Source organism: Misgurnus anguillicaudatus, chromosome 22 (assembly GCF_027580225.2).
Source record: "Misgurnus anguillicaudatus chromosome 22, ASM2758022v2, whole genome shotgun sequence".
Classification (NCBI taxonomy): Eukaryota; Metazoa; Chordata; class Actinopteri; order Cypriniformes; family Cobitidae; genus Misgurnus; species Misgurnus anguillicaudatus.
Genome location: NC_073358.2, coordinates 11,367,866 through 11,512,044, shown reverse-complemented (window position 1 = coordinate 11,512,044; position 144,179 = coordinate 11,367,866). Strand labels below are relative to the sequence as shown.

Here is a 144,179-nt window from a genome sequence, read left to right as displayed (position 1 = left end):
TCCAGCTGTTTGAGATAAACCATAGGACACTCACTCAGTGGTAAGCATGGCACATCATTCGCTTCAAATTAACTGAATACTGACATACATATATATAATAAAAATTAATTTTTTCAGGTTTCGTAAGTGGAAGAATAGACAGGAAATGGGCGTCCTCGGTCAGGGTCTGACTCCATCTAACCCAATTGCTGTGGCTGATACGCACCTGCCTCCACCGAGGGAAAAATTGAATGAAGTGCCATCGACATCAGGCCCAAAACATCAATTTTTCCTTCCACCAAATCGTGAAGGACAGGCTCCTCTTCTGCGACCAGGTCGAAAGCCAGCTGCTGCCACCAGGGAGTTTCCCATTGCATCCGCCCCCACAGCATCAGGAGTTGTGCAGCCCATCGCACCTGCCCCCACAGCATCAGGAGTTATGCAGCACATTTTAGCACCCATCGCACCCGCCCCCACAGCATCAGGAGTTGTGAAGCACATTTTAGCACCGGGGTTGTCGTTTGGCACGGTAGTCTTTAATCCAGACATGACTGTGTCAGTGGTGATTCCACCTTCTGGTGCTTCGACATCCAGTGCAGTCCCAGCTCCGCCTGCTCCGGCGTCTGCTGCACCTGTGTCCCGTTACACGCAAAGGAACAGGCGCAGACGGGCTATGGAGAATGAAAGTGGTGTCCAGAAGAGGAAGTATGTGCGAGGGGTTACTTTTAACACGTGCAGCAAATGTGGGCAGCCCAAAACGAAAGAGTTTGGCCATAGCCGATATGGTAATGCCACATTTTGCTTGCGTGCCTCAAATGGCAAATCTTTAGAGGAATGGTTGGCAGAGCAGCGCCAGCAAGAAACATGTCAAACTCCACCACCTCAATAAATAACATCTTTCCTGTATATATTGTACATATGTGTGCGTGTGTGTGCTGTGATCATTTCAATATTTGTGTGTATTTATTTTAATAAAACATTTTACATCTGAAGTGTCTGTGGATCTGATAAATAAATCTGATAAATCATATCAATCAAATCATATCCCACACAAAAACACATCTTTAAAGAAACATTTTTATATAAACATAAAAAAATTGACTTTACTTACATTACCTTATAAACACGTAATATTCTATAAAAAAAGAAAAAACACAAAATAATGAATATCAATCAATATAATGATATGTCATAGTAGATAACTAATAGAGGCACAGTTAAATGAACCATGTTTTTTGTGGTAAAAGTGTAGTAACCATGCTTTTTATTAATTTTTATATAAACATAAACAACTAATATTCTTTTAAATAATAATATACACAAAATTATTAATATCAACCAATATAATGATCATAAATAATAGAGGCATAGTTAAATCAACCATATTTTTTGTGGTAAAAGTGTAGTATGGTTTTTATTCCTTTTTATATAAGCAGGTAATGTTCTTTTAAAAAAAATAATATACACAAAGTAATAAATATAAATCAATATAATGATATGCCATATAGATAACTAAATAGTAGCGTAGTTAAATTAACCATGTTTTTTTTGTGGTAAAAGCGTAGTAACCATGCTTTTTGGTGTATTGTTTACTATTAGCAAAACCATGTTTAATTTGTGGTAACCATGGTTTTACTACAGTACATTTTTTGTAAAAATTTGTTGGATAGTTCGTCACGCAGACCATAGGTTCGAGTCCAGCCCGCGGAGGGTGACTTGTTTCACATATAACTAAAACTACTGTAACATGACATAACGCACAGGAAAATATCCCGAATATTGTTACAGGCGAAATCTGGCGCCGTGTAACCGCATTTTGCGTCTGTTTCGCTTGCGTGCGGGGGCGCAAAGATTGGGCCCCTTCCTTTGCGCAGCGAGCGCTCTACCATTTGAGCTAATTCCCCTTGCCAGACACGACCGCGGCACTCGACTCGTTGGCCTAGGGGTGTTATTTTCGCTATGGGCGCGTGATGTTCAAATCCCGGACCAGCCCATTTTCAGATTTGCCACTTGATGCAACAGCACTAGCACAACCCTTGGCCGAACAGCTTGCACCCAAGTGGCCGGGTTCGAGTTTTCAGATTTGCCACTTGATGCAACAGCACTAGCACAACCCTTGGCCGAACAGCTTGCACCCAAGTGGCCGGGTTCGATCCCCGTACGGGCCATGAGATTTTCTCTGCCGCTTTCTGCTGCTTGTTGTGAATTTTGATGGAATTTCCGTGCAGTAAGCGGGAGATTGGCCGAAATAGCTCAGTTGGGAGAGCGTTAGACTGAAGATCTAAAGGTCCCTGGTTTGATCCCGGGTTTCGGCATTGCAAGCCCTTTTCTGAGAGCTATTTTTCCTATATGGCCCAAGCAGAGTGACCTTTTCTCCGTGACCCAGTGGGCCAGGTTCCCAACATCAAAAGGGTTCCATGGTGTAATGGTTAGCACTTTGGACTCTGAATCCAGCGACCCGAGTTCAAGTCTCTGTGGGACCTGCCGGACTTTTGGGCTTTCCAAGCAAAACCGTGTCAGGCGGGCCAATGTTTGTTCCCCCCAATACGACCCCCCACCATTTTTCAACCAGAGCGCTCACACTGTAAACTAAATATGAGGTAATTTAAGCCACATTAGCACTTCATTCTTTTGACAGTCACATTGGGCCAACAGTATACAAGGTGTCAAATTTCAGTAAATACAAGTACAATTCAACAAAACAAGTTAAGCATGTATTAAACCTTAAAATGAACAAAAAATCTATGCTTAGGCCAAAGAACAGGCCACGTCAAATACACGGCTCATGTGTACAGGCCAAAGGAAACACACAGGTCATGTTTACAATCTTAAAGTAAAATGTAATAATAAACTTACCAGAAATGACGGGAAGACAAATGGACGTTAAAAGAAAATGTTTCCCATACTAAATTGCAACTAAACACCCTTGGAATTTAAACCTCCAGCTGCTTGTGAATGAATATACGTATGGAAGCATTTCATGTGTGTGCTCAGTTGCCAAACTGAAGAACTGCTGGCTAAGTGTGGAAGTAGCTGCTGGACGTAGTGGAAGCTGCAGCGCTAGGCTCGTTGGTCTAGGGGTATGATTCTCGCTTCGGGTGCGAGAGGTCCCGGGTTCAAATCCCGGACGAGCCCGACTTTCAGTCTTCTTACGCAGCCAGACTCCAGTAGTGACCTGTACAGAATAGGGATGCCTGCAGCAACCATAGAAGTGCATTTAAACCTATCGATTTTCGACCGGAGTACGAACGTTGATGTACACTTATTCCAATTTGAGAAGCAACTAAATGATCTCAGAAAGTTAAGCTTGTGCTCGGTCTTGCTTTGCGAATAAAATATACATATGGGATACTTTTGTGTGTATGTTCAGGTGCCATACTGAAGACAGAGGCTAGGACAAGTTGGCAAAATACATGAGCAAGACCTATCAAAGCCCTTTTCTGCATGTGTGAGCCGCAAACGCTACCACAGGGAGTGCACGCCTACTGTGATGGCCCGGTGAGTCGCGTCAAAGAAATGAGCACCAAATCACACTCACGTGAAGAATGCGGGCATCGATCACGCTACCTCTCGCATGCTGAGCTAATTCAACTTAAGGAAGCCAGGTGACTGCTTTGGCTTGTGGAAGCCGGCTGCGTAGTGGTGAAAATACGTATCCCGGAGGTTCTGCTGGAGCGCCTCGGCAGCTTGGCTCGTTGGTCTAGGGGTATGATTCTCGCTTAGGGTGCGAGAGGTCCCGGGTTCAAATCCTGGACGAGCCCTTCTTTAGACTCGTTGCTTAAAGGCAGGACAGAAATGTCCATGACAAACGGCAACGGTAGCCCTCATATCTCTTAACAGTGACAAAAGGCCTACAGGGTGCCACATTTCAAATAATTTCAAAGAAAATGCAACAGAACAAATCACACGCCTAAAATCTTTCATGCACAACATATGACAACCTCAGTTAGAATTTCTTTCAATGTGTTTTTATTTCTCTTTGGCCAGGCAAGACAAGATTGAAATTTCTGTTTGTCCACACGTATTTTTCAAATTGATTTTCAGATGTCTACTTGAGTGGAAAGTATGCATTTTTGACCTTAACCGAAGTTAACTGTGTTCCTGTGTCTCGATTTGTGCAGCTTTGCAAAAGGTTGCGGCTTGCTGGAAAACATGTGCTGACAAAAATGTGTACATTGAATGCATGTTGCCTTGGATGAAAGCTTCTGACAAATGCACAAATATCAACACAACGAAGAGATAGCGTAATAATCACAAGGCTCTGTATCCGCATTGAAGGTCTATCTCTGGGTTTAGGTGGCCTCCCTGATGTACCATTTGTATCTCCATATATCCCTGATGGCCCCAGTCTGGCGATCTGCCTGCCAGCCAGTTCCTCTAGGTGAGGTGTTCCTTGATGGCCCCAGTCTTTGTCTAAGCCAACAAAGATGCACATTGTTTGGTGTAGGCCGCCAGGTTGAACACCCTGGAAGTCCGGTATTCTGTCACATTCTGCTAGCTATCAGATTGTGCTACCTTTGCTTTGGTGTGTCCAGAACCCTGGAAAACAACCACGCTATTTGTACTACTCCCTCCTAGCCAGGAAAGGTGCACCATACTGGCCACTGGGCTTCAGTAGGTACCCTGAGGTGCCTGGAGCTATGAGACTAAAATGTAGCTAGGGATGCATGGTGTCCAATTTGGTGTCAGATGATTAATCAGAACTTTTTCTCAATCTAAAATCAAAACTTGGAAAATGCAACCATTATATGGCTTCTTAGATGTCACTTGATGTGTCAACATGCTTTCATTTGCAAGAGTCTTCTAGGATAGAGTGAATGGTGAGTGATATTCCAGAGCCACTTGGCATTTCTGACACTTCTTCATTAGTGTCATTGGCAATTCTTCACTAATGTCCCCTGCAGCGGTTGATGTGCAACTTTGCCATCATGCAAATCGAAGACATGGCTTTTTGAGTAACTGCCCACTGTGGTGACTGCTAGTTAGGAACGCAAATTTAAGAAAATACATCAACATTTACGCCAAGGTGTGTTGTAAATTTCAAGCATTTAGCATATACTACTATTGACAAGTACTCATTTTGACACTCTCCCACAATGAGAAAACACATTTCAAGAAATTAAATGAAAGGAAAGTGAAAAACATAGCTCATGTGAACAATCTCAAAATGAAATGCAGTAAGAACTAACCATAACCTGTGGACCTGTGGACGCATTGAAGGCCTATCTCTGGGTTTAGGTGGTCTCCCTGATGTACCATTTGTATCTCTATATATCCCTGATGGCCCCGGTCTGGCGATCTGCCTGCCAGCCAGTTCCTCTAGATGAGGGGTTCCTTGATGGCCCCAGTCTTTGTCTAAGCCATTACGATCCTTGTGAGAGACGTGTGTGCTCCAGTAACTTTACACAGGTGACGCATGCGCATAGCGGATGAAACTCCATTTTAAGTTTTGGTTTGTTTTCATTGTCGATCCTGGTTTGCACCTCGAATTTGCAGCATGGTAGAGAAGAAACGCGAAGGAGGACGCAAAAGAAATACTTTTTTTGAAGTCGCTGATAAGAGGAGAAAATTGTCAGAAGAACGTAATGTAACCAGAGTCATTATTGGAGAAACATTTCAATGCTGGAGACCAATTAACAGTGACAGGTAACAGTGATTATTCTTTTTTTTGTGGAATAATTATTGTTGTACTGTTATTCAGGTATATTGATGTTGTTCTTGTACTGTAGTTGTAAGGCAGTGACCAGTCTACTACATGCTTGTTGAAATGGGAGTAGCATCGACTGATCTTACGTTACATCTTAAGGGCCCTATTTTAACGATCTAAGCGCATTGTCTACATCGCACAGCGCAACGTCTAAATGGGCGTGTCCGAATCCACTTTTGCTAATTTAACGACGGGAAAAAGGATTTGTGCGCCGAGCGCATGGTCGAAAAGGGTTGGTCCTATTGTAATGGGAGTATTTTGGGCGTAACGTGCAATAAACCAATGAGAGTCTCAGCTCTCATCCCCTTTAAAAGCAAGTTGCGCTGGCGCTATGTCTAATCCCTATTTAGATGACCTTTGTAAACTGAAAAACTAAGCGGAGGAAGAAGATCCCCAGTTTAAGATTAATGTTAAATAATTGTGTTGTTTTCACTTGTATTGAAATTGTTATTTTTTTATTAAAACCTTTAAAACCCGTTTTCTTTTAGTCATGGAAGTAAAAAAGCAGGCTTGTAATTGCTTTAAATGTATAGCTATCCAATATCATCAAAAAATAATTTACAAGTATGTAAGAGAAGGTTTGTACTCTAAAAATACTTTATTTGTAACAAACAGAAGATAAAGAATTTACAAACGGCTCTCCTCACGTTTCAGCACTTTGGACAGCGTTTTTTAGCAAAGAGTTTTTTTTAAGCATTACATAAAAATGTTTCTCATCTCACCTTATCCACAGGTACAGAGTCATCATATACAATAAATCCGTGAGGTAGCATTAAAAAAAAACATTTAAAAACAGATGCATTTGTTTAAAGCAAAGCATTTATTTACTTACAAGGCTACAGGTGAAGCAGCTCTTTGCGCCTTCTAACGTCTCATAATTAGTCCTCATTTATGTCCAAGAGACTCAATAATAATCTTTTACGTTCAATCCTTTAATCTTTCATATTAAAAAGCATTTTTGTGCTGCTGTGCATTCATGTACTTTGTGATAAGCAAACCCGCGTTGTCGTCCCGTTTAGGCGCATATTACTAATGCGCTCTTTAAATAACAAAAAGCATATTGCGCCATTGACTTTAGTCTTTAGACCAGGTTTGTGTTGGTCAATGGCGTAGTCTATTTTAGTTGCCTCAAAATAGCAACGCGCCAACAATGCGCCTGAACACACCTCGTTTTTAGACCAGAACGCCCATGGGCGCAAAAGGGGGTGCAAATGCATTTGCTATTTAAACAACGCGGCGCTAAACGTGAAAATAAGGGTGGAAACTCGCGAAAGGCACTTGCGCCCCGCATTGCGCTGCATTGCGCCGGGTGTAAGATAGAGCCCTAAGTGTTTATTATCATATCATTTCACATAATGAATCCACTGACGCGGGTAAAAAAAACTGCGTCATAGGTATTTCCGTTTGCGACGGTGAAAACAAAGATGAGCCAAGTTGAGGAGTGATTTAACTCCAAAAGTCGCTGTTTATTTACTCCCATCATTGCTATGTCTTCTCAAATCATACACAACAAGTTGCTGCTTCTTCTTCGTTTGTGGGTTAACTTGCCAAGATTCTTCTTCTTTGACGGTCGCGCTGCTACAAGTTGTTACACGCATGGTTACTGCCTACCAGCGGTCTGCCCGTGTGTTTGCACGTCGACCCGGACGACAACACAAAAGTATAAATGAAAACCGACCCGGAACCTAGGACCTACGCACAACTATAACGAGCCCTTAAGGTGCAACTGTAACGGCATCTGTATTTGTCTTGAACCCTCACATTGTTGTGTTCACGTGTGTTTGACTGCATGCAGCTCTGCGCAAACCAATCAGCATATGACATCAAAGTTCCGCAAGAGCCAATCAAAAGCTTATCTTGCAATTACTCTTGCGTTAGGTCATCTGCATATCAATCTGCGCCACATGCAGTCAATAACACATCTTATCAGGCTATCCATGAGGGGTAAATAGGACGAGGACACTGTCTCGACTGTTGTTTTAAAGCTGGCGTTGTAAAGCTGGCATTTATCCTCCTGACTCAATGATATTAGTATTGCTAGATTGAAAGTGAATTGTTTAGGTCTGGGGTTGTGCACACCAAAACTTTTAAACTTTTCAGCCGAGGGCTTTTTAGCTGTGATACTTGAGCTGTGAGCCGGTTGGTTGTTGTGATACTTGTCCTGTCCCTCCTCCACTGTGATTGCACGACGGTGTGAGGACTGACATTGACAAGCGGAGCTTTTCACCCAAAGTTGAATATGGCTGAGTCCCAATTCGCATACTATCCATCCTAAATAGTATGCGAAACTAGAATTAGTACGTCCCAAATCGTAGTATGTTGAAATGAGTATCTCAAAGATACCCAGATGGTCTACTATTTCCGGTTAGAATTCGAAGTGCAGATCAATGCACACTCTAACGATTAATATTGCCCATAACCCATTGCGTGCGGGAGGGAAGCTTTGTGGTGATGTAAACATGGCAGCCGGATGCAGCACCGGAGATGTGCCCTCAGCTTAAGTGTAAGAATTCAAATGTTTAACCCTAATCAAAGTTATATTTTATTGTCTCGTAATATTCGGTTGATGTTGTGCCAAAAAAGTACCGTGGCTCTAGTACAGTGTCATGCAAGTGTCTTTTTTATGTATTTCTTTTTATGTTTCTGTCTTAGATTTATACCTTACTATAAACCCTTATGAAAATAAACACCTTTTACCACACTAACCATAGATTAACCACACTGACTTATTTGTAATACTGTGGCTGTACAAATGTTAACTTTATTAGTTCAACTAAAGAAACATGGTTACTGCACTTTTACTATTGCAAAAGCATGGTTCATTTTTATCAGGGTATTTTTGAGTTATATACATAAGGATAAAATTAAGTATAAATAACATAAAAAATTGTTATACTTTAAACTTTAAATATTTTGACTTTAAAATAAGTAGCTTTCGTAACACACATTGCACATGAACATCAGCACCAGCCACCTCACAAACGACCTGCGTTTGGTTCTACGATGCGCCCTGCTTCACTCCTCAACTTGGTAGAACACATTGTAAAATGTATTGTGAAAAAAACCGATGAGAAAAAAGATGGGAATAGTAAATAAAATTATATTGGACATAAGTTATAAGAATGAATGAAAGTCATGGTGTGCGTAACTAGTGTTGGACTTTAAGGCGTCCAATGCATGTTCATAATTTGAGAATGACACAAATATCTAAATTGAATATTTATTGATCAGACATGAAAAAGTTACAGCATGCTGGGCCGTCTCAAGTCCTAACAGCAGGATTCGACGGACTAACAGCTCAGGACAAAAGACATGAGTATTTATCGTCGTTCTTTCTTCACAATTCCTCCTCCCCCAATGGGCTGTTCTCGTTCATCTGACTCCATCTCCACATACCTTTGTAACCTGTGGGGGTTGCATATCACACAGACAGAAAGACATACACAGACCATTCTGTTCCCTAAGGCATTATGTCCTTATCTGGACATCTTTATAACTTTAACACTTTTGGCAATCATCATGAAATATAGGCAGTAAATATGTAAAACATAATTATTCAACAACACAACAATACTCCATTGTTCATAAATTGGTTAAATGCATTCATTAGTTAAACATACTAATTTTCACTTTCTCTAAATGTAACACAGTTATTGTCATGGGCTTGCCAGATCTTTTGTACTAGACTCAGGTCTGAGTGTATCTGGCAAGACCATGACAGTACTATGTTCTGTGTGGGAGCATGTGGAGGCATATAGTTGTGTGGCTTCCATGTGTTCCCAGTGTTTTGTGGCTGTCATGGTCTTGCCTGACCTTGGTTATTATCCAGGTTGGATGTTAGAGGGCAAGGCCATGGCAGCATTGTGTTTACGTGGGAACACGTGTGTTTCACATCATGTATGTGTGACACGTGTTCCCAGTGTCTTGTCACTTTCACCCTACTCCCTTATGTACTCGTGTCTTACGTGATTAATTATGTTCACCGGTTCCCCATTAATGTGCTGTCTATTTAATGCCCTCGTGTTCTCTGTGTGGTGTGCGTGCGTTGTTGAATTTCAGTGTTCATGTTCTCCGTGTGCCTGAGTTCTGTTCTAGTGTTTTGTGTTCCATCACAGAATTATTTCATCCTCTGTTTTACCCCCACGTGGGTTTGTTTTGTTCTGTTTTATTAAAATACATAGTTATATTTTCTTACATCTCTTGCGTTTGGGTTCATCCTTTGTTTTCCACTTTCCGGTATTATACCGATCGTGACATAACACACGCACCAAACTGAACCCAGCAGGGATGTTCTCCGGCAGCCGCCTGGTGATACGGGGAAGGGGTTCCCGTCCTGCATACGAGTCGGGTTACGAGTTCTATGACCCGCTCATATGCGAACCTGAAGCTAACACCAGGCGGAGACCAGTCGGATCTGCCGGATCCCGTCCGACTCCGTCCAGTCCGAGGGGCATCATGACCGGGGCTGTCAGACTGGGGAGGTCGCCTCCCGTCACCCCGGCACCGGAGTTCTCGCCCGTACCAGATAGCCGTCCAGTACTCCCAGCCTCCAGACGGAGGAGGAAGAAGGGGGCGTTGGAGCAGCAGCTGCTACCGGCGCAGCCGGAGACTCGTCGCCCGCCGGCGCAGCCGGAGACTCGTCGCCCGCCGGCGCAGCCGGAGACTCGTCACACGCCGGCGCAGCCGGAGACTCGTCACCAGCCGGCGCAGCCGGAGACACGTCACCAGCCGGCGCAGCCGGAGACACGTCACCAGCCGGCGCAGCCGGAGACACGTCACCAGCCGGCGCAGCCGGAGACACGTCAGCCGCAGGCGCAGCCGGAGACACGTCAGCCGCAGGGGCAGCCGGAGACACGTCAGCCGCAGGCGCAGCCGGAGACACGTCAGCCGCAGGCGCAGCCGGAGACACGTCAGCCGCAGGCGCAGCCGGAGACACGTCAGCCGCAGGCGCAGCCGGAGACACGTCAGCCGCAGGCGCAGCCGGAGACACGTCATCCACCGGCGCAGCCGTCTGCGCAGTCAACTGCGCAACCCGGGACATGTCATTCCTCTGCTTTTCAGCAGAATTTTAGGACTCAGTTTCCACATTCTGGACATTCTTTTTCCCCTGTTATTGCCCCACCACCCCTTCATGATGTTTTGTTTTTGTTAAATCACCCCAACCCGTTTGTCACTTATGTTTGTTTGCCATTGTTATTTATTGTTATTTTATCATGGTTGTCTTCTGTTGTGCAGTCTCTCGTTCCTCGTGTTTAATGTTTTTGTTTGTTTTTGTTTTGTGACGTCTGGTATCCGTCGTTAAAGAAGGGGGTACTGTCATGGGCTTGCCAGATCTTTTGTACTAGACTCAGGTCTGAGTGTATCTGGCAAGACCATGACAGTACTATGTTCTGTGTGGGAGCATGTGGAGGCCTATAGTTGTGTGGCTTCCATGTGTTCCCAGTGTTTTGTGGCTGTCATGGTCTTGCCTGACCTTGGTTATTATCCAGGTTGGATGTTAGGGGGCAAGGCCATGGCAGCATTGTGTTCCCAGTGTCTCGTCACTTTTACCCTACTCCCTTATGTACTCGTGTCTTACGTGATTAATTATGTTCACCTGTTCCCCATTGATGTGCTGTCTATTTAATGCCCTCGTGTTCTCTGTGTGGTGTGTGTGCGTTGTTGAATTTCAGTGTTCATGTTCTCCGTGTGCCTGAGTTCTGTTCTAGTGTTTTGTGTTCCATCACAGTATTATTTCATCCTCTGTTTTACCCCCACGTGGGTTTGTTTTGTTCTGTTTTATTAAAATACATAGTTATATTTTCTTACATCTCTTGCGTTTGGGTTCATCCTTTGTTTTCCACTTTCCGGTATTATACCGATCGTGACAGTTATAAAGCAAGCAACTTGTTTATTGAAACCATCTGTTCTGGGTGTTTTCCCTCCAGGGCTTTTTATAGCCCCCCGGCTCCCACACATACACACACACACACACACACACACACACACACACACACACACACACACACACACACACACACACACACACACTTTGTGCCCTCAAACATTTCATCCCTATATGGCAATGTCTTATTACAGGGCAATCTTCTACATTAGTCATGGGCACAAAGGCATAATCATTTATATATTTTAACACATTAATATTCATAGCAACATATAATTTTATAAATCCAAACACCTCTACATGTAACAATCTGGAAATGAATGATTGCCAGTGAACTAATATCAAAAGCATGCACTTCTTTGTCTGTGTGTTTTCTCCTTCAAGCTTTGCTCTTATCTCGGCCATCACCAGCTGGAAATTCCTTCACTCAAGCTACCTCCCCCCAGCAACCCTCCACACACAGACAGCTCCCATATTCTCAGCACAGGAATCAATCCCGCAAAAGCATACATAAGCTGAATTATAACGATACGATTAGTAGAATACATTTAAACAACATCAAATTCCACACTAGGCAATCACGTTTTCGTTCACGTTGCATGACGTCATGTAGGGAATTAGATTTGTGTCAAATAAAACGAACGCAACTTTTGCAAAAACAAACAAAAATATACATTGATAAAAGAAAAAAACACTCAACTAACTAGCAAATAAATTAACATCATCTTTAAATATACTGCATTCTTTGTTTATGGTTTTCTAAGTTTCACTTTCACTAAACATAGTTTTGAATGTGCTGCAAATGTTTTCGTTTTCACTTTCCAAGTTTTCGTTTGCCCTTTGCAAATTTAAATTCTCTATTTTGACAGAAACCTCTCGTGAGGGGCGGGCTTAACAGCGGTTCGCTCTTATTGGCTTGTGAGATTTTGATTGACATCTCATTGAACCGGAACCGTGGAACAGAAGGTGGCGGTAGTGCACCAATATGCTGGATGCCAACCGTCGAGGGTTGAAATATATGCTAAAAATAACAAGAAGAAGACGATCTGACGCTGCGTTCCAGTTCCTGTACTCTGGAGCTGCAAGTAGTCTAAACAAACGGTAATAAGAGTATATTAAAGAACATTAATGATAAAACACGGATATTCCATATCATCGAAGTATGTCCCAGAACGTGCATACTCTTTTGCTACACACTCAAAAGGATGTACTTTTTCCTCACAAAAGTATAAGTAGGCGAATTGGGACTTAGCATATATTTCAACTCTCGACGGTCAGCGCAGAGCGCGGAAAAAACGCAGAGTGCCGGCTTATTTGAAAAACGTCAAGTTTCCATTGGAATCAGTTGAAAACATGCACTGGCTGCGGGCGTAAAAGCTTTGGTGTGCACCTTGAGGTCTAAAATAGTTTGAGGACTTGATTAGATAATTTAAGTTGTGCCATCTCAGGAAAAAATATTTTGCAATATATTAAACATATAGCCATGAAATGCTTTTTCACATCCAGTGACCTTCACAAATTAAGTCTTCACAAAATCTGTAAGTCTAGATAAAAAAATGTGTCTTATTTTAGTAACAGATAAATTGGACAGTAATATTTTTTACCTTCTTGGTAACACTTTACAATACGGTTTATTAGTTAACATTAGTTAATGTATTAACTAACATGAACAAACCATGAACTATACACTTGTTACAATATTTATTAATCTTTGTTAAGGTTAGTTAAAGTGCCCATCTTATGACTGCTTTTCCACAAGTTAAATAGGTGTATGAGTTCCATAAAGCATGTTTCAAAAGTTGTTCAAAATAGCTTGTAGGAAAAGATTGTTACCCATCTCTAGTAGCCTCTGTTTCAGGGCATTTCAGATTGTGCCGTTTTGAGCTAGTCATTACATATTTATGAGCTGCTGCTCCTTTGATCACGCCCCACTACTAACGTCATGTGCGCGGGCATAGTGATATCGTGAGCAATACAGACCATACTGTGTTATTATTTTATATATTATAATTATTAACGGTTTATGTTGCCAAAAGACAAATCATGCAGAAAAGTATCACTAATAAGTACACTACAGGAGAAGAAACTCATGACACACAATGATTCCAGAGTAAATTGTGATGTAGCAGTTTCAACAATACACTCGTTTTCCCTGGACAATGCTAACATATTCCCGTTTAGAACATTTTTGAAAAGCATTATTTTCGCAAATTACAGAAATTAAGACCCGGCGGGGGATGTATACTGCTTGTGGACCGCATGCTAATTGCTAGAAGCTAGCGGGAGGTCCGGACCGTAAAGTTATAAGAGGCTCGGGGGTTAGCCTCGTCAGAAAAGCCGGGGCGGTAAGGCCCGGTCTCTGTTAGTTTGGCAAAAAACTTTTAGTTTGGCAAAGCACTATTACTTAGTTCTTGTAGAATTGTAAAATAAAGCTGTTAAAAACTATCTAGCCTGCAAAAATATCTATATAGCCTACTGTTTACAAACAATTTTAACATCACTATACATTTAAAAGGTATAATTTACGGGATTAGCATCAATGTATGATCTCTGTTTTGAGATACAGATTCTCTAGCATCATAAATGTAGTATTTTGTGACAGAAGATGACAACATGCAAAATATAACGTGACTTCTTACCCTTTTGTGTTGATATAACGATCACGAATCGAATCCAGTCTGTTTCAGATGTGTGAATGATCCATGAAAGTCCAATAAAATACATCCAATTACCATTTTTGTCCACAAATGCGTATAATCCATGAAATATAGATACATAGTCTGTTGTTTACATCAGATTTCGCATGAAGGTCTTATTGCCTACAATCTAATGACTATTTGCATCGTAACGCACTGTATAAGATTACTCCGGGTTCCAATAACCACGGGTTAAACCTTTGGTTTTAAAAGTAGGCAGGAGTATAATCCATAATATCGAAATAGCGCTGTTATTTCAGTGAGACATGATAACAGCGGGGAATCAGCGAGCGAAGTGACTGACTGCTCTGTGCTCTCTCTAGCTCCCTGGTGGGTGGAGACCTGCGAGTGGGGTGGTGGGCGGGAAAATTCAAACTGAATGTGACGAAACGTTTAGTTACGTAACAACGGAGCTGAGTTTGAACTCGCACAATCTGAGACTCAAGGCAGAGGACATTCAGAAACCTGTATCTCACTCAAAACAGCATGGATGGATTTTTTTCCAAGTTTGTATGCGTGTGGGAGCATCAAAGACACAAAATAACACCCCAAAACCCAGAAAAAGTGAGTTTTTCCTAATATGGCACTTTAATGTAAAGGGAGCTGTTATTTGTAAGCGCTCTATTTGTTTGTATAGTTTACATGCCGTGCGGAGTTAGTCCATCCTTTGACATGTCAGCAGTGCCGACTTGCAAATAGTCAGGTGGGTATGCTACTGATTTATCGCATGCCGATTATGTAAATACCACCGTTAATGCTGTACTCTTCTTTTATCAGCTTAAAGCGCTCCAGGGGTATACGCCCATATGACACTGGGTAGCTGATTGTGACCCAGGTTCCCCTTCTTTTTGGTTTTTGTTGTTATCATTTTTCTATTTTTTTGTTTAATTACCTGCCCGGCGGCATACATTTCTGTGACGCCTGGTCCACCCCTTCATTTATGCTGTCCTGCTTCTGGGAATAACTGTGGGACAGGGTATTACAGTTTTTCTCAAACACTAAACCCTATTGGCTGAACCAAATGCTCAGTTGCCTCAACCCACTGATTGAATCAGTCACTCTTTTGGCAAAACCATACAGTAAGTACTTTTCACCTGTTTAGACACAACTTGCTGACACATTTTCATTGTGATGCACCCGTGCTGCAAAATGGTGAACACAGGTGACAAAAGTCAAACACAATTAAGCACAAGTGTCACTACTTGAACACAACAACTCAAAATTGATCACACTTGTGGCTAATGATATGAGGGAACATATACAGTAAGCCAGAGAGCACTGGTTTATGAGGCCCTACAATGAATAGAAATCTGTGTAAAAGAGTCTGTGTGAGAGGAGGTTGAGGTGGTCAGTGAAGACAAAGAACAGTAATATCTGATGAAATCAGAGCTACTTTGATTGACCATGTTCTGCATAAGATTTCTGTTTTGTCTTTTTGTACAAGTGCTAAATGCAAAGTTTGTTTTTGTTTTGCAACCTGCATTTAGCCTACAGTAAACAATAACCATTTATTTCTCAAGCTTAAAGGGATAGTTCACCCAAAAATGAAAATTCTGTCATCATTCACTCACTCCCGCGTTGCCACAAACCTGTATAAATGTCTTTGTTCTGATGAACACAAAGGAAGATATTTTGAGAAATGTTTGTAAACCATTCGTGGACCCCATTTACTTACATAGTATACTTTTTTCCTACTATGGAAGTGAATTGGTCCACGAATGGTTTGGTTATAAACAATTCTCAATATATTTTCCTTTGTGTTCATCAGAACAAAGAAATGTATATGAGTTTGTAACAAAATGAGGGTGAGCAAATGATGACAGAATTTTCATTTTTGGGTGAACTATCCCTTTCATGTCCTGAGCATTGTGTTTTCTATTTTTCTACGTAGTGTTTAGTGACTGTTATGTAGTGTTTTTAATTTTGATTGACTCGGGGCACGATTACACAACATAGTTCAGTTTTGGGCACAGATTGAACTGTTTTGAGGTGAAAGTTTGGTTTTGCAAGAAAAGTCTGAGATTTTGTGAATGTAGCTTGAAAATTGGGTTTTGTGTTCACAGTTTAGAGAAAAGGAGAGCAGCATTCAAGAAATGTGTCTTAGCAATTGAGAAAAACTGTAATTCGTGCGGGTATTCGCGCACCCTCGCATTGTTTCAACCGGAGGAGGTTTGCGTGGTTGTATGGTACATTTGTGTTCGTGTGTATTGTTGTGTATGTAGTAGAAAACAAAGCAGTCACAGTCCAGGTTAACTATGGCTGAATCCGAAATCGCATACTCACTGTGTAGGTACTGAATTTCACTGGGTACCTACTTAACGTGTGCTAAGACAGTCCCTACATTCGCGTTAAGTATGGACAGCATTCGCCATGTTGACGTTATCATGTGACATATGACGTAGTAGACTTGTTCGAGTTCATGCGGAACCACAAGAATCGACAGGAGATTGACATCACAATACCGCGAGAGCAAAACGAAATCAGACTTCTCCGTATGATTTCTGGAATCGCTCTCACGGTACTTTGATGTCATCCACCTGTTGGTTCTTACAGCGGTGCATAAACTCGAACAAACCTAATAAAAGACATGAAAACGTATGCGTGTGTATGAGGGACAGGTGCACTAACACCTGATTGCATCAGTAACTTCACAACTCTACTACGGTCTCTGTCAGTGTTACAGATATATTACATAATTTTGTAGTGGACAAAAATAAGTAAAACAAGCAGATTGTAATTTAATATCTGTTGTCAGATGACAGCTGTGCTTGAATACAAACTAGACAATGCAGGCAATGTGAATATATACATTTTAGTGAAACAATCTCTTGTATTTACTTAAAACAACAGGAAACATGAATAAAAAATGAATGAATAAAACCATCACAATAAATGAAAACGTATTGAAGTGAATCCCATATGAAACAAAACTTTATTCAAATGTATTTTTCTAACAAACCATCACATATTTACTATCATCTCAACACAGCTGTGATACAGCTCTATTTTAATGAATCAGTTTGTGGTATATCCTGGGTCTGTGCGTGAAGTCAGGGTGCTGAGGAACAGCCCTGTGTAACGTATCGAAATCACCCGATTGGCTGGTCTCCGGTCGATTGCTTTGCTTTCCCGTGGCATCATGGGAAAGCTGGGATAGAAGTGTCCATCCGATGCACGCTTCAGAATCTGGGCGGACTCAGTAGGGCATCCGGGGATTTCTCGCCTACTGATTTTATGGATATTGAGGATTCGGACGTACTACTCTGTTCACGTGCTGTTTCCCCTACTACATTTTCAGTAAGTAGGTGGTTTCGGACGATACTTAAGTACACGTGCCTCTGAATCTCACGAGAAATAGTCCAAAATCCTGTTAATTCTCGCTTACCCTTTTGCGTATACTGAGGTTTCGGACATACTATTCGTTCGCCTACTGCTTTTTGCCTACTATATAGTATGGCAGTATGCGGTTTCGGATTCAGCCAGCATTTTCTTTACTCAACTTCCTCAAACACGGTTCTCTTCATCTCCTCCATACATACGTATTCTGTTGAATAACATGGGTGCATAGCGCCACTAACTGGGCAGGAGGTGTATTGCACTATACCACATATTCCTCTCTTGTAAGAAATAAAACTCTGTATTGTAGCACCAGAATATCAGTACTTCATGAACAATATATGTAAACTGAAACAACAAAAATTGTAGAAAATAATAATCTCACATGTAATCACATGGCAAGTAAGTATGTAACAAAATCTGTAGAAATGTTAGTCACTAATGACCTAAACATGGAAGAACAGAATCCACAGGTATTGTCAGATCTAGCCTAGCATGTAAACAGAAAGTCTAATCAGTAAGTCACAATTCAAACTTATGACAAATATACTAGTAAATGAACTGTATATACAATCTTCAGGGAACAGAGACAAAATAAACATGTTCACATCACTTTTTTTTAAATCACATAATCTCTGGACCATACCGGGGCATGTCGCATCCTTGGAACTCTTGGAGAGAGGGGAAGGGATTGCACAGTTTCAGGTGGTTCAAAGGTGCGTGGCAGCAAGCAAGCATCATCCGGCTGTGATGTAGTAACACTTGAATTGCTGGGGGGTGTAGGTGCAATGTGGATGGCATTCCACACTATTCCATCTGATAACAGGTAAGTAGCAGGACCTTTCTGGGCTACCACTTTAAAAGGTTGGGTGAACTTAGAACATCCTTTCGCAATGAAACCAGGCTTGCGGACACATACAGAAGATCCAACTTGGAAAGTGGATGGTTTTGCACTACGTAGTTTGTCTGTATACCGTTTTGTTTTCTGTTGCTTCATCTGGATGTTTTGTTTCAGGTTTGTATGCTCTGTAAGATGCAATGTGGAGTGGAGACCTCTGATATGCAGCTTTGTATTGAGTGGTCTACCATGCAGCAGCTCAGCAGGAGACACTGAGGTCATGGCATGGGGAGTGGCTCTGTATGTGTGTAAAAACTCAGTGACAAAGGCTTGATGTTGGCTGTCTGTAAGCAGTCCTTAAATACTCTGTTGAAGCGTTCTATTTCCCCATTTGCTTGTGGGTAATACACAGAGCTGTGGCAATGCTTGATATCTCTGTCAGCAAGGAAGGATTCAAACTGAGCTGAAACAAACTGAGGGCCATTGTCAGTGACCAGTTCGAGTGGATTTCCTTCTCTACTAAACACAGTGGCAAGAAAGTTCATAACAGTAATTGAGGTAATACCTGAGCTGAAGGCAATCTCAGGCCATCGGCTATAGTAGTCAATGAGAGTTATTGCAAACTGCAGTCAGGAGGTGCAGCTTGAATAGGTCCCACGATATCCACAGCTACCTTTTCCCAGGCTGCAGACGGAGTAGGCACAGGTTGTAGCGGGGCAGCATGGGTAATAGCAGTTTTGTCATGCTGCAGGCAGGTAGAGCATGACTTAATGGCAGACTCAACCTGTGAATCTATGCCAGGCCACCAATACAAGTCTCGCAGTCTTTGTTTTGTGCGAACAATCCCTTGGTGTGTGTCATGAGCTAACTGAATGAGCTTTGATTGCAGAGTTTGTGGTACAATCACACGATGAGTGCCGCGAATTATGTAACTATCCTGCACAGTCAGTTCATTCTGGATACGAAAGTAAGGTGTCATGACAGGGTTTAGGTTTTTTGCACTCCCAGGCCATCCTTTAGAAATGTAGAATCTCACCTTCTGTAGCACAGGGCATGCATCACAGGCTCTTGAGAGCTCTTCAGCAGTGACAGCTGCAAAGTCAGCTGACACAACAGCAACCATCTCCAGCTCAGGATCTTGATGTTCTTCTGTAATGGGAAGAGGCAGACGTGACAAGCAATCGGCTGTAACATTCTCTCGCCCTGGTTTGTATTCAATGTTGTAATTAAAACACAACAAGCGAGCAGACCATCAGGCTATTCTCATGCCTGCACGTCTAAGGCCTTTGGTTGAGAGTAAGGTAGTCAGAGGGCTGTGGTCCGTTCTTAAAGTAAACAACCCCACAAGTAAGTGCGCCACTTTTCAGTCGCCCAGACACACACTAAGGCCTCTTTTTCAATTGTAGAGTACTTGCGTTCACACTCGGTCAGTGCTCTAGAAGCTAATGCAACTGTCTGTTCTGTATGGCCCTGGATCTGTGTCAGCACAGCACCAATGCCATAATCTGACGCGAAGGTGGTGACGACTGTCGGCAAGGAAGGGTTGAACAAGGCAAGAGCAGGGCTTGTAGCTATTATGTCTTTAACACGGGAGAAGTTTTCCTGAGCCTCATCAGTCCAATGGAAACCAGTAGACTTACGAAGTAGAGCACGAAGAGGTTCTACAAGTGTGGCATAATTTGGAGTGAACTTTGAATACCACGCAGTCAGGCCAAGAAAAGAACGTAGTGACTGAGCGTCATGAGGAGGGGGAGCTTGAACCACAGCTTGGACATGGTCAGGGTCGGGTTGTAGGCCAGAAGCAGAAATGAGATGCCCCAGAAAGGACAACTCAGACTTTCTGAAGTGGCATTTAGAGGTGTTCAGCTTCAACCCACTCTCTTGTAGGCAGTGAAGGACGGCTTTCAGTCTTGTGTCATGGAGTTCAGCCGTCTCACCATATACTATGATGTCGTCTAGATAGCATTGCACACCTTTTTTATCTGTCAGAATCTGAGACATCATCCGTTGGAAGGCACTAGGTGCTGAGGTCAAGCCGTATGGGACTCTTGTACAACGAAAAAGTCCGTCATGCGTTATAAACGCTGTAAGATCTCTGCTGCTTGGGTGTAACTGGACTTTATGGTAGGCATTTTGCAAATCGGTTGTGGAGAACATAGTTGCACCACGGAGCTCAGTAAAGACTTCTTCGATGTGTGGCAAAGGGTGACTGTCTATCACCACCGCTCTGTTTGTCTCACGTAAATCCACACAAAGACGAATGCCACCAGTCCTTTTCTTCACAACAACCAGAGGAGACACCCAGGCAGACGAGTCAACTCTCTCTATGACGCCTTCTGCTTCGAGTCTTTTCAACTCCTCTGAAACAGCATTACGAACAGCAAATGGCAGTCTGGGAAGTTTCTGCTGAACTGGGGGCACATCAGAATGCATTTTAACTTTGTGGGTAAATCCAGTAGCAATGCCTAAAGCCTCAGTGTTGTTAACAGCAGTTCGATCCTCTGCTGGTGAGGCAGGTGGTTCAATATGTCCATCTTGAATTTGAAGGTGCAGAGTGAAAAGATCCATTCCGAGCAAAGATGTCCCATCACCGACAATGTAGAAGTCTGTTTGTGTGCTATGGTTGCAGTATGTAACAGTAAGGTTAAGACATCCAAGGACAGGAATAGGTTTCTTCATGTAGGTCACTAGATGTACTGTAGGCTTTTTAAGGGGCATATGCAGGAACGTCTGGCGGTAAACATGCTCTGGAAGGGTGGAAACTGCTGACCCTGTGTCTACAAGCAAATCGGTGTTAAGTAACTGTCCATCTTTTACATGAAGAGACACAGTACAGGTAAAACGTTTTGTCTGTGACACAGTGGAAGTAGGAGTAATATTTAAAGACCGTAAGATCTGGCACAGTAACTTCTTGCACATTGCATGTGGAAGCTGCACTGCGACACACTTGTCCTATTTTTCTACAATGTTTGCATTTTGCATGTTTAGCAGCACATGTTGGGTTGTTGGCTAGATGTGAAATGGATCCACAACGGTAACAAGTCTTGCATTGGGCAGTGTGAGTAGGGCCATTGTGTGTGCGTATTGCATTTGATTTCGTTGTCGTTCTACGTTTATGTGTGGCAGCACCACCTCTTGATTGAACGAATTTGACTGTAGCCTCAGCTGCGGGAGCCATCGCTTTCGCTTCAGCCACTGCAGTTTCAATTTGGGACGCAATTGTAATTGCTTTCTGCAGTGTGAGACCTGTTTCTAAAAGTAGACGTTCTCTTATACGTCCGGAGGATGGTTTTTCTATAATCTGATCCCTAATCATGTCATCAGCGAGAGCGCCAAAATCACAGTTAAGAAGCAAATCCCGTAATGCAGCAACGTATTGGATAGTAGATTCGCCGTGCATCTGCGCACGCTGACGAAATGTATTCCTTTCCACAACCACGTTCACTTTCGGAACAAAAAAAGGCTTGTAAAGCATCACACGCAGACTTGTAAGTTGTACCGACATCCGGAAGTGTAAGAAAAATCCGCTGGCATTCTGTGCCCAAACAATGAAGCAGCAGCGCACGTTTTCGCTTGTCTGGCATGTCGTTTGCAGTGAGTGCCAGGAGGTAATTCTCAAACATTTGTATTCAAGACTTATAGAAAATTGTAGGCTCACCAGGAGTGTCCAGGAAGCTGGGGGTTGTGAAATTCCAAGAAAAGCCATTACTCGTCGTCAATATGTTGTGTATGTAGTAGAAAACAAAGCAGTCACAGTCCAGGTTAACTATATTTTCTTTGCTCAACTTCCTCACACGCGGTTCTCTTCATCTCCTCCATACATACGTATTCTGTTGAATAACATGGGTGCATAGTGCCACTAATTGGGCAGGAGGTGTATTGCACTATACCACATGTATGAGTTAAGTTAAAGTGTGTGTGTGTGTGTGTGTGTGTGTACCTGGTAATTATCACGTTGCGGGGACCAATTGTCCCCACAAAGATAGGAATACCAGTATTTTTGTGACCTTGTGGGGACATTTTGATGTCCCCATGAGGAAACAAGCTTATAAATCAAACAAAATGATGTTTATTGAAAATGTGAAGTAGTAGAAAGTTTTCTGTGATTGTTGGGGTTAGGGAATGGGGTAGGTTAGGGGAATAGAATATACAGTTTGTACGGTATAAAATGCATTACGCCTATGGAATGTCCCCACAAAAAATGGAAACCAGAATGTGTGTGTGTGTGTGTGTGTGTGTGTGTGTGTGCGTGTGTGTGCGTGACTTAGCGTGTGTATAGTGTGAGAAGGATACGTCGTTTAATTAGTGTGTGTGTGTGCGCGCGCGTGTGAATTAAAGTGTGTATAGTGTGCGTGTGGTAAATGGATTATGGTTTAAGTGAGGAATGAGTGCTAGTTTGTTTACTTAATTTTTGTATTTTGTTATAAATTATGATGTGATTTATTTTGTTTTCTTTGTTTATTTGATTTAATATTGGTTTCACAAGTTAGTGTTTATTTGATTATTCTGTGGAGTGTGGTTTTCTATTCAACTGTTAGATCGGTCGGGGAGGAGTATAACTTCTCTAAATATATATATATTTTTTGTAATTGTTCACTAAGTGGTTTGTAATTTTGTTTTTTGAAACACGTGTGGTGAAGTGAGTCCAAAGAAATTTGTATTTAAAGTGTGTCGTGAAGTGGAAATTGGCTTTTTTATTTCTCCCTGTGATCGATCTGAACTTTTTATGTCCGGTACCTAATCAAGTGTTTATTTAAATGAAGCTAGCTTCACTAGTCTTGTGATCAAGATATTACATTTAAAATTGTGATTTTACTCTGTATAAATAAAGTATTGTTGTTTTTTGTATTCATGTCTCTTCATGAATCTTTGTGGGAACTAACCTGTGTGCCATTATTTATATTTCCCTGGGTGCAATTCCCAGGGTGGCGTAGTCGGTGTTACAAAGATTTAGGTGTTTACAAAATCTTTAAGAGGTTCCAACTAGTACCTTGTTAAAGGTAAATTGTGGTTGGAATAATACCTTTGGGTGCCACAATTACAATTTATTTCAATTCGAATAGAACATGCCAACTTACACGACATGACATTTTTGTACGAAGGAGTTAACTTAAGTGTTTTATGCCGCTTAAAATCATGGATACTGCACGAATGACCGGAGCATGACTGATTGCCATAGAAACATGAAGGTCACGTCGACTATCTTGTCCCTTTTAATTTTATAACTGCTTTTATACACATAACCTCGTCGTGAAAACCTCAGCATGATTAATATTGGATTCGACGCCCATTATAACGTCATCAATAAGTTTAGATTAATGTCATTAACACGAACTGCTAAATGTATCCGTTATTGCGAATTCGTGAGCCATAAAACACCAACATCATCTAAGTTTTAACGCTTAATCATATGAATTTGAGAAAGCAAGCAACTGACCGCACCGCACTCAAGCTGCTCCTCCTTACAAAAGGCTGATAGGTGTCTGTGGCGTCTGTAAGACCTCTCGGATACACAGATTTAACTACGATATCAACACTTTTTCACCGCAGTTGTCCAAAAGCCCTTACATTTATAACTAGTTGCTTTTCTGAAGCAAAAACAACCAAGGAGTAAAGTTGATAACAACACATATCATATTAATTTATTAATTTCATTCTCTGAAATGGGTGCCTTTTGGGTCATACTTTTTTTTAAATATATACCTTAAATAGTTATATTTCTGATAATTTCATGTGAAAGTGGATTAGTCAAACCTTTAAGAAAATACATTTTCCCACCTCAGGCATGAAATTCTAATCAATATTGAGTGTTTTTTCTTACTGAAAGTTGTTTTGGAGTTCAACCCCGTCACAGCTAGACCACTTGGACCCTGTTTAAAAAGATTTTCAAGTAAATTCTTGTAGAAGCCTTTCAATGAGATGTCCCTTGTTTTATTTCATTTATTGCATGCAGAATTTTATTTTTTTAATACTCACCATTTGAATACCAAATCAGGTCGTGAAAACTGTATCTAACATTAGTCTTCATATCTTACCACAAAATATGCATTAATATTAGAATTTAATCAGGCTTTCATATTTTTTCAGACTGTCCTGTAAATTCTGCACACAGCAAAACAAACATTGACCTAATTTGTCATCTTTTCACAAAAATATTGATAAAAACGTCTCGGTTACGTATGTAACCCTCGTTCCCTGAAGGAAGGGAACGGAGACGTCACGTCGTGACCGACGAATTGGGAACCGCTTCGCGGGTGACCTATCTACTTCGAGAACTATCAAAAACGCCAATGAACTTGGCATGCAGGTATTTGCATAATGCCGGCGCCACCCCGCCAGGTGCGTATATAAGGCGCAGGTGCATAATACCAAATCAGCTATATTATTGCTGAGAAGCCGAGCAACAGTGCCCGGCCTGAAAACAGCAATGGAACAGCAAACTGTGGCGACGGGACGTGACGTCTCCGTTCCCTTACTTCAGGGAACGAGGGTTACATACGTAAACCGAGACTTTCCCTTTCAGTTGGTCACTACGACGTCACGTCGTGACCGACGAATTGGGAATCCCTACCAAAACGCCACTGCAGCTGAACCCTTCCAGTGCCTGCAAAAGCCCTCCGCCCTCCACATAAAGGGGCGGAACCTAAGGCGAAATGCAGAAGGCCGGTCACTACCTGTTCCTTAACCCACGATAGTGAAGCAGCGAACTGGGGAAGCGTCTAAACTGAGCGGAGCTAGAACACTGCGGAAGCCATCCCCTAAGAAGGTAAAATGGATGACATAAAATATCTGAAACAACCGACAGGTTGCTCAAAAAAGTCTCTGAACAATACATGGTATGTTGAGAGATGCAGAGCAGGCTCTGCTAAGGAAAAACGTGGAGGATTAGAACCCCACGGACTATACACACAAATGAACCCCACGTAGGGGACTAATGTGGACGCCTAGCCTACACAGGTTTACAGAAAATACATCAGTGATAGGTTGACAGCGGATGCTCCGCAACACCAGCTATCAGGGCGGTGGAGGAGAGGCAAAAACAGTTTTTGAGACGTTTTTGCCCCGATGGCCTTCCATATTGGTGCAAATGTACAGCACCAAAATAGAGGCTCCAAGCCGACACACGAGCCGACCCTCGGCATTCTTAACTAATTAGTAGAAAGAACCCGAGTGGCAACCTGTTCGACACTAACACTATAGAATTTTGTGAACGTATTAGGTGTCGCCCAGCCTGCAGCTCTACAAATATCTGATAGCGAGGAACCGCGAGCCAGTGCCCAAGATGATGCAACACTGCGTGTAGAGTGAGCACGTTAATTAAATGGACAAGGCACATTCTGATTTTGATATGCAAGGTCTATAGTATCCACAACCCTTTGGGACATGCTTTGCTTGGTGACAGCTTTTCCTTTCTGCTGACCACCGTAACAAACAAAGAGCTGGTCTGAGGTCCTAAAACTTTGCGTCCTGTCTACATACACACGTAGTGGACGAACAGGGCATAACAAAGCCATGGCTGGGTCTGCCTCCTCCAAAGGCAGGGCTTGTAGGTTCACCACTTGATCTCTGAAAGGAGTGGTGGGAACTTTGGGCACAAAGCCGGGCCGGGGTCTCAGTGTTACGCTGGATGCAGCCGGCCCGAACTGAAGGCACGATTCATCGACCGAAAATGCATGAATATCCCCTATCCTCTTAACAGAAGCCAAAGCAAGGAGAGTTAATGTTTTCATAGTAAGAAATTTAACACTCACACTATGCAGAGGCTCAAATGGGGCGTCCTGGAGTGATTTCAGCACCAAGGACAGGTCCCAAGGAGGAATAGAGGGAGGACGCAAAGGATTCAGTCTTCGAGCGCCTCTGAGAAATCTAATGACCAGGTCGTGCTGACCCACTGTTCTACCGTTTACGGGTGAAAGGTGAGCTGATATCGCAGCGATATCGACCTTAATAGTGGATGGTGACAGCCTATTCTCCAAACGACGCTGGAGATACAAAAGCACAACACTAATCGGGCATTCTCGGGGGTTTTCACTTCGGGAAGAACACCAGTCGACAAACAGGTTCCATTTAAGCGCGTAAACCTGTCTCGTAGACGGCGCTCGCGCAGCAATAGTGTTAGATACCTCTTGCGGTAAATCACTCACATCCTCCGTGCCCCGTCCAGAGACCACACATGGAGGTTCCACAGGTCGGGGCGCGGGTGCCATAATGTGCCCTCTTGTTGAGAAAGAAGGTCCTTCCTCAGGGGAATCTTCCAAGGAGGGGGTGTCGCGAGGAGAGAGAGTTCTGGAAAGCAACTCCTGGTTGTCCAATATGGTGCCACCAACAGCACGCTTTCCTCGTCCTCTCGGATCTTGCATAGGGTTTGCGCAATGAGGCTCACTGGAGGGAACGCGTATTTGCGCATGTTTCGTGGCCAGCTGTGTGCCAATGCATCCACGCCGAGCGAGTCGTCGGCTAGTGAATAGAACAGGCGACAATGGGCCGTCTCTGGGGAAACAAACAGATCTATCTGCACTTTGCCGAAACATCTCCAAATCTGCTGAACCGCAATGGGGTGGAGCCGCCATTCGCCGGGACGCGCAGCCCGAGAGAGCGCATCCGCCTCTACATTGAGCGTGCCCGGGATGTAAATGGCACGAAGAGACCTCAAATTCTTCTGACTCCAAGTGAGGACGTGACGGGCGAGATGCGACAGGTGACGCGAGCGTAAACCGCCTTGACGATTGATGTACGCCACGGTCGCAGTGTTGTCTGTTCGAACTAATACATCTTTGCCCCGTAACTCGTTGCTGAAACAGACGAGCGCAAGATATACAGCCCACATTTCCCGGCAGTTTATGTGCCAATGCAGCTGGGGTGTCGTCCAGACCCCCGAAGCCGCAAGCCCATCGTACGTGGCCCCCCACCCCGTGGCTGAAGCATCTGTGCATACTATCGCATGCCTGGAGACCTGTCTCAGAGGCACACCGGCTCGGAGAAACGCACGGTCTAACCACGGAGTGAAAGTGCGACGACACGCAGGTGTAATGATAACACAGTGAATGCCGCGCAGCCACGCTCTCCTCGGGACTCGATCGTGAAGCCAATGCTGAAGCGGTCGCATATGAAGCAGTCCGATCGGAGTTACAGCTGCGGCTGCTGCCATATGCCCCAAAAGCTTCTGAAATTGTTTCAGCGGGACCGCGCTCTTGCTCTTGAATGTATTCAGGCAAGTCAGAATCGACTGCACACGCGCTTCTGTTAGACGAGCTGTCAAATCAATCGAGTCCAGTTCCATACCGAGAAAAGAGATTCTCTGCACGGGGCAAAGCTTGCTCTTTTCCCAGTTGACCCGAAGACCCAAACGAGCGAGGTGTTTTAAAGTTAAATCTCTGTGATCGCACAGCGTCTGACGTGTTTGAGCTATTATTAGCCAATCGTCCAAATACGCGAGAATGCGCACACCTCTCTCTCTCAGGGGTTTTAAAGCCCCCTCCACTATTTTGGTGAATACACGGGGCGACAGAGAGAGCCCGAATGGGAGGACTTTGTACTGGTATGCTCGCTCCTCGAACGCAAAGCGGAGAAACGGCCTGTGCCGGGGGAGAATCGATACGTGAAAGTACGCGTCCTTCAGGTCGATAGATGCGAACCAATCGTTTGGACGAATGCATGGAAATATGCGTTTGGGCGTCAGCATTTTGAACGGCATTCTGTGAAGTGCACGGTTCAGCGAACGCAGGTCTAGGATCGGTCGCAAGCCGCCGCTTTTCTTGGGTACAATAAAGTAAGGGCTGTAAAACCCCGACCTCATCTCGGCTGGAGGGACCGGCTGGATCGCGTCTTTCGCCAATAAGACAGCGATCTCCGCACGGAGGACGTGCGCATCGGCAGCTCTCACCGTAGTGAAACGAACGCCGGAGAATTTGGGGGGACGCCGGGCAAATTGGATCGCATAGCCGAGACGAATCGTGCGTAAAAGCCAACGCGACGGGCTTGGAAGCTGTTCCCACGCCCCCAGATACCGTGCGAGGGGGACTAAAGGCACGATTGGTGTACCCGCGGCGGGCGCAACGGAGGTGATCGCCGGTGTGTGCGTAACGGCCGCACCGACAGCAGTGTTGTGTGTGATAACACTCACCTGAGACCGTTGCTGGGTGGTTGAGTAAGGGAGGCTCTGCTGAAGATACCTCACACCACTCGATGCACCCTCTGGCGACGGAGGAGGGAGACAATGGGTTATGAGCCCGTAGCTGTCTCCTACCGCCTGAGAAGTTGGAGAGCGCGGTGGGGTTATGAGCCCGTGCGTCGCTCTCGTTCTCCTCTGATGAGTCGGAGAAAGAGGGGGGGTTATGAGCCCGCTCGTGTCTCCGGCGCTCATCTGAAGACCTAGAGATGGAAGTGGAATTCGCTCTTTTTGTGAATTTGTGGGTGCCGACTGAAAAATCGGCGGAACAGAAAAATGAAACAAAAGATTCCCCAACCGGCCCTCCTCCGGTGGGGGGAGTGGTGCCTTCACCATCTCCCGAAGAGCGATCCCCTCCATCTCTAGGTCGCCCGTCTCAGGGCCGCTTCGATCTTCTTTTTCCACCCTTTGAAGCGGGCTGAGCGGGCGGGGCGGGCTGCTGACGACCAGTTCCTCGCTTCTTAGAAGAGCCCCGGGGAGGAACGGAGGCGGCCGCCGCAGGACGCCCTCGGCGAGGAGCAGGCTGAGGCCCCGACGTGGACGGGGCAGGCGCAGGACGCTTCCGACGTGGCATGATCTGAGCGATGGCCTCAGTCTGCTTCTTGGCCGCGGAGAATTGCTGCGCAAACTCCTCGACCGTCTCGCCGAACAGGCCGGTCTGGGAAACCGGAGCATTCAGGAGCCGGGTTTTATCGGCGTCTTTCATGTCCGCCAGACACAGCCAGAGATGGCGTTCCTGGACTACCAGGGTAGACATCGCATCGCCCGACAGTTCAGAGAACTCCGCCGAGTCGTGACCTCCCGCGTGCAGGTCCCTCAGAGCCTTAGCCTGGTGAACCTGCAGCAATGCCATGGCATGCAGGGCAGAGGCTGCTTCCCCACAAGCCTTGTAAGCAGCACCGGTCAGCGCCGATGAATGCTTACATGCCCGTGAGGGGAGAGTAGGCTGGTCCCGCCAGGAGGAAGCGACACCGGCCGGACACAACTGCATCGCGACCGGGCGCTCCACTGACGGGATACCAGTGTACCCCTTGGCATCCCCACCCTTGAGAGAGGTGAGAGGTGAAGGCTGATACGGCCGGTTCCGGGCGGAAAACGGGGTTTTCCACGACCGCATCAGCTCTTCATGCACCTCGGGAAAGAAAGGCACCGGGGGGGAGGACTGAGAAGCCCTGGCACCCCCGAAGAACCAATCATCGAGGCGGGACGGTTCAGGTGGGGGAGGTTTAGTCCACTCCAAGCCGACCGCCTCCGCCGCCCGAGCGAGCATGGCTGCCATCTCGGGGTCGAACGCAGAACCCGCAACCTGGCCCGAAGGCGGGAGCGGATCCGGATCGACGTCCGAGGCTGACAACCCCCCCTCCGACGTTACGGTGGACATCGCGTCAAGTGGAGGCTCGACAGAGCGCGAGGACACCGTAGAACACGGGCCGCTCGTCTCCATCGGGACCTCCGCTGGCAACGGATCAGGGCGCTGGGAGCTACTGGACGAACCAGCAGACCGACCCAGCACCGTTATACGGAGATCATCCTTCGCAAGCCTGGTAACTGCGCCCTTAGCAGTACCAGACTTGGAAGGCGGGGGCCGTTGCCGGAGGAACGACACCCGTCTCCGCAAATCCGCCATAGTCAGGCCCTCGCAGACGGAGCATGAGCTATCACGCAGCGCTGCCTCTGCGTGCTGGAGACCCAGACACGAAAGACAACGCTTGTGGCCATCCTGGGGGGCGATGAACACACCGCATCCAGAAACCGAGCACGGACGGAAATCCATCTTTAAAAAGACGACCCCGACCGTGACACGAATGAGTGGCTGTCTTTAAAAAGACACAAAGCTCAAACGTGCTGCTCTTTCAGGGAAATCACTCTTTTGTGCAAGCTGGTGAAACACACAGGGAGAGGCAAACGCACTCACTCGAACTCAAGTCCTAAATTAAAGAGACAGAGAGAGAGAGAGAAAGGGTGGAGAAAACACTGCGAGCCTCCGCTGAGGTGTCTTTGCCCAACCAACTTCAGCAAGCTGAGATCTTTTTCTTCCCTTCACAGAACAGGATCTACGAAGATCAGTTTAGAAAGCTTCTCGAGAGCAGATGTCTGCCGGCTTCGAAGCAATAAAGCTGATTTGGTATTATGCACCTGCGCCTTATATACGCACCTGGCGGGGCGGCGCCGGCATTATGCAAATACCTGCATGCCAAGTTCATTGGCGTTTTTGATAGTTCTCGAAGTAGATAGGTCACCCGCGAAGCGGTTCCCAATTCGTCGGTCACGACGTGACGTCGTAGTGACCGACTGAAAGGGAACTATCAAATAACAGGGTTGAAAGTTGGCAAAAACAAACAAACATTTTAGTAAGTATTTAACATTAAATCAAAAGCATTAAGCATTAATTGATCACAAACATCAACTTCATCTAACTGACTTACAAGTCAGCTAATCCAAATTAATTCTTACAACTGACCTCGAGGACCCAGAGCTGGCCCAGCCACTAAACAATCCTTGCGATCGCAAAGGGCCCCGTGGCCAGCAGAGGGCCCCATAGAGTCACTGCCAAAAAAAATTATACATCAAAAGTAATATAAAATAAATAAAAAGAAATGGATCTACAGCGCTCTTTATCGGGCATCATAATAAGCACAGTTGTTTTTATTTAGTTCTTTATTATGGCGAGTTCCCCGCTAATCTTGACCCTGACTGACCCTATGATGTCACTCATCACCTGATCATTGTCTGTCAGACGCTTGTTTGAGATGCAGCTTGCCTTGCCTGGAATTTAGACGAGCGCAGACGGCTGCAGTAAGGTGAGGAGTGAAAAAACTGTAGGCAAGCCGGACGCTTCATGAATCTCGCTTTGTTGTGGACTGCAAACTTCAGCAATGGAAGAGATCGCGTTCGCGTATTTTATCGCGGATTAAATAGATGCAACTGAAATACCAACAAAATGCATTTACATTAAGATGTTTATAAGGAGAATCAACAAAGGTGAACTGTTCATTACTGGAAGGCTAATTAGTAAATGTTGGGATGTAATCTAAGTCTAAATTCGTTTTTGTGTAAAATATAAACAGCTCACAGTACAACTAATCCAACACCAACACCAATACAAAAGTTTAAAGGAATTAATAAAAAAATATGAATGTCACAAGTCAAAAACAAGTTGAAAAACGCATCTCGCGCTGATCACCGGTGATCGGTTAAGCGCAGATTTAGCTCATATCAAACAAGCCTACTTTTGTTATGCTATTTACGCAAGAGATAATATATAGTGAGGCGGTTGTTATATCGAATGTTAGCAACTTTTAATCTTGTTTGTGGTGTTTTAGATATTATGGTTAATGTTTATTTGAAAAATGTAAACATTTAAGTGTTCTATTTATTATTTTATATTATATTTAAATGTTATTCTATTTACTCTATTTCATTCAAATTATATGTAGGCTGTTGTTTGTGCCTCTTAAACTCTGGTGTCAATTAAAAATGTTTCTTTGATGGTCAGTGAAAAGCACTTTATCAGTCTTTTTATTCAGCAAGTTCATCAGGGTGTGTTCGTTGCACTGCACTGCTATTCAGTTCAGTCAGTGCGGTATTATATTTTTCCTGTTAGACATCAAAGATGGAACTCAAATCAAGATCTCAAGGGGGCAGTTTCCCTGACAGAAATTCAACTACTCATGGACTAAAATAAAAGTAGGCTAAGAGCTGTCCAAATTGAAAAAAGCTTGCACTGACATATCTTAAAATACACCAGTGCCCTTTGTTTTGCCTCAAAATGCACACAAATAATGTTTTTAGTAAGGCATGTTTGTAAAAATTGGTTATGTTTTCTAATTAAACTAAGGCAGAGTCCTGGCTTAAGATAATCCCGGTCCGGGACCACCCCAAGGTCTTTTTTTGTAGGCTACATGTTGCCACATAAGAACGTACTCAGGACCAGCAGCGTAAAAAAGATCATTAACATACAGTATACATAGAATAATTAAAAAACATATTTTAAAAGACAAAATAAAAAAAACATAGTAGATATAATATGTACAGTATAGTTATAAGGTAGTCATTTCTTTTCTTTAGGCCTTACTTCGGTCAAATGGGCCCCCGACCAAATTGTGCTTAGGGGCCCCAAAGGTCTAGGGCCGGCTCTGACCCAGATCTAGGTTGCTCTGCATTTTGATTATCCGGACTTTGTGGAGGGGTGTCGCTATTTCTCAAAGCTTCCCTCTTCTTCTGTTTTTTTTAGCATCCCTCCACATCTTTCACTTATGGCCCTGTCCCAAATGGCGCACTTCATGTGGACTTTCGGTCTCGTGGCCTTATATTGCTCGTTCTCGCTTAGTCTACAAGTCCGTAGGGTCATTTTTACGCTTTGAAGTGTGCTCATCAGCGCCGCCTTTGCCCCCCTTGATGCGGTTTTCAGCGAAGCCCGCACTGCAGCAGGCTTCGCGCACTTTACCAACCCAGAACTCCTTGCGAAAGGGCAATCTATCAGACCAATCAGACGACGGAAAGGAGGAGTTCACACTGATGGGCAACTTCTCTACCTATTTCTGGTGTGATGCTCAAGTCTGTCCCAAAATACGACTCCGGTGCACCCACGTGGACTCGCATCAAGGGGCCCCTAAAGTCTGGACTACGTGATGTCATCAAAGTGTGGACTTTGAGGAGGACCACAAGTCTGGAGTGTGCCATTTGGGACAGGGCCAAAGTCGTTTCGCTCTGTCACCCAGATTGCTTTTTTTCTAGCCTCTTTTCCACCTTTCAGGCTCACTCCTGAGACATGTTTCCCTCCTCTCTAGGGCTTTTCACACTGCGCTTAACCCTGGCTTATCTTCGTTGTAAACCCTGCTTTTAACCCTGGGTTAAGGATCGTTTCACATTTGTAATTTAGAAGCAGGGTTATTCCTGAAATTAACCCAGGGTTATGAAACTCTGCTTCAAAGAAGGTTTAGCACCCCTTTTGTGGGATTAACCCCGCATTATGGTGCCAAACGCATGCAGTGTGAAACGAAGCAGGGTTAGAATGTTATGACCCTAATTAAACACAGCTGAATTAGCTAATCAAGGTGTTCAGGGTTGCTTGATAATTACAGACAGGTGTCTTGAAGCTGGGTTGGAGACTCCTGACCAAGGGTTTAGGAATGCACAGTGTGAGGCTCTGTTTACACGTACATGGTTATTTTTAAAAACTGAGAGATTTACCTTCGTTTGTGCCCCTCGTTTACACGCAAACTGAGAACTCGCCTCTGAAACCGATTGTTTCTAAAAACTCCGGCCAGAGTGGAGATCTTGGAAATCTTCGTTTGCACGGTTGCATGTAAAGTGAGACAAACGGATGTTTAAGCAGGCAACGTCACAGAGTATGCGCAAGAGCTCGCACCTACGTCAAAAGTGCGACCCATGTTTACATGTGACTGCTACTCTAAACGCTTCCTAGATCACATTTATGTTCGTGCAAACGTTTTGTGTGTTTGTATTTGCAAATACAGCTGCTCCATTATGTCGAGGAGCAGAGACGACTGCTCGGAGATCAGCAATTTTACGCGTGTTTGACTTCATGCGGCGCTGCAAGAACCGACAGATGGATGATGTCAAAGTACCGCGAGAGCGATTCGAAATTAGACCTCTACGTGTGATTCCTCAACTCGCTCTCGCGGTACGTTGACGTCATCAATCACCTACTGCAACAACTCCTCCCTCCAACATGAAGAACCAGTTCACGTCACCACCAGCGCTGCCGGTGATTGGCTTACGTGGGCTTGAGCGTCTCTTGACGGCAAATATGCACGGGTACGTGCAAATAAACACTTTTCTGAAAACTGACATGTGTGCACGATATTATTTTTGAAATGTTGAAATGTCCGTTTATGAAAATAGCCGCCCACGTGTAAACATAGCCTGAAATGTCAAATTATGAATACCCAGGGTTATCTCTTAACCCCTGGTTAAGTGTGAACAGTGTGAAACAGGAAAAAAAAACAGGATTCCGTTAACCCTGGTTTTAGAATAACCCAGGGTTAACAATTTCAGGTGTGAAAAGCCCTTCTGAGTCTGCATCTCTTCTTGCTCTGTACTGTCTTTGCCTCTCTGCTGCTGTTTTTGCCACTGGGATGTCTGAAAATATTGAACATAAAATACCATAATCGATTATTTCTAACAGTTCACATCACAATACAACAAGTCTACAATTGAGTAATCTACTAAAAAGTGTCAAACATTCAACCCCATCACAACGATTCAACCCTGTTATAATAAAAAATGTGACGGGGTTGAATGTGACGGTGTTGAAGTTTTTGGCTAACAGTAGCTGAACTCCATACTTAGCCAAGACAGTAGCATCACATGGCATTTAGGAAATCATACAAGTTTAATGTTTTGCAAAACTATTATTTAATTCTTCTGAAACCATTGTTTACTATCATTTAGTCATACAACAGAGTTGAAATGTTGAGCCTGACAATCTTAATCTGACAGTGAAAAACATGAAATATATGTAAGAAAAGATTCTGACACTTGCCTTTTTTTGCAGCATGCTCTTCAAGAGATTTGTGTGATGTCACTTCCTGGATGTGATGCCACAGGGATTGATCCATTATTTTTATGGGGGGTAAATAGTATTGTCACGGTAGGATAAGTCCATCGTGACTTTCTGTGTTGTGTTTGTCTGTATGACTGAACTGTGTGTGTGTGCGTGTCTGATCGCTAATGATCTGAGTGAGTGCAGGTGTGCGTGATTGCTTTGCTCCAGCTGGTGGTAGTTACCCATACGGCATATATACTCACCCATTCTCTCTTCTCACTGCCAGATGATTACGCTACATGTCTTACCTGTGTTCTCGTGTTCGTGTGTTCCTGTGGTTTCGTCTTCGCGTGGAGTTCTGCCTGTTTGTGTATCCGGTTTCACCCGTCAACCAAACTTCATCCACGTTCATCGGGAATTGTCACCGCAGCCTTTGTCTGTCCAACCATTTCAGCATTATCATCTGTGTCATCTGAAAAAATCACGTACGACGAGTGCTTCTTAGGTTGCTAGAGAATGGGCTTTTTGTCAAGGCGGAGAAATGCGAATTTCATGCACAGTCTGTTTCTTTCCTAGGGCACATCATTTCGACTGAGGGTGTCCGTATGGATCCGGAGAAGGTTAAGGCTGTGGTTGATTGGCCATCCCCAGAGTCTCGCAAGGCCCTGCAGAGATTTCTGGGGTTCGCCAATTTTTACCGGCGTTTCATTCGCAATTTCAGCCAACTAGCCGCACCTCTGACTGCCTTGACCTCCGCTAGTACTGCGTTCAGGTGGTCGGAGGCAGCCCAGACTGCCTTTACCAAACTGTTTCAGCCCCAATTCTTGTGGCCCCTGATCGTAAGCGTCAGTTCATAGTGGAGGTCGATGCGTCAGATGTGGGGGTAGGAGCCGTGTTATCTCAACGCACATCCTCAGACGGAAAGGTGCATCCCTGCGCGTTTTATTCCAATCGTTTGTTGCCTGCCGAACGTAATTACGACATTGGTAATCGGGAATTGTTGGCTGTTAAACTAGCACTGGAAGAATGGCGGCATTGGCTTGAGGGGTCGGGTGTGCCTTTCATAGTTTACACTGATCACAAGAATCTCGAATACATCAAATCTGCTAAACGTTTGAACTCTAGGCAGGCTCGGTGGGCTTTATTTTTCGGTCGTTTCGATTTCACTTTGTCCTACCGTCCAGGTTCTAAAAACACCAAACCTGATGCTTTGTCCCGCATTTTTGAGCGTTCCGATCGTGCCTCCTCTCCCGAGCCCATTTTACCGGAGACCATATTCATCTCCGCGCTCTCATGGGAGATCGAATCGAAGGTGACCAAAGCCTTAGAAGGGATAACGCCCCCGGCCCGTTGCCCACCAAACCGGTTATTTGTGCCAGAGGGACTGAGATCAGAGGTACTTAAATGGAGCCATAATTCCAGTATAGCTTGCCATCCAGGGGTCAGTCGAACCAAGTTTTTGGTTAAGCAACGATTTTGGTGGCCAGGGATGGCTCGTGACACACACGATTTTGTATTGGCTTGTTCGGTTTGTGCTGTGGGTAAGGCGTCTAATCGTCCTCCTGACGGGTTACTTAGACCGCTGCCAGTCCCTTCGAGACCCTGGTCCCATATTTCGCTCGATTTCATTACCGCCCTCCCACCCTCCCAGGGTAATACGGTGATTTTAACCGTAGTGGACCGATTCTCGAAGGCGGCTCATTTTATTCCCTTGCCCAAATTGCCTTCAGCCAAGGAGACAGCGGTCGCTATCGTTGACCACCTATTCCGGTTACATGGCCTTCCGACAGACGTGGTCTCCGATAGAAGTCCCCAATTTATATCTAAATTTTGGCGTGAGTTTTGCAAGTTGCTAGGGGCTACGGTTAGTTTGTCTTCGGGGTTTCATCCTCAAACCAATGGTCAAACCGAGCAAGCCAATCAGGATGTGGAAAGAGTGTTGCGATGTTTGGTCTCCAAAAATCCTTCCTCCTGGAGCCAACAACTCTCTATGGTGGAGTACACGCACAATTCATTACCAGTGTCAGCTACGGGCCTATCTCCGTTTAAGTGTAGTTTAGGGTACCAACCACCATTATTTCCCAGTCTGGAGTCCGAGGTTGCGGTCCCCTCCGCGCACGCTTTCGTCCAGAGGTGTCGTCGCACTTGGAGTAGGGCACGTGAGGTCATACTCCAAGTGAGACAACGCACCAAGGCCAAGGCCGATCGCCACCGGTCGAAGCCTCCCGTTTACGTCGTGGGTCAAAAAGTGTGGCTTTCTACTCAGAATATTCCGATGCGTTCCGTCTCGAATAAGTTGACTCCCAAATTTATAGGCCCATTTTCTGTTGCTAAAATCATTAATCCAGTAACAGTTCGCCTTAATCTCCCTCCTGTGTACAGACGAATTCATCCGGTTTTCCACATTTCTAAAATTAAACCCGTGTTTAAATCTCGTCTTAATCCGCCTGTCCCGGTCCCCCCCCCCCCCGCCTCGTATCGTAGATGGGGAACCAACCTATTCGATCAATCGTATTCTGGACTCTAGACGGAGGGGACGCGGATTTCAGTACTTGGTGGATTGGGAAGGTTACGGTCCGGAGGAGAGAAGTTGGGTTCCGGCTCGGGACATATTGGATCACTCCCTTATTGATGATTTCCATCGCAGGTCAAGGAGCCCGGGAACGTCAGTTGACGTTCGTGGGGGAGGGGGTACTGTCACGGTAGGATAAGTCCATCGTGACTTTCTGTGTTGTGTTTGTCTGTATGACTGAACTGTGTGTGTGTGCGTGTCTGATCGCTAATGATCTGAGTGAGTGCAGGTGTGCGTGATTGCTTTGCTCCAGCTGGTGGTAGTTACCCATACGGCATATATACTCACCCATTCTCTCTTCTCACTGCCAGATGATTACGCTACATGTCTTACCTGTGTTCTCGTGTTCGTGTGTTCCTGTGGTTTCGTCTTCGCGTGGAGTTCTGCCTGTTTGTGTATCCGGTTTCACCCGTCAACCAAACTTCATCCACGTTCATCAGGAATTGTCACCGCAGCCTTTGTCTGTCCAACCATTTCAGCATTATCATCTGTGTCATCTGTTTAAATAAACCTTTGTTCACCTCACCCTGCATTTGCTTCCTGTTATTATCCTCCAGTCATAACAAGTATGGCGTGACGGGGTTAAAAACAAACTGGAGGACGTGTATAAATATTGCAATTTCATATACAATTAATGTATTTTTATATACATATGTATATTTTAGTTAAAGTAGACCCACATATGATTATATTAGCAGCAACTTTTTTGTATTAATTACAGTTTTTATTTGTTTAATATTCAATGAAAATATAATGATGGTTAGTGAGGACATGCAAGCATGCTTGTTGTCTACTACTTAGGCAACCCATTATCTATAAATTAAAATAAAATAAAAGCATTTTTTGTTGCATTATAATGCAAAGGCACCTGGTTCTATTAATTGACAGCGTTAAAATGCATTTTGTGATTTCCTTTAAATGAAAATCTTTGAAGTTTGGGGGACTTGAAGGGCACCCAATTCAGAGAATCACATAACAAAGTCCAATTTCGGCGGGAACATCCTGTGGACTAGCAAATTAACTACTATAACGGATACATTCGCAACTAAAAAAAAACTCCGAATTGGCATTGTGCTTTTTTGTCATACCACTTTGTATATGTGAATAAAATAACGTTATGCGTTTAAAACATTGACTTATTGACTTTATATTTCCTTACCTCTTCTTTCTCCAAAGCATCTTCTCGTGTGATACGCAAGATCTCGCAGACAGCCGTTAAAACAGTCCAGTCTCGTGTATTCTCTCGAGATTACCTCGCTACCTGTATATTCAATTATTTGTTACATTTTTAAATATTTTCATCAATTTCATAAAATTAGTTTTTACATTTTTTTCTGAATGATTCACAAATTATAAAACATTATTTTATTGTCTCGTTGCAACCGTTTACTTCACTGTTGTACTGACATTATTTCAACCAAATTTCAACGTTGATTTTTAAGCATTTTATTAACCTTTTTCAACCGTTTACCATTCACCGTTGTTTCAACGTTGTATCAACTTTGAACAAACAACTGACGTTATTTCAACCAAATTTCAACGTTGAAGGTCGGTATATGCCTGCTGGGTAGTAGTGCAATAAATAGCACATTTCGAACAGCATATTGCCTCCTCGCCCCCACCTTACATTATGGAAATAAACACCCGGTTTAAGGCTGACATGTATGGATTAATGAGAGTGCCGCTGCTTGCTTGCCTCAGTCGAACACCTTTGGTGAGAAGACTTTATTATAGCTTGCTTGTGCATCCTTTAACATTTAACCTTTGTTTTGCCTTAAAATTCACACAGGTTATGGTTTTATTAAGGCATGTTTGTTAACACTAGTTATATTTCCTAATTAAACTAAAGCCTAGTCCTGGTTTAAGCTAATCTCTGTCCAGGAAACCAGCCCAAAATGTTTATATAAAATGGTATATAAAATGATTTGTAAATATTAAATGAAATGTTCTATCATAACTATATCATTATTGATTGATATGCTATCTTAACTGTATATGGAGCAACATCAAATTTCAATATTTGTTGGGAATATATTATGCTGTTGCACAATGTAAGTTGATGTCCAATGAAATTATTTACTCAATATCTGGATAAGTGTCTAGACCACAGTTTGGCAAGAAAGGTCAAGGTTGGTACTTTTGAAACACCATGATCAAATTAGCACAAACTTGTTCTAAAGTACAGCACAAGATTTTCACTGCATGTAGAGTGCCAATAAAATTAAGTCAAGATACATATTGTATTATAAACAGAAGCCTTAACACGAGACCACATATTTGACTGCACCTCTTAAATCTTATAAACCTTGGCACAGTGCTGTTCTGAATCAGTCACTCCCAGAACTACATCAGCTTGTAAGTCCTAAACCTTTGGCTTTTCGAAGGCTCTTTTTTGTAGCCGATGAAAAATCCCAGACTGACAAGTTCTAATTGTAACTTCTAAAGCCACAAGCTATAAGAACTTGCTTCAAGAACGTGGCAAACTTTTAATAAAGTAACACTAGTGGCTGTCGGAATTGACTATGACAGCAAACACGTGCGACAAACTAACCGTCGAATCATTGGGCACACCTTCAGTCTTATTTGCATGGAAGCCCCCGCCCTTTCCGAAAACGCTTGATGTGATTGGTCCGCTGAGGCAGCGCGAGTGGTTGCATCGATGAGGTCAAAGGACGACGTCCAGAAGTAACCTCAGTTCGCATCACACCACCGTGATGTTGCTGTCAGAGAGGTTGGATTTGCAGCGACAGTACCAGTCCGGTGTTATATAGCCTACTAGCCATCACCGAAGGGGGGAAGTAATTGAATTAGGAGGAAATTCATTAAGTTGATATTTAAACGTCCGTTCATACGCATCAGAATTGCTTGCAGACTTCTTTCGCACGGTGAGTACATTAAGCTAGCATCTACCTAAATGCATGTATGCCACCTAAATATTAGCGTACAGTGTACTTATTGGGTGGATAGAAAAAACGTCAACACAGACTTGAAGAACCTTCATAAATAAGATGACATGACGTTTTCTGATGCTATAATACGTTAGCATGTTTGCTAGACTAAACTAACTGAATGCCTTCTCCGAAGTCGCCACATGTAGTTCAAATGTTTTACAGAGTGATTATTATCCTATTGATTAAGGGACCAGCGGTTTACTATCAAAGGAAGTAGGTTCCAGTGTAAGATTTACATTTTAGAAGTAATTGTTCACATAATAGAGGGTCTATGGTGTGTGCAGATCCCCTCACACTCGCTTATCAGGTCTGTCCGGTTGGATAAGTTTTATTTCTTGTGTCAGACCTGCAGGTTGGTTGCTAAATCAAGGCATAATAATCAATTGAGATTGCTAAATCCCAAGACAAGACATGGGTATTTAAATATGTATTTAAACGGACGATCAAATTGATGTACAGTGGTATCTTAAATGTTGCTAGTCTAAACTTATTTGGCAGACTTGATGGTGACAAGTGCATTGATAATTTCTGGAATGTATCATGCTAGATCCTGCATTTTTTGGAGTTTGTGTGTGAATTCCATGGTGCATGAATATGTTAGTCATTTCAGTGTTATAATAAAGTACTGTGTATGAAGTGCCAAGTGGTATACGTAAAGTACCAGCAGAGATGTTTAATAATTTTTTTTATTTAATAAATCAAATGATTAATGATGCTTTATCTCTTTCCTGCTGCAGTGCTTGCATCCTGCCAGCGTCACCTACCAATGGCAGAGCAGGATTTAGCTGAGAAGCCCCCAGCTGTAGCTGCGCTGCACTCTCATTTCATAGTGGGCTCTGTGTCTGAGGATAACTCGGAGGATGAGACCGCAGGGAAACTGGATCTGCAGATGGAGGGCAGTCAGCGCTCTGTTTCACCCTCCTCCGTTAGTTCAGACAGCACCTACGAGATAGGCTTTGAAAGTTTGGATGGGCCCTTACACAATCTGAGGTCAGAGCACTCTTTGTGCACTGGTTTTCACTTATTGTGACATTGACTAATATCACAGAGTTTCTCTGTTACTTTAGATATGGCTTTTAAAAATGACTGCATATTGGCCAGATTTACTAACAGCTTGCGCTAGCGCAAACCATAATTTTGGCATCAAGTAGCGAGTGTAGTACCTTGTTTGTACCTTTTGCATATCGTTAAATTGTACTTATACACACTTACACACCAAAATAAAATGTAAAATTTTGATTTGGATAATTGGTTAAGTTTTTTTTGTAATGCCAGAGGAACATATTATTCAAAAATATTGTTTACCAAGCCATTTTATTTTTTTATTTGCTGAAGGAAAAAAAAGAGGAGTCAGTAGGAGAAGTCACACAATACCAAGTGGTGTTTCAAAAGTTCTTGTAAACCTTAATTTTTTGTCCTTTTCAGTGTACTATGGCTTTGTTAGCTGGGATTTCACACCCTGCATTTTCAGCTGCGAAGTCTGTGGTGTTGAACTCAAGGGCATCAGGTGTCAGTAGATCACTTGCACCTGAGGAAAATAATTTCTGCTTATTTGCGACCCTGAACTAGTTTGTGCTGCTCTTCGAAGATTGCGTTGATCATTATGGAAATGAGACTGTGTTATTTAATTTGTGCCTTTTTAGTAAATAAACCACAGATATTACCACTCCCATCAGCCCTTTTTTGGAATTGCGCTCTCATGCTAATTTGACCTGTTTTGTAAATCTGGCCCTTAGTTTACAAAAAATGAAAACTCTTCTCACTCAGTATAATGTTGCTTTGAACCTATATGACTTTCTTTCTTCTGACAGGCTTAGTAACTATATACAATTTTTTTTTGTGTCACAAACTGCATTTTTATTATTTTCTCTATCTACTTATAATATGGGTCATTTTGGTTTTAAACATATACATTTTCAAGTATCTTCCGGGTACCTACATAGGTCTTTTCTCTTGTTGTGACGTCATACTGACAAACATTGCGAGATCTCCGTGAGATTTCCTGTGTTCTTAGCCGAGATTCACCTTGTTTGTAAAGTTAAAGGATTAGTCCATTTTCTTAAAAGAAAAATCCAGATAATTTACTCACCACCATGTCGTCCGGGGTGTTGATGTCTTTCTTTGTTCAGTCGAGAGGAAGTTGTGTTTTTTGAAGAAAACATTGCAGAATTTTTCTAGTTTTAATGGACTTTAATAGAACCCAACATTTAATACTTAACTCAACACTTAACAGTTTTTTTCAACTGAGTTTCAAAGGACCACAAACAATCCCAAACGAGGCACAAGGGTCTTTTCTGGCGAAGCGATTGTCATTTTTGACAGTAAAAAGACAAATATGGACTTTTAAAGCACAACTTCTCGTCGTGTAGATCCGGTCGTGATGCGCCAGCTGACCCCACTACGTCAGCGCAATACGTCATGACGTCAAGAGGTAACAGAGGACAAACGCGAAACTCTGCCCCAGTGTTTACAAGTGCGTTGAAAGAGGACCGTTCCTACGTTGTTGTATGTCAACTGATACTAATTAATGTCTTTGTGGCAGTTTATTGTTTAAAATGTTCCGCAAATGTGCGTTTTATATATCTAACACGTGACCTCCCTACGTCACTACGCATTTACGTTAGGTCGCGCTGGACCGGACCTAGACGAAAAGTTGTGGTTTAAAAGTATTTTTTTTTTTCTTTTCAAAAATGACGGTCGTTTCGCTAGATGGGACCCTTGTGCCTCGTTTGGGATTGTTTGTAGTCCTTTGAGACTCCGTTGAGAAAAAACTGTTAAGTGTTAAGTATTAAATGTTGGGCTCTATTAAAGTCCATTAAAATTAGAAAAATTCTGCAATGTTTTCTTCAAAAAACATAATTTCTTCTGGACTGAACAAAGAAAGACATCAACATTTTGGATGGCATGGTGGTGAGTAGATTGTCTGGATTTTTCTTTTAGGAAAATGGAATATTCCTTTAATCAATCTGTGTACTTTCATGACCACATAGTGGCACTCCACACATAGGAACAAACGCGTTAAATCGTCAATTTTTTTTCATCATGTTTGTGGTCTCTCACATTTTGAAAATCTGATAAGATTTAATAAATCTTTTGGTGTGGCCCTAGCTTAAGTGAATCTATCTTTTGCCCATTTGTGGACGAATGCTCTCTGGAGCAATTTTCTGTAATTCGCTGGCCTGTGGATACTAGCCAGATCCGGGTTCATCTGGGTTCATTGCTGTGCTGTGTTAAAATCTGGACATAGCTCCTCTTTGTGTTTGCTTCTACAACTGCTGTTTCACTGCCAGCGTTGGGCAGCTTTTTGTACATGCTGAGCAGGGTTTTCACTGGGAAGAGTGTGTGAGTAAAACTGGTCAAGACAGGTTTTAGTTGGATTGAAAGCTGGATTATCTGTTTGATAACCCTGGAATAGCGGTAATCCAATGGTTAAGGATGTGGACTGACACTGCGTCCAAAACCGCCTACTTCCATACTATATAGTAGGTGAAGTAGCGCTTATTGCATACTTAATAGTATGAAAGTAGGCGGTTTCGGACGCAACGTGATAATACAAAGACTGATGGTTCAGTAATCCAGAAAAAAAAGTTTCCTTTTGGTTGCGTTTAATCCTACTTTAACATGAATAAAAAAAGTATACAAAAAAATTGAATATACAAAGAATTTGTAGATATGACTCACACAATTTAATGTCATTTGATCAAAAAGACATGCAAAAGGACATTCACTTATTTGTAGATGTAGCTAAACTGTGGAAATACAGTTTATTCAGCAAGCCGGGAACTGTACATTTTCATTTTTACAGTACACGGCAATCGGCAAAGCTGGACAAAACATATGGCTTCTTAATAATTTCAATGTGTTTCCACAAACTAAAAAAGGTATAAATTGTATGAAAACTTTTTAGATCGTAAATGCACTTTCTTCCACTTAACTTTCCAAACTCGTTCACTTTGTTAATGGCAGATCTTATGCTGACACAACAGATTGCACATTACCATGGGACCACTGCGCATAGTTTACATGTATATTGTCACTTATTTATTTACAGTTAATTGCTATGGTTTTCATTACTATGCCTGTATATAACTGCACTGTAGCCTTACTTTGGATTCACACCAAACGCGGGTTCAACGATTTGCGCGAGTAGATTACATACAAAGTCAATGCAAAGTTATGATCAGACATGTCCTCGTATGAGGTGATGCGAAAGACGAGATATGGGCAGCACGTTTTCCTCGAAGATATGCGCTTTTCACTTCAAATGCGTCTTCGCCCAAGTTGAAAATATTTTAATTAAAAATTAGCATGACATGAAGTTAAATTCCGCGAGTAATCTAGAGCGAGTAACGCAATGCTCCGCGTTTGGTGTAAACGTAGCATTAGTGTACTGCACTACTGTAATGCCAGAGTGACAGATGTAGGGCAGGAGACAGTATGGCTGAGAAGAACAATGTGCATGCCCCCATCTGTCTTTTGTTGGTTAAGAGGCGGGTCATGCAATTGTTTTTACATTTCCACTGTGAATTTGAGTTAAAAAATTATAGCAGTCATGTTATCAATGTCTCTTTCTTGGCTTATGACCTGAAAAGAAAAAGCCAAAAGGTACAAAAAAAAGGATTTAATGTTTTTAGTGATATTTGAATTAAATGCATAATAAATACTGTTCACATGATACTTAAGAAGGTGCCAGACTTAAAATGTGCGTTCTTTGTTACAATTTTTTTAGTATCTCTAACATTATGATAAATTATTTTTTTCAACACTTTGTAATAATAAGCAAATTTTGAAAATTGCAAAGTTGAAATATCTACCTCTGCATGTTGATTTTAGTACTCAGAAAACTTAGAAGCTTAGAAACCAACACAAATTTAGTTGTTTAAAGGTGATGGCAGCTATCCAGAAAAATATAGTAATAGTTTTTCTGCAAAATTCTACTAGATAACTGCAGCTGAAAGCCACATCAAGATTCCTGGAGCATATTACTTAAATTATAGTAAGAAAAGTAAAACAAAAATGTACTTTTCAAAAGATTTATTAGATTTGTACTAAATTAATAAATGGCTAGCGTTAATATAGTTCAATCATAAGCATCAATGTTGTTTTACATTTAAATACATCCAGACAAGAAATTGTTCATTGTTAGAGGCTGGTGGTCACCATATGTCATGTACTGAACTGCTCTGCTCTTGTTGGTCTCTATGTATTCTTTGGTTTCTCAGGCAGCACTGTGAATTGTGATTTGATTGTGTTGTGCTTGTGTTTCTCAAGGCCTAGTATGTCAGGACTTCACCTCGTAAAGCAGGGCAGGGACCGCAGGCGCATCGACCTGCAGCGAGACTTCACGGTGGCTTCCCCTGCAGAATTTGTCACCCGTTTTGGTGGCAACAAAGTCATTGAGAAGGTAAGATCATTGCTGTCTGTTACAGTTGCTTTCATGTTGAATATGCTATACCTATCATTAAATATAATACATTTGTGATAGGTCCTCATTGCCAACAATGGAATTGCTGCAGTCAAGTGTATGCGCTCCATTCGGCGCTGGGCTTATGAAATGTTTCGGAACGAACGAGCCATACGCTTTGTAGTCATGGTGACCCCAGAGGACCTCAAGGCCAATGCAGGTGAGTTAAAAAGTAGTGGTCTTCCTTGAACTCTGGCTTTATCATGGTATAATCCAGGAAAAGGTGTGCTAGGCTGGCGATTGTATTTAAACTTTCTTGTGTGGCAAAAGACTTTGCCTGTGAGCTTTGCTCCTTTAAACAGATTTATTATATCGACAGAGTACATTAAGATGGCTGATCACTATGTACCAGTGCCAGGAGGGACAAACAACAACAACTATGCCAATGTGGAACTCATTTTGGACATAGCAAAGCGGATTCCTGTTCAGGTAAATCTATGTGATCTGGACCCAGCATGGCAGGGTTTGCCACAGAAAATGTGTTAGTTAAGATGGTCGTTGGGGCCGAGGGCGTGGTAATCAAATGTGCGGGGCGTATGCGTCATGATGAAAATTAAAATATTTCTTTTTAAAACACTCAAATAAAACTTCATTTTGAAGAAACTATGACAAAAAATTAACACATACTAGATTATTAATGAATTAAATGTTTTTACCTCTAACAGGAATAGCTGCGTGATGAAGTAAAACGAAAGGGTTAATAAACACGTCTGGCGAACGATGATAGATGGTACAAAAATTTTAAAAACTATTATTTCTCACTATTAAGTGGGTGATTCTCACGAAAACTTGGTTTTAAACATGTCAAGCATGAAAATGTAAAAATTGCTTAAATTTACGTTTTTTCCCACTAGACATTGAAAAACAAAGTCTGGAGTAAATGGGAACATTAATTTAAAAACTTTTACTTATCATTTAACACTTTTTGTAACATAATTTAAAAAATTAGTCCTAAAAAATCTCATTACCGCAACAGTCAGAAAACATCAACACTGACATATTTTCAAAATGACATGACAAACCTGAAAGAACATAATTTGGAGATTCTGCACATGCATTTAAAATCAAAGTATTATGCTTCTATTAATTAAATTAACATTTAATAAGCATCTGTTGCGGTAATGATAATCAAAATGTCGTGTAAGCATTCTGACAAGACAATATTTCAAATTAACTGTAAAAAAATGATCTTACCTGGTAGCCATCTTGAAGTAACGGGTCCATGTGCTTGGTCACTCAAAATCAAACTTTATTAAAATTCTGTAAGTGTGCTTAAACTGTTCTCAAAAAGTGTTGCGGAGGATGAGAACATGAGGCATGGACACATCATTTTCCTAATTTTTCTTCATTATTATTATACATGAATATTCAGTAAATATTTTTTCTGTCATCTAAAGTAGCCTAGCAAAACATCCATTTTTTTCCGTAACATTTTTGTGTTAATTTGATTAAATTACAACATAACGCATGTTCAAACACAGCCGGACACATTGCGGTAATGAGAATTTCAGCAGAAAATTAGATAAAATTTACAATTATAAATTCTTATGTTGAAATCACACATTGTGCAAGGTAGAACACAGTATTGTGTTAATTCTGATGCTTTTTAATGTTACTATATTACACATTTTAAAGCTAAAATCATTAGTGCCGTGGTGTTTCAATGGTTTCGTGAGAATCACCCAATTATATTATCTTAAAGGAGTGTAACTACTTTAGCATGTAAATAATGCACATAAATAAAGTGAGCAAGAGCGCTCAACAATAATATCTAATCAACAGGCACGTGAAACCCTAGCAGGTTGCTCAAACAACAAAATCACCAGCTAACTTACTTTAAAATTGCAAGAACTGTAGTCTTATACAATAACTGGCTTAAATACCCAAAAACATAAGTCCACTTACAGTTCTCACGGACACGTGTTTTATCAACTGGCTATCCTCCAGACATGACGGCCCACGTCTTATCTCATTTCGGTCGTGTGGTGCGCGTGCACGCTCGCGGTGTGTAGCGCGTCTGCGCTATTCTATGAGATGTTTTATCAACTGGCTAGTTATCCTCCAGACAGTGACGGTCCGGACCACGTCTTTCTCATTTCAGCCATGTGGCGCGCATCCCCGCTCGTGGTTTGATGCGCGTACACGCTGTTCTCCGAGATGCACTTGACGGCCTTTTGTGCAGCTAATTTTTTTTTTTGGACGATCTAGTTAAGGCGGTAGGGTTTCCAAGCTTAGGTGGGCCGCCTTAACTGAAATATGCTGCAGGAAACCCTGCATGGAAATACCTAGCAACTACCAAGAAACACCATAGCAACTTCATTGCAAGGCCCCTGCAACCATTCACAATAGCATCCACCCAAGACACCCTAGCATCCGCAATTTATACTAGTTATGAGAAACGTCTAACATTATTTGTTTGCAGCTTTAGCAGTTTATATTTTATCTAAAATATTAGGTTTTATAATTTTGCAGTATTATTAATATAATATAACCATCTTCTAAGTATCCAATTGTTATTTGGACCACTGTATATTTAATTGACCCTTATTACTCCTTATTTTTCCCTTTTAACCCCACTCTCTGCAGGCTGTGTGGGCTGGTTGGGGTCATGCCTCCGAGAACCCAAAACTCCCAGAATTACTACACAAGAATGGCATTGCATTCATGGGTGAGACTGGGATATTACAAAGAGGCTTGCAGCACTGTCTTGACTACATTATTCATACACATTGATATTTCTTTTTGGTTTGTATCTTTTCATCTTTCATTAGGTCCACCTAGTCAGGCAATGTGGGCTCTTGGGGACAAAATCGCCTCCTCGATTGTGGCCCAGACTGCTGGCATCCCCACGCTACCCTGGAGTGGATCAGGTCAGTCTAAGGCCCAATTCCAATTCTATTTTATATACCTACGCCTAAACCTTAACCCTTCCCCTTGTCCTTTGAAACAGAGTGAAAAGGGGAAGGGTTAAAAATATTCCCCTAAGAAATGGGACACCACTGCTACACCACCATATGACATCATACTATATATTATACACCAAAGTAGATGCAATATTTATCACCAACTTAAAAGATGCTGCCTTCACCTGTAGTCATATAAGGTTAGTTACAGCCTAAAAAGTGGCTCTTGCAGCACACCACACACCCCTCTGTTTAACCTGATTCCCACATCACTTTGACAGGCTTCTGTGTGAACGCAGACACGTCACATAAATGTTCTGGGATCGCTTCCCTAAAGAGGACCTAGTAACATTCCCATAACAATCCCGAAAAGTCTTCTGTGTGAACAGCATGCAGAAACATTGCCATAAGGGGCGTGCCGTAGTCACACGCGCATGTCATCGCAATAATGAAGTTATGGTTCAGCTCTTTAAATCGGGGGGTTTAAATGCACATGAACAATCATGATGAGAAATGTCTGCAAACTGGAATGAAGCAGAGATCAGGGAGCTCATCACTATCCACGCTAAAGAGATCATTCACCAGCATAACAGAAAAGCGTATCACACGCTCCTTTTATAATCTTCTCATTAACAAAAATGCACACAAGTGGTTTTGGAGAGAGAAATCTCAGGTAATTAGCAAATTTCAAATGCTGCGGAGGAAAAAAATACCAAGTGCAGGACTTTAAACACGTCTCTTTACGCCATCTGTGTGAATGCATGCACAGATTCTCGAAAATCATGTGAATGAACCAAAAATCAAATGATCCTGGACAAATCCCGGATGCAGTGGACTGGCACTTAATGTTTTTTACATTATGTAGAATGATTATATTTAAAAAAACAAACAGTAAATCACTAAAAATTAATTGAGCAGTCCTGTTCTCTGCATTCTGGGTGTGAAGATTGACCACGACTGTATGTTTGTACAGGACTGACTGTTGATTGGACAGAGAATGACCAGAAGAAAGGAATCATCAATGTTCCTCCTGAGCTGTATGAGCAGGGCTGCATACAAGACGTGGAGGCTGGAATGAAGGTAAACTATGTGCTTATTATCCACACATGGTGTGCTCATACCCCGCTATTATCAGTGACAGGAAAATATTGCACTCTTACTTTCTCAAATGGTGTGTTTTATTGACAGGCAGCTGAGCAGGTGGACTACCCTGTGATGATAAAGGCATCTGAAGGCGGAGGAGGAAAAGGTATCCGGAAGGTCAACTGTGCGGAAGACTTTCCCAATCTTTTTAGACAGGTCAGCGATCATCGCAATCCAGAACGTCCATATTACAAGAACCTGGGACTTACTTAGCAAGATAGCTGCTTTAAATGTGTTTTATTCAGTCTGCTCATACTCTACTTATTTCCATTGGTTTCAGACAGGTTCAAGCAGAGGTTCCAGGCTCCCCCATCTTCGTCATGCGTTTGGCCAAACATGCACGCCACCTAGAAGTGCAGATCTTGGCTGATCAGTATGGTAACGCCATTTCTCTGTTTGGCCGTGACTGCTCTGTCCAGCGCAGACACCAGAAAATCATCGAGGAAGCTCCAGCAACTATCGCAACCTCTGATGTGTTTGAAAATATGGAGAAGGTACTAAAGATTATCATAAGCACTTATGAATATTTAACAGTAGTTGTGGTGTTAATACAAAATTGTTCCTAAGGGATCACTAAAGTGTCTTTTTATCTAAATGAAAGATTGAATTACCTAATTTGCATTGTCCTTAAGTGTGTGTTTGTCTGTGTCAGTGTGCAGTACAACTGGCAAAGATGGTGGGCTATGTCAGTGCTGGTACAGTAGAATATCTGTACAGTCAGGATGGCAGCTTTTACTTCCTGGAGCTCAATCCTCGTCTTCAAGTGGAACATCCCTGTACTGAGATGGTAGCTGATGTCAATCTGCCTGCCGCCCAGCTGCAGGTCTGCGTTTGGATATTACTGCACATGCATTTTTCTCCTTTTATTTTTACAAACTCTTAAAGGGAAACTCCACTTTTTTGAAAATATGCAAATTTTCCAGCTCCCCTAGAGTTGAACATTTGATTCTTATTGTTTTGGAATCCATTCAGCTGATCTCCGCGTCTGGCGGTGCCACTTTTAGCATAGCTTAGCACAATCCATAGAATCTGATTAGTCCATTAGCATCACCTTAAAGGACAAGTTCGGTATTTTACACTTAAAGCCCTGTTTTCAGATTGATTCTGATGAAATAGAATGGTTTTGACTGATATTTCGACATATGTGGCTGCCCTGAGAATTATCGTGTGTTTGTGTTTCACCTCCCACCTCCACAATGGGTCTACAGGTGCACTGGAACAATCATTCCTAAAATGCATTAACTTACTTACCGAGAGGTCAGGGGTGTTCACTGATATGCTCACACAAAAATCGCTGCAAAATACGCACTCCAACAGGTGTTATCGTAGTTTTTGCCAACTCCATTGACATGTATTAGATGTGCTGTGAGGTACGGTATTACTCCGCCGCCGGGAACTTTGTTTCTATTCTTGCAATTTGGCAATGGCGGATTAGCGCCACCACCTGGGCTGGAGTGTCTATTATTCAAGCTCTCAACGGAAGAATGTAAGGGTGTGAGGCGTTTGGAAAAAAAGGTCCACAAGTTAACAACGAATGCTAAAACAGCTGTTGGAAAGCGATTTTTGTGTAAGCATATCAGTGAACACCCCTGACCACTCGGTGAGTTTCACGTCTTTGTAAACAAATGTTTAATGCATTTTTAAACATTGTTCCAATGCACCATTAAACCCATTGTAGAGGTGTGAGGTGAAACACAAACACCCAAACATTCTCAGGGCAGCCGCATATTTCGAAATTTCAGTCAAAACCGTTCTATTTCACCATAAACAATCTGAAAACAGGGCTTTAAGTGTAAAATACAGAACTTGTCATTTAAGTTGCATTTATGACTTTAAAAATGTCCAGTGGACTTAATGCAGCGTAATGTGAATCATATTCTATGTTAATGCAATGCAAATTCCTGTAACTGCTAGAGCATTTAGTGAACAATAAGATACAGTCATGTGACTGCTGTCTTTGCTATATAGGTCATTTGGCTGAGGCCAGTGTGCCATAGTGTTGGTGGGAAAAGGAGAAGGGGGGTGATGTTGTTATGTTACAAACAAAGACTCCTGCAGATGAATGGTGAGATGCAGTTTTGAGTTGTACTACGACATTAATAATACAGAAACACGTTAAGGAAGTTTTTTTAAGCCGTCAAACTTGTATTGGTTCTGCTGGTTGCTATTGCAATTTTGACTAGTTATCAGCTAATTAGCATCCACCTAGCAATCATCCAATTTATTTGAGTATCACCTCCACATTCCTAACAGCACTATAGCACACTGAACTCAGCCAAATGACCTCTATATCAAAGACTAGCAGTCACATGACTGTGTTTTATTGCCATAACCACTCAGATCACCTTAGACACCAGTTGCAGTTGCAATAATCTTGACAGCTATCCACAACACTAATAGATCATGGACCTTAGCGGAAGTGAGTTCCACTCACATTTTCATAAACATGGGAAATGCAAAAAATGTCATATATTTTTGGGAAATGATTGAGGGTTAAATTAAAATGGTTATTATTATTTTTTTTTTTCGGGGGTACAGTGGTGTCATATGGTAATGTACCATGTGCTTTGCTGAATATTTTTAAATAGCGCTTGCATCACCACAGTACAAAATAGTCTTATGATTAAAAAACAGTACTGTAATTTCGTGTAATGTGTCTTTCAGACTCAAGCTGTTTGTGTTGTCTTTCACTCAGATTGCTATGGGTATCCCACTTCACCGCATCAAAGACATCAGAGTGATGTATGGGGTGCAGCCATGGGGAGACTCTCCCATTGACTTTGAAGGACTCTCTACCACCCCCTGTCCACGAGGACATGTCATTGCAGCTCGAATTACCAGCGAGAACCCAGATGAGGTGTGTATAATGGGTCATATCATGGAAAATGAAAAGGATTTATTTATTTTGCAAAAACTTTACATAATCGCTTACAGTAGCAAAGAATCGACCTGGTTAATTATAAAATAGTCATCCTTGACCAAAACATGTGCAAATAGATATGCAAAATAAACTGCTTGAAATATCTTGTAGTATGATTTAATTCATCATATCACAGGTAATAACATGTTTCTGTGTTCATCAGGGTTTTAAGCCCAGCTCCGGTACCGTGCAGGAACTCAATTTCCGCAGTAATAAGAATGTGTGGGGTTATTTTAGCGTGGCAGCTGCTGGAGGCCTGCATGAATTTGCTGATTCTCAGTTTGGCCACTGCTTCTCCTGGGGAGAGAACCGAGAAGAAGCCATTTCGTGAGTACCTTTTGCTTATAATCTGTTATTGATAAAGAGATTCAAAAGCACTATGCCCATATGGTAATACCTTTTTTAAGTCTACATAGTGTGATAAGAACCAAAACTTGTCAAGTGATTTCACCAGGGGTCTCAAACTGCTGGCCCCCGTCAGAGCACCCAGATGAAACACTAAATGTCCGTCGTGTCCATGTCAACCGGCCCAAGAAGTAAACTTTTGCTCTTTAAGTGATATTGGGCCCTATCTTGCACCCAGTGCAATTGACTTTGTCAGTTACGCATGTATCATTCGTATTTTGCACCGGCGCACAGCGGGTTTTTCCCTCCACAGATGCATGTTGACAAACTAGGGAATGAACTTGCGCTCCCTGGGCGGTTCAGTGCAAAAAATGAGGCGTGTTCGCCACTGACCAGAAAAAACTAGTCTAAAGTCAGTGGCGCGTTGCGCGTTGTTCAGTATGCTATTTTAAGGGCGTATGCTTGACCATAATGTATAGCGTGCACAACGCGCACACACTTAAAGAAAAAATATTAACACGTGAGATAAGGGAATTCATTGGGGTGAGCGTTGTGGTGATAGTTTTTATTTATTTTGTGTGGCTGCTTTAAAAAATTATCATGCAAATAACGATTAAAATATTTTCATAAGTTTGTTGTGTGGCTGTATTACGTTCATTTTATGTAAATAATTATTAAAATGTTTACATAAGAAACCTTAATGTATGTGAACTTAATTTGTAAGTGTACTTTGGGGTTGGACTGCTTGCGTTTCTTGGCTTTCAGCGGTGAGGGTGGACGCAGCGATGTCCTCTGCTGGCATCAGGTCCTGTGTAATGGCAGATCCACCTCCCGTTACACTGCGTGCCCGATTTATGCTGGCAAGCTTGGGATTCCACCGTCTCCTGACATCATTGTAGCGCTTGCGGTGCAACGTCCTGGGGATGCCAGCTGATGAGACAATTGTGGCTATTTCCTCCCACGCCTGTTTAACCGACACCGGGTTTCTCCCATCCCCATACAAAACAACTTCTCTGTCTTTGACTGCTCTTACAAGAACGTCGGTCTCCTCGGCTGTGAACCGTTCCTGGTGTGCGCCTGGAAATCTGTCATAATAATAGTAACCTGCCATGGAACTTGCGCACTTGCGTTTAAAGGGAATGTTGGATGACGTTCTGATTGGTTTATTTGACGTTACTCCCAAACCACCCTTATTGATTTGCGCCTGGCGCAAGAGTTACTTATCTCGCTGGGAAAATAGCAACAGCGCCCAAGATCCGCCCTCAATGTCCCTTGCGCTTCGCGCTTGCGTTTCAGATCGTTAAAATAGGGCCCATTATATGTTAAATAATATAATTGAAACATTTAGATTTACAGAGACATTGTGCAGAGAAAGGAATTTAAAGTTCACAATAAAAGTTCACAATTCAAGCTTTATTTTCTACAAAAATGTGTACGTTATTATAGAAACATGGTGGTGGCCCTAAAAGAGCTGTCCATCAGAGGAGACTTTAGGACTACAGTGGAGTATCTGATAAAACTTCTGGAAACTGAGAGCTTTCAGCACAACAGCATTGACACTGGATGGCTGGACCGACTCATCTCAGAGAAGATGCAGGTAAAGTCATGCCTCAAAACCCATTTTATTTTAGACCATTTTACATTGACATAAAGAGATTTTGTGTGTCACTTTTTTTAATAAATTGAAGTTGCCATTTGGCCACATTAGTTACTTCAGCTGTGACAAAATTCCACAAAATGAAGAAGAAATTTTCTACAGTATATTGAATGCTTGTGTGTTTGTATGTGTAACTGTGCAGGCCGAGCGCCCTGACACCATGTTAGGAGTAGTCAGCGGAGCTCTTCATGTGGCTGATGTTAATCTCAGGAACAGTGTGTCCAACTTCCTGCACTCATTGGAGAGGTATAAAAGTCAATGTGGTCCATTACTTCTTATTTTCCTAGCTCTTCGATTTAATACTATATATACTTTATATTTAGATTCATTATGATGAAAAAAATCACTTGTGATTAGATTGTTTAATACGGTTGTTACAAATTGGCTTTACTTGTGTCTGCAGAGGTCAGGTCTTACCTGCACACACCTTGTTAAACACGGTGGATGTAGAGCTGATATATGAAGGGACCAAATATGTTCTGAAGGTGACGAGACAATCTCCTAACTCGTATGTGGTCATAATGAATAACTGTTTAGCTGAGGTGGATGTTCATCGGCTGAGTGATGGGGGTCTGTTGCTCTCTTATGATGGCAGCAGCTATACCACATACATGAAGGAGGAAGTGGACAGGTAAATACAACACGAAGATCAATGAAACAAAGGCAGTTGTTTTTCTTGTAATTTGGTCAGATGCCATCATTTAGGCATGCGTTTTCTTTTATCTCTAGGTATCGTATCATCATCGGTAACAAGACGTGTGTGTTTGAGAAGGAGAATGACCCATCACTTTTGCGCTCTCCATCTGCTGGGAAACTCATCTCGTACACTGTGGAAGATGGTGGACACGTTTTTGCTGGACAGTGCTATGCAGAAATAGAGGTGCATTAGAAATGACATAGTCTTGGCCTCAGACTTCAAACCACAAGTTATGAGATTGGAGAGACTAAAAAAAATAGTTTTGCCTGTGTGAATGTCTTATTTTGTTGTCATGTAGGTGATGAAGATGGTGATGACCCTAACAGCCTCGGGGTCTGGCTGTATTCACTATGTGAAGCGAGCAGGTGCAGTGCTGGAGCCAGGATGTGTCATTGGAAAACTACAGCTGGATGATCCAAGCCGAGTACAGCAGGTACACTCGCATACTACGGTTCCATGTTATGTGTTGCTTGGATGTAATGTACAGTGAGGAAAATTAAGTATTTGAACACCCTGCTATTTTGCAAGTTCTCCCACTTAGAAATTATGGAGGGGTCTGAAATTGTCATTGTAGGTGCATGTCTAGTGTGAGAGACATGATCTAAAAAAATAAATCCAGAAATCACAATATATGATTTTTTAACTATTTATTTGTATGATAAATAAATAGTTATAAATAGTTAATGATATATGTATAGTTAAGTGAGGTGGTTTAGTGTTAAAATGAGAACGTGTCCGTTTTAGGCAGAGCTGTATACAGGAATGCTGCCCAGTGTTCAGTCTGTGGCGCTGAGAGGAGAGAAGCTTCACCGAGTCTTTCACAGTACTCTGGATCATCTAGTGCACATTATGAATGGCTACTGTCTTCCAGAACCCTTCTTCAGCACTAGGGTGAGAAAATCCTGTTCTTTCTCCTACATCCCTGCCCTGATCAAACACCTGTAACCACAAAGCTCATCCATTATAGGCCTATTTACACAAAACGCAACTTTTTGCCAGAAATTTTTGCTTAGAAATGCTCTTTAAAATTTAAAGTGATTTATTCAGTCGCAAAAAAACATTCGTTTTCTTTTGTGATTGAACTCAAAAACAATATAAGGGGTTGCATTATTTATAATAAATTGTTCAGGGCTCCAGACTAACTTTTCCACCTGTTGCACTGCTGTTACCACCTTCTTAGTTGGTTGCAGCAGCTTATGATTTGGTCCGAACAACGTGAAATTATCAATGCATGCTCATGAAAAGTTTTCTTAATCTTGCATACCCCAGTTTCTTAGTGCGACCTTATGTAATGCGTAAGCACGTCGAAAGGTCACATGACGTATGCAAAACTACCACCTCCGTGTTTAAAAGTGTGGAGTAAGAGGACCGTTCCAACGTTGTTATATGTGAAATGGTCTATGTGTCAGTTCATTGTTTAAAATGGTTCGCTCATGTACGTTTCATTGTGTCACACGGCTAATGCAAGGCGAGAATTGTGGTTTAAAAGTGCATCTTTTTTATTTTTGTTGCCGAAAATGACAATCGTTTTGCTAGATAAGACCCTTATGCCTCATTTGGGATCATTTAGAGCCCTTTGAAGCTGTGTTGAAACTGCCATTTTAAACTGCATTTAAACTGTAAACTGTTGAGGTCCAATAAAGTCTATCAAATTTAGAAAAATACTCGAATGTTTTCCTAAAAAAACGTATTCTTCTCGACTGAGAAAAGAAAGATATCAACATTTTGGATGACACGGTGATGAGTAAATTATCAGGATTTTTTTTTAAAAAAGGGGAGTATTTCATTAATATAGGATACATGCTGACAGGGCCGGCCCTGGGCATAGGCGAAATAGGCAAATGCTAAGGGCGCCTCTGACCCCTTGGGGCGTCCGTGCGCCCAAATTATTATTTTTTTAATATATGTATATAAACATTTAACTATAAATATTTATCTATTTTATAATATAAATATTTTGTACAAGAAAACAGCAGTTATTAATGAATTATTAGTAGCATAGTATCTCGGAAGATCGTTCTTGTTAAATAGCTCTGTGGCTATACTGCACTGAAGCGGCAGTTTAAAATATAAACCCAGAATTCAGCGAACGTCACGAACAAGAAAACGGAAACAACAATCAGACAGAGACGCGGAATTTACATAATGTTACATAGACCATGTTTACATTTCAATGTTTCTGCACAGAAATACCAACTTGTTCACTTTGTTTGGTAGTAATAAGCTGCGCATTGGAGTGCTGGCCGTGGTGCTGAAGACGTGCTCGGACGGAGTACTGGTGGCAGCACAGATATTTACGTGCAAACTATTGGAAACTATTATTCGTTATTATATAATTATTATACGTTATTTTACTTTACTACTTCCACTTTTTATTTCAATATTTCTCTTTATATAAATACTATTTTGTACTTAAATCTATAATTTAATTATTTTACTAACCCAACTAACTCATCTGCGCTTTCCGATAGGTTGCACGTAAGGGGAAAAGTATAGCTTTCTTCCCCTTGAGAAGAGTTCTGCACTTTTAAACTTAAAAAAAAAATATCTCTTTACAAAAAAACTTTTTTCTTCTATTTAAAAGCTGTAATTTTGTTATTTTACTAACCCAACTAATGACTCCTCCAATAGATTGCACGTAGATATCTGTGTATATATGCCATCACGCGTCTTCAGCACCGCGGGGAGCAGCCAGCACTCCAATGTGCAGTTTATTAATACCAGACAAAGTTGGTATTTCTGTCCAGAAACATTGAAATGTATACATGGTCCGTGTAACGTAATTTAAATCCCGCGTCTTGGCCTTATTGTTTTTTTCTTGTTCTTGACATTCGCTGAATTCTGGGTTTATATTTTAAACTGCCGCTTCAGTGCAGTATAGACACAAAGCTATTTAACAATGAGCACAATCTCCCGAGACACTACAACATGCTACTAATAATTCATTAATAACAGCTGTTTTCATGTACACAATTAAATATTTTAAGTTAAATGTACAGTGTTAAAACATGTAAAAAAGGCAAGATTTTAACAATGTCAAGATCAAATGCCTGAGTAACAGGGTATTGTGTGTATGTGTTCGTGTGCGTGTGTTTGTGTGTGTTTCCAAAATATTTTCAAAATAAAGAAAAACAAGACAAATCTTTATGTAAGTTATGTAAGTTTTGTAAGTTTATGAACAAAATGATTGGAACACAATTGTGATTCTGTGATTCTAAAGGGCACCAGGTGAAATCTTGCCTAGGGCAGCAAATTGGCCAGGGCCGGCCCTGCATGCTGACTTCACCTTAGGCTGCGAGACCCATTGATCTGTTTGAGAAAAATAGGAAGAATAGCGCATTAATAGCCCCCTCCCAAAAAATTAAATAAAAAAATTGTAATGAAAAATGTTTAAGGCGCCCTTGCATCATACTTAAAGGAATATTCCATTTTCTTAAAAGAAAAATCCAGATAATTTACTCGCCACCATGTTATCCAAAATGTTGATGTCTTTCTTTGATCAGTCGAGAAGAAATTATGTTTTTTGAGGAAAACATTGCAGGATTTTTCTCATTTTAATGGACTTTAATAGAGCCCAACATTTAATACTTAACTAAACACTTAACAGTTTTTTCAACGGAGTTTCAAATGTCTATAAACGATCCCAAACGAGGCAATGAACTACAGCTCGGTGTAGTTAAAGCTGCTCCATCTGAAAACAGCTGTTGGCGATTTACTACTAATTACGGAGCAATCGCATTTTTGGGGTCAAACATACTCTGTATCTTACGATTCACATAATGTGAGTATGTACACTCTAAATTTGAAATCTTTTCTTGTTTTTACATTTTCAAAAAGTGGGTGCAGTCTGGAGGCCTGCTGTTATTTGTCTATTTTGTTTAGGGTTTATGTTCCCCAGTGCTCAGATTGCAGTTTGCTTTTGCATACTTTTTGTAGAGACAAAAGTTCATGGCATGCTCAATTTTATTAGTATTTCTACAATAAATTCACTCCAGTTGTAAACAACCTGTAAGGTGTGTTTGTGCGTGTGTTTTAGCTAAAGGAATGGGTGGAGCGTTTGATGAAGACTTTGAGGGATCCATCTTTGCCTCTGCTGGAGCTTCAGGACATCATGACGAGTGTTTCGGGACGAATTCCTCCTGGAGTTGAAAAGGCCATCAAGAAGGAAATGGCTCAGTATGCCAGTAACATCACATCTGTCCTCTGCCAGTTTCCTAGCCAACAGGTGCTTGCCCCTTTGTTTGCTTATTTTAAGCCATTAAGCTATGAGGCTATTTAAACTTGATATTAAGATCTGTATTGAGCGATTGGATAACAAGTGGACGAGAGAGGCCGATTCTTGTTTACACCTGATGTTTTAATTTTGTCACTTTCGACCACTTCTATCTTGATTACTTCGAAGTGGATGGTCTATGGGTCATCATTTAAATCCGAGCAGAAGAAATGGCGAGTTTAAATTGATGTGCTGTGCACTAATATTATGAGAGTAACATTGTTTGTGTTTTTAGTAAACATGCTACATTTTGTTCACTAGGTTAGTTACAGTTGTTCCTAAATGTGCTCAAATTTTCATCTCAGATCGCCAATATTCTGGACAGTCATGCTGCCACACTAAACAGGAAGTCAGAGCGAGAGGTCTTCTTCATGAACACACAGAGCATTGTACAGCTGGTTCAGAAGTATGTCGTAGACAGCCTAAACAATCTCACACATGTACACAAAATGCACAGAGCCAGTTATACAAAGTGTGTTTATGTTCCCAGGTACCGCAGTGGCATCAGAGGTCACATGAAGGCAGTAGTGATGGACCTTCTCAGGCAGTACTTAAGAGTGGAAGTTCAGTTTCAACATGGTAAGACTTTATATGGCTTCAATTTTCAAGATTGCTGATAGATCATTCTTATGTGACCACTTGGTGGCAGTGTAACGTTTTAGTTCATTCTGGTGGATTAAATTGTGAAATTCACAAAGGTGAAAAAAGGCAGAGGCTTGCAAATATTTATGAAAACGGAAACTATAAGAGAAAATTTACATAAATAAATTAACTCATAAGATTGGAGCAACGACAAAGATAGACGAAGATTGTAATAGATGTCACACAGTGACAAAACTTTATGCTCACAAAATCTTTATTATTTAAATGTGATTTACTGTGATTTTTACTGTGATTTGCGTGTTTTCACCTATGCCAGTTGTAAAATTATCTTAATACAATGTTTTTAAAATTTGTAAAGAAGGTGTTTAAAGTCTGAAAGGGCTGTTACGATTATGAAATTTGGTTAATTGTCTCATAAATTGATTATGACGATTAATTGCCTGTTTTAGGGTTTTGACATTTAATTTTCATAATTTTTGTTTGTTCATGAAATAATTTTCACAAATTGTTGATTATTTAAATTAAATATTTTGCAAGGTTTACCTGGCAGTAAATATTAATACACATAACACATATTTAAAAGTAATTATTTAATAAATATATCTTTCAAAAGCTGAAAATTCTTCATAAGAAATAAACACAATAAAGTGTCTGAAAAATAACTGAAATCAAAAGTGCAATCAAAATAAACTGACTATACCAGAACATGCCTTAAATAGTAGCCATTCCTACTAAAGTCTGTAGTGGCTGCAAAAAATCGATTCCATACAGATCCTTAAGAACAGCATCCTTCACTTCCCTAAATTTGGAATTGCTGTTTTGGAAATGTATGTTTTACCTGCCAGTTCTTACTGCTCATCAAAGTTTTGCAGCATTTCTTTAAATGCTGTTTTTCCACTTTATTGAATGGCTTTGCAATGTATCACGTTACATTGTAAGTTAAGGAATCGCCATTTGATACTGTCTTGTTTATACACGTGCTGCAGCTCCCCCTTGTAGAGATGTGCAATCATTGCGGTGATCTGAAATCAGCGCGATGAGGTCAAACAATTGCGATATGACGATTATTTAATCATTGTGTAAATGTTTGAGAGCTACAGCACTTTGTTTCTTAATTTAGCTATACTGGTTATTGTGTCTAACGTATCTGCTAATACATAAAGAAAATGTGTTAATTTCTTGGTATCGATTAAATTTTTTAATATGTGATTTATAAACCTTTCAAACTACTCTCATCTGGTCGACTTTCCACATCACAATAGATATAACTGCTATAGGAACTATTTTGTACACAAAAAGATGATAAAACTATGTTCTCCAAAATAAATTCTAATGTATATGGAAAAACTGAGTGATTTTTGTGTTTGTTTGTCTGGTTATGCCATTTATACTGTATGTATGTATGTATGTATGCCCAAAGCAAATTTCTCTTAAAGGCACAAGTAAAGTATTGTCATTAATCATTACATTTTTCATTCTGTGTGTGTGTGTGTGTGTGTGTGTGTGTGTGCGCGCGCATGTTTGTGCTTGTTTGCTTTTTCAGGTCATTATGACAAGTGTGTATTTGCACTACGAGAGGAAAACAAAGGGGACATGGCCAATGTGCTCAACTACATCTTCTCTCACGCAAAAGTAACAAAGAAGAATTCTCTGGTTACCATGTTGATTGTGAGTACATTCGCTCTCAACCAGGCTGAGTTAATGTCATTCATAGAGCCTTGTGTGTAAACATCAGCACAGTAATTGGTTGTGTAATAAAATGCGGCAAATCTCTGTTTCAATAGACAATTTAAATGTAGCAAACCATTTTCAGTTTATGTCATATGTGTTTATGTCATCCCATTTCTGTAGGATCAGCTGTGTGGTCGAGACCCCACCCTGACAGATGAGCTCATGGCCATCCTCACAGAACTCACACAACTTAGCAAGACCACAAATGCCAAAGTGGCCCTGCGTGCACGCCAGGTTAGCACACCACACACTTGCACACCGAGAACAAGTTTTACTGTAGACTTAATACACCCATAAGCGTGGTTTCAAAACATTTTTAGATGCCTACCAAGAAAACATTTCAAGGTGTCACTGTCACACCACTAGTGTGAAGACATAAAAATAGATTACAGAGAAATTATTATTTCTATATTATTGTCCAAAAGGTAACATTGCACATAAGGCACGACTGCAATGCGAGAGTGGGCATTAATAAAATGTATGCCCATGTCATGAGATTATTTTTATAACAATGTCTCCTTAAGAAAAGTTCTTCATGAAAGTTAATGTTCTTTGTGTGAGGATTCATAGCTTCAACTTCTCACAGGTTCTCATTGCCTCTCACCTACCTTCATACGAGTTGCGACACAATCAAGTGGAATCCATCTTTCTATCTGCCATTGACATGTATGGACATCAGTTCTGCATTGAGAACCTGCAGGTAGGACTCCATGGATGTTGGTTTGCTTTCATAGAATTTGTGATTGCATAGACTGGCCTGTAGTGTCACCAAAGTGTCATGATTCTTAAGGAATAGTTCACCCAAATATGAAAATCGTTATTTACTCTTATTTTGGATCTAATAACTTTCCTTTTTCTCACAAATAATACTCACAAAGAGATTTGTTCGGCAGAATAATAAATTAGTGTATGTATGTGGGCTCCCAATTGGTTAATGTTTTTCTTTTGTTTAAATATTTATGTCTTAAAAATGTTTTGTGTTTTTTTTTTTTAGAAATTGATTCTTTCAGAGACATCCATCTTTGATGTGCTGCCAAATTTCTTTTACCACAGTAATCAGGTGGTGAGAATGGCTGCTCTTGAGGTAAGACTGTAGCATATGCAATTTGTATACAGTATTTCACAGTTCTTTAAAGGGACACTCCACTTTTTTCAGCTCCTCTAGAGTTAAACATTTGATTCTTACTGTTTTGGAATCCATTCAGCCGATCTCTGGGTCTGGCGGTACCACATTTAGCATAGCTTAGCACAATCCATTGAATCTGATTAGACCATTTAGCATCGCGCTCAAAAATAAACAATATTTGTTTTGATATTTTTCCTATTTAAAACTTGACCCTTCTGTAGTTACATTGTGTACCAAGATCGACGGAAAAATAAAAGTTGAGATTTTCTAGGCAGATATGACTAGGAACTATATTCTCATTCTGGTGTTATATCAATGACTTTGCTGCTGTAACAGGTGCAATGATATTACGCAGCAACTGAAAATAGTCCCTTTGGTATCTTTCAATAGCAGGGGACTATTTTTGGGCACTGCGTAATATTATGGCGCATCCTTCAGCCATGCTACAAAGTCCTTGATTATTACGCCAGAATGAGAGTTTGCATATCGAAACTCTTTGGTGATTTTTGAGCACGATGTTAATGGTCTAATCAGATTCAATGGATTGTGCTTAGCTATGCTAAAAGTGGTAGCGCCAGACACGGAGATAGGCTAAATGGATTCCAAAACGGTAAGAATCAAATGCTTAACTCTAGGGGAGCTGAAAAATTAGCATATTTTCAAAAAATGTGTAGTGTCCCTTTTAATACCTGAGGATCACATTTACCTTGTGGATTACATTTATGCATTTACATTTACGGATTTAACCAAAGCGACTACTATTGTCTTACAAGGTATATAGTTTATTATCAGTATGTGGGTGATTCTCACGAAAACTTGGTTTTAAAAATGTCAAGCATGAAAATGTAAAAATTGCTTACATTTACTTTTTTTCCCACCAGACATTGAAAAACAAAGTCTGGGAACATTATGTTACAAAAAGTGTTAAATGATAAGTAAAAGTTTTTAAATTAATTTAAAAAATTTGTCCTAAAAAATCTCATTACCGCAACAGTCAGAAAACATCAACACTGACATATTTTAAAAATGACATGACAAACCTGAAAGAACATAATTTGGAGATTCTGCACATTCATTTAAAATCAAAGTATTATGCTTCTATTAATTAAATTAACATTTAATAAGCATCTGTTGCGGTAATGATAATCAAAATGTCGTGTAAGCATTCTGACAAGATAATATTTCAATTAACTGTAAAAAAATGATCTTACCTGGTAGCCATCTTGAAGTAACTGGTCCATGTGCTTGGTCACTCAAAATCAAACTTTATTAAAATTCTGTATGTGTGCTTAAACTGTTCTCAAAAAGTGTTGCGGAGGATGAGAACATCAGGCATGGACACATCATTTTCCTAATTTTTCTTCATTATTATTATACATGAATATTCAGTAAATATTTTTTCTGTCATCTAAAGTAGTCTAGCAAAACATCCATTTATTTTTTTTCTTAATATTTTTGTGTTCATTTGATTAAATTACAACATAACGCATGTTCAAACACAGCCGGACACATTGCGGTAATGAGAATTTCAGCAGAAAATGAGATAAAATTTACAATTATAAATTCTTATGTTGAAATCACACATTGTGCAAGGTAGAACACAGTATATGTTAATTCTGATGCTTTTTAATGTTACTATATTACACATTTTAAAGCTAAAATCATTAGTGCCGTGGTGTTTCAATGGTTTCGTGAGAATCACCCATGTGTGTTCCCTGGGTTCAAACCCATGACCTTTTGTGCTGTGGCTCTTTCTTTCTCCCCTCAGGTGTATGTTCGTAGAGCTTACATCGCTTATGAACTAAACAGCGTGCAGCACCGTCAGCTGAAAGATAACACCTGCATTGTGGAGTTCCAGTTCATGCTGCCCTCATCTCATCCCAACAGGTACCTTAGTATGTACTGTAACCCTGCCTTCCTCCCACCTCTACATCACCCTTTCCTATGATTGTGGAGGAGCATGTTAAAGCACAATAGAGTGACTTATGGCAAAAGTGCATTTGTATAAAATATCAGCATCTCTACATAAGTGCTGGCTAAGCCAGTGCCATAAAACACCACCTACTACCCTGAAATCTTCCTTTACCTGTACACAGTCTGTGACATTGGTCTGCTCTGACGAGGTTTTGTATGTAACTAGGCATTGAAAAACATTATAAATATGTACACGCAGTGAATCTCAGTGCTAAAGGCCTCACTGTTCCTCTTTACGGGGTCCCACGTGTGTGCTGACCACATCCATTTGTTTCAGGTGACACTGCAATGATCTCATTAACAAACCAAAGAATGTGACCAATAGGATGCTCTCAGCGATTGTGCTAATTGGCTGTACAACAGCTTGCTCTTTTTTTGGCACCTCCTGTTTTATTCTTATAAATGTTATGCTTGGGAACTGAATCTGTATAGCTTCCTCTGATGTACTGTGCAGTTTTTCTGTAGTGTTTGTAGATATTTTGTCCTATAATCCCTTTTCCCAGCATGCATCTGTGCAGTTCTTACTAGATGGCTTTGCATGTGATTAGTGTAAAATAAATTACATATGCCTTGTACTGTAGAAATACAGAATAGAGATTCTAAATTGAGTTATTGCATGTGAGGGAGAGGCAGTCTTAAGTAAAGTGTGTGGCATATTTTAAGGCTGATTCTCATGAAAGCAACTGCAGGTCACAAATTTCTCCTTAAAACCAACCACATTTAATTAAATATTGCATGAAGATAATAATGATTTTAATAAAGGACTATTTTATATTGCAAGTATTGTTTACATGATCATGAGCATGTTAGCAATGTTAGCTTTACATACTGCATCCTTTAAGCAGATTTTCTGTCAATTAGGGCTGTAACGATAAATCGCGTTCCCTATTAAAAATATCTATCTGAAATCGATTCTGAATCACAAGGCTCTGATTATGTGTTTCATGCACAGCTCCTGCATGTACTTCGGCTCTGTGATCAGTAGGAAGTCCTTATCAATCTAAAATCACTAAGTTTGAGTCATTTATAACATGCATTTAAAAAAGCAACAATCGTCAAACACAATCATTCAAAATATTCTTTATTATAATAATAAAACCTGAAACAATTTGAAGAAAATTTGTAAGTATGATGTTAAAAAATTCCTGGAATAACGTTTGTAATGGTACTTCTTTTGCAGCACAAATGGAGTTTCTGCACGATAGCGCCCTATGGCTTTGTGGCACATTTCACCGCAATTTATTAAAATTCATTTATTGAGAAAACGCGCATTTGCACGATTAATCATCACATCCCTAATTAAAATAATAAAAAAATGGCTGCTTAGTTGTCTTAATAGGTGCTTAACTGGAAAAAGTCACACAATTTTTTTTTTTTTATATAAATACAGTACATTTAAAATGTAATTTATTTATTTTGGTTTTAAAGTGTAAAAATATGACCCTGTATGTAAGTTTCATGAGATTTATGCATTTAGGCTAAATATAAATAATTTTTTGCAACTAGTCCAATAAGACATTTTGGTAACACTTTACAATAAGGTTCATTAGTTAATATTAGTTAATGTATTAACTAACATGAACAAACCATGAGCAATACATTTGTTACAGTATTTATTAATCTTTGTTAACGTTAGTTAATATAAATAAAGCTTTATTTGCTTGTTCATGTTAGTTCACAGTGCATTAACTAACATTAACAAAATTTTAATAAAAGTATTAGTAATTGTTGAAATTAACATTAACAAAGATGAATAAATGCTGTATAAGTGCAGTTGATTATTAGTTCACATTAATTAATGTAGTTAACTAATGTTAACTAATGAACCTTATTGTAAAGTGTTACCGACATTTTTGTGACACCAATTCAAATTTTATTTCAATATCGATTGATATCAATGATTGCGTTTTTAACCCATGCTTCAAATATTATGTTATATCCTAGCAGTGCAAAGCCTACACACCGCAATTCTATTGTCAACGTTCAAAATTGCTTTGATCTTCCGACACCGATTATAGGCCAATATATTGATGCATCCCTGTTTAAAAATACTTGGGAATTTAATCTAACTTAACAAAACGTCTCATTGCCAGTAGTGGGCAACTACACTGCTATTGAATTTCTCAGTCATGTAAAAGGGCCACACACTTTTGATCTCTTAAGACTGACCCCTCCCATTGATGCCTGACACTAACCAATAAATAATCAATGTTGTTTGATTGCAGAGGGAACATCCCCACTCTAAACAGGTATAGTACACATTCTTTCCTCAGTAAACCAAAGCATAGACTTAGAAAATATAGTAGAAAACCAGTATGGTTAAACAAATACTTCAATGACTAAGTAGAAACAGTGCGTAAGCCCAGAATTGTTTGTAAAGATATCCAGGATCAACTTATTATCATTCAAGAAGAAAAATAAAAATGTGGTGTTTGGAATAGTATACCGTCATGGTACTGTTTTTATTTGGGGGGGGGGTTGCTCTATGTATTTGTGCAGCATATAGAATTTCTGTATTTTTGCAAATATCTAAAGTTGCAATGAGTTGTATAATAAAGCACACATAAAATCCAACAATGCATGTGCTTTACTTGCATGGAATAAGAGGTGGCATACATAGACTTTTGCACAGTATTTTGCAAGTATTCTGTTCCAAACATTGCCAAGAATATTATCACATGTAATATGATGAATTTGAATTAATGTTTTTAACCTTTAATGAACACATCCACACTTTCCCGAACATATCTAATGATCAAGTAGATGCTTTCCATAGTTGAATGCTTTTTTCTCTCTATACTGAATTAGACCAGAGAATCACAGCTATTATGGTGCTGTATGTTAAAAGTTTGTGTTCCACAAATAAAAGCAGCCCTCATTCTATTAATCTCCGTAATTATTTTTACCAATTTGCATGGCTTATTGCGCCAATTCATGATCTCAGTACAGATGTGTGTGCATTTCTATCTGAAATCACCCAACATCAGCGTGTTTGTGATGAGTGTGTATGCAAATGATGTACTCCCGTAATATGTTAAGTGAAATAGTTTAGACCTCATACTGGGTTTGAATTAACTGTGTAATAGTGGTGATTAATTCTACAACGTGTGTTTGTGGTGCCTTCCAACTGTGCGAGTGCGTGCGTGTGTATCAAAATATAACTGTGTCATCACTGTCCTCCCAGGAAACTGTCTGCCCCGCTACAAGACTTCAAAACTCGAGATCTCACAGCAAACCATAGTGCCACAGGGGCAGCTAGGGAATCCTCTGAGAATGAAGAGAGGTAGAACAGGACAGATGGTTTAAGAGCACTTACAGGGTTTAATCACAGAGGGTTTAATTGGTCAATGTTTGTACTCATATTTTGTTCTTTTATTCACACTTATTTTTTTGATGGTTGTGAATCTTGTTAATTGGTCTTATGGGTTGGTGTTTGCTGTTAATACTAACATAGACAGGGAAACCTAAATTCAGTATAGAGTGTGACAGACTTTATGGTAGACATGAAAATGTATCCGTTTTTTTTTTATAATAATAATAGTTGTTATTAAAGAAATATTCCAGGTTAGCTTCAGGCTATGGTAGATTTGCAGGGAAAATCCTTTCTTAGTTCAAAAGGCATTAAAAAATGTGTTTGCAATAATAAAAGTGTACATGTTTTTTTTTTGCGTTTTAAAAAATTTAAGCGAAAAACTCCAAATGATTTTCAAATGATTATCGTATCGAAAGCGTTGTTAACCTGGAATATTTTTTAACAACCACATTCACTATATCTTTAATAACTACATTTATTCACTCATATTGTGAACTTTCGATCATAATTATTTTCCCTCTAACTTTTAAATTGCCTCCTGACACCCCCCACTTTTATAACCTTCGGAGCTGTGTGTTCACATTCAGGCAATTCCTGTCCTTTTCAGTCTTCCAGTCTTGAGGAAGAAGATGATTTGGTCTTACTCCTGGGGTCTTTAATAAGGGAGTGATCTACTGTGTACAGTAAAAAAGAGATTAGCTATTGTTTGCTTAATAACATGCCTGTTTTGTTTGTGTTGTGCTCTCAGGATGTCCTTCTCCTCTAATCTAAACCATTATGGCATGGTTCATGTGGCTAGCGTTAGTGATGTTCTGCTGGACACCTCCTTCACTCCACCCTGTCAGCGCATGGGTGCCATGGTCTCCTTCCGCTCCTTCCAGGAGTTCACCAGGTCAGCATGTTTGCAAGTTACTTAAAATGTAATGAAATACGAATGTATTTAATGTCAACGGGGAATAAAAACTGACTTAAAGGGACACTCCACTTTTTTTGAAAATATGTTCATTTTCTAGCTCCCCTGGAGTTAAACATTTGATTTTCACCGTTTTGGAATTCATTCAGCTGATCTCCGGGTCTGGCGGTACCACTTTTAGCATAGCTTAGCATAATCCATTGAATCTGATTAGACCATTTAGCATCGCGCTCAAAAATAACCAAAGAGTTTCGATATTTTTCCTTTTTAAAGCTTGACTCTTCTGTAGTTACATTGTGTACTAAGACCGAAGAAAAATTAAAAGTTGCAATTTTCTAGGCAGATATGGCTAGGAACTATACTCTTATTCTTGCATAATAATCAAGGACTTTGCTGCTGTAACATGGGTGCAGGAGGCGCAATGATATTACGCACTGCCCGAAAATAATCCCCTTGGTTACTTTCAATAGCAGGGGACTATTGTGAGGCGCTGTGTAATATCATTGCGCCTGCTGCAGTGTCCCTTTATGGTCCCTTTATGCTGCAGTGTCCCTTTTTAGGGGGTTACCTTTTTATGTTTCAAAATTGATGTCTGAAAAATGAGAACTTGAGTTGGGGCATAAGTAGGGAGCAGGGTGTGCGTGTGTGTCATGGCAATTACGAAAATTAATGTTGCTGGGAAAAATATCACTGCTCGATTATTAATAAGTAAACTAAAGCACTTTCTATATGACACATTCTATATGAGATTAATCAAATCAAAAAACATTCCTAATGCCATAGTCCTCACTATGGTCAAGTGTTTGATCGTCTCTGTCACTCCCGGGTACTCGGGACATCCCTAATAATTTTTACTATGTATGTATGTAATGTTACTAATTTGTTGTCACAAGCATTTACATTTATAATTTTATATATCATTTATATGTAGTATCTATAAAATATATTTATATTTACCAGACACTTTTATCCAAAGTTACTTCGAATAATGCATTATAACCTATACATTTTATGGGTGTGTTCCCATGGGGATAAACCAATGACCTTTTTCACTGCAAATGCAATGCTGTACCTGTTGTCCTACAGCAAGACTATATACGGCTATGATGTATAAAGAAAATTATGAAACATAATAAAAAATGTTGTTCAATATATTTATTCCCATCTTGCATTTTTAATGGTTATTGCACACTCAGAATTTGAAGTTTTCTTTAAATGAACCAAATATGCATTCTAAGGTGTCTAATGCAAGTGCTCTCACAGGAACATTAAAGATGTGTTGAGCTGTTTCTCAGACTCTCCCCCGTCTACTCCAACCTTTCCTGAAGGGGGCAACCCTGTCCTGTATAGAGAAGAGGACAACAAGGTTCAATTTTCATTTAAATACATATCAATTCGCATAAAAATTCACAGCATTTATATTCATTATGTTTGACTAAGTCTGATTTTTATGAAATAATTGACACATTCTATTAACTACACTTATTTGTATGATGTTATTTCACAAATAGATGATAAAGGATTTTTTTAATTCTGTGAATTGGATGGACCTTTGTTTTGCTGTATTTTAAAATAGACATTTACCTGAATTGTGCAAATCTAAGGATTTTGTGATTGCATGAACGATTTATATATAAATAATTTATATAGTTTAAAGCATAAAACTTGGATAAAACTTTTGTTTTACTGTAGAGCATCCAAGATGAGCCGATTCATATCCTTAACGTGGCCATAAAGACTGACAGTGATATCGATGACGATGGGCTGGCTTCCATGTTCCACGAGTTCACCCATTCTAAGGTAAAATTTTTCTTGAAATGGTTGTTCTGCTGTTTTTTTGTTTATTTTTTGTACGTTGTATTTAATAACAATTCTATCAATGTCTACAACAGAAATCTCTGCTGTTTGAGCACGGCATCCGAAGACTTACTTTCCTGGTTGCTCAGAAGGTACATATGACGACAAACTGCTCTTGAAGCATGTTTCTGCTCTCACACTTAACTCTTTCTTTAATTGAGAATTAACTAAATAATCTGCAGTTCAACCGAAATCTTAATAACCATAAATTGTTATGAGTAATCACAAATCTGGCCTGCCCACTGCATGTTTGTCTCTCTCCTGTTCCTTTGCTCTCAACGCCGTTATTAACAGGATTTCAGGAAGCAGGTCAACTGTGAGGTGGACCAGAGGTTTCATGTAAGTAGTTGCAAAGGGTATAAGACATTGGTTCTGTTCCAAAACCTAGAGAGGTGCCTTTGTGTTGTCTACATGTTTACCTTCAAAGATGATATCATAATCAAAACCAAACATGACCAGAAGGTTTAAAAATAATAGAAAGGCAAATGTAGATAAAAAATTAGCTGGCCTTGAAGCTTCGTACCCCAATGGAGCACACATACTCATAAAGAAATTTATTGAATGCACTGTAAGTTGCTTTGGATAAAAACGTCTGCCCAAATGCATAAATGTAAATGTAATATCTTGCTGCATGGAGGTCTTGAAGTTTAGGCATCCTTGATACATTTGTAATGAGTTTTTTATTTGGTGTTTTGGTTAAAGGTGCAATGTGTACATTTTAGTGGCACCTGACTAGCAGTGAGGTTACAAATTGCAGCTAACAGCTCAGTCCACCGCTCACCCCTCCCTTTTGAAAAACATAGAGAAGCTACATTGGCCAACACGGGACAATAATGTCATAGTCTGAGACAGCAGAGAGTAGCCAGTCAAGTATTGAGGTTAATATAGTGACAATACACAATCTTTAGAGCATATGTAGATAGAAAAGGCTCATTCTAAGGTAATAAAAACATGTCATTGTCATGTCTGGTCTTTTTACACCACTTAAAACTAAGTTATGTATATTATATTGCATTTCGGTCAATAGATACTGCACCTTTAAGTGACACACATCCCTGAAATGGTCTGAATTTAAATGAGTTTTTATATTGCACTTCTGAATAAAGTTACTGACCTAGCATTTTGTTTTTCTTTAAGAAATACAAATGAAAATTCCAATTTCTGGCTTCATGATAGTTAAGTGTAGACCAATTCAGTTGAAATACTTTACATTATTGCATTATGGCATTGCTTTATACAAAGAATGCATGTGCTATTGTCTAAACAGCTTAATGTTGCTGCCTACTACAGTTTGGTATGGTGTTTGCATTAATAGTGCACCTATGATGCCTACAAAATCTGCCTAGGTACCCAGCTCCCTAGGTTTTGGAACAGATGAAAAATTATCTCTTACTGTAAGTTCCTTACACTTTAAGCCCCTAAAAAATCAACTTAAGTTTGATTTTAGTTCTACATGTCAATGAGGTCTTAATACTCTGTGTTATATCATTAATATAGGTCTGGTGCTGGGTCAAATTAAACATTGACAAAGATAAAATAAAATGTTACTTCACTGTTTCAATCCAATATCTTTTCTTATTTCACAGAGAGAATTCCCCAAATTTTTCACTTTCCGGGCTCGAGACAAGGTGAGTTATGATGTACAAAAGACTACCACTGACAGACACAAAAGATCATTATACGTTTAAAAGCCTTCATAAAATCCATCAGCTGCTTTATGTTCAGGGAAAGAACAAAGGGGAAATTGGAAGGGAATAAAGAGGAAGCTGTTATATTCCTGTTTCTTGTCTTGGCTGAGAAAGTCACTCCATCATGATCAATGGCGTTTCTCTGTCTTCTATCAGCCCTGATAGTTTGCTAAAATGGTTCCAGCAAAGCTCATTACATTAATGAACTTTTTAATTATTTGTCTCATTTGAGAGGGATGACATCCATTAGCTGCTGTGATTACCTACATTTACTAAATCCAGCATGCTATTATACTGTAGCTCACGGGCACTTTCTTCTCCCATAGACTCACTTTTTCAAAATTTATCAAAACGACCAATTACATCTCATTCATAGTATCTGTTTCATTCATTCTTTCGTTTTTTTTTTTAAAATATGACCTCATCTTTGCCTAAATGTTTATTTTGTTCCAGTGAACCATACATTAACATTTAACATCTAGATTTAACCATCTTTAAAGGTTTAATATCTTTAGGCGTATGAGTTGCCTTTTTTGCTACAGGGCTGAAATGGACCTTTGTGGTCTTCCTTATATATTTTAAAACCGGTGTTATTTGCATTTCGTTGTGGACGCTGCTGTTTTGTTGCAAAATAACACTTCACCTTAAGGGCACAATATGTAAGATATTTCTAATAAAAAAAATTTCAAGGATTTGTAAATTCCAGTTTATAGAGAACCAATGGTCCGATTCACAGGTTACAGGTTATCTGACATTTACAGGTTACAGGTTATCTGACATTTCTTTTGGTGTGTAAGTGTATATTAGTACATGTTAACAATATGCAAAAGGTACATACCCCAAAGTAAACAATGACGCAAGTTATTGTCTCCAACATAAATCTCTTTTCGTGGACTACAACAAACACATGGATTGTAGGCAACCGTTTACTTCCTGGGATTTATGATGTAGAAAAGACCGGCATTATCATAATTCCTCCCACTTGGACTTGCAGCGTCTTAGTAAACCCCTGTTAGCATTGCATTGTGCGCAGATCTTTCAAACATGGTAAGGAGCGTCACATTTCTGGCTGACGTGAGAGGTATTAAAGCCAATCACAACATACAGGTTATCTGGGCAGTCAGTGACAGTTTTGTACAAAATACGTGCATGTTAGGAAGACTGGGAAATCTGGTATATGGAAAATTATGTTTTTTAACCATAAACCACGCAAAGACATTGGGCCATATCTTGCACCCAGCGCAATTGACTTTGTCAGTGACGCATGTATCATTCGTATTTTGCACCGGCACACAGCAGGTTTTTCCCTCCACAGACGCACGTCTGCAAACTAGGGAATGAACCTGCGCTCCCTGGGCGGTTCAGCGCAAAAAAGAAGGCGTGTTCTGGCGCAAACCATCCCTGATGTTATTTTGCAGTTTCAAAAAACAATTGAGCCACTGACCAGAAAATTAGTCTAAAGTCAGTTGCGCGTTGTTCATTATTCTATTTTAAGGGCGCATGCTTGACCATAATGTAGAGCGTGCACAACGCGCACACACTTAAAGAAAAAATATTAACACATGAGATAAGGGAAATCATTGTGGTAAGGAGTGGTGATAGTTTTGATTTATTTTGTGTGGCTGCGTTAAAAAATTATCATGCAAATAACGATTAAAATATTTTCAGAAGTTTGTTGTGTGGCTGTATTACGTTTATTTTATGTAAATAATAATTAAAATGTTTTCATAAGAAACCTTAATGTATGTGAACTTGATTTGTAAGTGTACTTTGGGGTTGGACTGCTTGCGTTTCTTGGCTTTCAGCGGAGAGTGTGGACGCAGCGATGTCCTCTGCTGGTGTCAGGTCCTGTGTAGAGGCAGGTCCACCTCTCGTTACACGGCGTGCCCGATTTATGCTGGCAAGCTTGGGATTCCCCTGTCTCCTGACATCATTGTAGCGCTTGGCGCAACGATGGGGATGCCAGCTGATGAGACAATTGTGGCTATTTCCTCCCACGCCTGTTTAACCGACGCTGGGTTTCTCCCATCCCCATACAAAACAACTCTGTCTTTGACTGCTCTTACAAGAACGACGGTCTCCTCGGCTCTGAACCGCTCCTGGCGTGCGCCTGGTAAATCCGTCATAATAATAGCAACCTGCCATGGAACTTGCACACTTGCGTTTAAAGGGAATGTTGGATGACGTTCTGAATGGTTTATTTGACGTTACGCCCAAACCACACCTATGAATAATGAACCTACTTCAGACCAACCCCTTATTGATTTGCACCTGGCGCAACAGCGCCCAAGATCCGCCCACAAAGTCACTTGCCCTTTGCGCTTCGCACTTGCGTTTCAGATCGTTAAAATAGGGCCCATTGTATTATACCAAATACACAAAATAAAGTTGTTTTTTAGCATTGAAATAGGTGCTCTTTAAAATAATAATGGCTCATCCCTTGTCATTGTAGCCTATCAATGCCATGATATCTGTGCTATACTCGGATTCTGCTTGTAGAAATTATGGCAACACACATGGACAAATCCAGAAGCGGTGGCTATAGAGAATCTAGCATGATGCTGTTGTATCGTCATCATGTATCACACTTAACCATTGGTGCGTACAGAAAAAAAAACGTAATTCATTACCTCATGTGTGATCTTGATACATGAATTTCAACATCTCTGGATTGTGAAAATGACATTTCCCATGATTCCACTTTTTTCATAGTGTCATCAAGATTCATTTTCATTATTGTTTTGAAAACATTGTTTATTAATGTTTTGACCTCTAACACTTGTAACCTACTCTACCAATTTTAGTTTTTTTTACATCTTCAGTTTACCACAACAAGTATGCTTTTGTTTGTTCACATTTAATGGTGTACAAATATTTTTTTCCAGTTTGTGGAGGACCGTATCTACAGGCACTTGGAACCTGCGCTGGCTTTTCAGCTGGAGCTCAATCGCATGCGCAACTTTGCACTGACAGCAATCCCCTGCGCCAACCACAAGATGCACCTGTACCTGGGAGCGGCTCGTGTGGAAGTGGGCACTGAAGTCACAGACTATCGCTTCTTTGTGCGGGCCATCATCCGCCATTCTGACTTGGTTACCAAGGTATGAGCTTCTGCTGGTTCTTCTATGATCACATCCATATGTTTCGTTTAAAATGTGACAACATTGTGTTCTCTGCTGCGTAGGAGGCGTCGTTTGAGTACCTGCATAATGAGGCAGAACGTTTGCTGCTGGAGGCCATGGATGAGCTGGAGGTTGCGTTTAATAACACCACAGTTCGCACAGACTGCAACCACATCTTCCTTAATTTCGTTCCCACTGTTATCATGGACCCTTCGAAGGTTAGAAACACACTCGGTCTGAGTGGTTTTAGAGCATCCTACAGTTGGCTTGTTTATAGTTTTGTCTGCATATTAACCTGTAATGTGTTTTTATATTGAAGCTTTACTTTTATATTGTTTGGGTAAATGTGGGTAGGAAGTTTAGTAAGTTTTTATATATACAGTACTGTGCAAAAGTCTTAGGCCAACATGCAACAATTAGATTTGTTGTTTTTGCAATGTTACTGTATAGTGATCATTTATTGTTTGATATATATAATTGTTCCTCAGTCTCTTTAATAGAATACATCCAGAAAATACAGGAAATGTGTATATAGTATTAAAAACTGTATAAAAACTGATATTTCAAGTTTTTAGGCTAAAATCCCTTTCCACTTGAGCAATAGCAGGAAAAACCTAAATAAAATTAAATCCCAATTTCTAATTTTAAACAAATTAGTCTTTTTGCTTCATTCTGCTCAAAAACGCTTAAAATGTGTTTAGTGCCAAGAGAGATCTCACTAAACACCGACTATGCCTACAGAAGACATTTCCTCCTGAAAATGTCATTTTACATTTTTTTTGTACATATTTCCTGTATTTTCTGTTTGTATTGAAATAAAATAGATTGAAAATAAATATGGATGGACATTAAAACGTCTAAGACAACAAGTCTGGTGGTGGTGGTGGTGGCCTATGACTTTTGCACAGTACTGTATATATATTTCTAAAGCATTTGTGTTGAACATTTATAAACACTGTATGTTTTGTATCTTTGCGTTCTAATCAGATCGAGGAATCTGTGCGCTCCATGGTCATGCGCTACGGCAGTCGTCTGTGGAAGCTGCGTGTGCTCCAAGCAGAGCTAAAGATCAACATCCGGTTGACCCCCACCGGAAAACAGATCCCCATCCGCCTGTTCCTGACAAATGAGAGCGGCTACTACCTGGACATCAGCCTGTACAAGGAGGTCACAGACTCCCGTACAGGACAGGTGGGGCACAAAGACCGACAGGTGGGGCTCACGTGTCTCTCATCTACCACACACAAATACAGTACACACACATAAAGTGTATACATATCCCTTTATCTTCCATTAGCATTGTTGTAGTAAATATGATGGCATATTTCTAACTTTACTATTGATAACAAACAAATTAAGAAAAATCTGTTAGACAAACAATTTTGAAATGAGGAAGTTTGTCGCCAGCACAACAAATTTTTTCATTTTAATATTTAAATATAGTGGTCGACTGATACATCCACAAGGGTGATAAATAAGAAGATTTATGTTTCCAAATACAGATATCCAAAAACGTAGTACCACAAACTTCACCAAATTTTGATCTGTTGTTTCTACAAGAATTGCACTTGTTGTGTAACACCTTTTTCCTTTCACAGATGCAAAGATAAGCTCAAGCTGTCACCTATTGTGTTTCTTTTACAGATTTATTTTATGCAAATTTATGAATTTTTTTTATGAACGTATATTACAGTACATACAATTATTATCTTTTTTATTTGTCAGTGACATGCCAACATTACTTTCAGAGTGTAAAAAAAATTTCCATGAAATTTATGTCATTAAAAATTATTTAATGTAACTACTGTTAACAAAATCGTATTTAGTCATTGAAACATCAACTGTTGGTGTTAATTGTATTGTGTCATCTGTTCACAATGGGGGGATATTTGTTTATTTGTGCTTTTTTTTCTTCTTTTGCATGACTCTCTCTCTTTCTCTCTCTCTCCTCAGATTATGTTCCAGGCATATGGAGACAAACAGGGTCCTCTGCATGGTATGCTCATCAACACACCATATGTCACTAAAGACCTCCTTCAGTCAAAACGCTTCCAGGCCCAAAGCCTAGGCACCACCTACGTCTATGACTTCCCAGAGATGTTCCGTCAGGTATTGTCCCAAAATCAGTAGTTTATCAGTGGGTATCTCTCTGGTTAGATTTTGATTTAGGCAGTCATGACACTTAAAATGCTTCTTTGTACTTAGCTTTTTTGTGCAAATCCATGCATTAGACCAAGACCTAATGATTTCTATGCAAGGGTGAAGAGTGTAATTAAATACCACCACATCAGAATTATCTTGCCAGTATCAAAACCAGTAACATGATATCGAAATTGACCCTGTTAAATTTATCCCACCTTTATGACACACTGTGTCTGTGTAAACCAGTGGTGGCTCGTGACTGCTCATCCGAGGAGGCGCCAATTCAAAATAAGTGTTCAGATTGTCACGTGTGTGGTTCCCTTTTCCAAAATATGTGGCCTACGTGTCGAGAGATCCTGTGTGCATCACGTGTTTTGTCAAAATAAGTGCCTGCTGCACACGTGTCAAAACCGTTTATGATAAAAGTGACGCTCACGTTTCCAAAATACACGCTAGACACTTCCTTAACAGTAAACTCTGATTATGCGAGTATCTGGACAACACGAACGTCTCTTTTATCATAAACCCTTTAGACGCGTCTGCAGCAGGCACTTATTTTGGCATGACACATGATGCACACACAATCTCACAAAGCGCAGAACACATATTTTGAAATTACGAACCCTGACACACATAACAAGCTACATACATGTTGTGAAGAACTTTGCATCGTGCGCCCCCAAAAAAAGAAGTCACCAACCGTCACTGGTGTAAACCCACCTTTTTTTGCTATAAATGCTACCTTAGTTTCTTGGCAGTGTAAAGAAGTACTTTAGTGCGCATTTTGCACCAATGAAAACACAATTTTTGTACATTGATGCTAAAAGATTTGGAAAAGTGATTGATTCCAGGACTGAATCAATCAGCTTAGTTGATCATGCTACCCATCTTTCTTAAGTCTCTGAGGAAACTATGGCAGTCCATGGACGCACACGCCAGCTTACCCAAATGCCCTCTGCCATCTGAGCTGCTTACCTTCACAGAGCTGGTTCTCGATTCTCAGGGTCAGCTGGTGCAGATGAACCGTTTACCTGGAGGAAATGAGGTTAGTTCATGCCACCATGAAATTTTACAAATCAGCACATGTAGTACTTTAAGTACACACTAGGGGGCTCTCTGTTGCTTTTAATTGTTGTTTGATCAGGATTGTTAGTTGGTTTTAGTTTCACGTATTATCAAATCTTGATTTTGAGTGGAAGTAAACATTTAACACACTTGATAATCTGCCTGACTGATATTGGCCAGTTAAGAGCTTTGTCCGATTCATGTTCGTCTGTTGAGTTGAAATGTCTTATGCTTTAAATTGTTTTTGTATATCAGCAGTGTATCGACCATTTTGCTGAATAGATACGTTTATCTGTATCAATATCATCATTAAAAAAAAAACAGATGTCAGCCATTCACTACTCACTAGGGTGGTGTAAATGCAGAGGATATATTTCGAGTACGAGTTACCATACTTGACACAACATGTTACACTTTCACTCTTTCTAGATTGGCATGGTTGCGTGGCGAATGACTCTCAGAACACCTGAATACCCGGCTGGTCGTGAGATTATTGTGATCAGCAATGACATCACATACAAGATAGGCTCCTTCGGGCCCCAGGAGGATGATTTGTTCCAGCAGGCTTCAGAGATGGCAAGAGAAAGTGGCATCCCCCGACTCTACATCGCTGCCAACAGTGGAGCCCGGATCGGCCTGGCAGAAGAAATCAGACACATGTTTCATGTCGCCTGGCAGGACACAGCAGACCCATACAAGGTTTGGACGGGCTCCAGGGGAAGGCATCAGTGATTAATTAATACAGTGTTCACTTCGCTTGAAGGATGCTTGTGTATCACAATGTTTGGCTGTTGGTTTGTAGGGCTTTAAGTACCTGTACCTCACACCTCAGGACTATAAGAAGGTTTCTGCTTTGAACTCTGTGCATTGTGAGCATGTGGAGGATGAAGGAGAATCCAGGTGAGTTACACTAACCTATAACCTTCTGTTTTGTTCAGACCTGGTATTTGGTTATGACATATATTAAAGTAATAAGCCATGCATTTCAGCAATTTTATTGACAAATTTCTCAGACCCATGTGGCTTTTTGCGTTTATAATAATGGTGACAGCAAAACAGTGATGGAAAATACTTAGCGGTATTTAGTAAGCAGTACGGTAATTTATTATTGATAATTAATTTAAGTACTACAGTCCAATCAGAATTTAAGACTGAATCTATCAGTATATAATTTTGTTTGCCAAATTGAAAAATTGGCTGTTGTACCAGGCTGACTAATTCCTTCATACCTGTAGCTTTGCAAGTTTCATATCTCCAGGGTTCCCACAGGTCCTTTAAATCCTTGAAAGTTTGTGAATATGGGGGGGGGGGAATTCAAGGCCCTGGGATGTTTTTGAAAATATACATACATAGATACAGGTCATTGAAAGTGCTTGAATCTATTTTATGCAAGAAGGTTTCTGGAAAAAAAATCCATATTATTCCCTGTAGTGTATGATAATGGGGCGGTTTCCTGGACCGGGATTAGATTAGTCCTAGACTAAAATAAATGTAAGAGCTGTTCAAACTGTATACAACTTGCACTGACTTAAAATACATCAGTGCCATTTTTTTTGCCTCAAAATGCACACAAGTAATGTTTTTAGTAAGGCATGTTTGTTAAAACTAGTTATATTTCCTATTAAAACTAAGGCCTAGTCCTGGCTTAAGCTAATCGCTGTCCGGGAAACCACCCCTATATCATAAAAATTCTAGGCTTTTTAAGCACACGTGCTAAATTGTTCGCTTTAAATGCTTATATCATCTGTATGCGAATGTTGACTATACCAAAATGCTTTTTTGCATAGTTGTGTTTGACAAATGAAAACGTCTCGCGTTACGTATGTTACTGTTGTTCCCTGAGAAGGGAACGAGGCGCTGCGTCTCCCTTGCCATACTTCCTGCATCCCTGTAACGCTGTCTTTGGCAATATTTTAGGTAGCAATATACTTCGTGGCTCCAGTGTCACCCTGTCTTTGTCGTTAAGCCTTACCATTGGTTGAATTTGATATACACATTCAGACGCACTTATGCCTGAAGTCGTCCCCAAAGTGTCACCACAGCGACGCAGCGTTAGTACCCTTGAAAGGGAACTGTAACAATGTATCTTTTAAGGTAACACGATGTAACCTTGCTCTCACTTGAAATGTATCCCCACATTTAGTCCTTGAATTTGAGGGTATTGGACCTGGAAAGTCCTTCAAAGGTCCATGAATTTTAAGTTAGCTAAGGTGTGCGAACCCTGTATCTCGCTTGTCACACTACACTCTTTTTCTTTTCACATAATAAAATTATTTTAAATGTCCATTTGCTAATAAATGTTTGAGAATTACAAATTTAATTTTTTTAAATTATCTTTAATAGAACATTAATATGGTGTCTTTGCAGATATAAGATCACTGATATCATTGGTAAAGAGGAGGGCTTGGGTGTGGAGAACTTGAGAGGTTCTGGCATGATTGCAGGAGAGTCATCACTAGCATACGAGGAGATTGTCACTATGAACCTGGTACCCTGACCATACACTTATTATAAACCTATGCAAAAATTGGGCAAAAGATTAAAGGGATTGTTTACCCAAATATGAAAACTTAATTTACTCACCTTTTATGTTGTTCTAAACCTGTATCAGATTCTTTGTTCTGTTAAACGCAAAATTTTATATTTTGATAAATGATTTTTTCCTACTATGGAAGTTGATGGGAACGGTCAGCTGGTTAGTGGTAAATGTACAAGCAATAAATTTAGAGAAGCACGTACGTATTATTGTGTCTATGACCTTCTATGTCTTTGGTGGTTTTCAGGTGACATGCAGGGCCATTGGAATCGGTGCTTACCTAGTGAGACTTGGTCAGAGAACCATACAGGTGGAGAACTCCCACATCATCCTGACTGGGGCTGGAGCTCTCAATAAGGTTAGCAACAAACCCCTTTTTACATTTTTAGGCACCTTGCTGTGTTGCTGTGGTCATTTGCAGAAAATGCATTACTTCATGTTGCTGGCATAAATTTGTGATGGTGACATTCCAAACAAAAGTTTGGAAATAGTTTTTTTATAATTTTCGCAGTCTCTGTTGTGTTGATTTTCAAAAGTCTTCCTATTTTGTTTAGTTGCTGCTAATAAAAATGGCACATGTGCATAAATTACCCACTCACTCTGCAGATAAGGCCTCTCGATTGGCCTTTTTCTTAATTGCATAAAGTAATTTGATTGGGCTGAGGCAGGATTTGTGACAGGCTAGCGTGAACTCATAAAGTCTTGTGTGCGCTCATCTATGACCCAAATAAATGAAGCCCTAATTCATGCAATTACCACGACTGCGTTACAATATGACTTTTATGAATCAGCCAGTGCCTTAGTTTACTCCTAATAGGAATTGTATTTGGTTGGTTGTGCATTCAAGCATGTGTTTTTAAGCCGGCACCTTTATAATGTTGGTTTTCATGACCAACATTACAAAGGCACTTTGCACTAGATGTTGCTTTGTATTTGACTTAGACATTTTGTTGTAAACGAAAAACATGACTGACCATGTATTATTCCCAGAAAATTCTAATAAATTGGTTTATATAAATGGTTTATTTATTTATTTTATTTTTTTGGCTACTTTCTTGATGATCGCACCACATGAGATTTTATGAAATTTACATAATGGGACAATGTAATATTTTGACAAATACAAATACAAAACGCTTTGAAAATCATGCCAAATAGTGCAGTAAAGAGGCATTTTATAGAAATTTCCAAAGCAGCAGTTATGGCCAGACGGTCGCACCATATGATATCTTGACACTTTAAATAACAGAAAAATTACAAATAACTAATGATTTTTAAAAGCTTAAAGTAAATACACACATTGGAGAATTACTACATATATAGGATCTTTTTTATGCATTTAAACCCATTTTTAACTGAAGGCGTCGCATCATCGACCCATGTATAAATTCACCCTTCAGTGACTGCCACCCAACCCTTGGTCTCTCGGTCTCGTCATGATGATGCGGCTCCTGAAGAAATAATTAAAAAAGAAGCGTGAAGTTGTTATTTGCATAGAAATGGGCTGATGCCTGGAGACAGGAGGGACACAGATATCATTCCTCCTAGAGCAAAATTGAGCACTTCTGCCCAGACAGATCGCTCTCTCTATCCCTCTATTTATTCATTTCTCCATTCACTGCAGCAGTCCAGAGCAGGTTATTATAAATTTACCTGTGCATGTCTTTACAATGCAATATCAGGTTGTAATGCATGATGTTATCTTCTGGATCAGCAGGAACGCCCTATCTATCCCTGTGAATGTCCTTTGCAATCCTATTATTGTCAGCATCACAACTCAGGTCTCCGGATATGCTAGCCAATCCTAGACTTCTGGGGGGTCCTTTTTGTGAGGGGGCCCTGTCAGTGCATTCATAAAAACCCGTTCACTGTCTCTACTTAAACGTAGCTATAAACAAAATGTTAACTAATAACATGTATTATATTATTGCTGTACATATGGACATTACTGTGACACGCATTGGAATACTTCCTAATTATAACATTAAAATGTGTTTTCTGAAAAGCCCTTAATCTGTTACATTGTTATTTAGAAAACAAGGTCTACTGCCAAATATATTCTTTACGAATATAAAATAAAACCAAAATAGCTGTCAGAAAAACTATAACAAACAACAGATTTTTCAATTTGCTTAAAAACTAAGGCATGATCAATATTGTTTACTTGCCAAAATACATCAGTAATGCTAACTTTAGGCATGTGCATTGTTTTAAAATGCTAACAGGAGTCACAAAACAGCTTGCTTGCGTGATTGAACTTGTTTATTTCTTTAACACGTATGAAAAACTTTGATTTGAAATAAACAAATTCATTCACGCAAGCAAGCTGTTTTGTGACTCCTGTTAGCATTTTAAAACCAGTTTAATCCACTTACCCGTTTCCTATCCCTATTGTGTTTATATATATATTAATCTCTCTCAAGGGTTTTTGTCCTCCTAGGAGTTTTCCCACAAGGTTTTTGTCCTAGGGGTTTTTTCATCCCCGGGAGAGTCAGCCAACATTGGCTTAACTTAGCACTTAGCACTGTATACATTATTACTTAGCTCGCTTGTACGGTTTATTTTTAACTGCTGTTGTCTTCTTATATTATCTAGATTATTCTGTGTTTTTCTATTCATGTAAAGCTGCTTTGAAACAATGAACAATTGTGAAAAGCACTATACAAATAAAATTGAATTTAATTAATATTGAATCTTGAGATTTGGATCAGAGTGTTTATAATAAATCCATTGCATGGTTACTCAAGACTAGATTTGAATTTAAACATTAATCTGTTCTTAATATTTTATACTTCCATGGCGCTTATTGTATTTTCTGCTCCAGACAGATAGCTTTAAATCATATCCATATATCAAGGATAACCACAACAAGACCCAGAGCAGTGTACTAAATACATTGGCTTACTTTGTTTTACTATTCAATTTACTCCATATTGCACAACCCTTTTAAGTATAATTTAAAGTATTATTCATTGAGGGTGAGCGTGAATACACATGTGGTGTCTCTCCACACAGACAAAAAATAGAGCTAAATCTCCAAATAATCTTTTCAACAACCAGGCAGTTTTAAGGGAAAATGGTAAAAGGTCCTAGTACTAGTAAGCTAATAAAGTTTACCTAATAAAGGGGCCAGTAAATAAACATTAGGCAGTGTTTTAAAGATTCATGGGCAATGCATTCATAAAGGTTCATGAGGATGAGACTATACTAATCTTTACAGTTTAGTCATTCATTTCTTTTCTTTCCACAGGTTCTGGGTCGTGAGGTGTACACCTCCAATAATCAGCTGGGTGGAGTACAAATCATGCACAATAATGGTGTTACACACACTACTGTTTGTGATGATTTTGAGGGAGTGTTTACATTACTACAGTGGCTGTCTTACATGCCAAAGGTATGCAGAATGGCCTGCAGAGGACTTGAACAGGTTGACTGTAAAATATGTGATTATCCCATACAAATGTCAACTGTTTTATTTGAATCATTGAAAGCTTTGTGGCCCAGACAATTGAACATATTCTGAGGCTAGTTGTGGGTGTTCCACAATGTTTTTATTTTTACAGAAAACATCTAGTCCTGTGCCTATGCTATCTGCTAAGGATCCAATTGATCGTCCAGTTGAGTTTGTTCCTACCAAGGCACCTTATGACCCACGCTGGATGCTGGCGGGACGTCCCAGTCAGAGTAAGTGCATACCACAACCCACATTTAAAGCTGATTTTTTTTGCTTGAATGCGTGCTATATGGACTGATGCATATATAGCATATAGCAAAATAATTTCAACCCCTACTTTAGTTTGTTTAAGCAATTAAAAGTGTTTACAAGAATATACTTAAAGTGGAAGTACGATGGTGTGAAAAGTGTTGGCCCCCTTCCTGATTTTTTATTTTTTTGCATGTTTGTCACAAATTTACATATAAATCAAAGATAACACAAGTAAACACAATTTGCAGTTTTTATAAATTGATAGATAGATTTTTATTATGAAAACTAAAATTCAAACATACATGGCCCTGTGTGGAAAAGTGCATGTTGTGTTTACTTGTGTTATCTTTGATTAATATTTACATTTGTTTGATTATCTGAAATATTATAGTGTGACAAACATGCATATATATATATATATATATATATATATATATATATATATATATATATATATTAGTAAATAACATTGAATTATGATTATTTCTAACTACACACACTTAAAGTTCCTTATGTTGCTTGTTGGGATTTGTAGATGGTTCCTGTGCTGATGTTTTTTATATTAATTGTGAGAGGAATGTGTTATTCGGAGAGGGGAGAAGTAATAGATGACTGTGGTCTGAGGGTTTATGTTTGAGGCACAGCTCTAGGTCTCTCCTCTCAGAGATAAGACTGGGATATATGGAATGTTTTTTACAGCAGAGACAGATTACACATCACTGTAATTGCCACAGTGAGGTAGGGAGATATCAAGAGTAGGGTGGCAGCAGAGAGTCTTTGTCTTGCCGCTAAGACAAGTTTCAGAGTCTAATTGAATGGTAACCTCTCACTGCAGCAAGCATATTCTCTGTCTCAGCTCAGCATATATCTGATGAAGATACGCTGCTTTTATGGCTATCTTTCTCTCTCTTCCTCCACACAGAACACGAAGGGTGTGTGGGTTAGTGGGTTCTTTGATCATGGGTCTTTTCTGGAGATCATGCAGCCATGGGCACAAAGTGTAATCGTGGGTCGGGCCAGGTAAGCACCAGTGTACCATATATTCTCAATACTATGAGAACGACCCTAATCCTTGTGTTTTTATATGTATCATGAAATGTGGCAAGATAATGACTATTTTTATTTTCCGTCCCTTCCATTTTACATATGCTACAGTAGTAATTTCTCATTTTAGCAAAGGCTTAAATCACACTGATGACCGCATATAATTTTTACATTCTCTGTCATTGCGGAGTCTTCCTCTCACCTATTGACCTTAGTATGACATCAGTGTCTAAAAGGCAGCATTTGTCAGTAGGAATAATTCTGCATTGAACATTAGAGTACATCAGTCCACTGAAATCTCTATAATAACCAAATATTTAAAAGAGAATGCTCTTTATAATAGAGATGTGTGTTAAATTATTTTAATTTTGTTAAATTGACACTAGAGTATGTTAATGTTGTTACAGAATGTAGTCGTATAGACTAAGGGGCCAATCACACCAAAAGCGTTTATGGCAGTTGCAGGTGGCTTTTTTGAATGATATTCTATAGGCATTGAGGTGTGCCTTACGTTGTGGTGAGGGAAGTTTACAGTTGCAGTTAAAGAACCGGACTCCACTCGATCACTCTCTCCTGCGTGTTTGTGCACCTCTCACCCACAAACAAGGTCAGAGCAAGCGTCCTCTTTTTAAAGTTTCTACTAATATGACAGTTAACAGCAAAAGAGCGCTCACGCTTCAATATTTGATTGATAAGACCGCTGACTTGGTGGTTTCCTAGCAATATAAAAAGGCGAGCCGCACTGCTCTTTTTTTTTTTAAGGCAGTGTGTCATGCCTTGCGTTTCCAAGCGTTTAAATCGCGTTTGGTGAGATTAGCCCCTAACAGTTTTATCTTAACTCTAATGTGACTATAAACAAATGAACTTCCTGGGGTCGACTGCGGCGCAGGCGCCACAACCTTTTTATTTCTTTATTTTTTAATCATTGCGCAAAAAGACTCAGGTTACTCTGCTAATTTTGGATATACAGATGTGATTTATACATAATTTAAAAGTAAAACATTAAAGTGTCTTTTTTCACTCAAAATAAAAACAGAATGTTGTGCTTTTTGCAAAAATAAATAAAATACGATGCACGTTCTATTCTCTCTCCCTCAGTGAAGTCCTTTCAGAAACGCATCAGAAAAATTTACTGAAACTTAACGAATACTTATTATGTTTACTATGTCTTTTCCAAAGGAGTGGATTTTTTTAAAAGTGCTTTTTTAGAAGTGGAGGTCTTTGCCAAAAAAGCTTGCATGCACTTAAATTTGTTTAATGCCAATGAAATGACTAAAAGGACATTTGTGAAAATGAGGGGGTATATTTTGAACTAATAACCTTTTCACTGCACTTTTCATTACTGAACCTAAACATAAGAGCCTGATTAAAATGCTCATTTATAAGAAAACATGTTGTGACACTCTTTTACTGTAAACTGTGACTGTCACTTTAGCAGAAACCTTAAAAAGAGGGTGCTTGCCCTGACCTTGATCGAGGGTGAGAGGTGCACAAACATGCAGGAGAGAGTGAGTGCAGTCCGGTTGTTCCAAGCATCTGTAAACTTCCATCACCGCAACAGAAAGCCCGCCTCTCCCCTCATTCCATTGGACAATGGAAAACGCAGATGACGTCGGGCACTTTTCCGCTCTCAGCGGTCCTTCAAAAACGCATGCTGTGGCAGGCAGAAAAAAACGCAAGGCATTCTGCGCGCATAAACAGCCAGCATAACGCTCAATGCCCTTAGAAAATCATTCAAAAAAGGCACCTGCAACCAGTGTCCTGCACGGGTCCATTTTTGGAGATCCGCCCCCAAACGTACCCACAAAGTTCAGCACCAGATCCGACCCGTCACCGTGATATCAAAATTAAATCCGGACCTGCTCAGACCAGTAATATTTGGCCCGTTACCCGATCTGTGCCCGCGATAAATCACACACGCTAAAATCATTCCAATTAAAGTGCTTTGTTGTGATCTAGAGAGAGGTGCGAGATAAAAAATAGTGTCATGAATAGGCTTATGAAACCTGCTAAAGTGGGCTTTTTGCGCCATTCAAGCAGCCTACCATCGGCACCCAAATAGGCTATGGAACCTGATAACTATACGCAAATACCTATTAATGACCTATTCATGAAAAAACAAGAACAAATACAACTTCGTATTATCACACTGTCTTCACACATCCAATTTGGCCTTTAAAGACTTGACGACAATTTTATATACTCCGCTTGATAACTTTACTTTTACTTTATCCATAGCTACTCCTGCAACGCTCACTCCAACTATGCTACGAGGAGCATCAACAAAAATCGCAATGGTGGTGACGTGATGGGTCAAATGTCATATCGTTGTTGCGTGTGTGTAATGGTAGTTTAGACATACAAATATTGGACATATTTTTATCCGCGCAACTACCCGCCCGCAAAGAGTTAATTATCCGCCCACATCCCTGCCTCTGAATTTTAGGAATGTCACAATCCACCCGTTTTAGCCACTTTTATGCAGGTACCCGACCCGTTGCAGGACTCTGCCTGCAACTGCCATAAACGCATTTGGTGTGATTGGCCCCTTAGAAGGTTTTGCATTTAAACTGCTCATATCTCTTTATTAACTAAATTAGAACCGTGTAAAAATTCAAATAACTTTTTTTTGTAATTGAAGAGTGTTTATATAATGTGTCTCTGTATAACAAACATCTCTTGTCAATCAAAGGTTGGGTGGGATACCAACTGGAGTTGTTGCAGTAGAAACCCGATCCGTGGAGTTGTCCATTCCAGCAGATCCTGCTAATCTAGATTCAGAAGCCAAGGTGAGCACTAAAAGAAGCATGTATGTGACTCTTCCTCTCTCATTTTCTCTCTGAAGATAATAATCCAGTATTTGTGCTGTGTTTCCTGTAGATCATCCAGCAGGCAGGACAGGTGTGGTTCCCTGATTCTGCTTTTAAGACAGCACAGGCCATTAAAGACTTTAACAGAGAGGGTCTTCCTCTCATCGTTTTCGCCAACTGGAGGGGCTTTTCTGGAGGAATGAAAGGTCATTGACACAGAAAAGGAACTGGGTTTGGGTTTAAGTACATATACTTTGGAGACATGTGATGGTTTTTGCTAACACCTCAATTCGTGTGACTTCAGACATGTATGATCAGGTGCTGAAGTTTGGAGCGTATATAGTGGATGGGCTGAGAGAGTACAGGCAGCCAGTACTGGTCTACATCCCACCACAGGCAGAGCTCAGAGGAGGATCCTGGGTTGTGATAGACCCCACCATTAACCCTCGTCACATGGAGATGTATGCAGACAAGGACAGCCGGTAAGAAGATCAGGATGTGGGAGTAAAATATCTGTAAAAAAAAATCTTTATATCATGATATTTAAAGTTTAATGCGGACATGCAAATTTGTTGTTTCTGGTTAGCATGCAGCATAACCTCCCTTTTTTATATTAGTTGTACTAACTTTTGGTCATTTTGTGAAGAGAAATGCATTGATCTGTTTGTGTTCAACAGTGGTGGAGTTCTGGAGCCTGAGGGCACAGTGGAGATTAAGTTTCGTAAGAAAGATCTGGTAAAGACCATGAGACGAGTGGACCCAGTGTACATGGGGCTGGCAGAAAGACTGGGTAAGTTACATTTATTGTTGAGATTATCCACTTGTTAAGTCGAATGTCACACAGCACCGCTCCCTGGTCCAAATGCTCTGCAGGGGCCTAAAGCAAACAACAAACAATACTGATTTACACCGACGGTGTGCTTTAAAATAGTGGAAAACTCACAATCCTTTTATCTCAATACTGACATCCCAGTTGACCGGAATGCCTGGAGAATGCAGTGTACACTGAGTTTATAAAAGCTTAGCTTTAATGCGTGATTTGAATAAACAACGCTCATAAACCGCTATAGAGATTGTAGTCTGACTTGAAATGAATGTTGTCTTTTTTACAGATTGGTTCTTGGGAATTAGCATATTATACTTACAAAGGCATCTGACAATGTAACAATGGCAGCTGTCGTGATTTTTAGATTCTAGATACAAGATTTTCTGATTGCTTGCTGATTTCCATAATTCTGTTTCCACTGAGTTTTTGTTTCCTCGTTGGATGTGTATAAGTTCTGTATTAAAGCACCTTACCACTGCTGATTATGTCGATCCTCTTTGTCTCGTCCAGAGGAGACGTGTCAATCACAGGGGCCTTAGATCTATCAGACCCCAGTGCTGTTACACGCCTCCCTCAATCGATTACACCCTCAGCAGTCACTAAAGAAGACCGTGCCACAAGAGTGGCCTGCGGTATCGCAGGCGGCCGAGCTGAATGATTAGTTGTGACGTGATCGATCTCTGGTAGACAGCCACAGGGCTGATGGGAGATCTTAGAGAGCTCCTTGGCTAGGCTGCATATGTGTGTGTGTATATGTATATGTATATGTATATGTATATATATATATGTGCATTATCTTTAGACTTTAGAACTGACACAAAGGTTGAGATGTGCTGTATTGTTCTATATTAATATATTGCGCTATTATTTTTGCAACATCATATGCAAATTTACATGTCAGTTTGTTCGTGTTTGTATTCAGGCACGCCAGAGTTGAGCGTGAGCGAGCGTAAGGAGCTGGAGGGTAAATTGAAAGAGAGAGAAGAGTTTCTGCTGCCCATATATCATCAGATAGCTGTGCAGTTTGCTGACCTTCATGACACGCCAGGCCGCATGCAGGAGAAGGGAGTCATCACTGTGAGTATTCAGTTCTGCTAAAGTCTGCATGAACTGCATGCCCTGCTGTTGACATTTTCACATCTGGTCTATTGCATGGTCATAAAAAAGACTACTGTGGTCAAATCAGATGATAATACTGTGGCACTACACTTGCCAGCCTCTTTTTTTAGGTACACCTGTTAAATCACCTGCTAATCAGCCAATTACATGGCAGCTACTCAATGCATTTAGGCATCTAGACGTGGTGAAGATGACTTGCTGAAGTTCAAACCGAGCATCATAATGGGGAGGAAAGGGTATTTAAGTGACATGGCATGGTTGTTGGTGCCAGAATGGCTTTTCTGAGTATTTCACGTCCTTAGCACACCCTCTGTCAAAATGAAGCCGCGACTTAAACAACCATTCTGTTTGCACATTAGGCTTAACATTGTCTAATGCAATATTGTTTGGTTATGAGCAACCTTGCGACCGTCAGCATTTGCCACAGATGTGAAAACAACAAAATGCGGACCGTGGATTATGAAGTCATAACCATGCATTGTTTACAAATACAACAAATTACGCGTCAAACAGCCGACAAATTTGCTGCAACTACATGCTGCCGTTTCATGATGGACCAAAATCTCGAATAATTTTTTTGAACACCTTGTTGAATCTATACCATAAAGAATTAAGAGGCAGTTAAAATGGGGTCCAACCCGGTACTAGCAAGGTGTACCTAAAAATTCTGCTGGGCAGTGAGTACATGTTTTCAGAAGCCAACTAGGGCTGGGTACCGAATGTCGATACTTTTATGGTATCGAACGAAAAACTCAGATACTTTGAGTATCGAAAAATGATTTATCTTTCGGTGCCAAATTTTGATTCCAAAAGCGAAGCGGCTTTGTCTGTGTGAACCTGTACTTGCGTGTAAGGACCTAAAGCGCCGGCGATTGGATGTCCACCATCACGTGACGGGGAGGATACTCGCAGTCCAACTTGCAGTCACCCAGCACAAGTGTAGAAAGGATGCAATATGAGAAATTTACAGAAAGTCTTTGTGACAGTTGTCTTACCAATAGAGTTAGCGCAAGTATGGCCGTATTGTCTCCGTGAAAGGTACATCAATCAAAACGGCGCTTCGTGACGAGGGGTTTCAGTTTAAAGTCGCAATGAAATTGAAATGAAAAACTATATATATATATATGAAGAGTTTGGTTCCAAAACGCAATAAATCCATTTTGACAAATTTTGGTAAAAACGTGTTTTCTATACCAAGAAAGTGACAAGATGAAAACAACTATTTTCTGTTACAAACTTTCACACAGCATCTTTAGGTTATAAAAACATAAAAAAATTCAAATCCATAAGTTGATTTTCAAAGATTTATTATAAAAACGGATTACTTTTTCCACAAAATGCAATAAATCCATGACAAGTTTTTATTCAAAATGCTATAAATCTATTGAATCAATAGCCTATATAAATGTGCATTCATCTTTGCCATGTTATATTCATTTAGTTGACTAGTTGTACACACTAATTAAAAATATAAACATTAATGTTATTAATCAAAACACTTACTTTGTCATTAAGAACCCTGTCATTGCGGTTACTTGACGTCTTCGCTTAACGTCTTTCACAGCGATCGACTGTAAAATGTTTTTGGTCCTGCTCGATTTTCGTTGACTTTGAGTAAAATTATGTACAGTTTTTAATAAGATCCTCTGGGGTCAATGTGTTAGCATGAGAAGCTTGATGCTGTCGGGAGAACAAGCACCCGTCTCCCGAGTGCCTCTCAGGGAAATTGTTAGATGCTGATGGCTTACGTTTCTTTCCCATCACAGAAAACCATCACAGGTTTAGCGATGCAATTAAAGTATTATTTTGTTTTGCTTGTTGATCACGTAGTACAAAGTAGATGAGGAAAACCAGGACTCCGTGTACTACGCGCGTCCGCCATTGTTTGTTTACATTGAGTGAACGGTGGGCTGTAATATCAGAAATGGAGTTATTGCGTTCTGTAAAAAAGTGGGAGTGGCGTTTGTCGCATTTTGGGAAAAAAGGGAGAAAAGATGACAGAATAACACGGCGGATATTGGATTTTGCGTAAAATTAAGAATTTACTTTTAACTACTGACCTGATATAATACTGATTTTGGCAGTAACTCATTTTTTTCAAAAATGGCGTTTATTGCGTTTTGGAACCAAACTCTTCATATATATATATATATATATATATATATATATTTTTTTTTTTTTTAATATTGTGGTATTATTAACAAATGACTTATCTGTGAGCTTCATTAGTTTTAAAAATTTTGTGTGTGCTCATAATCTTTAATCAAAAATGCAAATCTCCTCCCCTCCTAAAAAAGAATATCTCTGCACTTCCGGTCATATGGTATGGCAGGTGGGCGGGGTCCAGGGGAAGAACGCAGCGATTAGCAATTAGCAACACGACCCAACTTCAAGCCTTCATGCCCTCATCTCCCAAAATGGATGATGCGTTTAAACCTATTTTTTACAGTCTATGTAAACTTGACGCACACGCGCATCCCAACACGAGCCTGACTCGTTATTCAAAACAAACTAAAATTTAATTTAACTGGTTTGCTAATTTTACTTGAATGAAATGACATTGAACGCATTTACTACTCATTTTAAAAATCCCAAAATGTATTTAATGTTTTGATAATTATGAAGTTGAGTATTGTTTACAAAAATCACACATGCATACAAATCTTCCCAGTAAAACTCAGTCACCCATTTAAATATTTTAACTTTTTGTCAAAGTTGCAGCTATAATGAACCCACTTAGTGTTAGTCCAAGCTAAATACCATTTTACATTTCATAAAATATGTGTTAATTATATTCTTAATTCTTAAAAAAAACTGATAAGTGTGTCTGCTGGGGCACCCCATCCAAAAAACACAACCAGTTTTATTAATAATGTTACCCTGAGTGAGAAGTGTTAACAGAATTTGTTTTAATTAAGGTGAAAAATAAAAGTTGTGTGTTGAATGTATTTTTGTTAATGTTTCAATGGATTTTAAAACATATGGTATCGAAAAAAAGTATCGTTAGGAACCAGTATCGAAACGGAGGTATCGAAATTGGCACCGGATCGAAAGATTTTAAACAATACCCAGCCCTAATTAGCCAACAGTGAAGAAGAGCACAGTGTTACATTTATTAAGAAATATAAGTCTGAGGTAGGGTGTCTTAATCCCCCAAGCCATTAAAATTTGTAAGTAGGGGATGTTGAAGGTGTGGAAGAAGCCTACATTTCTATTAAAATCATTTAAAAAATGATTTTCAAACTTCATTGTAACTTTAAGCATGATTCCTAAGTTAATGTTTTACACACTTGTGTTTCTTTGCATAAAAACTTTTACGAGGCTTCTGCTTAAATGCATATTAGTTTTGTAAACAATTCTAACTGTGTCTACATGCTGCAGGAATTTCTTTACAAAACGTGAATTTGTAAATCACATTTTCAAAAAAATAAAAAGATGAATTGTCCAGCATACATGGGAATTCATTTTATAAGTGTTTAAAAAGCATCCCAGGATGCACCTCGTAGTAATAATACAGAACAAGGTATGGCCAAATTATTTAACAGGACTGAAAAAGACATTGTTTTACTTTGTAACTTTGATTTAAAACCGTGTGTGTGTGTTCAGGATATCCTTGAGTGGCAGACTTCTCGTCAGTTCTTCTACTGGCGTTTGCGTCGGTTACTGTTGGAGGACACCGTGAAGAGGAAAATCCAGTGTGCTAACAGCGAGCTGACGGATGGGCAGGTTCAAGCCATGCTGCGCCGCTGGTTTGTGGAAGCAGAGGGTGCTGTAAAAGTATGTCATCAAAAAACTACATTTTTTCACAATAATATTTTTGTAATGGTATATAAGTATGTACCCATTGCTAATGTTAAAAAATGTTTGTTTCTCAAACACTTCCCCAGCCTGCCCTGTTCTGCCACTGTGTAACATCACTAATAATTAAACACTTTTGACACTGTACCCCTGTTAATAGTTGTGTCTTTTGGTAAGAATAATTTTTTCGCGGCTGCTCCTACCACAAATTAAAGTCTTCCTGGAGTGTGAACTTGGAGAATAAATGAAAAGTAGAAATGATCAGAATGGATGCAAAGCCTAGACAAGGCCTTCACCAATCATCACACCACACAGGTCCTGCTTGGAGCAGAGCCAAGCCTCCAGGGCAGGCTGAAGTATCTGTGGAAGACAGTGTCTGGACCACTAATACATTACTCCAATCAGAGCGAGCTATCTTAAGCTACAATTAATCTCCACCCTGGCACGCACAGATAGGAGAGCAACACGCTGTTTCTTAATTAAAAGCAAACGGATTAAAAATGATTAATATGGGGCATTAAATGTTCTTGCCGACTACAAGTGCTTGCGTTTTTTGGAAGCGCGGAAGCCCATTAATGCTCCAACAAATCTTCACAAGCACAAGTCCGGCTTTGTTTCAGATCAGCCCGATGTTATCTGTCTAAGTCTAAATGAAGAGCTGTTGAGTTACATTGTGACTTGGTTTTCAAATAGAAACATTTTCAGAAAGTTTATGTGGAAGGAAGCAGCAAGCAAGCATCAAAGTATATTTGAGATGTATTTCTTTCCTCTTATTTTTATTTATATTCTCTCTGTTTTGTCTCTCCCAGGCGTATATGTGGGATAGTAATGAGGAGGTTGTGGAGTGGTTGGAGAGGCAGTTGGCAGAAGAAGAGGGTGCCAGGTCTGTCATCGATGAGAATATCAAATATATCCGCAGGGACCACATTCTCAAACAGATCCGCAGGTACTTTATACAAACCATATGGTGTCTGTCTGTAAATTATTTAACTTTTTACACAGCTGCTTAACAAACAAATATAGAAATGGACATGAAATGAAATGAAGAGCTCGGATGCAAAAGTGTGTCTGACATGTTTTCTTGTAAATGAGCATTTTCAGGATCTTATGTTTAGGTTTAGTAATTGCACTTTAATGGCAATAAACAAATTTGACTGTTTCCTGGCAAAACCATTTAAGTACATGCAGAAATCACAACTTCTAAAAAGTCCACTCTCCGGTCATCTTTTCACTGTCTTTTCTGAATAAAAGTAAAAGGCTCAAAAATCTGGTCAACATCCAATATATTTTGTAAACCTCCTCTAAAAATATCCTGTGGCTTCTTCTTCCAAGCATGTGGAGGCTTTGCTGAAAAATCGTTGTGCCGTTTAACGGATTCTGCCAACAAACTTGTATTTCTGAATTGCCTGAGGCCTTTAAGCGGATTTGAATCGAAAGTAATTGATTCATGTACATGGCTCCAGACTGCGACCAAAAATTTGAGAGTGTGCGACTGAATTTTACATCCAGTCGAACATGTGCGACCAGTAAATTTGCCTCCCCCAACCTTCGTATTTTTTTTATACATTAAACGTGGAAGGGGCACGTCAATGATCAATGAAATGAGCAATGAAATAATCAAAGAGATGTGAGCGCACACACACACACTCATGAGAATGCTGGTGTCATACAAAATTCATTCACAATTACTTTTTTTTGCCAGTTTTGTTAGTCTGGAGCCCTGGCTTTGAATTAGTAGGAATTTGTACCTACCTGAGAAAATAACTGGCTAATAGATAGCACACTAGTGAAACTGAAGAACTAAAGCCTAACATTTAATGCACTTATCCAGTCTTTTCAGTGTCTGTGAATATAACTGTTGGGTAGGATGAGCTAAATATACATTTTGAACTAACAGACACTCTATAGTCACCCGTAAAGACTTTTTCTTCCACTGTTTCCACTGTTTACTATCTGTACTGTCATGACAGCGATGGTGCTGATTTCTGCATCCATTATTAAAGCAATTATTAGTAATACAGTGGAAATTAATAGATTTGGTTAGCATGTTGATTTACGGTGTGCGCCCCTAAATTTTCTGGTTGTGCCCCTAAAATTTTCATTTGGGGGCCACTGTGCTCCTAGTGAAAAAAGTTAGTCTGGAGCCCTGACGTATAATACGCGCCGAGATCATTCGGTCAATATCATCATCTAATTTTTAACACAGATGGCGTTTAGCGGCTTTTTATAGTAGTTGATTTATTAGTTGAGGTTAAAAAAATAGTTTGTAGTGAAAACATAAGGGCAGCTATGTAATAAACAGGTTTCCAGGATGAGCATTCACTGTTTCCATATGCAATGGTTATTTAGAAATATTTGACTGCTAAATGCTTTAATTGTCCAATCAATTTCCAGTTTATATATGGTGTGAAAATATTTGCTTTGACTTCAGTTACAAATATGATTTTGTGTCATATTTAATATCATATTAAATATGCTTTTGGTGTTTTATCAACCAACTTTTTGAGATCTTACCCTGGGATGCTTAAGGGGCTGTTCACATTTCACGTCTTTTGTGCACACAGTACTTTATTTGTATGTAGATTTGCAGCAAGCTTTTTCCAGGTTTTTCAAATATTTAAACTTCAAAAAGCTGCCTTTGGAACGCAGGTCATGTTAATAGAACCAACCAATCAGCTTCACCCTTTACGTATCAACATTGTATCATGCAAACATTGTATCGTTTAAAAGTAACATATGTCAGTGCCATTGATTTGTCTCAAGATACACACATTGTTTATAAAATATGCTTAAACAACTTAATTTAACGGTAGCACTTTATTTTACAGTACGTGTTCTTGCTTTGTACATATATGGTAAATATGTTGTACTTGCAGACAAATGTGTGGTACTTACTTTTGAGTATCTACATGGTAATTAAATGGTATAATTAACTTATAAACTTACCAATTGTACATACTTGGTAGTTATTTTGTAACTCTTGATAGGTGCTGGGTAATACCAGATAAATACATACAGTGTAGGTATACACTACCTAACAAGAAACAATACTGTACTTACAAATGAATGTACAATATAAGTTCTCCACAACAATAAATCTTATTTTATGGTCTAACTAGTTAATATGTTCCTGGTAGTTAATGCATACGGTATTCAATGCCTGGGTTTAAAAGGTACAATAAAGGACTTTTATTAACTTACACTTGCCTGCATGTACCACACACTTACCATGTATATAAAATGTGTAAGTACAGTAGTGTTTCACGTTAATTACAGTATACATGCACTTTATGTGGCGGTCATTAACTTACACTGGCCTGTATGTACTACATGTACTTACCATGTACATCCAATTTGTAGGCACAGCAGTTTGTTATTAGTTCATATTATGTACACCATAAGTACCTATCATTAACCCACACTTAACTGTAAGTACTAAATTCTTATATTGTACATTCATTTGTAAGAACAGTAGTGTTTCTTGTTAGTTACAGTATACTTACACTACAAGTATGTTTCTGGTATTACCCAGTACTTGTCTAGAGTTGCATAATAACTATCAAGTATTTACCACTGGTAAGTACACTATATATGTACAAGGTCATTACACTACTGTAAAATAAAGTGCTTCCAATTTAAATAAGGCATAGTCCTGGGTTTAGCTAAGCCTTGTCTGTAAAACCAGGCCTTAGTTTTATTATAAAATAATAAAATAATATATGTTATTGTTTTTGTCTGATAAAGTTAAACATTTAAGCACATGCCTTTTAGATTTAAGGGTTTGTAGGATCATACAAACATTTTCAGTCAAGCGACTCTAAACTTTTGATGAGTAGTGTAAAATACGCTTTTCTCAGATGATCCATTTTAACACTAATGCACAAAGTTAAGATTCAGTTTTTAAAGAAATATTCCTAATGTCTACCATTTGTTTATTTTTCTGTTTTAGCCTGGTTCAAGCTAACCCCGAGGTGGCCATGGACTCCATTGTTTACATGACGCAACACATATCCCCTACACAGCGTGCCGAGGTGGTCCGCATTCTGTCCACCATGGACGCCCCTGCCTCATCATAGAGCAGTATCGCCGCCATCACCTCAGAGCCTGCTCTTAATGCTATAGAAATAGCTACTGGAGACTGGGACTAGATGAGCCGACATGGCAGTGCTGTCACACTGTTGGCTATGATTCTGAAAGTAGGAGTAATGACAGAAATACACTGTACTTCTTTTTACACTGTAAAAATGTTAGAAATACATGTCAATGCGCACCTTTAGACACTAAAGTCAAAAAAATGTACTAGCATTTTTGTCATTTATAATATTGTTTGGCAATCTAGTCACGTGCACTTTGATACATAGTTTAATGGAGACCAACTGTTGTAGAGATGAAAAAATGGCACAAGATAAATCTTTTAGATGGCATTTTCTTTTTTTCTATAACACTTTATAGGCAGTGTAGAAAACAGTAGATTACTGTATGAGAGCGAGTGATTAACAGTAGTAAGAGTTTACAGCTTTGTAACCAGTTGAACGTCTTTAAACAACTCAATATTTTTCCTCGCTGTTCCAAAGCACGTGCATGATAAATTTTCAGCCAGACACATCAATCATCTGCATTGGTGTGTCTGGCTGAAAATTTATCATGCACGTGCTTTGGAACAGCGAGGAAAAATATTGTCTTACACGGTTTACACTGAAAGCAAGCAATGTGACTGTACTAGACAGATCTATCTAGTTTTGTTGCAGTGTGAACACAGTATTACTCTACATGTGGAAGGTCACGTGACCTGTATGATTTCAGTCATGTTTCATTCCCTTGTTGCAAATATTATTTTTTTTATGTGTTCACTGATATTGTACTATTATCGATATGCTGTTTTTAGCATAGAAAATATGTTACATTGTCATAACTTATTAAACTAATCAAGTAGTACGGTACATGATGACACTATATGAGTGATTGTAGACTATTCAACATTCAGGTTAGCTGAATTTCATTGTTACCATATGAACTGTAGAACGACATACTGGAATTGTGATGGACATATTTACATTAAAAAAAACAATGGAAAAGGATATCTTAAGGAGGTGAATGAAGTAATGAACCTTCTCATCATGGTATCATGATGGTTGCAGATGCTGCTGGAAAACCTTAAGCTTTCTCTCAGTGCCAGGCACTATAGCTTGAATCAATGAAATGTCAACATTGTGACATATGTTATATATAACCCATATGGGCAGTAAATTGTATCACACAAATCTTTTTATGTTGCTGAATTGAACAAAAGGTGTTTGGTCTAAATGTATTATCTGTTTACTGTGGCAAGCTGTTATTGCCTTTAAAAAATTAACAATAAAATAAATTATCTAATGTGGTTTTGTATTATTTCGGTACATCTTTGTTAAATGAGGTATTATAATGGTAAAATAATTAGTGTTATAGTTTAAAAGGCTTAAAAATGCTGCAAAAAAGGTCATTCATATATCTTTTTAGCATTAGCACAAAATATTTACATTTTGTAGAGGCTTTTATTGAAAGTGACATGAGGAATGCAACAATAAAAAAGTGTGAAATGTGACCCCTTTAAAAGTGAACTTTGTGTCTGCCAGCTGATAATCAGGGCTTGTATTAATGCTCTTGAGAGAGATGGTAGACAGAGAAATGCACTTACATTGATTTATCAATTCTGACCCCTCTGTGTAGACTTCAGACTACTTTTGCATTATCTAACAACAAATACAGGGGCCAAACTGAATCAAACCAATTCAATACTCAATTAAAGTAACAGCTGAAAGTGAAGCTTAAGGTGAAGAAAAGGGTTAACCTGAAGCTCCACTTCTTAAAACAGACAGCATTGCAGCAGGGGTGTATTCCAGAAAGCAGAGTTAACTTACCATCAGCGAAACCTTAAACTTTTGGTTGATTAAACCAAAATCTGCTTTCCCCGATCATGTCGATTCCAAAACACCTGATACAAGTTTGTTTAGTCAACCTCCTACTGGTAACTGAGAGTTAATGCGCGCATACAGGGAATACATAAAGACATTATCAAATTCAAACATACCTGGGAATATCACATAACCAGATTTCTGGAATTCCCCCCAGGTGTCTGCATGCTTCCAGAGAAGCAGGGCCATTTAGGCATAGGCAAATCAGGCGGTCACCTAAGGCACCACCAGCTGCAGAGGGCGTCAAAGAGCCTATACACATTTTTAATGCTGCTTCACTGACTTGAATGAGTGACTACAAGAAAATAAAGATCAACTCTAAATGTTGCATGTATATTCCATAGTAAACAGTTTTATTCGTAGTAAGTAACCACAAATTTACCCTTAAATGTTCTCACCATAATAACAATGGTACCTTATTTATCTGTAGTATAACACTATTAAAAATGAGAGTTGTGTTTTACAATGCTAAATAATTACATTTAGATTGTGCTGTTTACTTCAAAACTGTAAATGTAATATGCACTAAAGCAGGGGTACAGTTTTTTCCCAAAATATGAAATTGTGTTCTTAGAAGCAGGGAAAAAATAACACCAGACCGTAAGTGTTGTTTTTAAATAAATATAAATTTGTCTCTTAAAATGTATTTCAAAACCTAATGTGATATTTGCCTACCCTTGGTCCAACCCTAAAATTTGATTGTTGCCCCCAGTCACCCTAGCACCATTAGGCTGGAGTACTATCAATCTGATGCCTATATGCCATTGAATCAAAGGGCTATCAGTTAATTACACGCATTTTCAGTGCTTAACACCACCATTTGATCAAAGCGTTCAAAGGTCAATTTAAAAATTGGTTCAGTAAAAAGCACAAAATTCCCTTAAAAACCTTTAATAGACAAAAAAAATGTTAAAAAAAAATTAAACTGCTTTGTTGAATTTAAGATTTGAGTGTTATGTGATCACATCATTTTTACATGATTTGTGTTTTTTTGTATGTAATATTGCATGTTAAATTGTATGACTTTGTTTGGGGGGGGCAGGAGGGGTTTCGCCTTGGGCGTCAAAAACGGCCCTGCAGAGAAGGGAGTTAAGATAGGTAGCTATTTATTGGTAGATGTGATTGGTCATTTGCTGGAACAACAAAATAACACTTTGATATAAAGAGACAATAAGAGAGGTGTAATTTTGAAATTTAATAGAAACATGTGTTTCATTTACAGGTATTGCAGAGCAACAATTCTTTTGTAAAATATTTTCTTTAAAAATGGAGAAAAAAAACTTGGGTGCGAGTCCATGGTCTCTGAGAGTCTTTATCTGCAACATATGTGTAAAAAAGTGCAGTTCATGAACTTTGTGTTAGGACGCTACAATTTGAGTGTCGAAATAGATGAATCAGTGTGCCGTCACTGGAGCGTTTGCAAACAGAGACCGATACAACTCAGACCTGCAAAGAAATAAACAGAAAAAAATTAAAAGCAACTCTCAATCAGATGGCAACTAATAACATTTAACTGAAAGAAATAATTTTTTGCATTTTCCAAAGAATATGCTAGTGGTACCTGCCCTTGCAAAACCGGTCATAATGTATTATGTGGTTACAAAAGTTGTCGTTAGTATGTAATGGTTGTCTGGATGGCAACCAAGTGATAACTAAGGCTATGTTTACATTAATGCGTTTATCCTTTAAAACGCGTTACTTTTGCTACGTTTACGCTGCAGTGTAAATGAACGTAGACCGGGTTTATGTAAACGAACAGCTGATCATTTGCGCATCATTTTCAAAGTAAAAATAATTTTTATTCAGGTAAATGGAGGTTTGCAATGGAGGTTTTGCCAAAAATAGTAAACATCTACCAACCAGCTATTATGAACGCTATATCAGATTGTTTTAACATGTATCCTTATAAATAATTTCTGTTTTATATTTATGTTTGAGTATTGTTGGGTTTGAAAATTGTTGTAATGTTGTTTATGTTTTGTTTAAGTTTAGTTAGCTTATTACGAAAGATAGACTGTAATTTTAAACGCCATATAGTGCGTTGTAAAGGCCAATGTGAAGGGAGAATTGTAATGGGTCAGACATTATTTTCGAGTTTAATTTAAGTTTTGTTTGCTACTTTAAAATCAATTTTGTTTCTTATAATTTGTCTCTTAATTGTAAGTTGTTAGTTAAATGTTAGTTTTGTTGATAAATTTTGTGAATATAAATTAATAAAAACAATATAATCAACGTCATATTAATATTTAATGCTCGTTTAGCCGATTGCGCTTTTTGCTATTTCTGTGTTGCTAGCGGAGGACGTGCACGGACCTCGCATACTTTAAAAAATTAACGTCATATTCATTTTTATTAATTAATTGCACACTGAACAGCGACAGGTAAGGGAATATAAATTATTTAGTGTTTACCTCTTATTATGTTTGATTGAAGTTTGCATTAGCTGAAATTTGTTTTTGCTTCAAGTTCTTTATACTGTTCACTTGAATGCTTCCTTTTTAAATAATAAAGACCTTTCTGTTTGATTTACAACATTAACCTATTAATCATATTAATATATGTTGTAGGGGGGAGCTGAAGACTTTCCCAAACACATTTTTATAGGTTCAAAAATAGTGTCTGTTGTAGTAGCTGGCAAAGAATCCAGGTATGAATTTTTGTCAATATCGCACACCCCTAGGCTGCATAAATGCGCAAAGGTAAGCTATTATTAGAGTAATACGTTATTTACACTTTTATGCGCATGCCCAGTTACGTGACTGGTCATGTTTCATGCGTTTATGGTAGAGTATAGTGTGGATGAAGATTCTTTTTATAATGCCAGTATAAACAAGGATTGTTTTTATTTTAAAACGCAAATGCTCTAATGTAAACAGGGCATAAGTGGTTCCTACAAGTCAAAAGAGCCCACCCCAAGTACGACATTCTGGTCCCTATATTTGGCTTGTGCCCCTTTGTTAATGGAAATCTGAAAATTAAATCTGCTGCCACATAAGACCACAAATCCTAACAGATAAACTATGGCCCTTTTTAATGCAGAGAGCACAAAAGCACACATGCCGAAGCCTGAGATCGAGATGCTAATGTCCCAGAGGGACGGAGCTGAGCCCAGGCCAACAGACTCGTACTTAAATCCTCAATCCCTGTTAGTAATGCAACACCAGTGTCCAGGATTACAGCACACAATGCATACATATTTGGATTCAAACAAAACCTGCTGAATGCACAGGGGTGAGTAGGGATGCTCAGGATCAAAGGGGAACTGAGACCAGAACCCTCTGGTTTCTTGTGATGAGAACCCTCATGTAGTACCTCGGCTCAGTGTACCCCAGCTCTTCTCCTCACCCCTTCAGGGACAAATGCATAGTGATTATCCCAAACCCCAGCAGAATTTGAATGCAGTGTGTCTGTTGGCTTACCCTTGTGCGTGAGTGAGAAAGAGCATGTGTGTGTACTCGCCGTCCCGCAATATCGGCATTAACATTCATGGGGCCAGTGGTGCGTGTCGGGGCTATAGAACTGGTGTTGAGATATGGTAGTGGGGTTTGTAGTGCAACGTTTGTGTGTACGAGTGTATCTGACTGCACAAGGGAAAGGTCGTCTAGAATGTCTCTCCAGCAAAGGTCAGCGGTCCCTCTCTGATGCCATTGACATACATCATTATTACTGCAGTACACCGACTCTTATGTAAATAAGGCAGAGCAAGCATGCATGTTTGTTACAGTGTGTGTGTGTAATAGCTGGAGAAGGTCAGGTTTCAGTTTGTGTCAGTTACGGTACAGATAATACTGATGGCTTTCACGCATACTGAGATTTTTTTGTTCTCTTACAGATAGATATAAGAGTGACATTGTATCTACATTGGATACTAGCAGCAAATCGCAACGCAGATTGCTTCAGTTACAAACAATAAGTTGTTTACTTTAAAAGCACTATTGCTATTATAACAGCATATTATTATTATATTTATGTTTTGTTCACTACGTGCTCAAGTAGAAGAGCAATATGACTGTGATCCCCAGGCCAAGTTCATCCATCACCTGCAGCTCTACATCAATCCACTCTCTGCAAGAATCCATCACCTCCTCTGTAATCCTGGCTACATATCCACATCTCTCCTCTACAGCTCTTCAAACCCAATCCAACATACTGCTGAAACCCTCAGGAATAATTACTGTATCAAGTATGTGTTCACAACTAAGTAAAAAAATTCACCCAAGTTCTCAAATTAAGATTTAATCCATGGATATAAACATTGGATCTCAAAATTATGGAGAATATCTCAGTGATGACCTTAACCAGAGGACACTGAGGTATGGTTGGAATAAAAAAAAAAAGTGTGCCAATGATATAAACACAGACCAGACTTAATCCAGCATCTTCTAAATGAGCGCAACGGCACAACTGTACAAAAACATGTATTAACCAAGGCAGCACAGCTTTGAGACACCTATGATTTCCAAATGTTGTCCAATTTCCGCTAAATTGTACCCTTGTGTCATTGCTGTAGCTTATGGTTTAATTATAGTAAAAGTGCAGTAACCATGTTTTTTGGCGTATCACCTCCTCACATATTGCCTCTTAATGCAGGTACCTTACACTGCAATATTTCATTAGGTAAAATGTTATTTATCATGGTCAAGACATTACCTACACTTCCATTCTGCTTAATTGCACAATGTTCACATTTTCGCACCCATAATGCACACATACGTTTATATCCATGCAAATGTACAATCATGTAATATTGGTCCTCTGCGTACTGTGTTTCCTAAACATGTATATTGTAAATTACATTGTGTGTAGTGTATTGTAGTGTATTATGTAAATTGTGTGTTATATTGTAAGTTTATACAGCATGTGTGCAGATTTGTACAGTAGGGTGGTCCTTATTTTTCAACTTTTAAAAATTCATGCCCTCACCCCACCAATATGTTTTTATAAATTAATAAAAAATAATTGGGCTATTTTTTTCAATATTAATTAATATTTAGAGGTTGCTCAAGACCTTTAAAGTTTAACACATTCACGTATTATGTGATACTTTGTGCTAGCATGTATAACTGTTTAATAATATATACTTATAGCAGCAATGGACTTATTTGACCATAATCCATGCAATTAAAACTCCTGTTTTAGTTGTGATGTGTCTTTTAAAGCAAAAAAGCTTCAATGTGAATGAAGCACAATAGACAATATACACTGAGACAATGGCTGAAGCAACACGAAGCAAGTCTGCTATATGGTTACTCGGATCAGAAGAGACTGAAATAGCAAAGTTACCCTCCAAGAAGCAAGTTTTATGTGTGTATGGTACAGTTTTATCAAAAATATGTGATTTCGGAAATATTCAAAGGCTTTGAGCAACCTCAAGATATTGTAGAAACAATTCAAAATTTTGCACAGTGTGTTTTTATTGACATCCTAACACATTTAGGGGGTAAAAGTTGAACATTTAACAAAATAAAAACTGACCCATATAAGGACCACCCTAATGTACAGAGACAATAAAGTTATTTATCTTCTAGGGATTACTATTTGTATAACCATGGTTATAGTATGGTTACTGTAGCAAAACCAGTGTTTATTTTGTGGTTACAATGGTAAACTATTACAACATTTTTGTTTAAGTAAAACCATGGTTAATTTACATAAAGCACACTACATCTATACACCGTTTTTAATACTTATATGAACCATGGTACTAAATCATTACCATATTTATGTACCAATTTATTTACAATGTACGCCAAAGTGCTAAAGAAACAACATGTTATTACTTTGGTAATGGCCATTTTTTGGAACCTTAGGAACACTGAAAAGGCATCTATGGGAGACACGTTCAAAGTATTTTAAAGACATTATTTTATATAAAACATATTCTTATTCAAGCTCATTCGGGTGCAATTAAAAATAAAACGGTTGTTAAGAAACATCAATAATGCACAAATGCATTTTAGGAAGCAGAGAAAACATACAAAAAAAAAAGGGGGGATTAAGGCTGAAATCTTTCAAATGTCTGTGTGTGAGTGTTTGTGTATGTGCATATCTCTAGAGTGTGTTTGATTAGTCTGTTCTCTGTTTGTGGAGGATTACTGCTGGCTGACAGACACACAACACAACTGAACCATTCATTAAACCCCTACACACACACGACTCTCTGCTGGTGCCATCACTCCACAGTATGTGTGCAACGACAAAAATGGCATTAAATGCACAGTAAAATCTGAAGAGAATAACATATGACCAGACCTATTCATAAAGTAGTTAGCGAGCCAATGAGTTTACAGTGTTTGGTGGACAGTTAAAGCAACAGTGCACTGCATCTGTAGTTTATTTTCTTCATGGGACCACTCAATGACATATTTAGCATAAAGTTAATGTTATTATTTTCAATACAAAGCCAGTGGATGGGATTTATACTGTAAAAATATAAGCCATTCAACAGTTATTATTAAGAGCAAATTTCAATCATACACAAAATACTATGTTATTTGTCTCGTAAAAGTTGTGTTCAGCAGGAAGCACGCCACATTCACGCCCCACAAGAGATGCAGTTTTGGAGATGCTCTGACCCACTCGTCTAGCCATCACAATTTGGCCCTTGTCAACATCTCTCAAAAACCTAAGCCCGCCCGTTCATCCTGCTTCTAATATATCAACTTTGTGGACAAGTGTAGTTGATGAGTTTGAAGCAGGAAAAACGGGCAAGCTTAAGGATCTGAGGGACTTTAATCGTCCACCATATGTAAGCCACGATAGTGAAGCCATAGACACAACGATCCCATTTAACCAATCCTGCATTGAGAGAAGTTGTTGGGACCCCTACCTTATTAACATACAGACACAGAAATAAATAAATGTAGAAATGCATAAATCCATTTTCGTCCTTTGTATTGCCAACATTGATTCATCCAGACCAGACTGGCTTTATGCTGGGTACACTTTAGTCAATGTACAACCTTCACACACTAGGCACAGTTTGGCTGCTCTGACTATAAATGATTCTATAAATGATTAAATATGATTTAATGCATTCAATTTGAAAACTTTGGGTTTAATAGTAATTTTCGTTTGCTTATCAAGATGTTCCATTTTATTCTGCAATTTTTACATCTCTAGGGTTATGTTTCACTTTAACAGAGAACAAGGCAGGGAGGATGTATTAGTCCCCTATTATTTAATCACACACTGAGCGAGAAGCACCACACCACGTGTAGGACAACTCGCAGGTAACACACCGAACGTACACATTAAATAGTGCGAGCTTAGTCAGACAGTCTACTTCAAGATGCAATGTATGCATTAGCAGCTTATGTTAATGTTAACGATTTGGTACAAATATGATGTTATTTAATGTTAAACTATGTAAATGGCGCTCTGTGATGCAGCAGGGATTTCAGCAGCGAACAGAGTCACAGCGGACAGCCAACATCTGATGCCGCAGAGGTGTGCACATTCATAGAAAATAATGCATTCTATTTTTAGATACATGACATGACGTGACGCTTCTCATCCGTTATGTGACCCCCTTAACGCTCAAGCCATGGGCTTTTAGCAACTACGACCACTCAGCTATTAGTGACATTGCAATCAGGAATGTAGAGTTTGGTTACATGTTGCTAATTTGCTTTTAGTATTTAGTGATGCCATTAATTCTTTTTCCACATGATGAATTTATTAAAAATAATTACTTTCGGTTCTTTTTCCAAGTATTTAAGTAAGTATGAGTAAAGCATCTTTATTTTCATTGACAGTATTATCTTTAGATTTTGCCCTTTAAATCAGAGGAGATAACCAACATGAAATTTTGCTCGGTGAAAAACAAATACCTGACATTATTATTTTAAAATTTGAATTTTCCTTCAAAACAAATTAGTATTCAAATATAAAAATAATAATTTTGTATTATGTATATCTTTATGATTCTGAGATTTAGTTATTATGGAGACCTCTCAAAAATATAGTTCCCTCAGTTTTTAGAGATGGCCTCAGGAGATTTCTGTTTTGCATCCTAAAACGTATGTTTAGAGATTTTTATATGTTTTTGTAGTGATTTATATAAAAGTTATGCAAAATAATAAAATTATGCAAGTTTTAAATTAGCATACGAACCATGAATTCAATACAAGAAAAGAACATTACAACACTCACCGGGCATCATCACTCATGCTGCTGTTGTCAAAAGGAGCCATGAAATTCATCAGCTTACTGTGTACATGAAACCTAACAAAAAACAGAAAACGTATTACTGCTCTAAAGGAGGAATACACAATCCGAATGACTGTTAAACTAATCAACAAACGATCTTCTAAATATTAAGAAGATAAGTTGTACATCCTGAATACCACTGAAAGAATGGCCTGTGAATTCTTACATTTTATTATTATTCTATACTTGCATATTACTACAATAAAAAATGTAAACATTTTTCTTGGGCAAAATCTTAAAGGAATAGTCTACTCATTTTCAATATTAAACTATGTTATTACCTTAAAGGAATAGTCTACTCATTTTCAATATTAAAATATGTTGTTGCCTTGACTGGGAACTGTTGATGCATCCCTCTGTCATCTGTGTGCGTGCACGTAAGCACTGGAGCGCGCTGCAACGCTTTGATAGCATTTAGCTTAGCCCCATTCATTCAATTGTACCATTTAGAGATAAAGTTAGAAGTGACCAAACACATCAACGTTTTTCCTATTTAAGACGAGTAGTTATACGAGCAAATTGGTGGTACAAAATAAAACGTAGCGCTTTTCTAAGCGGATTTAAAAGAGGAACTACACTCTATGGCGCAACAGCACCCCTGGGAGCACTTCGACTCAGCGCAGTAACACCCTCCCTCTCCCATTATGAGAGTGAGAAGGGGAGCGGACTTTTCAGGCGAGTCGAAGTACTCCCAAAAGTGCTATTACGCCATAAAATATAGTTCCTCTTTTAAATCCGCTTAGAAAAGCGCTACGTTTTATTTTGTACCACCAAACTTGCTCGTACAACCACTCGTCTCAAACAGGAAAAACGCCGATGTGCTTGGTCACCTCCAACTCCATCTCTGATTGGCACCATTGAATGAATGGGGCTAAGCCAAACGCCATTGAAGTGCCGCAGCGCGCTCCAGCACTTACGTGCACGCACACAGATGATAGAGGGATGTATCAACAATTCTTAGTTAAGGTAATAACATAGTTTAATATTGAAAATGAGTAGACTATTCCTTTAATCTTCCTAAAAACATGCTTCATTTTCTTCTGGCAAAATGTTCTAGATGAGGTACGGGTGTGTTATGTTTGGAAAATTGCATAGGTTACTGGTAGCCTGGCTCCGCCCTCCTACGTGCTTCCGCTTAATTTTCATTTTGGTGCATGATATACGTCACAACCAAACGTTAGCAATTGGTTATGGCAGATTCAAAGTGACTCTGGGCAGATCCAATAGTTTTAAACTTCAACAGTTGACACTCCTTAAGGGAAGTAACGCTTTGCAATGGAGCGTGGCCAGACTCTCTGTACATATGAAATGAATGCACGAGAGTCTGGTTGGACCATGCTAGGTTACTGGAGCATCTCTTATAGACAATCTCTGCTGTCGCCTGAGAGCTTACCTGATTTTTCTGCCTTTGCTAGCTTTGGTGTCCACCTTTTTCTTGATCTTACTTCGTAATTTCTGGATGGCTAGCCACTGTCTGTCATATCAGAAATTATGTTAATATGGTAATCAAAAGCATACATTGTACACATGTACACAAACACACATACACCTACCTTCCCATTGCCACTTGATCATTGGGGTCTGCTGCACTTGTTTTGCGCTCGATAAGTTCTCTAAGGAGCTACAAAAAAATACTCATATTCATCAAGAGCAGATACATTGCAATTTTCCCATGATGCCAATAAAAACAGCATGGTCGTGATGCAACTTTAGTTTATTAAAATTTTAAAATATTATATTGTAAAGGTTGTTTAAATTAGTTGCTGGTATTATATGCCACAGTGTGTTCATAATGTAATAAATTTCTCATACAATAAACCAAGCGTGCCACACAAGCCCCGAAAAGTGAAGGCAAAATGTCTCGATCACCCCCCAGTGACTGGTCCCAGTATAGGTCATAAACCCCGCCTCCACATGTTATTCAATGGGATTTGAGACCAACTAAAAAATTTAATTACACTTCAATTATCTTTTTTCCGAAGCTGGTTTCTGTCATTTACTGTAGTTTTTAATCACAGTGATGCAAATTCAAATGTTTGTTTTTAAAATAGGTTTGTGTTAAGTTAGTTATTTAATGATATAAAAATTGATTGACAGCAGTGATATGCGCATTCTACGAGAGCGAGGGTCTTGATTTCGTGGCTTCACTTCCTGGGTCTTGATTTCGTGGCTTCACTTCCTCGTGGCTTCACTTCCTGCTCACTACTACGCATGAGTGGTCCCGAAATCGCTACTGTGCAGACTCAAGACCCAAGATGTCAGTGCCATATCGGGACACTGGCAGCTTCACTTTTCACCAATGGAAGAGAGCGAACAGGCGTCGTCCATCTTTTTTTACAGTCTATGCAATAAACTATTACATTATGTAAAAATTGTTATTACATTGTAAAATGTATTACATTATGAGCTCAGATTTTATTACGTTTTGAGAAAATTATTACAATATAAACAATTACAAAAATTATGTAATACTTACAATATATGCAGATTTTACATTATGAGTTGCTACAAATGCTGACATTGCTGTTTTTATATGCTTGTGTACATAACAGTTACTATGTTAAATATTTCAGTTGTTATTGACAATTAAAGAAGCATTCTGTGGAGCCAGAGTTTACTTACCTGATGATAAAAGTCATCATCATCAAAAATCTCCTCATCCAAATCTTTGAGATGCGTGTTAGCTTTCAGTGCCAGTTCTGCTGCCTGAAATATCAGAGTCTGACAATCAGTTTTCCACTTCTTTTTTAAGTATTACTTTTGAAAGTAGTTCTTTTCATTAAAGGTTACATTTTATGACTGGTTTTGTTAAGAGTATACTTCCAATATTGCTATCACACTCCAATATATAATGCTATCTACACTCACCTAAAGGATTATAAGGAACACCATACTAATACTGTGTTTGTCCCCCTTTCGCCTTCCGAACTGCCTTAATTCTAAGTGGCATTGATTCAACAAGGTGCTGAAAGCATTCTTTAGAAATGTTGGCCCATATTGATAGGATAGCATCTTGCAGTTGATGGAGATTTGTGGGATGCACATCCAGGGCACAAAGCTCCTGTTCCACCACATCCCAAAGATGCTCAATTGGGTTGAGATCTGGTGACTGTGGGGGCCATTTTAGTACAGTGAACTCATTTTCAAATTGGTTTCTTGAACATGACATGATTCGAGCTTTGTGACATGGTGCATTATCCTGCTGGAAGTAGCGGAGGATGGGTACATGGTGGTCATAAAGGGATGGACATGGTCAGAAACAATGCTCAGGTAGGCCGTGGCATTTAAACGATGCCCAATTGACACTAAGGGGCCTAAAGTGTGCCAAGAAAACATCCCTCACACCATTACACCACCACCACCAGCCTGCACAGTGATAACATGATGGATCCATGTTTTCATTCTGTTTGTTTACGCCAAATTTTGACTCTACCATCTAAATGTCTCAACAGAAATCGAGACTCATCAGACCAGGCAACATTTTTCCAGTCTTCAACTGTCCAATTTTGGTGAGCTCGTGCAAATTGTAGCCTCTTTTTCATATTTGTAGTGGAGATGAGTGGTACCCGGTGGGGTCTTCTGCTGTGGTACCCCATCCACCTCAAGGTTGTGCGTGTTGTGACTTCACAAATGCTTTGCTGCATACCTCAGTTGTAACGAGTGGTTATTTCAGTCAAAGTTGCTCTTTTATAAGCTTGAATCAGTCGGCCCATTCTCCTCTGACCTCTAGCATCAACAAGGCATTTTCGCCAACAGGATTGCCACATACTGGATGTTTTTCCCTTTTCACACCATTCTTTGTAAACCCTAGAAATGGATGTGCGTGAAAATCCCAGTAACTGAGCAGATTGTGAAATACTCAGACCGACCCGTCAGGCACCAACAACCATGCCATGCTTAAAATTGCTTAAATCACATTTCTTTCCCATTCTGACATTCAGTTTGGAGTTCAGGAGATTGTCTTGACCAGGATCCACACCCATAAATGCATTGAAGCAAATGCCGTGTGATTGGTTGATTAGATAATTGCATTAATGAGAAATTGAACAGGTGTTCCTAATAATCCTTTAGGTGAGTGTATATCACTGCATTAATAGGCAGAGGTTTGCATTAAAAAATGTGAATGACAATGTTATTTTTAAATTACACTTTTAATGCAATTTTTTCATTTTTGTTCATTCTTGGTTTGAGTAATGTAAGTTATACTTCTGAAACAAAGAGAGATACATCTTCACCTAATCTCGAGAGTATCTAAAATCAGAGAAGCGTGTCCTACCTCTCCTTCTGTTACGGTGCTGTTGTCTATTTCAGGGGTGATGGGCTCCGGTTTTCCTAAAACTCTGTACTGAGACCTGCGAGTCTGTGTACGTCTCACCAGCCTCTCTTTATCCATTAAAACCTGCTCCACCTGTGTCAGAATATTCCTTTCAAATGCTCCAAAGCCCTTATTGGTGGAAAAGTGCAAGATTAAGTAAATTAGTACTTTAAACCAGGAGTTAAAAATGACTATTTTAAACAACGTTCCATCCTAATTTGGCATGCAGTTTTAATCTACTATAAATAGTGCAGTTTTAAAGAATTTAGGATTCCTGTAGCTCAAATGGCAGAGCATTGCGCTATTTAATACACTGATTTATAACATTATGATAATTATTACACTGATGTTGTGAATCTGTGCTGTTACCTTATTGGCCTTTCCCATTGTGAGCCGCGTCTTGTCGTACCATTTCTGCAGGGTAGCATCACGGTACGGTTGAAAAGCGGCAAACCGCTTGGCCATGAAGCTGGGATACTCAGCCATTTCCAGCTTTCGCTTGGGGGGTCCATTTCGACCAGTCTTCTGTTTTTCTTCCTCATCATCATTCATATTTTCTTCATCATCCTCACTGTTTATCTCTTCATCATCTTTATCTTTGCTGTTCGTGAAGTAAAAACAAAATTTACAAAGTGGAAAGAATGGCCCTCATTTATCAAAAGTGCGTACACCAAATTTCCAGCGTACACCTTGCGTACACCCAAAACCACGGTGACTTTGAGATTTATCAATATGGACGTTGGCGTACGGCACGCTCAAATCCTACGCCAACTCAGAAGGTGGTGTACGCACATTTTGAGTTAGTGCGGAAATGCGCAAACAATTCCTAACACCACAAAACGCACTGACAAACTAAAATATATGATATATTATGACCCAATGTAAAAAAACATAGTAATTATAAACTTCAGTGTTTATTTTTATGCAACAATGTTCAATGTTTAATTTGTGAGACTTTACCAAAGCATTTGATTTGTATGCATATATTCCTTCAATTGAGAGCCTGTGCGCTTTACCTGATGTTTCAGAGCGAGCATGTGAACGGTGCGGTAATATTACCATGAAAGCGCCTTTCTGAAAATTCCGCTCCCTCAGCACCGCTCGTTGAACCCAGAACGCCCTTTGATAATTTGCTAGTTCGAGAATCTGTAAAAACGTCTAGCAATAAGTTATGGAATTCAAGCCTTATACATAAATGTAAAGTAAAAATCAAAGTTAAGATTGAGCAGGAAGAAAAAATTGAAAGGGACTGCGGAGAGACTGTAAAGAGTTAGCAAATATTCTTCCTGGAATCTGAAGCGGCACATTGCAAGAAAGCACAAGGATGTGCTACGAAAACATGGTAATGCATTAAAAGGTAAGCTAGTTACGTACCATTCGATGATAAATAAATACAGATGAGGTAAGGTTAAATGCTTGTGTTGAATGGAGCCGTAAATCCGATCATGATATGACATGCGGACAAAATTATGGCCACGAATAATTTTTTTATGCTACATTATGGACACTTCTATTTCTTATTTAGTCTAAAGTATGGACATAAATTTAGAATTTGTTCCCAATATTCAACAGTTTGTTCCTTGGAATTAATTATTATAATATTTCGTAATTACTATTACAATTATTATTACTTCAAATTATGAATTAGCTTAGCTAAAACGTGGATGTCGTGGAAACAAATTGTTAATTTGAATTATATCCGGAGCTCCGTATCAAACTGGATCTAAGATACAGCTAACAAACAACTTTATGTTAATACAGAACAACACACTACAAAAGTTACTACATCATTTTAAAATATTATTTAAAAAAATTAACTGAACCATTAAGCAGACATAGAATTTAGATGTAGGCAACAGTAAATAATAATAATAATAATAAATAATTATTCTTCTAATTATCAATTAATAATAAAAATAAGAATAAGAATATTACAAATTGTCATCCAATTATTAATGTGTCTTTAATCCCACTCTTTTAACTCACAAATAAAACAATTTTGTTTCTTTTCACTTCCCCGGTTTCTCTTCTTTGCCGTCTTCCGTGTGTCAATGCCGTAAAATGAGGGCATGGGGAAGGCGGAAAGTTGAATTTATATGGGCGTGTTATTCTAATGACGAACGTTTTCAGCCGCGTCATTTATGAAGGGCAGGTATTGCGTACACCTGAATATCAACGGTACGCACAGTTTCATAAATCAGGCGGTGAGAGGAGTGTAAGCATAATCTTACGCCAACCTATACGCCCGTTTCTACGCAAGAATGATAAATGAGGGCCAATGTGTTTCAGTTTAGAAAAGTAAACGTCACTACATTGTTCAGCAGGGTGGTACATCAATACAGAATTTGTGTGGTGACCAAACCCAACAGCTTCCAAAGCAGCTAATGAGAACCATAAAGTCCGAAATATCAGTTTTATAATTTCTCAATCGGTTTTTTGCACACAAAAATAAATAAAGATTATGATTTTGGTTGAACTGACCAACCCACCATATCCTTCCATGGACTAATACCTAAATATACATCATACTGTACGTGGTGTATGTGGAGTGTATGGTAATGGGCTGGCAGAATGTGATACCTGTTAGCTGACCAGGTCTTGCCCTGAGAGATTCCTCGTGTTTCTGGATTTTGGTAGAGTAGCTGATCTTGGAGCTCCAGCAGAGATCTTTGTAGAGCCTTCAGGGCTTTATGACCTACCACACAGAGATATGAGCTTATCATACATGCACATGTCTAACCACCACAGTATCAATTTACCACACTTGTCTAAAAATAAGGTCATTACAACTCACTTCCTTTGATCTCATACCTGCACAAAACAGGTGAAGAAATTAACTCTACAGCCCGAGGTAAACACACCATCAAACAAACACTAAAGCCATGGCATAAAAAAAACTAGTGTGTACATTTGTGGATCTTTGAATTCTTTCTCCTGTCCCTAATGTACAGCTATAAGTAAGCCAACAGGGGGGTTAATTGGGGTATATAAATAAAGTACTTAACACTTTGGCACTTTCAATCCATTGTTTTTGAAGTGGTCCGAACCGAACAATTGCATACGTTTTTTGAAAACCACTGATCTTACCAAAGCAAGCATGTAAATTATCTAAAATTTTTGTTACAGACTAACAGCCATAATAAGCATACCTAATGTTTCATTTCAAAATCTCTTTAACCAAATATGCATCTACCTTTTTATCTGCCACCAATGAACTAAAGCCTACAATTCAATTTTACAAAAAGATATAACAACTACATAAAAAGGTCTGGTGGTGAGGTGCACAGAGATTGTGTCATCTTCACAGCTAATCAAAAGTACACAGGCATGGCAAAGACTCGACTCCCATCGCATCTCAAAGCAACGTGCTGTTCAGAATTCAGGAGGACGGCCCCACATCAATCATTCGCTGGCTAAAGGACCAATGCAATAAATATGCAAATGAGAAGCAGACAGTCTCTCTAAGCACCCAGATCTGCCTGTGAATGAAGGTGCACAAACGTATTAATTGCTCGGAGCCATAAGAATCCTGATATTAAAACTACAGCTGAATTCAATGATGCCACGACTGCAATTCCTTGAGGCGTTCCAGCTGACTACACACATGACGGCAGGATTAAGCAACAATAAATACTGGGAGTATTTAAAGCCACGTGAAATCAAAAGTGGAGGTTTGAGACATTTAGCCTATGTATGCTGGATTTTAGATGCTGGGCTCACACTACAGGATTTTTAAATACTGGCTAATTATGAAATCTGGTTGCAGGAGAATCTTGACAGATATGACATTTTTAGAGCTATAACAAACTACTACTGGCTACTGCCTGTAACTCAAAATAATCATTTAATTCAATTTCAATATGTCCTGTCCCAGCTTCCCATTAAAAAGTATATACATTAAAGTGTAAATAAATTTAAAGTCTTTAACAGTCCATGTAAGTCACACTGTTCACTTACTACTACTTATTTGCTATATAAGGGCATAAGCCTTTCCATTAAGCAAAAATTTTTTAGCAATTTCAAACTATTTTTTAAATGTACGGTGACACCCATTTCTTTTATGATCAACCTAAATTAGCACTTATTAATACGCACATGCATGTTGTATAGAATAAATATTAATTCACTTACTATTTTTTAAAGCTTCAGCATATTCAGGCCCTCCTCTGGACTTGAAGTCTGGGAATGTCTGTGATTGTGGAAGCTGATTGGCTGTTACAAGAGCCTTCTGCATTTTGATTCGCCCTTCAAGCATCAGGTCCCAAAGAGCTGTGAAGATTGGAGAACAGAATAAAGGGGTGAGTACAGGCTCAGAAATTACTCATCTGGTAGTTTATTGCAAATGTATTAGTGTGTAATAAACTGCTACATACCAAGTTGATTTTTCACAGCTATTCCTTTCTCAACTTCTTCATCTACTTTCTCTTTAGAAAAAGTCCTCAAGGAAGATTCCTCTTCCTCCTCCGAGTCTTCCTCACTCTCTTCTTCCTCCTCATCCCCTTTAGCTGAATCCTCCTCATCCTCACTGTTTCCCAGATCATCCATCCCCTCTGTGAGTTTCATAAAGTCTGTGTCTTTTAGCTTAGAGACTAAGCTGGACATTTCTGGGCTATCTTTTGCAATAAGATCCTCTTCATCGTCATTGTCATCTTGGTCTTCGTCTTCCTCATCATCGTTTTCTTCATCCTCATCATCATCATCAATGTCTTCCTCTTCCTCATCAACATCTTTAATCATTTCCATGTACTTATCCACTATTTCATTTTCTTCTTCATCATCATCTTCCACTTCTTCATCATCTAAAAAAAAGTGTAAACAAGTGTAAGTTCTAAAAGGACAAAACATTGCTTATAAAATAACCAAAGGATGACTATTTTGGAATAAGACTCTTGAAGGCATGGCAACAGATGGTAATACCGTGGTACTAAAGATTTAATTTATATTATCAAAATATTACCATTGCACTGTCACGATACATGTACAAAACAGTTGTTTGTAAGCATCATCTTACCTGATCCATCAAGCTCTTTCTGTAGCTGTTTTCTAGTTGTTGCCTTGCCACGATATCTACGATCACTGTCTGCCAGAATAGAAACAGCGCGCTTCCGCAGATGACCAGATGCAGATTCTTCATCATCTTCACCTTCATCAAACTTCTCTACAACCTTGGCTTTTGTCTCTGTAGTTGACATAAATGTTTAAGCTTAGTTACGAGTCCACAAAAGTGTTTAGTGTTAACCATATCAATTGTACCAAATGTTTAGTTTAGTTGAACTAAATCAAAAGTAACTTATACTGGAAGTACTGTAGTACGTTATCATGCCTGATCTGATACTGCAATACTGAATTGTTACCATATCCTTATACCACAGTATTTGCCTAATACACATGGTATTACTGTAACACTTGTCCATAAAACATTGTAATGCTTTGGTGCTTTGTGGAAGTTATTATTAACGTAAAAGAAAAATAAGTAAACAGAATATATTTATTTCTAATTCTCAAGAAACAGAAAATGGCATATTGTATGAAAAGGGAAATGTTTTGTTGATTTAGTATTACTGACTTACTACTAAATTTAACTAGATATAAAAAGCTTATCAAGAGTAGCCTACAACTGTTCACAGAACTCTCATGCAGAAACATCGTGCTGGTACGGAGATGACAGATCTGCCATGTCGCCATTAAAACATCACCTAAAATATATTAAAACACATTAAATGATAGCCGATGTGTCATAATTATAATACCTTCATCTTCGTCGTCTTCGGGGTCTACGAAGTTTGGTAAAGGGTTTAACAAATCCTCGAGCTGCTGTGATATGGAAGCTGCCATGTCTGCTCCACGCTGCAATCCTCGCGTGACGTCATCAACATGCGCACATATGTTTGTACAGAACAGCTTCAGCTTTAATAAATAGCATTTCACGGTAAAACAAACAAAACAAAAATAGGCGAAAAGACTCGTTAGATGAGGTAAATTATTTAAATTACGCAAATATACGTTTTGTTATAAATTAGTAAGAAAGCTAAGTTTAGTAGCTAGTTAAAAATGAATTTAAGATTTTTCAGGATTTAGCTATCCTGTTTTTATATAGCTATTGCTAATTTGCAATTAAATAGAAAAATATACTTTGCAAGAGGTTGAGAATACGTTGAAATATAGTATCACCTATAATTAATACTTATCTAAATGACTTCAATCAAATAAATTATATATTTTTACATTTATTTATTTTCTATACAGATCATTGGAACAAATACGTGTATAAAGAGACACTAGTTAAGGCAGGAACAAAAAAAATAGGTTTGAAAATACTTTTAACAAAAATTCCAATGGCATATTTTGTCTCTAGTTGAGTAACCCAAAAACATGGGCAACCTATCAGGCAAGAGTCAACCAACAGATGTTGAACCCCATCCTCTGTTACAGTATATCAAATTTCACCTTTGTGAAATTATACATTTGTAGACCAACACATGGCCAAAACATGGTTTGATGTTCTAATTTGTATCTTATCCTTCACTCTCGACATAAAGGTACAAAAGTTGTCACTGGGACAGTACCCTTTAAAAAGGTACACCTTTGTACCCAAAGAGTGCATACTGGTAGTTCAAAGATACATATTTGTACATAAATGGTACATATTAGGACCTTTTTAAAAAGGGTACTGCCCCAGTGACAGCTTTTGTACCTTTATTTTTGACAGTGTTTATATTTTTTGCTATTTCCTTAATTGTGTGTTATGCATTTACTGTAAACCTCACCGTCTATATTTAGAAATTAAATTATACATTAGACTATAGCTATAGTATAATACTACAATAATTATTTTATTACGCTGGACCAAATATTGCACAATGAGGTTAATGCATATTCTATCTCCATAAATGTTTAGAAATTAACATTTTTTAAAACCTATTTGTTTTATAATCTCATTATCATGAGTTATTATAAGTATTATAATATAGTATTATATATTAAAGAGCAAAGAGGACTATGCTTTTCCCTTTAATCCTTGCTGTTCTACCAGCTGTGCCCCAGTGTTGTTCATTTACATAACCATGTTTATGTAACCATGAAAATTATATTTTACATTTTTTCATATTCAATCACTAAAGCAGATATCTTTAAATGTGCATGGTTGTACTCCAGACCAAAATATTGAAGGCTGCAGTGATTGAATTTTTTTAGCAAAAAATGTAAGTTAAGATCAATGTCAATTAACTCAGGTATTTTCAACGACAAGAAAATCCACAATATATGGCCTAGCTTATCAGTAGTTCAGTAATTTTACTACCGAAGTAGTGTTAAAAAATGACAATTTATGTTTGTGCTTAATTTGTTAACATATATTTGTTTTGTTTTGTGTATTTTTTGTGCAAACACAATATAATGTACAAACTAGAATAGTGAATACCAACTAAAATATATAAATTCAATACAAAAGTTTGGTTACTTGTTTAAAAAAAGTTCATCCATCAGTTATAAGAGGTTTTTTTCTTCATTAAGTTGTTAATATTCAAACCCCTGAAGACAATATATGTAAACAATTGACTACTCTCTGTCCACTGATTATATGAAATCCATTTTAGAAGGTAGACTTTGTTTTATAATTCAAGTCATATTTCATTTAAAATAAATGTGTATCTCACATTTTAAATTTCCCCTTTAAAAGCAAACATTATGAGATTTCTTTCAAAACTTAGTAAAACTTAAGAGAAGCATAACTGCACAAGCTGATAAAGATTTTGATGTAAAATGATATCACGTGACATTATGGCAAAGCCTTAAAAGGCAAAGAGTTTGATGTTATATTATATAAACCAGCATGAACAGACACACCAGGTGTAAATAAAAACCTTCTGCATCAGCTTTTCTTAAACTGCATGTCAATACCTTTAGCTATATTCTGTGGACAATCTTAAGCACTGCTATAAGATCTATAGACCGATATTTGACATTCCATTTGACATTTCAAGTACACAGATGCTGCTTAAATGAATAAATAAATAAATAAATAAGTAAGCAACTCAACAAATAAATATATAATTACATTGATAAATTAACTAAAATCTTTTCTATAAAAACCACACACAAATATAGTACACGTTTGGATCCCAAAACAGTCTGGGTTGTGCAAAAGCTACCAAACCGTCCCCTCATTCATCTCTGATGAGGGAATCGACAGTTGATTGCTGTATCCGTTGCCACTGAGAGAGTTTAGGGATGTGTAGGGCGGGGTAGAGTCACACAAGTCATTTGAAATACTGTGGATGGAGGTGGGTGCGCTGGGCTCTGGACTGGGAGAGTCCCCTGGGTGGTGCGATAACATCTCACTAAAGCATTGTGCCTCATTGGAGGGGTGGTGTGCTGCATGGTGGTGGTCTATACTCCCTAGAGGGGTTCCTGATGGGCCAGAGGAGGGCATGAACCCTATATCACCTGGAGTTTGGGCTTGGCAATGTGGTGGACCCTGAGGGAAGTAGTCATAATTAGACCCCGGGCCATAGTACTCACCTTGATAGTCTGCAAAAAGGAGAAAAGTTGGTAGTAAGCACTTGCACATATAAACATATAAATAAATAGTTGCTTTTGATTTGTGTGCAAAATGTATGTTTAATTCATTAAATTTCATTTTTATGGCTAATTGGTATTTTTATACACACTAAAAATGCAGGGTTGTTTCAACCCATGGTTGGGTAAAATTTGAACAAATCCAACCGGGTTCAAATTAACCTATGTTGGGTTGTTTTACCTATGGCTGGGTCAAATATGTACATTTTCTAATTTAATTTTAACCAAACCAACGCTCGGATTTGTATATATTTTACCCAATCACGGACTGAAACAACCTATTTTTTTATATTTTAAACGACGTTTTACTGCGCAATTCTGTAAAAAGCTGATGCTAACATGAAGGCAGTATTTCAGAGTATGCCTTTCATTCTTTCAGATATTATCCATTTTAATAATTTTTAGTATTAAATGCAAACTTACCACCATAATAAGAGTATTGTCCGTTGGCCATAAGCTCTGCTGATTCGAGTCGATCCCCGAGCGTTCTCATTCTCCTCGGGCTGCGGAAGAACATGTGTCTCCTTGCGCCCAGCGCGCTCAGCTGCTTCATGCGCCTCTCTTTAGAGCGCCGATTCTGAAACCACACCTGTACACAACAACATATACTGCATTAAAGAATTGTTCATAGTTCAAATAAATCAACACCCACCCCATCTATTTATGAGCCACATTGTTTTCTGAGAAAACGATTTTGTAAGCCTGTCGATATATCGTGTTATTCATAGCACATACAGTATATGAGGTCTTTGCATAGGTTATTGTATTTTTTCCACGTAGGCCTACATTTCGATGCATTTACACAATTATAACCCCATAAAATATCACCTGTGTTTTTTTTTGTGATTTTACATATAAGTATTATTATCTAGGGATTAATAAACCCAAGCGCTGGACACAAAACCAAGGCTTTAGAAAACACAAATTAGCTTTTTCTTTATTAAAATATCTATTCATTTGTAAATATATATTTGAAGAATAAATGTATTCATTCAACATTACTGTGTTAATACTGTGTTCATCACTTGATTGATTATACACGATTAAAGGTATAGTTTACCCAAAAATGAAATTTCTGTCATCATTTTCTCATCCTCATGTTGTTCTAAACCTGTAATAATATATGTTTTCTGATGAACACAAACGAAGATATTTTGATAAGTGATGGTGAGCACACAGTTGACGTTATATGAATTCCATCGTATTTGTTTTTCCTACTATGGAAGTCAATCGTTATCCACTGGGTGCTTACCATCATTTATCAAACTATCTTCTTTTATGTTCATCAAAATAAAAAAAATTGATACAGGTTTAGAACAACATGTGTGTGAGTAAATGAACACAGAATTTTCATTTTGGGTGAACTATCCCTTTAATGGCTATTATAAGCGCAACGTGAATAGGCTTGGTTTTGCAGACTTGCCTGTATTACTCGCATATTTAGGCCTGTCTCCTGTGCCAGCTGTTCTCGTATGTGTCTGGTGGGTTTGGGGGTGGCTGCGAAAGCAGATTTTAATGTCTCGAGTTGTTTGGCTTTGATAGTGGTTCGCGGTCCACGACGTTTACCACCAAGATTTTGCTCGTCGTTTTCGTTGTTGCAGGTCTCCTTGTCTGACAGGTGTCCAGTCTCGGAGTCTTTAAAATCATCATGTGGATCCTGAGATTCTGGGGATAAACTCGGATCACTGCACGTAGTTACTGTAATAAATACATAAGGAATTAAGTAATAAGCAAAAATAATATTTGCTGCAATTGTCATAATTAAAATATTAAACGATATTAATGCAAATGCATGCTACATATATGGTAAATAAATAAACAAATCATATTTTAGCGCAAATCAAAATTAGAGCACATTAGTTTTAGTCTATTCTAAACAGTGCATGATGTATTGTATTAAATTCCTTTAAAATTAATTTAAATTAAAGGACTCAATGCTACTCACTTGACAAAAGGTTTGTGTCTTTTCCGTTGCTGTTATTCACGTAATCTTCCTTGCAGACAAATTTATATTAATCAATAATATATAATTCTTCTCCGGTGGAAAGCTGTTTATTGCACATGATACAGGTGAAACAGTTCAGGTGAAAGACTTTGCTTCGCGCTTTCCGAACTAAATCACTGGGGGAGATTCCTTGCGAGCAGCCTCCACATTTAGTTCCATAACGTCTGCAAGCCAACAACAAAGACGTCATTATAAAAAAGTCAGTTAATAAAAAAAAATGAACAAAATACGATTAAACAAATATACAGTTTAAAAATGATTGGAGTAATGTAGGAAATGTACTTTTTATGTTTTTATTTGTTTTCGTGGTAAAAAAAAAATTCCACACATTATTTATACGATTCTAACTGTATTGAATATTTGCAAAATTGTAGACTTTTCTTTTTACATCTGTGTATGAGGTATTTCAATGTATCTTCTTAATACAAATCTGCATAATCTAATGTAATCCTTAGAATTACTCGATTAAAAAAATCATATTTATTCTTGCTTTGATAGAAGTTATTGAAATCCTTTCTAAACTTCTAAATAAAGTTATTTTCTAAAAGAGACGAGGCCTACATATGTGCGTGCATATTAATAGAAAGTTAACAAATGCTTGTTGACTGCATGTCTGTGGCTTTCATTCAATATTCAAATCCATTTATCTCATCTTTGCTTTTACTTTTGCAAACAAATTCGTGTGCTGCAAAATATTAAAGGATAAAGGAAACAAGCATTGTGTATTCTTATCCTGACCTGCACTCTTTTGTGTCAGCTGTAAACAAAGATAACTATTCTTTCCGTCTGTCAGGTAAGAAGTTGTCAAGTTTCAGTGTGTAAAACAATTGTGCATTTTTCCATGCATTTTGATTTTACAATTGAATTTGGTATTTTAACTTGATTTTAAATGTTGCATGCAGTCAATTGCACATTTAAGGGCTTTTTGGAGATTAAAGAAAAGGTCCGCTTTCTATCACAGTTTACAGGAAAAGATTTTCATAATAAACATTAAAATGTACTTTGAAACTAAATGATTCCATTGCTTACCTGAAAAAGTCATTTTTGCAGTAGAGTCGTCCTTCTCTTGAAAAGCATCGATCTGTTAAATTGCATTTACAATCACAACATTGCACGCATTTGGCATGCCATGCTCTATCCAATACGCTGAGCAAAAATCTGTCCAGAATAGGCCTCTCGCATCCAGCACAGTGGACCATATTTTGTGACTCCGGTCACTACGTTGCTGTCCTCGGTTGGGGGTAAAAATATTTTTGAAGTAAAATAAACTATGTGATCCTCAATCCAATTGATCCCAAAGTCATCACAAGTGTAGACATTAGAATAACTGCAGCATCCCAATATTTTGATCAAAAGTTAGAACACATGAACGGCTAAGTGGTCATCAACTCCTTCATTAAAGACGATGTATTTATACATGGATATATCTAATAAAAAATACAATGAAAAGCTGTCGTTAAGTGTCACGCGAATAATTATTCTTCAAAAATATTTTACTTAAATGAAGCGCACAGTATCTCCAGTAATTTGTTTAAAATTATATCATGTATATCCCTAGTTATTTCTGTGATTTCCAGTTACGACTCGTACTGCTGCTGTCACTTGCATGCGTTTGGAAGCCGCCGAGAGTCCTTATTTCCTGCGACATGACGTCATATAGGAACAGAACCAATCAGATGACAGTATCTTCGGATAAAATACTGTTTCCTTGCAATTCCGTCTTCAGTCTATTTGGAGGGAGCACACAATAAGCATTATTAAAACAATATTAACTAAGGCTAAATTATTTTGACCATAAGAAACCTCAATTTTATCATTATTTTTTATTCAAACAGAAGAAAAGGCCGACTGAACTGACCCACGCTTCTAAATGAGACTCAAAGACTAATAACTTGGACATGTAAATTTAGCTTATTTTAAATCTTTCAGGACTAAATTAGCCCATTCTTCTAAGCAGTTAAATTCAATGCGAAATATTAAAAATTATATTAGCATGTTACCTGAAGCCATTGAAAACATCACGTATAACAAAATTATGATACGAACATTTTTTCTGTGATTAATATTTTTATACTATAGTTTCTATAATGGAAATTGAAAGAAACAATCACGATTAAAAGCATTACATTACTGATGTAGCCTAAAATTTAAAAAGTTGAATTCCCCTCGTTAATATGCAGTAACTGACCTGCTGCATAATTATGGATAATCTTATTAGTTTTGTAAAACTGCAATTTTATACAGGGTAATTAATGAATATAACAAAGCCTATTTCATAGTAGGCATTCTGTTCTAAACATCATCAAATCAAAATGAGCGAAATAAACGTATGCGTTTCTAGCTAATGTGAATTCATGATTAGTTATGAAATATTACGCACATATCGGACTACACATCCTCTCGTTGTCATGTGGGAAAAGAGAGGCACGGTAGTTTCCAGCCCAGATTAATGTTCCTCTGCGATTATTCTTCACTATGGGTGAGAGGGCAAGGATCACTAATGATTATAATATAAAGTCTGCGGCTGAGGGGAGATATTATCGCGCAATGGGCAGCGCACAGGGAGCAATCTGTGGAGCTGGGAAGCGAAAGATAGCGGATTTTCTCTGTCATAGAACAGACTGGGAACAAGCATCTGCCTGTGTGCTATAGATATAATTTGCCGTGGGATTTGATCTTAACAATACAATGAAAGAATTGAATATATATTTTTAGTACATTTTTAAATCAAACAATTTGTGCATGGATTATGAGCAATCAAATGTCACTGCAAATTGACCTTGGTAATATTTGGTAACGGTATTGTTTATAATTCTCTAGCATATAACAAAAGGGCAAAAACATTTTTAGGTTCCATAAAAAAATCCATGCTTTAAAAGTGCATTTGTAAAGAATCATTAACCTGTTTTTATACAAACAGCAATTTTAGTAAAAAAATGGTGCTAAATAGGACTAAAAGTAGTTAATTGGCTTTAATCATATAGTTTAGTTTAAGTGCAGAACAATATAGCACCACTAATGGTTCTACATAGCCTCATTTGACTGAAAATTTTTTTCTGTTTAGTGCTATATAGCACTTAAAGTAGTTCCCCTATATGATTACAAGCCAATGAACCACTTTTAGTGCTATTAGCACCACTTTCTAGAGTGTAACTTAACTGAAGAACCTTTGTGGAGCCCTCCTTTTAAAAAGAAGTTTACAGAAGCAATGCATCTATTAAAAATGATTTTTTTGTCTGCGTAAAGAGCTATAAAGTCAATGCAGATTCTTGATGCAAATAATCTAATAATATTAATATTCTATAAAGTAAAAAGATTATTATTTAGGGGTGCTACAGAGGACTAATATGATGACATACATGGCTAATATGAAATAGCATAATTATGTTGACTGCATACCAAATACGCTGAAATCAGAAAATTGATTGTTTTGTTGGCCAAAAATTAAGAGGCATTTCAATTTTAGCCTTATCTTTGCATGTCAACACTGCAGACGCGGAGGCAATAAAGTACACAGGCTTTATTTTATAGCCTAGATCTGAAACAGGACGCGGCTTTATTTTCACCTGGAGAGTTATATCTCACCAATGTCTGACCTGCTCTTTTATGTTCAGAATATGTCAAGCAGCTGAAAAATATAGCTTGTACACAAAAAAGGTTTTGTCATTCTGTGAAGTCAACTTGAGAAAGATGATAGTAAAACTTGATGTCTTTTGTGCATGGATGGGTGTAAAGAAATGGTCCGATTTACAAGGCCACCCTCAAAACAACCAAATAAATCAGACACCATGAGTGCTTAAAGTCTTGTATCTCTTTGTTTCTGTTTTTCTATGGCTTCAGATTCAATTTAGATGATGTGCATGAATAAGATTTTTTTTTACAATCTTGCATAAATTCTGTCAAAGAGTGGGTCCTGTCTAAACCCATTGCCTCTGTTGCTGTTAGATTTGAGGCACAGCTCCCACTGTTTGTTTTGGATTCCACTTCATCTCATTAGCATGTGTTAATTACTGTTAATTGAGTTCAACAAGATGAGATGGCAACCCAGAGGGACCACTCATTCACATAATTTGTTAAAACATAATTGATTATGATTTGCCAAATGAATCCACTTAGCACAGTTTAGGCAGTGTACAGGTGTTTATTTACAGTCATATCAAAATTTAAGACACTTGCGCTGCAGTTAAAAATTAATTCATTATATCAGAGATTTTTGAACTAAAGCTCTCCGGCACATTTTGGATGTCTGCATTGTTTAACACATTAGATTAATGCATTCTTCGATTTGAACTAACTGTGTCAAGAGAGTGCAATGCAGAAGTGCCCCATGACTGGTTTGAAACCCTTAAACATCATCCCAAGTGGCATCTTTTCTCAACTTCACTTTTCTTAATCAATAATTAATAGTATGTGTACTGTATAAAGAAGGTTCTCCTCAAGTTCAGAAAGGTGACCTACAGTAACATATAGTTCATCAAATTACCATATAGCATCTGACCATGTTAAAGTATTCAAGCCTGCCTTTATTTTGAACAGCACTGGTTTATTATTTAAATCCAAAACAAATCTCATTTATTCTTTTTAAAAATGCTTTGTTTTACTTTATTGCCACTGTATGTTAAGGTTAAGGGTCTAATACTTGAGGCAAATTATAAGTAGGTTTTCCTTACTGATAAAACTCTTTGTCCACAATTCACAAACATAGTGAGCTTAGTACAGGTTTAGACAACAGTGCTCTTGAATATACTCACAATATAGCAAGGCCTCTCATAACATATTGCTTATAAATAATAACTATTTTGATGCATATTTGAATCGTATTTGAAATGGCTTAAGTAAGGCAAGTTGGGTACCATGAAACCTTCACACATTACCCTCTGTTTTACCTTGGAAAACGCTCTGGACACAAAAGTATGAACATGAACAATAGAAAAAGACTTAAATATAATATAATCCATAATCAATAATATTCCTGTAGCAGGCCAGCCCATACCAGTGACTCCTCCTGACACAAAAGATATTCATTTAATTCAAAAGCATTAGATGAACTTAAACCAAGCAACAATCCCAAAGCTGAATTTTTGAAAATGCATAATTTTCCAACTTTTGTAACCTGCAGAGAGCAGATCACCTTATAGAAAACGAATTGCACACAATATTTTTTTCATATCTGTAGCACAAATGTTGTGGTATTAACACAAAAAGGGGCTGAGGAACTATAAACAATAATAATAGCGAAATAAAAAATATTAATTTAGTCTTTCCTAACTTCTTAGAAAGAGAATAAAGAGATGATGAACTCTGCAGCGAGAAGAGCATAAGAAGAGGACTTGAGTCTTGGCAGCTCTCCTTTGCCAAGGCCCAGTAGGGGTGAGACAGTGGTCTTCTGGCATGGAGAGGACCCTAGGGACCCAGTGCCTGCAATAGTGATGATGGAGATTGATGCAGGCAGAGCCACAGACGCCCCAGACGTTCAGCAAAATTAAAAGGCTATTTTGTCAGGTTGTAAAAGAACAGAATGGTGCAGAGGGTGATGGGCTTCCCCTCCTCTTTTTTCTCCATGTGTCTCTTTAGTGTCATCAGGTCCTCAGGGACGGGAACCGTTACATGCCTTCTCTCTCTCTCTTTCTCCCTCTCTTTCTCTCTCTCTCTTTGCTCTTTTTAAATGTCTTTATGTGGCATTTAAAAACACACTTTTATTTTCAAAAGTCCAGTTATGTGCCAAAATGTAATCATTTGGTTTAGGTATATGTTCAAATTCCTGTACATATAAGCTATAATAATAGTGACATGTTTAGGCATGCACTACATAAAACAATACAAATCAACAAAATTAAATACAGTCAGGTATTGCAAAGGTTGCCTTTATTAGACACAATACTTCAAAACAACCTGCTTTTTTAGGGTCAATTCCTTTCACTCACTTATTTGGACATCATTTGCAGATAATTTATCCTCAATTTGAATTTAATTGACCAGGTGACCTGGGGATGCACCCAGACCCTTGAGTATAACCCTGCCTTTGAGCAGTTGGCATTGAAAAGAAATAGAGAGACAGACTGCAATGAGGAGGAGCTAGACAAACGCACACACACGCGCGCACACACACACCCATAGGAGGTCATACTTGTGTCAAGTAGGGTGTGGAGACCAGCTGAATGTTCACCCTCATGTTGGGACTAAACTTAGGCGCCTAAATTGAACAGCATCCCAGAAGATTAAAGTGCACTAATAAAAATAAAGGTGCTTCATGATGCCATAGAAGAACCTTTTTTGCCTAAATGGTTCAATAAAGAACATCTGAAAAACTTTTCAGTTTCAGAAAAGTTTCTTTCTAGTGAAAAGGGGTTCTTTCAATTACAAAAAGGGATGAAAGAAACAGCATTTAACCTTTAACCTTTGACTTAATTGTTCCTTGAGGAAACAAAAATATTATTTTATGGCATCGCTGTGGAAAATCCTTTAAAGTGCACCTATAACATTGCTAAAAACAACGTTATTTTGTGTATTTGGTATAATACAATGTGCATGGTTTATGGTTAAAAAATACATTATTTTTCACATCTAAATCTAAACTAAATTTTTGTTCAATTAAACATTTGAATAAATTTAAAATGCATCTCTTATTTTGCTACAAACTATTACACTCTATGGCCTATGTATGCGGTGTGTAATATTTGTACAGCTTTCTGCTGTACCCTGGCTGATTACGCATTGTACGCAGTGAACCTGACCATCAGCGGCAGTAATCAGCTCAATTTACGGAGGGGTCCTGACCCCAGCGCAGTGATAGCCCTGTTCTCTCTCAGCTTATCATCTCCAGCAGAGTGACCTCACTGATCCCAGCGCAGACAGCAGGTGAGGAAGCCATGGGATCAATCAACCATTTCTCTCGCTCTGAAATGAGTATCAGCGTGGAGACACCCTGAATGTGCTCTCGATGACAAGTTAGTCAATATGAGAATATGCTGCTGTGAAAGGGAGACGTGAATGCATGCATGCAAAATAACAGCTATTATGAAAGATTTATGTAGATTAAATAGTGAAAGGGCCATAAATTCCCATAATTCCAATGAAAAGTTAAAGGGAAATATATAAAATATATTGCATAACATTAACACGTTGTTCAATGGACCCACTCACCCGGTCGTATCAGCTGTCTCTCTATTGCCCCTTCTCACACCCACCATTCACAGACATGTGCCAAAGACCTGCAGGCCAGTACCCCCATCCACACAGTGGTCACAGATGGGCCCCTCACAATAGCCCCCAACTCTAAGCAAGCTGGCCTTCCTCATGCCTGATTACACCACAATAACAGTGCCACAATTGATACAGTGACTCCGGGGGACCCTGCGCGATCGGTGGGAGGCAAAGGGAAGACAGTTAAAGATCATATTCTTTATTCATAAACTGTTTGTCTGAGGTTCATGTATTAATGTAATCTTATTCATGCCTTAACTTATACTCTTTAAGTATCAATGGTGCAATTTGTGCAATGGTTGCCCTTTTACCATAGTTTCATTGTAAATCCCTGATGCACAGATGATATTAAATAATTGTGCCCAGAGCCTACATTGTTTGGCAACAGAAACCAGTCTATAGTTACAATATTAACTGGCAGGAGAATCATTTATTTTGATAATTATTAATGATATACATAACTGTTTGTTGAACAGCTGTGTCTTTTAAATACATAACTTGCTTGTTTGCAAAGGATGGTTCACCACAAATAGAGAAGCCTATGTGCAGCAACGCAAGGAGGAGAGATACGACAGTGCTTTCGGTAATGAATATCAATCCAGGTTTTGTTTTTCATTTGCAAGTCTGTCCAATTATCTCTGACATGTGACATATGTACATGCACCATCCTAGTCAATAAGAATACTGAGAAATATTAGCTCGTAATGATGTAGCTGTACAATATAGATTGCATGGATTGAATTGTCCTAATAAAGAATAGGTTATCCTATAAGCACGCCACAGAACATTTATTGTCGAGGAGAAGATTTCAACGTTTTCAGTGTGGTGTGTAGCCAATATAACAATTGATTCTGTACCCTTATAAGCACCAGCCAAGCATGTATTATGAGACCGGCTGTCGGTGGAGAAAAATCAACACCGTGTGGCAGATTCGGATAAAATGATTCATGAGGTGTACCTCAAAGAATGTGTGTATGTGCGCACAAAAAAATAGGCCTTCATATAACATTCGCCTTGATTTATCAGGGCCCTCGCAACAGAACAACAAAACTGCACACAGACTACATTAGATTTAGATACATAGCCAGAGATGGTCTAGCAACCCATCTAGAGCACGCTATCTGTGACAAACATACTCACAGTGTTTTTGTGCATGTGTGTGAGAAAGAATTAATGATGACCACATTATTGTCAACGTAAGGTACCAAAACACCATACCACCACGTCTTATCAGCATTCACTGAACATTTTTACCTTGTGGCCTGGCTCCACTGTCAGCATTTTAAGATATGCAAATTAAGAGGAGAAACACTCCTGTCAGATCATTACTATGCATTACCATTCAAACAAAAAGGTTCTTCAGATGTTAAAGATGCTTTAAAAACCATTTAGACAGAAAAGGTTTGTGTATACAGAGGGTAAGAACTGGGTGTGCCTCATAAGTCTTGAAAAGTGAAGCTGCTGACCGCTACTCTGCGGACGATTCCTTCTGCGCATGCCTTGGCTCCAAACTGACGTTTTTACTTAACATAACGGGGACCATGGTCGGACATTTTTGGCTTCAATTCATTACAATGGAGGGAGGCGACGTCGCGCCGTCCATCTTTTTTTACAGTCTATGGTAAGGACACAGGAGTAAACAGAATGGTGGTTTATTAAAACATAGATGTTAAAACAAAGGCTGACGGGTTGGTATGATGATATGGTAGACAGAAGATGGTAACATGAAGATAGATGACAGATAACTCCACACATACACTTCTTCACTGTCACAGAAATAATATAAACACTTTCCTTAACAATTCAACAGATGATGACAACGATGACAATGAAGACAACATGAGAGACATGTTTCAATGATAATGATTAAAGGTGAGAGTCAGGTAAGTATACACACAATACACTCTGGAGAGATGTATAGCAACCCCTCTCAGTCGACCAGGTATTCTAGGATCCCACCTCAGCATCTGGAGTCCAGGATCTCCCAAACTGTATAGACATTATATCTGTCTTCGAGAAGGGGGGCTTCTTCATCAACAGGCTCTGTGGAGGGAGAAGGAGAAACAGGTGAGTGGTAAGGTTTAAATGAGGAGACGTGGTAGACTGGATGAAAGCGGTAGTTTGAATGCTACCGGATTGATCTCCTTGATGATTTTGAACGATCCATTGCATCTGGGACTCAGCTTTTTGCAGGAGAGGTGAAGGTGAATTTTCTTGGTGGGCAACAACACCATCTATCCCATCTTGTAGATGCGTGTCCCAGAATGGTGGGCATCCGCAGTCCGCTGTTGTCGCCTTATAGCCACTGCAGATGCTGGTGAGCTGATTCCCAGACCTTCTTACTCTCCTGGAGCATGCACTGAAATGGGTGAGTACAGTTGTCCAAAACTCGGCCCAGGGAAGGAATTGGCTTCAGGAGTTCTGGTGGCTATGGCAGAAGGTTTGGAGGAAACGACTCACTCATTGAACTTTCCTTTCCATCTGACCTTTAGTTTGCTGATGATAACCGGATGGCAGGCTTAAAGTCACATCTATGAGCTTAATGAAGGACTTCCAAACTCTGGAGATGAACTGAGGACCCCGATCTGACACAATGTCTTCCGGGATTCCAAAGTACCTGAACACATGCTGAAGAGTATTTCAACACTTTGCATGTCAGTGGGGACTCTGGGGAGACCTTTAATAGGTATCAGTCGAATACACTTGGAGAAACTATCGATAACAATGAAAATGCATGTTACCTTGAGATACTGGAAGATCTTTAGCGAAGTCTCCTCCTAAATGTGACCAAGGACGATGTGTTATAGGAAGTGGATGAAGTTTACCAGTGGGAAGTTGTTGTGGCGTTTTGGAGATGGAACATTCCTTACAGGCACTTACGAACCTTCTGATGTCCTGAGCCATGAAGCAATGTTTGAGCAGTAAGAGGGTTTGATTAGCGTCGGGGTGAATAGTGCCTACTGAAGTATGAGCCTTACTGATGAGTGTTGTTCCATGATGAAGGGGTACATACTTGTGATTAGCAGGGCAGCCCGGCAGAACAATTTGGATATCAGGGATGGTTTCCAACATGCTCCGGTCAGCTTTTGGTTGTGTCTCTTCAATGACTCCCAGCAATGGGCAGGGGGGGTGTTTTCCAGAAGTCCGGTGACGTAGGGGAATGGATGAGGTGCACAGCATGTGTCACTGGTCAAAATAAAAATATAGAAGGATGCGGATGGAGAAATCAGCTAAATCTCTCAATCCCAGCTTCTACTGTTTCCCTCCACTGACCTCCTCATAACCATTCAACTCAGTCAGACCTCTAGAGATGTCTCGAAATACCAAATATTAAAATCAATGTCATAATATGTGTACTCACTCAAAATTTTTTTTTTACTAATTATCATGCTATAAGAAACCTGCGTGGTCTTCGTTTTGTGATGCAAAATGACACTGCAAACAATAGATGAATGTTTACTGTTGAACACCACATTTTGTCCATGCTAAAATTAAGCCTTGAAAAATGTAAGCCTTGAAAATTCATGTGCATCATAAGTCATTGATAGCACCACGTCTTGTTGAAACATGCATATAAGTGTGAATGAGATTCGAGAGCTGTGCTGTAGGGGTAACATTTTAAATGAATTATTTGGCTTATTTTACAGTCTGGTTTTGTACACAGATATTAATTGTACTGATAAGACTTAGTAACAGAGTACCAGCTGGATTTCTTATTTGTCTAAATAAAATTTGAACACACATTTTATGTTTCATGAACAAGGAAAAATAATATAGGTTTGGAATCACATTAGAATAAGGATAATTGTGCTATTTTGGGGTACACTTCACATTCCTCCATAATTGTTATTGTTAGTTTTTTTTCTCATTTTGGAATAATGCAAATTTGAAAAAATGTGGATAAACATAACTGCATGCCAATCTGGTGATGACAGAAACATTTCAGCTTTTTATTTTCTGACAGAATGAAGTGAGTGTGGTAGAAGGTGTTTAATGCTTAATGTAAAAAATAAAAAAATATAAATCATTTGAAAGCTCCAAGAATGTCGTTTTTATATCCCATCACCATTTTTAGAAAAGAATAATGGAGTGAGAGTAATTTTGTAAAATGCCACAAGCCCACATGTAGGCCCAAGTTGTTATTTCATATTTATATCACTAATATCCTGTTATAATTGAAAAGCTCTAAGAAAGTATTTTTTAACTTTCAAAACATTTTTGCAGTATAATAATGCTGTGACACTCATTTATTATTTGTAACAATAGTATGTAGCAAACCAATGACACCCAATGGCAAAAAACATAACAAAAAAAAAAAAAGTGTGTTTTTAACTTGAAATTTAGACCAAGACTAGTTGAGCATTATTTGGATATGTTTTCTGTTTGAAATATTTTCCAATTACATTTTTTTTTAAATATTAAATAATTACTTTATTGCATTATATATATTTTAATAAGAACAAGATTAAACCAAGACTTAAGGTGCACATCACCTTTTCACCCCCCCCCCCCACTCAAAAAAGGGGGTGACAGTTATATAGATGCAATTTTGTTGGTTAATAAGGTTGATTACAAGGTGATGCTACCCTGGTTAAAGCCTGACTGTCATGTCTCAGTGCACATATGTGTGTCTGTACATATCCATGAAAGATAGACAGGTGCCCAGCTGCTTTAGGAGAGTGCTCATCTTGAGCAGGCCACGCCCCCTGCTTTGCATGTCTCATTTTAATATATTGAGTGGGCCATCTGTAGGCCATTCATCTCATTCAAAAAGCTGTTAGAGGGTCCAACCCCTCCCTTCGTGGCTTATTAGCATAAACTCAGAACGACATGCACAAACACACACCAGGCATCTATGAGTGTGTTTACACATGCATTTATGCTTTCACACTGAATGGGGAAATGTGCCAATCTGCCAATCATAAATGCAAGCACATAAAATTCTTCATTGTTTACCTCTGTCTTATAGAATTATTTCAAGGTTGTTTTATTCATTTTTAACGTCTTCATAGTGTTTCCTACTAAATATACTCAAGCTGGTCCACTGATGCAACTTAGTCACTACACTGTAAAATGTTTTCATTTCACTGTATTTGGTTAAATCCACTTGTCATCATTTTTATGTGTGAATGTAAATCTACATATGAAGAGCTCAGATGCAAAACCTTCTAAATGCGTCTGACATATTTTCTTGTAAATAATTTTTTTTTATCAAATTCTTAATGGATTCTGCCAACAAACCGATGTTTCTGAATGGCATGAGGCCGAGACTAAGAAGATTTGAAGTGAAAGTGTTTGGTGAACGTATAATACGTGCTGACAGTTTTTAGATATCATTATCTAATTTTTGATTTATGATGGTGTTTAGCGGCTTTTGCATTTGAGTTCCTCTTTCCTCTACAAGAAGTGTAAATCAAGGTTTAAAAATAACATTTTATTAAGTTAAATTTTATTCAGAATTTTAAATGGTAGTGTTCATCATTATTACATTAAAAAAAAGATAATAACCGTTGCAATAATCTATTCTCCTTTGTTGATTTTTTTTACTATACTTTAACATACAAGAACACACTTACATCCAGTTACATCCTTTTTTGTTTTTTTTCTCTCTCATTTTTCTCAAATCTCTCCAATCCCTCAACAGAGCGTGCTGGTGTTTACTAGTCATTAATCACAAGTCTTATCTGCCACAATGGACTCTGTTTTTATGGCATCCTCAAGTCAACATGACAGGTCATATCAGTGTATCAGTCCCTGTTTGCTGCTGAAAGCTCACTTCTGCTTGTCTGCTCCAAGACTAGAGATACGGTGAAACACAGCAGATGAAGTACCCCACCTCCTCTCTCGCTTCTCTCTGTTTTACTTCTTCTCACCTCTGGCTGGTAGAAGCGCTCGAGCATAACTCGCAATGGAGGTCAAAAACAGAGAAAGTATATATAATGGCTGTTTTTAAAACATCATTATTTAGGATCTCTTTCAAACAATTCTGCGATAAGCGATGTTTAATTTTACAATTCCGAACTTACAATTTAAAATTTTAAAATACCGAACTTGTCCTTTAACCTTCTTACGTCAAAATATGTACCCCAACTGGGACCCCTAAAATGTATCATTATGTTCAGATATGTGTACATTTGGCACCAATGAGTACCTTTGAGGTATCAATATGAGCTCATAAGGTTCAATGCTGTACTTTTTAAAACAGTGTGTCCTAATGAAAACACAGAAGTAATCTCTTCAACCACTGTTGCAATGCACCTGCTCCAAACCAGACGCCCTGTTTCATGCATAAAGAAAAGCAGGGTGGAGGTAAAATCAAGGGTCTGGACCTTTAAAGCAGCCTCATGATGAATGCGTTTGGCAGGCCGGTGGATGATAGAGTGGAGGGAGAGAAGCGATAGCGTCAAGCTCTTTGAATCCTGGCTGAGCCCAAAGGCATGACTCCACAAGTCCTTCAGCCCCTCACGAGTTAATGTCCTAATCTGTTTTCAGCAGAGGCCTCGCAGGCATGCGCAACAGCCAAGGGCAAAAACTAATGAAATGCTCTTTTAGCCAGCCGTCATTAATTGGTCACAGTTAGAGAGGGAATGTCAACACGAAGGCTATTATCTGCTCTCAATCTCCACAGACCTCCACACAAATGTTCCAGGGCTTTCACAGTTCCCTCAATCTCTGTCAAAACACCACTTTCACCAGCCTCGAACACAGCCACTAAGAAGGTGTAATGATGTAGTTAAGCCAGTGTGTTTAGTACATATATTTTACCCTCTCATGATTTCTCTGAAATGAGACTGTGCCTAAATTATAATTTGTCAAAAATATCCTGGCATCCATGTAGTAATGTGAAAAATAAAGACGTTTGTATGTTTTTTTCTAAATATGCTGTTCCAGCTTGAGAAAGATTGGTTTCTTTAGCTGAGTTTTTGTATAATCATGGTACCTTAACCTCCTTGAGATGAGGCCTGACCCACCATTAAGCTTGACCCCCCCAAAATCAAAACAATGCTCAGGTATTTTTAATAAAGGTTATTTGTTAATACCCACATTAAATTGGTATTCTATTACATATATTTCAACGATCATTTTAACTTTTAGAGACCAGACTAATACTTTTAAAAATGCTATTGTTTCAACTCGTGGTTAGGTAAAGTATAAACAAACCTAATTTTGGTTGAAAGTAATGTACAGTATTTGACTGGTTCAAGCAAACCAGCATTTTTGAATTTTCATATTCTGAGCCTTTAGCTCAGAACATGACCCCATTGAGGTCGTGATTTTGGTTTACAATTAATAGCACATCAATATAAAAACACATACAGTATCTTGAACATCTTGTAAGTCACTCTGGAAAAAAAATGTATTTGTCTTTTAAATACATGAATCTACCAGACACAAAATGCTACAAGAAGAAAAAAACCCTGAATGTCCGGTGAGGGGATAGAGCACAGTAAGGTTTGATCAGTGTTTAGATACAGTTAAACAAGTACAAAATAGAAGATAAAGACCCTTTGTGCATGGCTGTGTGTGATAAATGCTGACCCCAGGCTGCAGTGCGAAGGTCAGTAGAATTGTGCTAATAGAGCCATACAGATGAACATCTGATCCCAGAGCTGCAAAACACAAGCTTTACTTCACCCTTTGTTAAGTCACTCTGGGTTCACCCGGCTGGGACTGATGCAAATGGTCAGGACAAAACATCACAAATATGGTGTTGCCAATCGACAACAGCCCCAGGCCACTTCAGAGTCCATCATAACCTTCTGTTCAATACATCACACAGCAGGGTAAAGCCAGAGGACGGCAACCATCGCCTCAAGGCTGCAAGAGGTCTGCTAGAGATACATATAAATATTCCATTCCCAGGACCTTAGCATCCACCACTATCAACTAAAGAATCAGTCTTGTCATCAAGAGCCTCACCTTGCATATGGTAATGAACAAATTATTTTCCAAACCCATATATGTAATTCAGAACACTGTCAAAAATGTCTTGAGAAAAAGAATAAAGTGTTAACATTGCTATTTTAAGTTGAAAAGTAGATTCATAAAGGTTTCCATTTTTTCTTATTCTAGCTGTATGGTTTCATGAAGAACCTGTAACATCCACAGAATAGAACATACCAGAATATAGAACAAATTATTAGAATAGAATAGAATAGAATCTTTTATATCCACAAAAGCTTTCTATTATGCTTAAGGTTCTTTGCAATTATTTGCAATGGAGAACGGCTGTTCAGACTATAGAAACTATAAAGACTATAAAAAAGAAATACTTTAGTTCCTTAAGTGGTACTTTGGGGAACAAAACATTTTTGTTATTGAATAAACCCTTCAAAATAAAAGGTTCTACAAAAAGGTTCTTCACAGTGATGCCATAAATGAACTATTTTTGTTTCCCCAAATATACATTCAAAGTCTTGTTAACAATAACCATTTCTTTCTAACCTTGTCATAATCTATAAAACCTGTTACTACTACAAAGAAGACCCATTTGTGAAACAGAAAGGTTCTTTGGGTCAGAGCTAGTGGTGTAGTGGGCAGCCCTCCGAAATGTGGTGCTTTCGCACTTTCGGTGACCCGAATTTGATTCCCGGCTCGTGGTCATTTGCCGATCCCATACCCCTCTCTCCTCCCTGTACTTTCCTGTCCTCTTCTTAATCACTGTCAAATAAAGGCAAAAATGGCCAAAATATATAACTTAAATAAAATAAAGGTTCTTTGGATGTTTAAGGTTCTTTATGGAACCATACAGCTAGAAAGGCTTATTTTATGGCATTGTATACCACTTTTTATTTTTAAGAGTGTAGCTGCATTTTATAGCACATTTTGTTTTTACAAATGTACAAATAAACATATGTCTAAAAATAGCCTTGAGTCAAAAAGGAACCAACCCAGCAGTTGGGTTAAATTAAAACAGTAAATGTTTATATTTGACCCAACAATGCGTTAAAACAACACAGAATTTTGGGTTAAAACAACCCAGCATGTGTTAAATTACAACCCAAGGGACTGGGCTTGTCCCTTTTTGACCAAACAATGGGTTGAAAATAACCCAGCATTTTTTTTGTATATTTTATAAAATACAAATAAAATTATTATTATTATTATTGAATATACAAATCAAAAAGATAATAAGTATATGATTGCATTTACCATCATCTGGACTGTCCTTGTTGTTGTTAAAGTATGGAGAAATCAAAACCTACAGAATTTCCATAGCAAATAAAAGGCTCACATAATTCACTGCCTTTAGTCATAAACTGACACCTTTTAATTTAATCATGTAAAAAAATTAAAGGTGTGCTTATATGACAGTTTAATTTCTTAAGCTCAAATGATTTCCTATTAAATATTCTACAAATTTCCTACAAATGAGTGGTAGAAGTCTATCATGGGAACTCTAATCGAGAAGTATAATTACTTCTCAGAGTGAATTATCTTTTACAGGACACTAGTTATCAAAAGTTAGCCATGGCTGGCAATTATTAAAGCCTTAATCAAATATAGATGGTCATTTGTTAATTGAATTATTGCAGATCATCAGAGTACATTTGGGAAGTGAAAAATGAGCTGTGTGAGATGGAAAGTGAGATCTGCAATAATAACCCTGAGACCAGCATGGCACCGAGCAGTTATAAACCTGTGTCAGAGAAAAGTTTCAGCAAATTAAAGGTAAGGTTGTAGGATGTTGGGCACCTACCTCAGAAATTCCATTAAAACTTAAAAAAAAAAAAATCAAACACCAAACAAGTATTCAAACACCATATAATAAGAGTGTTCCCTTTCATGGTAACACAACACTGCGCCATGAAATTACACTTTGAAGAAGAACACCACAGCGTTCGTGCATCTGAATAATCTGTAAAACTAGCGGCGAGTGATGACATCACGAATTCGAAGGAACCAGAAGGTATAAAACGGAGGCGCCACCAGAGGCGCCACCAGATTCAGCCAGCAATCTGCGTAAAATTGTCTGTCAAAATTGTGTATCAAAACTGTTTAACAAATAGTTTAAATGGCTAGTGAGCAGTTTAGGAAGTGTATGTTTTTCAACTGTCCTCGTTTCATAACAGGCAGGGACACTCACGAGTTATGTGTGCAGTGTTTAGGAGCGGAGCATGCTCTGGCAGCTCTTGAGGGAAAGGCGTGTAGCCTTTGCCAAAGCCACTCGCTAAAATTGCTCCATTTCGAAAATTGAGCCCTATTCGATCAGGAGGGCAATATTAACGTTCTTCTGGGCTCAGGGCCAGCGTTTGTTGAGGCAGCGCAACACTTTGCATCTTGGGGATCGCAAATGGAGCTAGCTAAGTTGTCTGAGATGGCTTAAGCCCTTACTCAGCCCTGGCGGTCTAGTTCGTTTGCGTTCGTTCGTTATCGGATCTTGCTCTTCTAACTTTCACTCTGTCCGTGCACGCGCCGCGCATCCACGTGATTGACATCAGAGGAGCGTGAGAAAAACTTGAGACAGCTAAACTCAACAGATAACTTCCCTGCGCCTCGTCCATTAATTGTATATAGCAGGAAAAGTTATCAGTCTCTTAGAAATACAAGGTGTGAGTGTGTAAACTGACTGAAATGCGTGTATCTCACAGTGAATGCGTGAGACTTGAGAGCCCTTTCTCTGCGATTAACTTGTCCTTTACCGTCCTGCGCAAAGATTTCGAGATGCTTTTACACAAAAGACATGTTTGCCAATGATAAAAATGTAGTCTGTGCACGCGGGTGCACTTCCGGAAAAACCGGCCGAAAAAATAAAAAAATGGCCGTTGCCGATCGCGCAAAAACCGGCCAGTTCCGATCTCTGGCCGGTCAACCGGTGCATCCCTAGTTATCACCCAGGCTGTTGATAAATTAAACATTGAATGGCCAACAAAGAAAACTGAAACCACATCTTCGAGTAAATTAGCACAACATCTAGCTTGTCAAATATTCAGGGATTTAAGGAAAATAGTTATGGTATGAGGCCTCGTATCGAACATACACTTGCTAACAATCTAGCGACAGAAATGGCGTCTTCCCTAAAAACCCCAACACTACCTTCTAAACAATGTCGAGTTACATTAAGTTACGTGGGTAAGGGATACATGGTGGCAGGTCGTGCTGGTCCATGCCTTCACACTATGAGTATACTTCAGGCGTACCAAGCTGACCTGCTGGGGTAGATAAAAGAAGGTGATCCAGTGGACGCAGAATTATTAAATGAGATCAGATGGCTGGCAGATCTCTCTCTCTCTCTGTGCTACTAAAAAAATGGCACAAGCTATTGGCCATTTTATGTCAACTATGGTAGCAACAGAGAAACATTTATTTTTAAATCTGTCAGGCATTAAAGAGAGAGATAAAGCATGGGGTCTCGAGCCACCCTTGCTGAGCTTGGGTGCAGAGACAACAGCCACAGAAAACGAAATGTGGGGATAAAGCTGACCTCAGATCAGTCATTATCGTGAATTGCAAAGCTATATCTAAGAGTTCCTGACTGTTTATCAATGCTTCGGAGGGTGCCCTTCTTCATGAGACAGACAACATCTGTTCTCATAGAGACCCTTCAAGAAAAAATTACATTAACATCAGAGCATGTTACTTTCTAAATCACAAGTTCACCAGTCTCTATTTATAAAGGCTTTAGAGCTTATAAATAAGCCCAAATATACTGTAATAAAAACAGTAGTTGTTTTGCCCTGCCGATCAGTCGCTTCAGGGAAACAAACTCATACATCTCACATCCGAACCAAGCCTCAAGAAGCTAGTTCTTTTATCACATTTTCTCCACAAGTGGATCCGCATACTAAATTGTTAGCACAGTCTCACAAGATGGCAGTTTCATTGAGTTCATCGAGATGCTGTTCTTGGCCATATGGAAGGTCTGGGGTTACAGTTCAACATCAAGACAAGCAATATAACCCCCCAGCAGAGAACAATGTAACTTGGGGTGGTTTTGGATTCGGTGACGATGTAGGCACATCTATCCCCTGCATCCACCAAGGTGATTCTGGTGAAAGTCTCCAGGATCATATTAGGTTGCCTTCACGCTGTAAAGTTTTTTCAAAGAGTGTTAGGTCTGATGGCAACAACAAATGTGATAACAAATGTGTCCCTCACAGGTTGGTGTAGCTCAGCGAGAGGCTTGTGGCGAGAGCAGCATCTTTGTTGGCATATAAACTGCCTAGAGATGTTAACTGTGCTTCGGGCAGTGAAACACTTCCTCCCAGCCCTTAGAGGCCATCATGTTCTTGTCCGAATGGACAACATGTTGGTGGTCTCTTACATCAATCACCAGGGAGGTCTGAGGTTGCTCCCTCTTAACAACCTGGAACATCAGATTTTCCTATGGGCCCAAGGAAAATGTCTGTCCATCAGGCAATGTATATTCCAGGAGCCAAGAATGTGGGAGCAGACATTTTGTCGAGGCAGAGGCTAAGGCCTGGGGAATGGAGACATTTCCCTCCGAGGTGGTGGAGCAGATACTGGGACCATCCTTAATTCTTGATCTCCCACCATCA

At 39.1% G+C, this 144,179-nt stretch overlaps 4 protein-coding genes and 3 non-coding genes across 16 annotated transcripts in view; 5 read left to right on the top strand and 2 right to left on the bottom strand.

Moving 5' to 3' along the window:
* The window catches only part of LOC141358819 (uncharacterized), a 2,503-nt gene extending 1,532 nt beyond the window's left edge, over window positions 1-971 (top strand). Inside the window, exons 2-3 of the mRNA XM_073860578.1 lie at window positions 1-40; window positions 118-971. The exon at window positions 1-40 is cut by the window's left edge and continues 466 nt beyond it. Coding sequence (XP_073716679.1) covers window positions 1-40; window positions 118-868 — 791 coding nt within the window. The 3' untranslated portion in view covers window positions 869-971. The remainder of the gene's footprint in view (window positions 41-117) is intronic.
* A 1,419-nt stretch (window positions 972-2,390) lies between these two features.
* trnaq-cug (transfer RNA glutamine (anticodon CUG)) lies at window positions 2,391-2,462 on the top strand. Its single transcript has one exon. It is a non-coding gene; the product is annotated as a tRNA-Gln (tRNA).
* Window positions 2,463-3,042: 580 nt separating this feature from the next.
* trnap-cgg (transfer RNA proline (anticodon CGG)) lies at window positions 3,043-3,114 on the top strand. Its single transcript has one exon. It is a non-coding gene; the product is annotated as a tRNA-Pro (tRNA).
* Window positions 3,115-3,668: 554 nt separating this feature from the next.
* Window positions 3,669-3,740, top strand: trnap-agg (transfer RNA proline (anticodon AGG)). The gene has a single exon. It is a non-coding gene; the product is annotated as a tRNA-Pro (tRNA).
* A 36,624-nt stretch (window positions 3,741-40,364) lies between these two features.
* Window positions 40,365-100,790, top strand: acaca (acetyl-CoA carboxylase alpha). 10 transcript variants are annotated; one of them, XM_073860864.1, is made up of 55 exons: window positions 40,365-40,576; window positions 41,380-41,632; window positions 45,914-46,046; window positions 46,128-46,266; window positions 46,426-46,535; window positions 48,693-48,774; window positions 48,878-48,976; window positions 49,983-50,089; window positions 50,198-50,308; window positions 50,437-50,646; window positions 50,805-50,975; window positions 52,848-53,009; window positions 53,236-53,399; window positions 54,864-55,014; window positions 55,217-55,320; window positions 55,478-55,705; window positions 55,804-55,954; window positions 56,070-56,204; window positions 56,516-56,662; window positions 59,808-59,996; window positions 60,350-60,450; window positions 60,535-60,623; window positions 62,191-62,315; window positions 62,499-62,612; window positions 62,965-63,078; window positions 63,373-63,462; window positions 65,273-65,391; window positions 67,704-67,727; window positions 68,663-68,761; window positions 69,540-69,683; window positions 70,968-71,070; window positions 71,397-71,504; window positions 71,597-71,653; window positions 71,856-71,900; window positions 73,148-73,189; window positions 76,135-76,350; window positions 76,434-76,589; window positions 77,359-77,562; window positions 78,325-78,480; window positions 79,412-79,558; window positions 80,008-80,277; window positions 80,381-80,478; window positions 81,946-82,066; window positions 82,362-82,472; window positions 85,365-85,508; window positions 85,678-85,798; window positions 86,744-86,840; window positions 89,557-89,653; window positions 89,745-89,880; window positions 89,979-90,156; window positions 90,352-90,464; window positions 91,423-91,577; window positions 95,226-95,396; window positions 96,227-96,363; window positions 99,367-100,790. In XM_073860864.1, the coding sequence occupies exons 2-55, from the start codon at window positions 41,409-41,411 to the stop codon at window positions 99,491-99,493; spliced, it is 7,146 nt and encodes a 2,381-aa protein (XP_073716965.1). In that variant the 5' UTR covers window positions 40,365-40,576; window positions 41,380-41,408; the 3' UTR covers window positions 99,494-100,790. The 10 variants fall into 10 exon arrangements, with proteins under 10 accessions (XP_073716965.1, XP_073716964.1, XP_073716969.1 ...); XM_073860863.1 differs by having other exon boundaries at window positions 77,359-77,583; XM_073860868.1 differs by lacking the exon at window positions 68,663-68,761.
* A 1,758-nt stretch (window positions 100,791-102,548) lies between these two features.
* On the bottom strand, window positions 102,549-119,803 carry aatf (apoptosis antagonizing transcription factor). Its single transcript, XM_055200919.2, has 12 exons — window positions 119,645-119,803; window positions 118,906-119,073; window positions 118,268-118,693; window positions 118,026-118,163; window positions 116,475-116,589; window positions 114,264-114,495; window positions 113,856-114,023; window positions 112,202-112,285; window positions 111,133-111,200; window positions 110,973-111,053; window positions 109,523-109,594; window positions 102,549-102,814 (listed from the first exon to the last, which is right to left on the bottom strand). The coding sequence occupies exons 1-12, from the start codon at window positions 119,727-119,729 to the stop codon at window positions 102,763-102,765; spliced, it is 1,689 nt and encodes a 562-aa protein (XP_055056894.2). The 5' UTR covers window positions 119,730-119,803; the 3' UTR covers window positions 102,549-102,762.
* Window positions 119,804-120,170: 367 nt separating this feature from the next.
* On the bottom strand, window positions 120,171-126,065 carry lhx1b (LIM homeobox 1b). The gene is given in 5 exon segments (XM_055198027.2): window positions 120,171-122,423; window positions 122,895-123,060; window positions 123,895-124,169; window positions 124,417-124,640; window positions 125,506-126,065. Coding segments are annotated over 5 exon segments (1,218 nt in total). The 5' UTR covers window positions 125,676-126,065; the 3' UTR covers window positions 120,171-122,040.
* Between the last annotated feature and the right edge of the window lie 18,114 nt (window positions 126,066-144,179).

Coding starts and splice junctions, on each gene's coding strand:
- acaca (XM_073860863.1), top strand. CDS start 41,409: ATGGCAGAGCAGGATTTAGCTGAGAAGCCCCCAGCTGTAGCTGCGCTG. Junction 55,015..55,216: donor TCATCTCAGAGAAGATGCAG/GTAAAGTCATGC, acceptor GTAACTGTGCAG/GCCGAGCGCCCTGACACCAT. Junction 89,654..89,744: donor ATCTAGATTCAGAAGCCAAG/GTGAGCACTAAA, acceptor TGTTTCCTGTAG/ATCATCCAGCAGGCAGGACA.
- aatf (XM_055200919.2), bottom strand. CDS start 119,729: ATGGCAGCTTCCATATCACAGCAGCTCGAGGATTTGTTAAACCCTTTA. Junction 119,074..119,644: donor CGAAGACGACGAAGATGAAG/GTATTATAATTA, acceptor TGTCAACTACAG/AGACAAAAGCCAAGGTTGTA. Junction 118,164..118,267: donor AGCTGTGAAAAATCAACTTG/GTATGTAGCAGT, acceptor CAATCTTCACAG/CTCTTTGGGACCTGATGCTT.